This window comes from Leopardus geoffroyi, chromosome E1 (genome assembly GCF_018350155.1).
Source record: "Leopardus geoffroyi isolate Oge1 chromosome E1, O.geoffroyi_Oge1_pat1.0, whole genome shotgun sequence".
Lineage (NCBI taxonomy): Eukaryota > Metazoa > Chordata > Mammalia > Carnivora > Felidae > Leopardus > Leopardus geoffroyi.
In genome coordinates, this window is record NC_059330.1 from 23,014,868 (window position 1) to 23,155,981 (window position 141,114).

Here is a 141,114-nt window from a genome sequence, read left to right on the forward strand (position 1 = left end):
ACTCAACCGATTGAGCCACCCTACAAGCATCCTTATTTTAAAGATGAGAAAACTAGGGGTGCCTGACTGGCTCAGTCAGTTAAGTGTCCGACTCTTGATTTCAGCTTAGGTCATGATCTCACAATTGTGAGATCAAGCCCTGTGTCAGGCTCAGTGTGGAATCTGCTTAAGATTCTCTCTCTCTCTCTCTCTCTCTCTCTCTCTCTTTCTCTCTCTCTCTCTCTTTCTCTCTACCTCTAACCCTTCCCTGTTAGTGCTCTCTCTCTCTCTCCAAAAAAAAAAAAAAAAAAAAGTTTATATAATTTGTCCAAGGTCATGTATCTGGTAATGGAGCCAAGGTTCAAACTCAGATAGCTCTTAAACACTATGCTGTCTCATTTCAAGTCAAAGGATCAGTGGATCACCTGCATGGAGAAACTTGTTAAAAATTCAGATTCCTTGGGTGCTTGGGAGGCTCAGTCAGTTAAGCGCCGACTTCAGCTCAGGTCATGATCTCGTGGTTTGTGAGTTCAAGCCCCACTTTGGGCTCTGTGCTGACAGTTCAGAGCCTGGAGCCTGCTTCAGATTCTGAGTCACCCTCTCTCTCTGCTCCTCCCCCGCTCACGCTCTGTCTCTCTCAAAAATAAATAAACTTCAAAAAAATTATAAAAAAATTCAGATTCCTGAGCTCTACTCCAGGCCTACTGAATCACTAAATACTAGATACTGATGTTCAAGGGGAAGATAGGACTAGGTTTTCCAAAGGCCTGTCTCTCTCCTTCCCTGCCTCTCCATTGTGGTTGAGCAAGTTCCTGACCCAGCTAGGCTGGCAGTCCTCTCCTTTCCTCCTCTTCAAAGAGAGCTGCTTCCTCTCCCTCTCTCTCTGCACTGGGGCTCACTTCAGGTCCAAAGTGCTTCCTGACTCTCCCAGAGTGGACAGACTTCTCTGAAACTCATGCCAGAGCTCGGGTCTGTTGCATGCTCCGGGGAGCGGCTGGCAGCTGCCTGGGCCATTCCTCCTTCTCTGACAGAAGGCAACAGCTGGCCAATGAGTCGTCTTCCTGACCAGGACCCCTTGAATCAGGCAGGATATATGGATGTAGACAAGGCCCCTTCTGGGCCTCAGTTTCTCTCTTCATAATATGAGGAACAATTACCTTTGTCTGTGCTCCTTCCTCCTTCCCAGGAAGTGTGCGGAGCACAAAGTAGATTTTATCAAAAGGAATTCTGGGCTCTGGAGAAAGACACTAACAGAACGACCAGCCTCCCCAAATCACAATGATAGGAACAAGAAGAAGAACGAGGACATGGGATCAGCTTGGGAGACCTGAAGAGGAGGCATGCCCCAGAGTTGTGAGGATGTTAGCTGTGATAATTTGGATTCATTATTGACCATAACCTCTGTGCATTCTTAGCTGTGATTCAATTTTAGAAGCCCTGAAGTTCTAGCAACCACTTCTCCCTCTGGAAGAGAAATTGCCTCTCTGACATGTGGATGTGGTCTCATGAGTCTGGGTCACACTCACAAGTGTACCTGTCTATCTACCTCCCAGTACACACACACACACACACACACACACACACACACACACACACACACACATGCTCCAGAGAACTGGAAAAAGCAAGAGATATGGAGTGAGACAAAACTGGGTTTGAATCTTGACTTTTTCATACTCTGTTATCCCTTGCAAGTCAAATAACCTCTCTGAGTTTCTGCTATTTTAAAATGGGACAACAATGGGGCACCTGGGTGGCTCAGTCGGTTAAGCATCTGACTCTAGGTTTTGGCTCAGGTTACGATCTCACGGTTTGTGAATTCAAGTCCCGCACTGGGGCTCTGTGCTGACAGTGCAGAGCCTTCTTGGGATTCTCTCTCTCTCTCTCTCTCTCTCTCTCTCTTTCTCTCTCTCTGACCCTCTCCACTCTGTCTCTCTCAAAGTAAATAAATTGTACGAAATGTTTAAAAAATTAAAAAAATAAAATGGGACAACAATAAGTCCTAACTTTTCTGTTATCCTGATTTGCTATAGGGAGCAAACTAGACAATAACTTATAATCCCATCAAGTGCTGGATTCTGGGTGCACAGACACCAGCATACATGCATGTATATACTCCACACAGGTTCACACTGGGGTACACTCACATCCAGATGACATACACAAGCCTGCCCCGGAATAATCACACAAGCACCTCCTTGCCAGCCACAGCTCTCTGGCTCAGAGCAGGCCTGTCTTTCCTAACCCTCATCATGATTTGCAGGGCGGCAGCCTCTTCTGGTTTGTTTTTTACTCACACCAGGACCCAGGGGACTTACAAGGAGCACAATAAAAGCCTAGCCAATCTGGCATTGTGCCCCACTTCCCTTCCACATAAAGGCTGTCTAACCACCAGGCATCTGGCCTGAAAGGCTGGCCAGGACCTGCTCAGCATCTGTTGCTTTGCTTAAAAGACCTGCTAACAGGAAAGTGTCTGGTTCCTTTCCACCCCAAACAGGAAGTGCCTGCCACTGTCCAGAGGATGGGGTAGCTGGTCATTTATAAGAAATCAACCCTTGCCTTGCAGAGCCTTGGGGTAATCTTCGTGGGATGCTTGCTCTCTAGGAAGGCTGGAAGAGCAGGGTTCCAGGGACACCTCCTGGGATAGCGGTGGGAAGGTGGTGATGATGGCTAGGACTACTTACTGCCTGTGACACCTGGCACAGAACAGGCTGTCGGTCTCTGAACAACACTCATGAACACTTACTCTGTGCCCAAGTTCTAGAGAAGGTCTTTGAGCTTGAAGAACTTACAGACAAGTCAGAAAGACAAATCATGCCATCCCCCCACCCCATTTATTTATTCGTTCATTAAACACAAGGTTGTCTTCCTTCCCTTAAAAAAATTGTGTTTTTTTTTTTTTTTTTTTTTTTTTTTTTAGTGCCTACTGTTTCAGGCACTGTGTGGGGCACTGTGGAGTTCAGAGGGGAACCAGGCAACCCAGCTAGAGAACAAATCAGCCTGTTATCAGGTAGGCAAGCCTGGGATAATGTGGTGCAACTGAGAGTTCCATAGGGTTTCAAAAGAGACAAAAGATCATTGTTTTTTTTCTCTGGTGGGAGCAGTAGTCTTACTGCTTTCTCTCTTGCCCCCTACGGTCCACTCTCATGACAGCAGCCGGAGCAACCACAGTAAAACAGGTCAGACTGTCCTATGGTGGCTCTGCTAAGTGGCTCCCTCTCCTGGCTTCCCTTCTCACTCTAGGAAAGTTCACAGTCTACAGGGGCCTATAAGACCTTACACAGGTGGTGGAAGGTTGGAAAGCCAAAGAGGGGTGGAGGCAACTCCAAAATTAATCAACATCACTAAGATTCTACCAGCTATAGGACGGAGGGATGAAGGGAGGATTGGGGCTACAGGATCCCAGGAGCCAAGGCCATGAATAGAAATGATCTCTGGGGGGCACCTGGGTAGCTCAGTTGGTTGAATGTCCGACTCTTGATTTTGGCCCAGGCTCGTGGGTTGGAGCCCCGTGTCGGTTTCCTCGCTGGGTGTGGAGGCTGCTTAAGATTTTCTCTCTTCCTTTCTTTCTGCCCCTCTCCTCGACTCTCTCTCTCTCTAATAATAATATTATTATTATAAAGAAATGATCTCTCGAGAAGACAGTTGCTACCCGAGACACCCCTGTAGCAGAGAAGGAGGGGTAGACATAACCCTGGCTCTTCCCTTTTTTCTACTATCTGATTTCCCACCAGGATGCCCAGGGGCTGATTCTAGCTGGAAGCTACTGCCTGAGGGACTCTCTGAAACTGGAATGTAGCTTAGAGGGGTTAGCTCTCCAAGTGAGGATTTGAGGAATGCATCAGGGGCAAACAGGCCCAGTACTAAGACCTTCCCTGGTACATTCTGCTAAAGCTGGTGTGTGCAATGTATCTGCTGTCTTCTATGACTATGCAGAGTGAGTCCAGGATAGTGGATACAGAGGGAGCAAGATCCTGTAGCTTGAAGAATGACTGCGTGAAGGTCGAAGGTGGTTACAGACAATCATCCCCAGGCAAAAGCCTGGAAGACGGGGGGCACAGAACTCAATCTGTGAGTCAGTTTGTGGTAGAGAAGCGCCCTTGGAAAGAAGCTCCAGAGAAATACAGACTTGGAAGGAGTTCTCGGTTTCACGTTTGAGAGACCAGGGACACTGTAAAAAGAACCTTGCACTTAGTCCAAAGGCCTGGATATGAGCTCTGCTTCTGTCCCTAATTTTCTGTGTGAACTTGGTAGAGTTTCACCTCCCTGAGCTCCAGTGTTCTCATCGACAAAATGTGGATAACAGCAAGACCTATTTCACGGGGATGTCCAGAATGTTAAAAGAAATAATGAATATAAAAAACTAAATGTCACTCCTTTGATTAGATCCCTCAGAAGTGTCCTATGGTTTGTTTGTTTAAAGGATTTTATTTTATTTTAAAGGGTTCTACTTTTTTATAGAAGTTTATTATTTTGAGAGAGACAGAGACAATGCAAGTGGGGGAGGGGTAGAGAGAGAAGGAGAAAGAGAGAATCCCCATGGCTCAGCACCATCAGTACAGAGCCCAAGGTTGGACTTGAGCCCATGAAACTGCGAGATCGTGACCTGAACTGAAACCAAGAGTCAGACACTTAACTGACTGAGCCACCCAGGCACCCCTTGAAGGACTCTCTCTCTATTTTTTTAATTTTATTTTTTATTTAGGGGCGCCTGGGTGGCTCAGTCAGTTAAGCATACAACTTCCACTCAGGTCATGATCTCGTGGTTCGTGAGTTCGAGCCTCAGGTCAGGCTCTGTGCTGACAGCTCAGAACCTGGAGCCTGCTTCAGATTCTGTGTCTCCTTCTGTTTCTGCCCCTCCCCCACTCATGCTCGTGAGCTCTCTTAAAAATAAATAAACATTAAAAAAATTTTATTTTTTATTTTTTAAAATTGACATCCAAATTGGGGCGCCTGGGTGGCGCAGTCGGTTAAGCGTCCGACTTCAGCCAGGTCACGATCTCGCGGTCCGTGAGTTCGAGCCCCGCGTCGGGCTCTGGGCTGATGGCTCAGAGCCTGGAGCCTGCTTCCGATTCTGTGTCTCCCTCTCTCTCTGCCCCTCCCCCGTTCATGCTCTGTCTCTCTCTGTCCCAAAAATAAATAAACGTTGAAAAAAAAAATTGACATCCAAATTAGTTAGCATATAGTGCGACAATGATTTTAGGAGTAGATTCCTTAGTGCCCCTTACCCATTTAGCCCATCCTCCCTTTCACAACCCCTCCAGTAACCCTCAGTTTGTGCTCCATATTTATGAGTCTCTTCTGTTTTGTGAAGGACTCTATATTTTAAAGTAATCTCTCTGCCCAATGTGGGACTCAAACACCACCCCGGGATCAAGAATTTCATGCTCCACCGACTGAGCCAGCCAGGCTCTCCTTCCCTATTGTTTTTTTTTTTTTTTTTTTTAAAGTTTATTTATTTAGTTGGAGACAGAGAGAGAGGGAGAGAGAATCCCAAGCAGGCTCTGCATTATCAGTGCAGAGCCCCACACGGGGCTTGAACTCATGAACCTTGAGATCATAACCTGAGCCTACACCAAGAGTCAGATGCTTAACTGACTGAGCCACCCAGGTGCCCCCCCCCCCATCATTGTTTTTAATTTAATATCCAAGCTCCTCTGCAAAGCACACAAGACTCTTCAAGATGTGGCTTCTGTCTACTTCTTTCACCCATTTATCATTTATCACCACTCTCTACCCGTGCAACTCCACAGACCAGACAGACAGAACCATTTGCAATTCCCAGAATTTTGCTTTCTCATAGTCTTTGCAAATACAGTCCTTTCCGCCCACAGCATGCTATTCCTGATACACATCCCTTGTCTAATTCCTGTTCTTTCTTCAAGGCTCAGTTTAGGAGGCATCTCCTCCAGGAAGCCTTCCTTAATATCCCATCCGCCCTTCATGTGGGCTGGGCCATTACTCTCTTTTCAGAGGACACTCTGCATTGTCCAATTCTAGCACGTGCAGTAGTTATTGGAATTAAAGATTTGTACCGTTCCTCTTTATGAGACTGCAGTTCCTGGGGGGCAGTGGCCATTGTGCTTCCTATTTCCCAACCTGCAGGGCTTGACATCTAGTAGACCTCAGGAGTGGCAGCTGAGTGAAGAAGAATGAATGCATGCATGAATGAATGGATGGAGATACAAACTTAAAGTGTCAGTGGTGAGCAACACTTTTTGAATTTTCTTAAATTCATCTAAAAAATTTTTTCTTAAATTCATCTTAAAAAAAAAAGAACACCCAACTGCAAGTAAAATTTTAAAAAGTGGAAGAACAATCTAGAAGTTTCCCCCATTTCTCACCCAATTCTCTCCTGCTATTGCACATGCCCATCATCTCCTCCTCTGGGTTGCCTTCCTCATCGTATATGCTGAATGACTGAATCATTTTTAGTCATGAAGGACTTTTTATTCCTTTAACCCTGCTTGTTTGGCGCAATCCAGAGAGCTCTGTGACCCTCTATATCAAAAGTGGAGTGTACAATTACTGCTAGTATAATTAAGAGAGATGACCTCATGTCTTTTTCTTTTCTGGCCTGAGATGTTATTCTGAACTTACCCCTCTATTTCCACCCCCAACTGGCTCCTCTTCCTGTTCCCTATCACAGTGAGTGATACCACCATCTGACCACTTGTCCAAGTGGAAAACTCAGAATTCATGCCCAGATTTTTACTCTCCCTTAGCTGCTCCCTCCTAAGTTGGTCACTAGATCTTGTCCTATCATGTAAGTAAGTATCTTAACTTACCTTCATCTCCACAACTACAACCTAAGTCTAGGCCACTGCGATTTCTCACCAGAATTATTGCATTGGTCACCAAATTGGTCTCCCTGCTTTTAGGCACCTCTCACCTCCATACATTTTTAAAAAATTAATTAATTTATTGTTTAATTTACATCCAGGTTAGTTAGCATATAGTACAACTGATTTCAGGAGTGGATTCCCTAATGCCCCTTACCCATTTAGCACCCCCCCCCCGCCACAACCCTCCAGCAACCCTTTGTTCTCTATATTTAAGAGTCTCTTATGTTTTGTCCCCCTCCCTGTTTTTATATTATTTTTGCTTCCCTTCCCTTATGTTCATCTGTTTAGTATCTTAAATTCCTCATATAAGTGAGGTCATATGGTATTGTTCTTTCTCTGACTGGCTAATTTCACTTAGCATAATACCTACCAGTTCCATCCACGTAGTTGCAAATGGCAAGATTTCATTCTTTTTGATTGCTGAGTAACATTCCATTGTGTGTGTGTGTGTGTGTGTACACCCCCCCCCCCACATCTTCTTTATCCATTCATAGGTCAATGGACATTTGGGCTCTTTCCATACTTTGGCTATTGTCAATAGCGCTGCTATAAACATTCACCTCTATACGTTCTTCATACTGCAGCCTGAAAATGCAACTGGGACCTTCCTTTAAAATCCTCTGGCTCCCCACTGCCTTCAAGATAAAGCACAAACCCTAACATACCGTATTTTACAAGGTATCAGCTATTTAGCCCTCTACTTTTCTGTCCTCACCTATCATCCTCATTCATCCCTGGAAGGTAAACTCCAAACGTATGGAATTACGTGTTTTACAACTAGTGTAAGGCACTTTACCCCACTTCTCATCATCTATGGCTTGACTCAGATGTTGCGTAGCCTGCAGGGAAAATGTTCTTTCACCTCATTTAATACTCTAAAACTCAAATCCCTACTAGGCAGTACAGCGTAACGGTTAAACCCACAGGCATTGGTGTCTGGTTACTAGGATTCGAATTCCACGTTGGCCATTTACTAGTTGTGCGACCTAGGGCAAGTGAATAATCACGTCTGTAACGTCAGGATTTCATCAGTGTGTTGTGAGAATTAAATGAGATGATGTAAGGTGCCTGATAGAGTTAGCCAATTATAACAGCCCCGAATAGTAAGGCTCTACCTCCCACCCCGCCACATTCTCAGGACCAGGTGTGTGTGTGCTTTCGTTTTAATGCACACGTTTATTCCAGTATCAGCCTTGTAGTCCGTGTTTTACTTGACAAGGTAGTTAGACCTGGAGGCGCTCACGACTTTCCGTCCCCGAGCTCGGCGACACAGAACGCCCCGAGGTGGCTCCAGCTGCCTGCAACCAAAGAGGAGCGAACTAGGGCATACCATTCGAAATCTTAGGGGAAGAAAGGCTTTCTCTAACCAAATAGTCTGTGTTTATAAAGTCTCCCCTCTTTCGCTTCCTAACCTCGAATTCTGTCGGGTGCAATCAAAGTGAGAAACGGCACTAAAGGTGGGAGGGAGAGACAAGATCTAACTTCCTCCCCCATGCTATTCGCGGCATTGGTACTTTCTCTTCTCAATTCCCTCTCAATAATGGTACCGTTCGCGGAGGGGAGGACGGAGAGGCATTGTGAAGTCCTCAGGGCTAGGAGGCTGGTACTCGTACAGAACCACCCCTCGCGCCCTGGCGCTGTGGTACCGCCCACTGCCCTCTGATTGGCTGCCGAGGCCCCGCAGTCGGGCTCATCCCGCCGCGCCGCCCTCAGTACAGCTCCGGCCGCCGCGCCGCCTGGCTCTCGTATTCCTTGTTCTCGGCGGGCTCTGGGGGCTCCGCGCTGCGGCCGTTAGTCATGTCGGGTAGGTGACTCCTTCAGCGAGCAGCGGCAGCGGCGAGAAGGGACCTGGCGGGGTTGGGACGTCTTCCCGCCCACCGGAGGGCCCCGAGGGAGAGCCTCCGGCCCTGAGGGAGGCTTGGGTGGGGGGGCGGCCGCGGCCGCCGCCATGTTGGACTGAAGGGACGCACGCTCCCAACGCTCTCCGTCTGCAAATCACGGCGGGAGCGCTTCGGGCCCCTCTTTTTTGACCCTGTCCTTGGAAGCTGAGGAGACGTGCCCCTCCCGGGGAGGGTGTGTGAGTTGGGGGGGCGGAGGCCGTCTACGCCATCACAGGGGCGGGGGGAGCCCGTGATTAGAGCATCCGCCTGAGAGAATCGGTGCTTCTGGTTCTCCGCTCCGCCTCAGATCTTTCAGCGAGGCCTCGGGCCAGTCGTCTCGCCGCCTCGTACCTCAGTTTCCCCATCTGTGAAGTGGAGCTGGGCCTTCCTGACTCACCCATTCATCAGGTGGGGGTCTTGACGCTCTGGGAGCCCTTTGAAAGGACGTTGCCTTGCACGAAATCCTCCTTCTCGTCATTCCCTCTACCGTAACCACCCGGATTCGAACGGGGGTGTTTGCATATAATTCAGCTTCCTCCTCACCCTGCTGTCGTTCTTCTCCCTTCTCCAGTTGTTTATCTCCTGCAAGAGCCTGAAAGTGAGCCTTTTCTATTCTGGATAGACTCCTGTAGGTACATGTGGCATTTACCTTAACACATGCAGACCAGAGGAAAGGCAGTCTTACACGAAGCATTTAAATTGATAGAGCACCCCGCCTCCCCCCCACCCCCTCCCACCTCCCCCACCCCCATCGTTGTGTGGAAGAGAAAGAAAAAGGCACTGATCTCTTCGGGATAGTCCGTTGAGATCCTGCTGTAAAGTCTGGAACACGAATGTTCTCTAGATGTAGCAGTCTTGGCTCACCACACAAGGTCCTCTGTTAGGGTACCTTACAGGCTGCAAAGACCCAGCCATCCACTTGCTAGAAACCATCAGGAGAGCTCACGTTTCACATGGAAAAGCAGAACATTTCTTTGAAGCCATCTGATTGGGATGAAAGTGACTGCTGGCGCAGTCTTTTACATGGTCTAAGGGAGAGCCTTAAAACATACACGAAATCCCCCAGTAACACAGTTTTGCAAAAGGATGGAAACGTGTGACAAAAAGCGAGTAGGTGGAGATGAGACCAAATTTGCAAGAATGGTTGGACAGGATAAGAAACATTCCTTAGATTGACATTGACATTAAGCCTGAATATTGAGCTTTTGTGGAAAGGGGCGCCTATCTGATGGAAGAGGCTGTTAACTGCACAGGATTCTTGCCTCTTTCAATTTCTATTTAATCCTTGCTCAAACAAGAATTTCTTACTCCAAAGTAAGTACGTCTTTTACCAGGTGCAGAATTTGGGATGAAATCTGGTAAAGCTCCACAGAAGTATGTAGAAGTATACCCTTAGGAGATGTGTAACCCATGTATGATTAAAAAATAAATAAAAAGATTCTCCTACCCTCATGGGGAAATTTACCATTTCAATGAACATTAAAAACTAATGGTGTGTCTTGATTTTTAACATTTTTATTGGTATAAAACAATGACATTTTTATAGGACTGGGTAGCTTTTGTGGAAAATTAAATTTTAGAGGTTACTTACCATCTGTAAAATCCAGGATTTAAGTGTGTCATATTAGTGTGAAAGCTAGTTTATCCATTAGTACTGATCTTCAAAGTACCAAGACACTAGACATTTGTCACTGTGTAATTTAAGTTTTTTTAAATACAAGATTGGCTTTCACATGTGAAAACTTTATAATAATTGTTTTTAAGTTAAGTCCATTAAAGCTAGAATCTTTAAGTTCTACTTAGTGTTCTATGCTGTTTATACATTTTGTAAAACATGTACAAAAATACTTTTGACTTTGTATAAAAATGAGAATAATGCTTTTGACTTGTTTTTTGGTGAACGTTTCAGTTAATAAATTTAACAGTAAATTCCCCCTAACCAGCTAATTGTTTTAAGTTTAGTTAAATCCTTTAAACATTTCAAACTCAACCACTCCAGATGCCTGACAGGACAGACCTATAAATTAAATAAAAGTGCTTACATAGTTAATAAGTCAAAATTGTAAATACTGTAAGTCTGACTCTCAGACATTTGGATATTGTTTACAAGTGTGAATTATCTGACATCTTCAAGTTAGAATCGAATCTAATATCACTTATACAAAAATTACAAAGTTAGCGTACTTATTTTGGTATATGGCAGACCAAAATAAATTGAAAATCCTCTATCTACAAACACTTAAAGATGCAAGAATTTACAAAAAAAGAAAGGGCAAGACCTAGCTGCCAGAAATGAAGTAGAAGCCGGATATGGCTAACTTGATGGTTGCCCTGAAGAGGAGGAGGGTGTAGGTCTCATCATTTAGAGACTTGGGTTTTATTACCCAAGTGACTAAAGGGTAGGAGATGGAGCCTTGAGACCATTAGAGCCAAGTAATGGGAACTGAGACCTTACATGTAACGTATATGTTTGAAAGACTTCAGTGAAAGGATTAACTAGAAAAAAACTTTGTATCAGCATAACGGATAGCAAAGTTTGGGCCCTGAATGAAAAAAAGTCTGTCCTGATAGCTTGTAACCTGGGAACTGCTTCATACAATTTGGGTGTACGTTTAAGCTAGGTATGGGACTCCAGGAAAACTTAAGCCAAGAAATTAACCAAAATTGGTTCTGGGCTGGTAATAACTTTGGGGGTCCTCGTAGAAACAAACGAAAAGCTTTTTTTTGGTGGAAACTTCACAGCATAGGTCACAGGAATCTTCTATAAAAAATAAGCCTTGCAAAAGATGAATTCACAGTAAAAAATTGTAGAACTTGAAACAGTTCACCAAAATGATGGTTTGTGACAAATGGAATTAGAACCCCTGCAGGTAATCTGAAAGCAAATATGCTTAAAATTATTAAAAACCTAAAGGAGTCAACTTTAAGACCAAGACGTTCTGAAGAAAGGCCATGCTGATATGAAAAGAACCAAGTATATCTTCTAGAAATAGAAATAATGCATAAGTTGAATTGCAGATCTAGCAGAAGAAATAATTAGTGAAGTGGAAGACCTCTAATTACCCACAATTCAGTTCAGAAGGAAGAGATGAAAAACAATATTAAGAAACAGATTGAGAAGTCCTGTCATTTAATATGCGTATAATGTGTCTGCTAAGAACATGGCGAGGAATCACTATTATAGTTGGGAATTTTCCAAGATTGGTGAATATTTTGGGACAAAAAGCAGTAGTCCCAAGCATGGAACATAAAAACCAATTAATAACGATATATGTTGATGTGAAATTGCAGATTATGAAATATCAGTAAATAGGAAAATGGTAGTACACTTAAAAGTTTTAAGAAGCCAGAAAATGAACTGATCCAAGGACTAGTGAATCCAGAAAAGGGAAACAGGATGCAAAAAACAGTATACAAGAAGCAAACACAGTAAATAAAAAGCAAATATTGATGGTATGGAACATCAAAGATTAAAATGATTACATTTGGACGTTAAATGGAAGCAAAAGTGAAGTCTGTGATTGCCATTATAGTATTAAGATTCTAGTAGAGGTTGGAGATTGTGAAGTTTGTCCAGAATGCATGTTAAAAATTGAACATTAAATTATGAACGGTAACTTATTGAGAACAAATTGAATGTTTAACTTTTTTTTTTATTTTTTTTTTTAATTTTTTTTTTTTTCAGCGTTTATTTATTTTTGGGACAGAGAGAGACAGAGCATGAACGGGGGAGGGGCAGAGAGAGAGAGGGAGACACAGAATCGGAAACAGGCTCCAGGCTCTGAGCCATCAGCCCAGAGCCCGACGCGGGGCTCGAACTCACAGACCGCGAGATCGTGACCTGGCTGAAGTCGGACGCTCAACCGACTGCGCCACCCAGGCGCCCCAGTTGAATGTTTAACTTTTAAAGCAGTAGAGGAAAAAGGAGTAAAGAAAATCCAGTAGGAGGCAGGAAAAGAGTTAAAGGAGAAAGAAAACCCTAGTAGGTAGAAAAATCCAATATAGGTGTGTAGGAATAAATAGTAAAAGTATGAAAACACCAGTCGAAAGAGTTCACATTGGGGGAAAAAAAGATCTGTTATGTTCAGAAATGATACACCTAAAACACGAATGTTGGAGGTATAGAGACAGAAAAAGATTAACCAGGCAAACACCCACCAAAAGCAAGATGCTGTTTAGGTATGTTACCAGTCAAAATAAAGTTTGGACATTTTTAATTATGCTCTTCATGTAGTGTTAAAATGGAATTTATCAGGAATATATAAATCTGTACTTTTATGTGGCTAACAATATAACCTCAAAATATAGAAAGCAAAAAAAACCCTAACAAATCTATGGTCAGATGGAAGTTTTCTAGCATACCTTTCTGTGTAATAGATTAGGCAGACCAAATGTTAAGAAGGGTATGAATGATACAATCAACAAATATCTAGACTTAGAGAATTTATTCAACATTTAGCTAATACACAGTTCTTTTCAAGCACATGAGGGCCATTTATGCAAGTAAAGTATTTACCAAGGGGAAAAACAAACAGCAAATCCTAATAAGTACCAAGAATAATACAGAAAATACTTTTTTAGCCGCAATGGAATATAATTAGACAAAAACAGAGAATCAAAACCCTATACATTTGGAAATGAAAGCATTTCTAAATAATTCATGGATTTAGACACAGGGCTCAAGTGTCAAGTACTCAGTGAGTAGTGGTTTGAAATGCTATAAAGAAACTCATTTTCTCTGATGAGTGTAAAACATCTGTACTTTCTCACTCAAGTATTTATACTAAAGGCTGTGTTTATTGGTCAATATGTTATATCTTCCAGAGTTTTAAAGTCAGCCAGCTAAAGAAGTCAGATTTGTAGTTTCGGAGGAATGAAATGATTGGGTTAAAATTATAGACTCATTAGATTTGAACCAGGGTCACATGACCTATATGCTGTGTACTTCTATAATTTTGCTTGAGCCAAAGGCTAATAAACAGGTCTGTCATTGAGAGAACCCACATCCATGCCTTAGGATGTAATTGAAGCTAAAGCTTCATTTATGCCTGGAGTAACTTCAGTTTTACTCATATATTCCACCACCTTCATAATCCTTTCCAGTTTCTGACTTGGTTGAAGCTAATTTCTCATTTGGTAGATGCATCTAATCTCTTTATGGTCCATTTAGATTCTGTGTCCTTTTTGCATTTTATTTGGTCATTAGCTAGAAGTCTGATAATTTTATTATGGGTGTGGTAGTGATGCAGTTTTTTTCTTTTTCATCTCAGCCTTCTGTCTTTTACATTCATAGAAGTAGTTAAGATTTCATTCAATATTCTTGAAATGAAAATATTAACTATTAATATTTAAAAGCAATAAATATTTTAAAAGTAATTTGTTCAGCCTGATTGCAGATCTCTACTACAGAAAAGTGGCAGATCTGATGTTTTCATATTGTAGCTTAATGTGAATTGAATGAAAAAGTTACTGATTTGATTTCTGGTGGTTTTCAGAACTGTTTGACAGCAAATGATTTTGTTTCATATCAGATGAGGTTGTGCCTAATGGTCAGCAGTTTCAGACAGTCATTTTTTGCAGCTGAAAGAGTATTTCATATAATATTACTCATTCATCGCTAATAAACTTCGGTCATTAATTTGACACTGAGTAGAAACCTAAAGGAGAGAGCCTCTTCAAAAGTTTATGATATAATTGACATTTTGAAGTATGAAGAAAAAGCTCATAGTTCAAAAAAATTTTTTTTTTGCCGTACTTAATTCATGCCTTCCTTGGTATCTTTTGTTGCCAAAAAGGAAGCTGGAAGTAGGTATTGCTGAGTTGGTATACTGATTGGCCAAGTCCCTGAAAGCTTGGTAAAGTTGAGGATAAACAACTAACTTAGCTGCTTTTGTCGGAGATCTGTTTGTTGCTGCTGACAGCCAGAGCAGTCTAATACAGGGGAAAGGTATATATGTTGGGCTGGTGAGGATATGCAAGTCAGTGTAATCCTGGGGATTTATCTCGTCAGAGTGTGTGTCTTCCCCTGCCCCCATTTGGTCTTGGTTAGTTTCAGTAGATGTCTTTTTGTACACAAAGATAGCTTGAGCTTTGAGTTTTTGTTAAAAGGATGGATTTTTCACTGATTTACATTTGTTTGCTTGGTTCTTGTGACCGTCAGGACACATTTGTAGAGTAGTTGTTTTCAAAGATGTAAACAAATCTTTCCACAGTATTTTTAAATAGTTTTCCTTCTGTAGTTAATATTTATGACATTTTCTTATCACATTTCTTCTATAAGAGCTAAACTCAGCCTTTGAGGGAAGAATAATTTTAAATAAGATTTAAAATTCTTTTTATGTGTTTTAGATTCTGGAAGTTACGGGCAGTCTGGGGGTGAGCAGCAAAGGTAAAGTATACGTATATTTTAATAATACCATGTAAGAGTAGAACTCAGAAAAAAAAGATGAATTTAGTTAGGGTTTCCTTTTGAGATTTGGTATCTGGATTTCTAAAAGAGTTAAATATTAGCTTGTCAAGGAAAAGAGTCGGACTGTGTACATACATACTAAAACAATTTTTCCTTTTTTTAAAAAAAAAGCCTGTTTGAATCAGTAAATTCAGATACCCCCTAGAAATTAAGACAAATCTCATAGGTATTTTAAAGATTGTTTTCTTTAGGAAATTTTTAAAAAGTAGTTTCTTAAGTCCTTAAAAGGATTTAAACAATTCAACCAATATTACAAGTTTTTAGAGAAAGCATTTCAGTTTTTGGTTGTATAAAATGCTAATATTTTTTTCAGAGCAGATTTTCTTGAAGCACTATAATAGAAATGCTTAGCATTTTAAAAAGACTTCTTACCGTGCTCACAGTAAAAAGAAAAGTCTGTTTTTATGTGACCATATACATGCAGTAGGGTTCTTTTACTTGCCAGGAACACAGTCTTCATCTTGCACTATAAATGTTTTGCAGCTCAATGTGAGATACTCAGAATAGCATCTCAGGTATCTTCTGTCGTCAGGTTTTAAGCTCCATGAAAACAAAACTAGTTTGACTTTTTTATTCTCCTAAGATAGTGCTAACCTTATAGTAGGCAACTAGCAAATGTTTATTCACTGAAATGTATTTTATAAAGTAAAATTGTGTTAGTATTTGATAGTTCTAGAATAATAAGGTGTTTTTTTTTTTTTGGCAAATATTTTATCTTATTTTGGCAGGCATATATTCAGAAAGTTTGTTTCTGACTTGTTAGGGTTTACATGCTATAAAATTGAAGAAAATTCAGTTCTGAGGAAGGTACATTTATTCAGTCTATGAACTATATGCTAGGCTGTGCAATGACACAATATAATTTCATTCAGTGATAAGACTCAGAAGATACACATGTCTCTACCGAGGCACAAAAATTGGACTTTTAGTGCCTATGGTGCCTTTTCTAGGAAGATAAAGGCAGATTTAAGGCAGATGGTAGGAAGAAATTAACCTGTAAAAACATAGCTAGTTTGATGAAAGCACTAAAAAAGTCCTCATTTTTCTGCTTCAGATATTATGGGTTTTGCTTCCATGTAGTCACTCCCACACGCAGGTATAATTCTCTTGAGATTTTCTAGCTCTAGTGAAGTTTTATTTGTGGGATATTGTTAGAGTGAAACTTTTGGTGCTTGTTTGGCATTCAGGAGGCCTGGGAGTGACTTCATTTATGTCTTTACACTGTTTGGTCACCACCTTTAAATTTAGACTCTAGGAGGCAGATTGACAATTTCTCAGAAGAAAAGCTTGTATGGAGTTGAAAGTTGAAAATGAAGATAGGGCTTTTTTTGGTTTTTGTTTTTAAGCTTTTAAAATTCTAGCACATCTCTTTCAAATAGTACATTTTTCTTTTACAGTTATTCTTCCTATGGAAATCAAGGCAACCAAGGTTATGGACAAGCACCACAAGTAGGTTAAAATATAAATTATGTGTTTCATAAATAATTATTCTTATTTTAAGTAGGTGATGAAACTTGTATTTACCTAAATTTCAGAGCTATTCTGGCTATGGACAAACTACTGATACCTCATATGGACAGAACTATGGCGGCTACTCCAGCTATGGACAAAGCCAATCAGGTTAGACTTGTTTGTTAAATTTGCTATTTTAGAAATTTAAAAATCAGATCATTTACTAAATGGTATATCCATCCAACCTTAGGTTATTCACAGTCCTACAGTGGTTATGAGAATCAAAAGCAGAGCTCATATGGCCAGCAGTCTTATAATAACCAGGGACAGCAAAACACGGAATCATCAGGAGGGTAAGGAAACAGTAAAGGCACTGAGATTATGTCGGGCAGTGGAAATAACACTTCGGGTATTAAATAGACTTTGCCATCAAATTCCTAGCTTTAAACATTTTTTCAGAAAAGTTTTGATGAAGTATGAATTTCATAGTTTTGTGTTATAAATGTGGAAATTGTCACCAATGTCATTTGATTCTTATGATGTGGTTATTTGTAAAATTACTGTTGAGGTGTATGTAAATGCACATGATTTAAATGTTAAAAAGGAAAATTTTGACCTCTGCTTTATACCTGAGATTAAATAAAAACCTAGCTATAAAAGGACACTTCTCAGTGCTTACTTTTATTTCCATTTTATTTTTTAGCCATTTTAATGTATTACCTTTATTACCTTTTTAGGGACAAAAATATTTAAAAAGTGCCAAAACCTATCCACATATTTCAGATACTCTAAATATATTTTATTAATATAGGTAGGTAAATACATACCAGCAAGTTTACAGGTTTAAGTATTTTTTTGGGGGGGGGGGTTTGGTTTTATAGTTTTTAAGTTTCAGATGAGAGGAGGCTGTTCTTATTACTAATTTTAGTGATAGCAACTTAATTTTTTTTTATTGTGCTTTACATTTTCTAAAATGCTTTTGCATTCCTTAATTTATCCTTAACCACTATGACATAGTGTCAGTAATTATCCCCATTTTGCAGAGGTAAAGAGAAGTTATTAAGATTATGTAACCTGTTAAGTTACATAGCTGAAAAATGAGGCAAAAACTGAGCTTACTAGTATTCTCTCTGCAGTGAAAAAAATTATTCTAAGTGAAATTCAGTTAAATAAAAACATTGGGGAAAGATTTATGAGGTTGCATTGTCAGTGTTATAGATATGAAAGTGTTTTGAAAAGTAGAAAAATAGAGTAGAAGGAAGATCTCTTCAACCCCTGTTGGTTAGTTTTAAATTTAGAAGAATCCTTTAAAAGGATGCATTTTTGGAAGCGTAACATGTAAATGCAAACCAAAGAAATGTGTTAGATTTGGTCTGACCACCGTTTTAATGGGAAGTGCTAGGTGCACCGGGGTGGCTCAGTCAGATAAGTGTCTTGAATTTGGCTCAGTTCATGATCTCATGGTTTGGGGGGTCAAGCCCCACGTCGGGTTCTTTGCTGACAGCATGGAGGCTGCTTGGGATTCTCTCTCTCTCCTCTCTGCCTTTCCCGTTCACTCTCTCTCTCAAAATCAATAAATTAAAAAAAAAAAGATGAAGCACTAGGGTTCTGACTGTTGATGTGATGTGCTTTGGGTACAGAGTTGGGGGAACATACTGATCTTTATTAGATTCTTCTCATCTGATGCAGAATAAGATGTGACTATTAAGTTATGAGATTTTTTGTTCCCTTTTTGTAAAAGTAAACATTAGAACTCAAATCCAATTTAAACGTTCCTTTTAACATCCCCATCCTGAGAACAGGTAATTAATAGTCCTGTTGCTCAGAACATACCTAGAAATTTCTTTTTGAATTGCCAGAGATAATAAGAAAGTAGTCTCATTATTTGGTAGAGTATTTTCAGGTGTAAAAAAAAAAAAAAAAAAAAATGGCATCACAAAGCAAGTTCCTTCCTCTAAAAATCTGAAAGCTATCATTGAAGATATTTAGGAGAATGTAATATAGGTTGTAAAGATAATTATAAGAGAATAGTCCCCCCCCCCCCCGCCCCCCATCGCTTGTTGGCCTTTTGGCTATCAAGTGAAGAGAATAGTCCCCCAAATATTATGAGATAACGTTGTTAAATGGCAGAGCTTTTTAGTGTAACTGTTAAAAGGACTCAGCACTTGTGATATATTTGTTAGAGACATATTACTGTACTTTGTGGCACCTTTAATTTTTTTAAATTCAAGGAGATGGTAAGAGGCATAGTGATTTTTTGCTTTACCAGTGTTTTCAGAGGTGCATGTGGTTTTCCTCATAATGTGGGATTTCTTCAGTGATAGTGCAATTGGTTTGAAGGCCATTCCACTGGTGATAAGGAGATTTTGTAGATAAAAGAACTAAATCCTTTGCATCAGAAAGTAGTATTAAATATGGTTGAGGTCTAGCTGGTCAGGCCCCTTCTGTCAGTCTCAGTCAACTTGCTACAGTGAACATAATCCTTCTATAAATTTCCAATTCTTGATTTCTGTTTAGCCAAGGTGGAAGAGCACCTCCGTATGACCAGTCAGACTATGGTCAACAAGATTCGTATGACCAGCAGTCAGGCTATGATCAACATCAAGGTTCATATGATGAGCAGTCAAATTATGGTCAGCAGCATGATTCCTATAATCAAAACCAGCAGTCCTATCATTCACAAAGAGAGAATTACAGCCACCACACACAAGGTATGATATATTATTTTTCTTTTTTCGTCTCAGAATTACATTGAGTTCTGGATTAAAAGACCTACAGGATTTTAGTTGTTTGTATAAATTCAGAGTGACCTTGAATATATGTTCTTCTTTCTTATGGCCATTAAAACTAGTCTATTGGATTTCCATTTCTGAATTTCTCAGAAACTCCCAAATGGTCATATGACTTTTTGATGATTGATTACCTGAATTTCCTTTGTTGTGTCAGTTAACTTTGATCATTTGACAGTGTTGCTGCTACCATTGTTTTGGTAGTGGTGGTATACCTGATATAGAGAAACTACCTATCAGGTATACCTGATATAGAGAAACTAATCACCAGTAATTAACCTTCTCTCACCTCATTTAAGAAGGACCAGCCCTTCTTTCGCTTGTTTTCCTGTAGCACTTAGACTATACCACTGATATTTAGGAATTTGTCCATGTTTCAAGGGCACAAGTCCTGTCTTACTCATTTGTACCTTCATTACCTACTATAGAGCCTGGTTCATAGTAAGTGCTTAATATATATTTGTTGAATAATTGAATAAATAAGCAAATGAGTAAAAGTGGAAGCTTATTCACTGAATATCTTCAGTGAACATATTCACTGAATATGTCTCAGTTTTAAAATCTTTATTTCTTGTCCCTGCTTGATTTACATTTAAGTATTTTTGAGGTGAAGAAATAACTTTTTAAGATTAGGGTTATGCTTTTCATCTAATTTATTAAGATTCTGTACCTAATGTTGCACTTTAGCTATTCCTCATCACCATCACATCAAATGGTGATATCCATGTCACCATTTTGTTATCTGACTACGTAGCAGGACGGAATTTGACACAGATACAATTCCCAAACACATTTAATTCCAGACGTTTTTTTGATGGCTTGCATTTGAATTCTGTATATATGTGCCATATTCCAAAGAATATAATGTATAACCTAAAGAGCCATTCAAGATTATGTTATGGGAAGCCTTTGTCAGAAATGACCCATGGTTATTTATTCATGTGTATATTATTATTATTATTTTTTTGTAGATGACCGTCGTGATGTGAGTAGGTATGGAGAAGATAATAGAGGATATGGCGGGTCACAGGGAGGAGGTAGAGGGCGTGGGGGATATGACAAGGATGGAAGAGGTCCTATGACAGGATCAAGGTAAGTATTTAGGTATAGGTGCCTACATTTCTTCTCTCTTTAATTTTTTAAAATTTTTGTGGCTTTACTTAGCTGGTTTGATTCCAGCATCTGATTTAAGAGGCTTAAGTAGATTATGTTTTAGAGAAGAAGGCAGAAATTCAAAATTGATTTTCAGTCTTCAGATGTCACATAAATTACCTGAGGATAGGCTGTGTTAGTAGTTCGTTTATGTGGTGTATATTAAACACCAGTGGAGAACATTCCCATTTTGGTTGTGATTAAACCACTTAATATGTTTTTCCTGCCAGAGCTATAGAGTCTAAACTCCTTTAAATGATGACTCTGGGAAATCCAAGTATAATATATGTAAAAAATAAAAGGTAAGTTAATTTTAGATTGGAGTGCAGAGAAGCTATTCCTTAATCTTGAATCCCCTTGGGAAGAGAAAATATTAGGTGATAGAATATAAATGTGGGGTTGGCAAATGAGAAAGATTTTTGTAATTAAACTATTTGGTCTCTCTTCTTTAGTAAATAATTATTGGAATAATTAGTGCAGCATTCCCTGTCATTATGTATTTTGTTCAGACTAAGCTGTGGAAAAGAAGACTTTTAAATTCAGCTTTTCTTTTCCAGCTTCCCTTTTCCCTATTGCTAGTATTATCAGGTTTTGGTATTTAATTTTAGTATATGTTATGAGTTGGTTTTAAAATTACTTTTAAATATATCTGTAAATTTGGCACTTTGGCCCTAAAAACAAGAATGAAAAAATAACTGACATTTGTTGAGGACACTCAGGTGAGGTTTTCAGGTTGCAAATTCATGTGTAAAGTACACAGGCCTTAAAAGATAACTGTGTTCCTTGGGAATTGAAATTGTTAGTAGCCTGTTAACTGACACTTAATAATATATCAGTACCAGTTCACTCTTTTGCATCTTAGGGACTGTCTGTCCCCTCAGCTGACCTGAGAGACATACAGCACTGTTATTTCTTCAAGTGAGCCAGGAGTTTGGTCACTGACTTGTATTTCTCTGTGTTTAGTATTCAGTATATTGATATTATGGAAAAACTAAAGCCTAAACTTACTTGGTAAACGTTTATAAGACTGAACATTAAGTCTTTTGATTGATAACCAAAGTCAGTTTACAATATACAAATATGTTGTTGTGTGCTCTTCATTATCAAAGTGAGCAGCCTGCCATCATGTGGATGTAAGTGAACAGTGTTAAGTGACATGGTGCTTACTTTCTACCTAATAGCCTCCCTTTCACCTCAAACAGAATCCCAAACAAGATAACCAACAGGTATATTTAATTTTCCAGCTAATATGTTTTAGATAATTGGCTTCTTTGGAATGCTACATGTTTTGCAGGATATCATAGGTTTAATTTTCTTCATAAGGAAGCTGTATGCTATAAATTAAACTATGACAGTGTCTGAAAATGGTAGAATCCCACTTTTCAGGAGGAGGCAGGTAGGGAAATCTTTAAAAATACATTTTCATCTTTGAGAGATGACTCATCTTAGAATCAGAGATTTGAAAGGGCCTTGAATGAACCTCTTAATAGAAGAGGGAAGCTCCATACCATAACCAACTTGAGAGTCCTATTTTTAATCACCTTTATAATTTCCTTGGCAACATATTTCAGTATAATTTTTGGCCCAGACTTCATCATGAACTAAGTTTTTGATTTTCAAATTGTATTTAGGCTTAGAATCTCTTCACACAGTATCTTATGTAGAAGCCCACTATATCTTAGGTAAAATGATACTGATCTAGTTCATGGTAGGATTGGGGGAGGGGGTCTTGTCCAGTTGTTACCTATACCCTCCCTCCCCCCCCCAAGCCAGTAGATGGCATGTTCATGAAGGGCCTTTTTTAGAAATCCACGTGGATGATGATTATTCTTTGTATTGGGTTGGTAAATTTTTTATATGAAAGGCCACGTAGTAAATATTTTAGGCTTTTTGGGTTTCTGTTGTAACTGCTTACCTCTGCCCTTGTAGCACCAAAGCTGCCATAGACAATATATAAATAAACATGGTTGTGTTCCAGTAAAACTTCATGTACGGATATGGAAATTTGAAGTTCATGTGATTTTCATGTGTTACAATATCTTGCTCAAGATGTGCTTTTTAGCTTATTTATAGGGATAAAGTATTTTGAATTAGAGTAAAAATGCCCAGTTTCAGGATTTTTTTTTCACACTTGGTTTTACATTTAAGTACCAAAAATATCCAAACATTTTTTGTTAGTCGTCATCAACACTCCCATTTGTGTTTCTAATCATCTTAAAAAATTACATCAAGGTTGCAAATACAATCCTTTCAGGGCTGTTTGAAGAATATCTGGCATTAGTTAGGTTTATATTTAAAGAAGAAGGGGCATGGTTTGTGGGTGAGGGTGGGATATGTTGTAAAGGATGGGGTATTCTTAGACTCAGGTTGTATGATTGCTTGGCTAGAGGAAGAATACAAACCAAAAAAGCTGTCAGCTTTCCAAATATGAAAGAAAATGTGTGAAAATTATAGGGACTATAGGAAACAGTGTTTTTCTTGAAAAAGCAGTTGCAGTAAAAAAAAAGAATGAATATCTAATTGTCATTTAAAATTGATCACTTAGTGGACTAGAAGCTTAAGGCTGTAAGATCTCTGTGTTTTTAACTTCAGCATTGTGTGAATGCATTGCAAAATTGCCAGAACTTTATAGATTGCCGTTTTTCATGATTAAGTCATCAAATTAAGTAACTCTTTTCAGGCTTTAATATCTTAAGCTTAAAAAAAGTCATCTTGAATTTTGAGTGTCTTACAGGAATTTTTGATTAGTTCCCTTTAAAATGTTCAGGTGATAGTCTAGAATAGCACTGCCCAATAGAAATGTAATATGGGTCACAAATGTGAGCCACATATGTAATTTTTTTAAGTTTATTTATTTTGAGAGAGAATCTCAAGCCAGCTCTGCACTATCAGCACAGAGCCTGGCATGGGGCTTGATCTCACGGATCATGATATCATGACCTGACCTGAAATCAGGAGTTGGACGCTTAACTGACTGAGCCATCCAGGTGCCCTGTGTAATTTAAAATTTTTTAGTAGGCATGTTAAAAGAATGTAAGCAGGTGTAATTAATTTTAATAATATATTTTACTTAATCTAATATACCCAAAATACTTTATCATGTAATCAGTACAAAAATTATGGAGGTTATACATTGCTTTTTTCATACTAAGACTTTGAAATCCATTTTGTATTTTTGTATTTAGAGTGCATCTAAATGTTTATTTTTTTTATATTTACATTTCAGTTTAGACTGTCCACATTTCAAATGATTATTAGCCACAGGTGGCTATTGAATACTGTATTGGACAGTGTAGCTCTAGAATCATAGATATATTGGCTTTCTGAAATGTGGGTAAATGTTGAATCCAGAGAGCCTTTTTTTTACCACATAATACAAGATATGGGAGGAAATAAAACATAAATATATCTAGTGTTGAGAATGGTATTTAAATCCATCCAGTCATTTACATTTGGAATTAGTGTTAGTCTTCTTCACACCTAAAAAATTGTATTTTGGATTTACTACTATGAAAGTATAAGCACAGTGGTTGTTTTTTTGTTTGTTTGTTTTTAACTGATCTTTTAAAAATTTTAGCTAAGTCCCTTTTTCTCTCTAGATAATGGATTTTCTGGGAACAGAATTTTCTGTATTGTCCTTTTTCTTTTTGGCTGTTTAAGTCTTTGAATAGATATATTTAGATTTTTTTTTTAATGTTTATTTTTGAGAGACACACAGAGTGTGAGTGGGGGAGGGGCAGACAGAAAGGGAAACACAGAATCTGAAGCAGGCTTCAGGCTCTGAGCTGTCAGCACAGAGCCCGAGGTGGGGCTTGAACTCATGGACTGCGAGATCATGATCTGAGTCAAAGTCGGACGTTTAACTGACTGAGCCACCCGGGCGCCCCTAGATTTTTTTTAAATTAAAGATTTGGAGTAGAGATTCTGTTAAAGAACTTTTTCTTGACTAGCATCTGAAATTAAATGACCATTTTCTCTAAATATGTAATACCGTAACAATGGAAGAACCCTCAGAGTCTGCCTTAGGGTAGGCTGCTCATTGTGGTTTTGAACTTGGGACAATTTCTGTAGTTGAGTCAAGAATATACAGTTGGTTTTCTTATGCAGGGGGCTCAGCCATAAATTTGAGTGTCTAAACTCTACATTAAATACCTCTACTACTTCACCTTAATATATCTTTACTTTAGGAATTCTTTATGTGTACAAGTTTGCTGCTTTTTCTGGGAAGAAAAATTGTTGTGGTAACATCTTGGCTTAGATTTTCACATAACTTCATTGGCCTAATTGGTTAGTGAAGCCTTAACTTAGTATATGGAAAAGGGACTTGAAACTTGACTACAGGTTTGAAAGATTCTTAACCACAGGCCCATCTTCTAGTGCTATTTGAGGTTTATTTAGTATATTTAATATAATACATTTCTTTATAAGGGATTGTAATAGAATATGTTAATATGGAATTTCTTAATAAGTGAAGAGAAAAATGATTGAAACATTTGAACTTGAAAGAAAGCTTCACCTAGAGTTCTAGATCAGCTAGACTGGTGCTTCTCAAACTTTACATGTGAATTCCTTGGGGATCTTATTAAAATGCAGATTATAATTCAGTAGGTATGAGGTGAGGCCTGAGATGCTGCTCTTCTAAGATGTTCCCAGGCTCTGCCTATACTGTTCTTCCCTGGAACACCCTTTGAGTAGCAGCAAGGATGTAAGAACTCTTATTTTGTGAAGGAGGATACTGAAGCCTAGGAGAATTACGGATTTGTCTGATTTTTCAAGATTGATCAGTGATAGTAAAGACTGTATCCTGAGTCTCTTAGTTTGAAGACTAGTACTTTCTCAACGTTTATTTATTTTTGGGACAGAGAGAGACAGAGCGTGAACAGGGGAGGGGCAGAGAGAGAGGGAGACACAGAATCAGAAACAGGCTCCAGGCTCTGAGCCATCAGCTCAGAGCCTGACACGGGGCTCGAACTCACGGACCGCGAGATCGTGACCTGGCTGAAGTCGGACGCTTAACCGACTGCGCCACCCAGGCGCCCCAAGACTAGTACTTTCTCAAACGGACTATGATGTTTTCATATTTATGGCCATTGTGTTGAAATCTTAAGCAGCTGCTGTATTTTCAAAGGAAATGCTCAGTATATGTGACTTAAGTTAAAATGTCATTCTCTGGAGAAACAGGAAATAATAAACCTATTCAAATATCACTTTTTTAATGTTTTTATTTAGTTTTGAGAGAGAGAGGAGGTCAGAGGATCTGAAGCAGGCTCTGTTGACAGCAGAGAGCCTGATGCGGGGCTCAAACTCACAAACCATGAGATCATGACCTGAGTTGAAGTCAGTTGCTTGACTGACCGGGCCACCCAGGTGCCCAAATGTCATTTGTTTTATAGCACTTCTATTTTGCAGTGATACTGCTTTTTTTATTGTTCAAAGTTATGTTGCTGGCCAGAATAGAAATGACAGGAATTAGCTGATGTATACAGTTGCAAAATTTCTTTCCACTGTGGCCAGATGAACAGTTTGGTATTTGGTTAACGTGACCGCAAAATAATTAAAAGGGGTCTCTTCTAGCACTTACTTGAAAATTTCCTATTTAAAGAATCTGCTTTATCTTGGGGACTTTAACCTCCTGACAGGAATATGGGCTTGATATTTTCACTAGTTCATTCCTCACTTTTAAAAATTTTTTTTTGAGTTTTCATGATCATCTTTGAAGAAACCAGAGATATTTTGGTTTCTAATAATAAGATTTTTGGCAGTTTATTCTCTGTTGGCTCTCCTTTCTTAAAAGAGTTAAGTGGTGATACACAGGTCGTTTAGAAGTGTAGGGAGAGCTTGGGTACTGTTCTGAAAGAGGGGTCTTTAGAGACTCAATGGGAAACTATATGTATATAAAAGACTTGAGCTTTATATTGTCTCTATAGCCTTGAAATAGCCTTATTTTTTTTTTTTTATAGTTTTCCTGGAAAACAAGTAAAATTAATAGCAGATCAAGATGCATGTGTCTATACTAAGCTGGTTGCAAGGGGATATTTTTTACATCAAGGTAGCAGAAGAGATTTATAAAAGAAGAATGCTTTCTCATTTAGTTGGGGTGATTTTTTTCAGGATGGCTCAGAAAAGCCATCTACCTAGAGACTAGAAGGGGCCGTGTTGGTATTACAGGAGAGGCTTTAAGCAGTGAAGAGACGTTAGTGTATTGGGTTAATTTTTTGGATTATAGTAGAAGATTAATTGTAGTAGAATATTAGATATCACCATCTGAAAACTGGGTGTTTTTATTTACATGACAGCACATGAATTCTAGAGGGTTACTTCAGTCAAGAGAAAAGCTTTTAATGTATGAGTATTTAGACAGTGTCTTGATTTTTTTTATATAAATTTATATACATAAGGACTATTGACTTATCTGGTAGTGGAAATATGCCAGATAGAGTCATTTTCTTGTAGGTAGCTGGGATATTGGAGTATGTTGCATTCTGTCTCTGATCTGGTCTACTGAGTGGTGTCACAGAGCATTTGGCAGCATGAATCTCAGTAGCTCTGATATGAGGAGATCTAGTATATTATATTGGGTATAGGAGGGCCATTTTAAGTTATGCTTTCTTTTAGTGCTCATTTTATCAGATTTCTGAATGATTTGAGATTTTTTAAGACTACTTTCAGGCTCACTTTTGTGTACATTTATACCTTTTTTTAATCTCATAAAACCCATAATTTGGTTTCACAGTAGAACATACTAAAGTTTTTACCTCACCTATTCTGCTATCAAAATCTTAACCTAGCTTTATATTGTTCTTCCAGTCTTTTTCCTTTATTCTCATATTTTTAAAAATATCCCCTTGGAAAGAATGTTTGCTCTAGTTTATCATTCTTCATTCTGTGCCTCCAGCATTTAAATTATGATATGAATAGAATCCCTTTGGCGTGGGGTTGGGAAGATTTTAAAAGTAGATTAGATACATTCTGTAGTAAACTTGAAAAGGAACCCTTGTGGAAATAGATTCTTGGGAAAACACTTAGGTGAAAACATTTTGGAGTCTATGAAATAGAATTTACTGGAAAGTTAGAGGTGCTACTGTTTCCCTAGGCGCTCTACTTATGACAGTTAAGTGTAGATTGAGCCCAGGGCTCAGCACATTAGAGACTTAAGGAAGAAATCATTTCTTCAATTTTTCCTCTGCAGTGGTGGTGACCGCGGTGGCTTCAAAAATTTTGGTGGTAAGTGCTGAGTATCCCAAAATGTTTCAGTGGAAATGCTATATAAATCTAAAAGCCACCAATATCCCGCAGACGCAGTCTAAGCCCTTTCTTACTCTGTTGAGGCTGGTGTGTGTTGTGTGCTTTAAAAAAATTAAATATATATACATATATATATGTCAAAGAAAACATTAAAAAGTCAAAGTTGATCTCAAACAGTCCAGTGGGTTTCTACGCAGTGAATTTGCATGAAAGAGTCTGTGGTGACCAATGAATGAGACGTTCAGTGGATTTTGACAATACATTTTTTAATAAAGGTAGCTGACATGGTGTTTTTAAATTATTAGGGTTTTCCAATCAGCCTTCACAACCAGAGCTTAATAAAAGTGATAACTAGCATAAAGCCAAAGTGGCGGGTACTGTCTGGGACAAGTTTAAGGAAATAGTGACTTTCATCTTGATTTCTTAAACTTAATAAAACTTAATTTATATATTTACTTTGTAAATCTGTGATGGTTGACTTTCAAGGATTTTGGAAGTTTTGACTTTTCATGCCTTGGTTTTTATTACTATTTTTTCATGATTTCTAGTGAGTTGCTTTAAATAGCTTTTTTTTTCTTTTTCTTTTCTTTTCCCTTAGGTCACAGGGATTATGGACCCAGACCAGATGCTGGTAAGGTTTATGGTAGTTTGTGACTTTGCCATTAAGAGACTGTTAGTTTTCCAATTTTTCAAGGGAAAAAAGTTGGAGGAGTTAAGACAGGAGGAAGATTTAATTTGACAGTGCTTCCGGAATTGGGGAGCTTCACTTCTAAAAATATACCAGAAAGAAAACTTCAGGGAAATTGATTGGAAAGTTTGCTGGGGAAAATTGCTGTGTTTGTGGTTTCCCATGTTCTGCTTTTTCTTTTGTGAAGAAAAAACTTGATTTTTTATTGCTAATTAACATTATTTATTTAAATACTACACGTCAGACGAGAGAGTTGGTATCATTGGGGAATTAGAAGTAGAAAAACTATGTTTAAGAAAATACTGCATTGGATTGGTAGTCTGCCTAGTGGGCTTAAGAAACCGAAGTTCCTACCTGAGAGAATTGTCTTACTCTAGGCAGAAGTCACTCATATCATGTAGCTTGTATTTTTGAATGAAATTCAAGGCCACCTGCAGCCTTTTGGGAGTTATGATTTAGTTATTAAAAATCTATTTGAGGCAAAAACTTTTAATATATATTGAAATCAGAACTTTTGTTTTTATTAAGATGCCAAAGTATTTTATATGGAAGGCAATTTCTGAATTATCCCTTGATGGACGAATTTTTGTACTCCTTTCTTACTTTGTTGTATTAATCCAAAAGTGTGCGTGTAAGGTAAGGTGTGTGTCAAGGTGCCCTTATGCTCTGGTATCTACAAAGTTTATTGCAATGGACAAGAAACCAGCAGTTGTGGTTGCCTTGCTTGGAACTCCAAAGTGTCAGATTTGGAGAATTTTCTACTAGAGAGCCTTACAAGTATTGATTAGCTATAAAGAGTTAAAGCTCTCCAAAGAAAGGAATGCTGATTTATACTAACTTTCTTCATCTCTTCATGAACTTTAGCCCTGTATCTGAATCTAAAGAGCAAGATTTCTAAGATCTCGCTTAATTGGTCTGTATTTCACATAGTGTGGACTTGATCCACTTTAACTGCAGTTTAGTTGTAAGAATTGACCTGCTACCAAAAAACTGGTGACCACTTTGCCTGTTGATACAAGATTTTTTTGTATATTGGTTCTTTTTCCTTTTGGTCATAGAAACAGTTGAATATTGGACAATTAGTTATTGCTCTTGATTACTAAACAGGATGCAGTAAAACCAAGGATATGTAAAATTAACCATAATTTTTTTCCCCTTAGATTCAGAATCTGATAATTCAGATAACAACACAATCTTTGTGCAAGGACTTGGGGAGGGTGTGTCTACAGATCAAGTAGGGGAGTTCTTTAAGCAAATAGGAATTATTAAGGTGAGTAGAAAGTATAGCTTATGTTGAAAATCTCATAATTATTAACAAATTCTAGTTAAGATACATAGATTACGTTGTAAGCCCATATCCAGTAAGGTTTGTTTCTTAAAATTCCCTTATACACATGCTCACCCATGTCTGTAGGCCTTTTGCTAAATTTGCTAAATACATGAAAATTTTATTCCTTGTGTTTGTCTTTCCACAGCCTGCCACAGCTTTAGCTTTCAATCTTGGGCTCTAAAAATAGTCTCTGCCTAGGTCCTAAAATTGTGAGAACGAAATGAGATTGTGAGAACATTTTATGGATTCTGAAATGCCAATATATGCGAACTGAGCTGTACATTAGCCCAATGTATAATGCTTTATTCCATAACTATGTTATTCATTGTTTACTTGTGTCTTGTGTACTGTTTGTTTCATGCATGTAATTTTCATGTTTTCAACTAGAAAGCAGCAGTTAGAATAGTGTTAGTAGATTGTAGCAATTGCCTGAAATCAGTTTGCAATTGTTCTTGTTTGGTTTCTGTGTAATACTCCTGTTTTTTCTTTCTTTGGGAGTTAAAATTTCTTAAGAAATTTTTTACTCATGACATGTAAAACATTCACACAGTTCTGAAGAGTAAACATTCTTTGTCTTCCACTCCCATCCCAGCCAGCTTCAGTGTGTATACATTAGTGGCAGTCTGTTAAATTTGCCTGGTGTACATTTTTTCTGACCTTTTTTTTAATGTTTTATAAGGTATATATTTACCTGAAGTATTATCTACATTTTTTTGTGTGGGTTTAAAGAAATTATACATAGATAAAACAGTATATTATGTATTGTTTTCATAGCTTGGGTTTTACTGAATGTATCTTAAGAGAATTTTCCTTTTCAGAACCTATAGATAACCTCATTTTTATATTAGGTACATAGTATTTGTAGTATGTATATGTGAATTCCTTTTTAAAAAATCTTTATCTGGTTTATGATCACTTTTCTTAAAACACTAATACCGACTTGTTTGTTTCTCAGACAAATAAGAAGACTGGAAAACCAATGATAAATCTGTATACAGACAAGGACACAGGGAAGCCCAAAGGAGAGGCAACAGTGTCATTCGATGACCCTCCTTCAGCTAAGGCAGCCATTGACTGGTTTGATGGTATATACCTCATTCATACAGTTTCAGTATGCAGTTTGGATAAATGTTGTCCAGTCTTGAAGTCAAACTATATTCTGGTAGACTGGTTATTTTCATGTTTACTTTTGTGGGTATTCTATTAAAAAAACAGGCCAGAGTTTTTATATACCTTTAGAAATGAGATAGATGAGCTCTCTCCTTGTTTGTCTCAAATATTTCCTTATTATCATGCCTCGTGCTTGAAGCCACTCTGATGCAGATTTAGAGGGTTGGCCTGCTTAAATCTGTTCTTTGTAAATTTAGATTAATTTCCCTTCAAATATAAAGTTAATACATATTTGGAAGAAATAGTAAGACATTTTTCCCCTGAAAATAAACTATGGGAAAATAGAAGAAAGCAGTAAAGCATCCAGTCCTTTCTACTCAGAGATAACCGTTGATAATATTTAAAAAAAATTTTTTTTTTAATGTTTGTTTATTTTTTAGAGAAGGGGGGACAGAGAGCAAACAGGAGAGGGACAGAGAGAGAGAGGGAGACACAGAATCCAAAGCAAGCTCCAGGCTCTGAGCTGTCAGCACAGAACCTGACACAGGGCTGGAACTCATGAAATGTGAGAACATGACCTGAGCCAAAGTCAGATGCTCAGGTGTCCTGATAATATATATTTTTAAAAATTTTTAAAAACATTTATTTATTTTTGAGAGACAGAGAGAGACAGAGCATGAGCAGGGGAGGGGCAGAGAGAGAGAGGGAGACACAGAATCCAAAGCAGGCTCCTGACTCTGAGATGTCAGATGTCAGATGTCAGCACCCCCCTGACACGGGACTCAAACTCACAAACCGCGAGATTGTGACCTCAGCCGAAATCGGATGGTTAACCAACTGAGCCACCCAGGCACCCCCGGCTAATATTTTTTACTTACATTTCCTTCCACTCTTAAAATGTATTTTGAAAATAGTTTATCATTATATTCCAAATGTAGTTTTGTTTCATGCTTCTTTCACTTAACATTTTAATAGTCATTTCCCCATGTTATTAGAAATTCATTGTTTTGTACCCTAATAAGAAGTAACACTGCATGTTAACTGTGGTTTATAGTCTAGGCATAATTCTAAAAGCTTTACATGATCCTCAGTTTGATCCTCACAGTAACCCTATGAGACAAACCCTCTATTATTATTTTATAGATGTGGAAACTAAAGCACAAAGAAGCTCTATAATTTCCAGGATCATAGCATAATTGACAGAGTCAGGATTCAAACTGAGGCAGTCTGGCTCCACTGTCTCTAAAGGACTTAACTGTGCTAATTAGATTGACAGACACCTGAGGTCCCTTCCACTTCTGAGATTATTGTACCTGTATCTTTCAAAAACATAATTGCATTTCCTCTTCAAAAATGAGATTGGATTGTCTATCTGTCCTCACCTTAATATTGTTTACCTTTTTGCATTAATCTGTCAGGACTAGCACCTTGCTATTGAAGGCTAGGTCCATTTTTCCTCACTTTTCTGTGTTTGCCATAGTTTTGGTGAATTAAAAAGCAATCTCTTTTGCTCATACATATTCAAAAATTATTGTGCCTGTTGCCCACAGGGCATATGAGCCTCTTAAACCTAACTCCATAGTTCAGGTCATTTATTCTACAGCTTTGAAAATACTGATCTGTGAGTGGCTTCTTATGTTATACTGTCTGGTACTGTGAAAAGTTGCCAGCCGCAATGATGAGTGCTTTGGTCAGGGAGCTAAGGCTCCTGCAATTCTGACCATTTTATAAAATCCTTGGGTACCTTTTCCTTGTATGTCAGTTCTCTTGTTTAATACAAAATAAAAAGATTAATTCCTGTCTCTAAGGCTGTGAGGCTGCAGAATATATGTATGTGTGCATGTATGTAATTACATATGTATGCAGTTTTTTGCATGTATTATTTTTAAAGCTAATTCTTGCATATGATAAAAAAAGTTTCAAACTGTACCAGAAGTGTATAGTGAAAAATGAGCTTTCTTTCCACCTTTGATCCCCAGTGATCTTTCCCCTGCTGAGAGTGAAGCATAATAGGCAGTGAATATATAGCGTATGTGTACTTGTAAAGGTATGTGTACACATGTATATGTGCACATCCACACACTAATCACACACTAATTCCCTTTAAAAAGTAGAAGTGGTAGTTGGGACGCCTGTGTGTGGCTCAGTCGGTTGAGCGTCTGACTTCGGCTCAGGTCATGATCCCATGATTTGTGAGTTCGAGCCCTGCATCGGGCTCTGTGCTGATAGCTCAGAGCCTGGAGCCTGCTTCAGATTCTGTGTCTCCCTCTCTCTCTGCCCCTCCCCCGCTTGTGCTCTGTCTCTGCCTCTGTCTCTCAAAAATGAATAAATGTAAAAAAAAAAAAAAATTAAAAAAAAAAGAAGTGGTAGCATACTACACACATGGTTTTGCATTTGGCTCTTTCCATAAAAAAAATATTAGATGTGGGTTTTTTACTCAGTAAAAAGTAACTGGGTCCCAGTGACAGATCTGCTCTATTCAGTAGATGATAATCACATTTTAACACTGTTACCTTGATTCTTTGGAATACTAGTGTGTTTGAATTTCTGTGAGGATATGTCTGTTATTACTCTGAAACTAAAAGTTTCCAAGACAGTTTTATATTTTTGTTGAGAGGTAAGATGTGGAGTAGCACTTCTTTAAAATTATGTTCTTTTTTCTTAGGAAAAGAATTCCATGGCAACATCATTAAAGTGTCCTTTGCTACCAGAAGACCTGAATTCATGAGAGGAGGTGGAAGTGGAGGTGGGCGGCGAGGTAAGATACTTGTTGCTCACAGGCCTGGATATTGTACAGAGGGTTTGAATTTGAGTCCATGGTCTGTCTCTATTGTGTGAATTACTACTTCTTTCTCTCCCTAAGTTTTTTTACTTAAATCTTTTTTTTTTTTTTTAATTTTTAAAAATTTTATTTTAGTTTTTTTTTTTTTTTTTTTTTTTTTTAATTTTTTTTTTTCAACGTTTATTTATTTTTGGGACAGAGAGAGACAGAGCATGAACGGGGGAGGGGCAGAGAGAGAGGGAGACACAGAATCGGAAACAGGCTCCAGGCTCTGAGCCATCAGCCCAGAGCCTGACGCGGGGCTCGAACTCACGGACCGCAAGATCGTGACCTGGCTGAAGTCGGACGCTTAACCGACTGCGCCACCCAGGCGCCCCTTTATTTTAGTTTTTAATTATTATTTTTTTAAATATTTATTTTTGAGAGAGAGAGAGAGAGAGAAAGCGAGCGAGCACAAGCGGGGGAGGGGCAGAGAGAGAGGGAGACACAGCTTCAGCCTCCAAGCTCCCAGCACAGGGCCCGTCGTGAGGTTTGAACCCATGAGCTGTGAGATCATGATCTGAGCCCAAGTCGGACATTTAGCCAACTGAGCCACCCAGGCACCCCTTAGTTTTTAATTCTTTTAAAAGAAATTTTTATTTATTAGGGCGCAGGCACACGGGAGAAGGGGAGAGAGAGAGAGAATCCCAAACAGGCTCACTTCATGCTTAGCACAGGGCTCAATCCCACGACCCTGGGATCATGACCTGAGCTGAAATGAGGACTTGGACACTCCAACCAACTGAGCCACCCAGGCACTCCATCTTTTTCCTTATATCTTAAAGTGAGAGTGGGTACTGAAAGGAGATTGGGTAAATAAGGTGTCATAATAGCTAAGAAAGTAGTTGAAAGAAGGTCCTAGAAATCCCTTTGGAAAGCTGTGTAGCAGTTTTTTATTCACCTGGAGATCAGGAGACAGTTGCTTAAATGATACTTAATTAGGTAATCTGACCAGTTTATAAATTCCCTGATACAGTTGCCGTCACCTTAATTCATTTCTATTGTGTTTAATTTCTTAAATTTGGAATATGTTTCCTCTGCCTTTATCACTGAGATTCTCAGACTAAGGAGGGTATTATAGAAAGTGGACTTTGAAGTTTTTTAGTGCATTAAATAATGCACTGTATTATGTGCTTGCGGTCTTTTCCCACATTTCTTGGATTTACTAAGTAAAGCCTCAAATGAAAAGAATCAGGGTCCTACCATAAGGGGATCATTTTGGGGGTGGCCGCCCAGTTATTGATGGGTACTTGCTCTGGCTTTTCCTCTGTTTCATTAATGTCTACTGCTAGTTTTTCTCCCCTACTCCTCTTTCCCCCAGGCCGTGGAGGATACAGAGGTCGTGGAGGCTTTCAGGGGAGAGGTGGAGACCCCAAGAGTGGGGACTGGGTTTGCCCTAATCCGTAAGTATCTCATTTATTTTGTCAGTAATAGGGTTGGGATTGGGGTCAGAGGATGCAAGAGGGGGTTCTGAATCAATTGGAAACTATTGAACATTTTTATTTTCCTCCTTTCTCAGATCATGTGGAAATATGAACTTTGCTCGAAGGAATTCCTGCAACCAGTGTAATGAGCCCAGACCAGAGGATTCTCGTCCCTCAGGAGGAGGTGGGTCAGCTTTTTAACAGCAATTCCATGGCATTTATCTTCTGACTAGCATTAAGCGTGCTTTACATTATTCTGCTGGCCTTGCTGATTTGCATTTTTACCTTGCAGATTTCCGAGGAAGAGGCTATGGTGGAGAGAGGGGCTATAGAGGTCGTGGGGGAAGAGGTGGAGACCGAGGCGGCTATGGTGCAGACAGAAGTGGAGGTGGCTATGGAGGAGACAGAAGTGGTGGCGGCGGCTACGGAGGAGATAGAAGTGGGGGTGGCTATGGTGGAGACAGAAGTGGGGGCGGCTATGGTGGGGACCGAGGCGGCGGTTATGGTGGGGACCGAGGCGGCGGCTATGGAGGAGACCGAGGCGGAGGCTATGGGGGAGACCGAGGCGGAGGCTATGGAGGAGACCGAGGAGGTGGCTACGGCGGAGACCGAGGTGGCTATGGTGGAGACCGAGGTGGCTATGGTGGAGACCGAGGCGGCTATGGAGGAGATCGAAGTGGGGGGGGCTATGGAGGAGACCGTGGCGGCGGTGGCTATGGTGGAGACCGAAGTGGAGGCTATGGAGGAGACAGGAGTGGTGGTGGCTATGGAGGAGACCGAGGTGGCTATGGAGGCAAAATGGGAGGAAGGTGAGTATTACAATGTACTTGTTAATCTTTTTATTTTACTGCTCCTAGGGTTTAGGATCTGAGCCCTTTTTGTCACATTTTCTTAATGTCCAGTTGTTTGGAACTTGAATTTTTCATTGGAAACTCTCAATTAGGATGGAGAAGATTCATTTAGTTTTCCTGCTTAGAAATTTCTAAAACTCATTTTGTTTTGGAAATTGTTTCATAAATCTATATTTGTATGAGGGTGTGTATATGGCTGTGGTATTCTTTCTCATGGCTAAAGTTAATTGAGATTGAGAGGTAATTTGAAACTGTATGTAAATCAGAGGTTCTTAATGTTAAGTGAGGGGAGCACACCTTTCATAGGGGCATTTTCTGAGATCACATGTGACATGTGCCACCCTGTAGTTGTTTCTCTGGAGAGTCTGGTAATCCCTTTTCCAGATGAAAATTCCTGATGGTACTGATGGGAGTGTGTTGTGCACATGAATGGTGTAGAGGCAGAAAAGTTGATGAAAAACAACTTCGATTATTATACTAAGCATCTGTATGCCAGATGCAGTATAGGGTAGTGAGAATTAGTATAGCATATGGTTAAGAGCATGAAGTTCAGAGATAAGTCTCTGGTTTCGAATTCTGGCTTCACCACTTACTAGCTGTGTGATGTTAGGCAAGTTACTTAACCCTTTGGAGCATTAGCATTCCCATCTATAAAATGGGGCCAGTAATACCTCCTTCATGGAGTTGTATTAGATCATGTAATGACAGTTCCTGGCCCACAGTAAGTGCTATATAATTGTTAGATACTAGTAATTATCTATTGAACATGTCTCACTGTATAGCAAATCCTGTGGAAGTGTCTTTCTATTCTTTAGTTTAGTCCTCAGCTCCATGAGGTAGATGTATTTCCCATTTTGTGAAGTAGGAAACGTTGTGTAACTTTTCCAAGGTCACATAGTAAGTGGCAGACCCAGAATTCTTACATGAAAATGTGTGCTTTCCTTTTTCTATTATGCCACTTGTCTGTTAAGAGTGCTTGATAGCGGTTTAGAGTCCTTACTGTAGATGGAAAGTTTTTAAGACTCAGTGATAGCAAAATCTTCCAGGAACTTTGTGGGTCTTAAAGCTGATAAATTAGATATTTATTAAGCACTTCTAGGAGTAGAGAAAAAATTAGGTATGGTGTCATTCTTACAGAAATTGTCAAGCTGATGCCAGTCACCAGCACCCTGAGGAAGTGTCTGATGCTCCCCCTTGGTAGAAAATTAGAATTTAGTCTGGCTCTTTATTTTTCATTCCTAGAAACGACTACAGAAATGATCAGCGCAACCGACCATACTGATGACTGTTTTGAATGTTCCTTTGTCTCTGACATGATCCATAGTGAAATTGCCAGAGTTTTGCCTGCTGCTTTCCTCGTGGCCTCTTCTTGGGTAGTGAAATTAAGTGACATTTGGATTTTTATTTGGGTGGGAGGGCTGGGACAGTTTTTCTTTTAGAAATGTCCATTGAAATTTCCCCATTTAGTTTTCCACCTCTCCTTTCCAACCCTTGAAGCTAAGTGCGTTGTAAAATATTGCCAAAATGGAAAGTGTTTTGTATTACTGCAATAAAGGCTGCTTGTTTTGTGGACTTTTGTACATTAGTGCATTGTTCTATCACACTCAGGATTCAGTTACAGCAGACTGTAACCCTAAAGAATTAGGAAATTCATTCTGTTTCATTAACTTAAAACGTTACTTTCAACAATACTGAGCTCCTGCTCTGTTTAGAGTAGTAATTTGCAAGAATGACTGCATGTCAGAATTACCCGAGGAGGTTATCAAGATTAGATTTCTAGGCCTCACCCCAGGTCTACTTGGTCAAAACTTGTTAAGTGTGGGGAGCTAGACCTAGGAATCTATATCAGGCTCACCCGATGGTTTTGATACAGTCACTTTAATGGCAGTTTACAGCTGTGAGCCATTTATTTAGGGCAGTGTTCTAGATGCTGGGAATGTGGAAGTCTAAGGGTTATGTAGGAAGAGTAAGGATTTGATGACAAGCCAGGGTAAAGATACCAGTGTGCTGGGTATGTTACTTGGCATTCATTAAAGAACTATTTCTCCTACACTTATCAGGGGTAAGGCATTGCACCAGATGCTAGATATGTTGCCCCTCAAGCAAACAGACAATATACAGTCTGACAAGTACTCTAATAAGAATTAAGTACAAGGTACTTTGAAGGCTGGTTGGAAGGACATGATCCAGTCATGTACAGTCGAGAAGGCTTGGTAAGTCTTGAGGGAAGAGTAGGAGTTGGCTAAGTAAGAAGGCTGGGTGAGGAAAGGTATTCCCAGCAAAAACTAATGACATGAACAAATCAGGAGTTAAGAGAGTGAAGAACAGGCTCTGCATTTGAGAATTGTATATAGTACATTGTGGTTAGAGGGAGGAGTTCAAGGATGACCCTGCAAAAGGTAAGACTGGAGAGGTAAACATGCTTGGTGAGAAGGTCCTTCTTGCATTTCATTTTTCCCCTGCCTCCAAATAGGGAGTCATTAAAAGATTTTAACCAGGGCAGTAGCCTGACCTGAGTGGCATCAACTGAAAGATGATGATGGCTGCCTTGTGGAGAGGCTGGACTGGAGACAGAATGGTAAGCCAGGTGAGAGATGATACTGGTTTGAGCTCAGATAGTGACTGGACAAGGAGGAGATAACTAAATTGATTTGAGAAATGAGGGAGGGACACTGAACAGGATTTGGCTGGATGTCAGAAATTATGGGGAGAGAAGTCAGGTTTCTAGCCTGGTGATTGGGTAGATGTGCTATTCATTTAAATAGAAAACACTGGGAAAGGAACAGGTTTGGGAGCAAGATTAGGGGAAATGAGTAGGTAGCTGGGTTGTGCAAATCTGCACTTAGAAAGTTGGCATTCAACATTATGCATGCTGATTTTTTTTTTTCTGTACTGACTTCTACTTCCTTTGCTGCTTCTCTGCCTGACCTTCAGATGTAGGAGGTTTCTCAGAGCTTGTTCTGAATCACCTTTTCCTTTTCAGCTTACACTCATTTTCATCCTGGAAGAACTCATTCAGGCTGTGGCTTTAAATACCATCTAATACACTGATGATTACCAAATTTAAGCCTCTAGTCTTGACCTCTTGCCTTCCTTAACTCTGGATTATATTCAGCTTCCTACTTGACCTTTTTATTAAGATGTACTGAACAGAACTTTTTTCTTTTCCTTTCTTTTCTGTTTTCATAACTCTGACGGGACTAAACAGAACTTTTGATTCCCTTTCCAAATCACTTTCTCTCCTCCTATACATTCTCTTTCCTGTAAAGTCTATTTTTCCCATAGTAGCCAAATGATACCGTAAAGATGTGAATCAGACTATGTCATGCCTTTTTAAAGGCTTTCAATGACTTTTATTTTTATTTTAGGGAAGCTGCATACCCAACGTGGGGCTTAAACTTATGACCCTGAGATTGAGAGTCACGTGCTCTAATGACTGAGCCAGCCAGGTGCCCCATTGACTTTTGTTACATGTAGGCTATAAATTCCTTACCCTGACTTGTGGAATGCTTATGAACTGGTCTCTGTCTCCCTCTCCAAACTTATTGTGTAGCATTTATCCATACTAACCTTGCTTTAACCACATTGGTGTTAATTCTTCATGGTACCAATATGCTTTTGCTCTAGTATCTTTATATGCTTTGTTTCGGATTCACCTTCCTCAAATATTCAGATGGCTGATTCCTTTTCATTGCAATGTTGGGTCAGATTCCACCCTCCTCCCTGGCCTTCTATCTAAAATACTGCCTCTCCTCAGTGACTCCTATTACTTCTTATAATGTCATCACAGTATCTATCATTATTTGAAATGATCTTTTTGTGGTTGTCAGTTTCTCTCTTCATTAGAATATAAGCTCCAGGAGAGTAGGGAACCTTGTCTGTTGTTGACTGTTCTACCCCAGTGCTTAGAACAGTGTCCGGCACAGAGTAGGTAACTCAGTGAATATTGGCTAAATGAATGAATCTATTATAGGTACAGATTTGAGATTAATTAGCCACTAATATATAAATGGTAATTAAAGTGCTGAGTGGACATAATAAGACTGTCTAGAGTAGTTCTTCACCATCCAAGCTCTATATTAGAATTAGCAAGGATGGGGCGCCTGGGTGGCGCAGTCGGTTAAGCGTCCGACTTCAGCCAGGTCACGATCTCGCGGTCCTTGAGTTCGAGCCCCGCGTCGGGCTCTGGGCTGATGGCTCAGAGCCTGGAGCCTGTTTCCGGTTCTGTGTCTCCCTCTCTCTCTGCCCCTCCCCCGTTCATGCTCTGTCTCTCTCTGTCCCAAAAATAAATAAACGTTGGAAAAAAAAAAAAGAATTAGCAAGGATGTTTTTTGTTTTTTTTTTTAATTTTTTTTTTTCAACATTTATTTTTTTGGGGACAGAGAGAGACAGAGCATGAACGGGGGAGGGGCAGAGAGAGAGGGAGACACAGAACCGGAAACAGGCTCCAGGCTCTGAGCCATCAGCCCAGAGCCCGACGCGGGGCTCGAACTCAAGGACCGCGAGATCGTGACCTGGCTGAAGTCGGACGCTTAACCGACTGCGCCACCCAGGCGCCCCAGCAAGGATGTTTTTTTTAAACATAAGGAATGCTGGGTTCTATTCCAAAACAATGAAATCTCTTTGGCCTGGCCATTTAATAAGAGCCTCAGTTGATTTTAATGGTTTGGGGAGACAGTATATATAGAGAGAAGAGCCTAGGATAGGACCCTGAGAAATACTAATACTTAAGAGATCATAGAAGAGGATCCTGAAATAGAGACTAGAAATGGCCAGTGAGGTGTTGGTGGAACCCAAAGGAAGCATGGATTTTAAAGAGGGAGAAGCTAGTGGTGTCAAGTGCTCAAGCCAGGCCAAGTCATACAGAGTGCATATAGAAAGCACTCGTATTTAGCAATATGAAGGCTCTAAATTACCTTAGCACAGGGTGTCTCAACCTTGGGACTACTGACATTTGGGTTGGAGAAGTCTTTGGTATGGGGGGTTGCCCTTTTTGTTGCAGGATGTTTAGCAGCATCCCTGGCTTCTACCACGAGACTCCAGGAGCAGCCCCCAGTTGTGACAATCAGAATGTCTGACACTGCCAAATGTCCTTTGGGGACACAGTTTGGGGTGCATGATTGCCCCCTTTGAGGACCACTGCCTTAGCAAAAGCCATTTTGGTAGAGCATTGAATTCTGAACCCAAACTGAAGTGGGATGATGACTAATAGATATTGGAGAAATGGAGACAGGTAATGTGGACAACTAAAAATCTTGATTATGAAGGGTGATTAGAGATGGGGTTGAGGTAAGAAGAAGTATCTGGACAGGGATATGGGTTTGTGGGAGGTTATTTTTTAAGATGGGTGAGAAATAAGCATGTTTATACACTACGTGCAAGGAAATGGGGATAATTGATGTTCAAATCCCTTGAAGGAATGGTGACCAGAACACTGGTGAAGGATTTACAGTAGAACAGGAGAATACCTCTTGTGTTGTTTCTGGAGGTAAGGATAGTTGCAGATGCTGATAATGATGGTAACAGATGATTAACATTTATTGGGGGCTTCCTATGTACCAGGCACTGTTAACAAGCACTCTGTGTTAACTAATTCTCACAACAATGCTGTGAACCAAGGAGGTATAGGAAACACTTCAGAGAAGAGATAAATGGTGTGATTTTGATTGCTGCTTGAAAGGGGCTTCAGAGGGTACAGTGAGGAACAGAGACACTGAGAGGCTAAGCAACTTGCCCAGTATCACATCTCTAGTAAGTGGCAGAGTCTGGATTCTAATCCAGGGATTTAGCCTTAGAGCCTGTGCTCTTTACTGTGCACAAGGATGCTTGTAACAGAGGTGGCAGGAAGTTGTAGTAATTCCATGTGATGTCTTTTTATCCCCTGAGTATAGTAAAATATAATAGTCTGCTGAGAGTTGGGGAATATGATAGTTTGAAGAGACTGTAGTAAATGTGAGGATAGCAGAGATAGCAGAGAAGACTTAAGATAACCATTGTAGGAAATAGGAAAGTATTGTGACTAGGAACCCGTAAAGTTGCCAGACAATGATGAGAGCCCAGTTAACATAGGAGGCAAATGTTTTATGGATACAGTCTATGGATGTGTGATTTTTCTCTATCTTAAAATTTTTTAAATATATTTTTATTTACTTATTTTAGGTAAATATTTTACTTATTTACTTATTTTATTTACTTATTTTACTTATTTTATTTACTTATTTACTTATTTTACTTATTTACTTATTTTTATTATAAATAAAATTTATATTTTATTTACTTATTTTACTTATTTTTATTTTATTTACTTATTTACTTATTTATTTACTTACTTATTTTACTTATTTTACTTATTTTATTTATTTTATTTACTTATTTTTTAAATATATTTTTATTTACTTATTTTAAAATATATTTAGCATATTTTATTTACTTATTTTATTTATTTTTGAGAGAGCGTGTCTATAGCCATACCACCCTGAATGCACCTGATCTTGTCTGATCTTGGAAGCTAAGCAGAGTCGGGCCTCGTTAGTACTTGGATGGGAGAGAGAGGACGTAACAGGGGAGGGGTGGAGAGAGAGGGAGGCAGAGGATCTGAGGCCAACAGCAGGCTCGAACTCACCAAACTGAGCCAAAGTCGAGTGCTTAACTGACTGAGCCACCCAGGTGCCCCAGATTTTTCCCCATATTTAATTAGCAACCTGGTTATAGGAACAGAGGCAGTTTGATTCAGGGTTAGAGATTTTACTAGTCAGATACTAGTAATCTGAATAAAAATTTCAGATTTGTTTCATACCTGTTGGAGGTATGAGAAGAGTAGAGATAGTGGTTTTGATGGATGGAGTCTAGGCTGAGTAGGAAGGAAAAAACAAGTTAATGGAGAATGTAGGGATGTCAAGAGTGGTGTTACTGATGAGATTCAGAGAACTGATATTGAGGATAAGCTGGATAGATAGAAGGTTTGGGTCAGAAAGTAGATATTCAGGATTTGGGAGATGGAGCAATTCCTGGGGATGATAAGGGCTGGGTGTGTCCATGGAAGTGGATGGCTAAAGTGAGTGGAAGGGAAAGGTCTTTGTATTTGAGATCAAGAACTGAGGAGCTGGGTGTTGGGTGGTTGTTACATCATGGTGATAGCAAGACCGAGGTTCAGGCAACGAATAAGAAAACAGAAGTGAACCAGAGGATGTTATAACTAGAGAGCCAAGACACTTGAGTTTTATATAAAGGCATAGGACAACGATGACATTGGAAGGAATGGAGAAGGATGAGCAACACCTAGGATTTTGGGAAGAGGTCATGGCATTCAGGAGAGAGAGCTAGATTTCAGTTATGGCACAGAGATGGATGAGAATGTTGGAAGAAGAGGTGGAGCATGTTTATTGCTTTTTTTTTTTTTTTCTGCCTTCAGAATTAGAGGGTATATTCACAGGTTTCATTAGAAAGAGGGAAAAGAGGAGGGAACATACATTTTGGATGGTGTCCAAAGAGCAATAGCAACAGATCCTGGCGACTGAGAGAAGTGGGCATTTCAGGCCTCAGAGAGAAACTGGCCACAGCTAGGATTAAGCGTGTTTGTCAGAGTATTGCATCTAGGTAGCTTTGGTACTTATTGGGAAGGCTTTGCTACATTGGTGGTGAACTGGATGGTGGGTCCTTCCTGCAGGGCTTTATGCTCAAGGCTGTCTTAAGTCTTCTGATGAGGATTGGTGAAATTAGGATTGAGGTACTGCTGAGCAGAGACTATTACCTGGTTGAGTAACAAGATATCCTCTAGAAAGCCAGAAATATGGAGGAGTAGGAGGAGGGGTTAGAGATCTGTGGGCAGGATTTTATAGTAGTTGAGAGCCTAAATTAGGTAATAAGTGCTTGTTTGTACCCACAGGCTGTTAAGGTGCACGGAAATTTGTGTTAGGTTACTGATTGGCCCAAAGGTGCAGAGTGGGTAAGAGAAAGGAAGATCCATTTTTGCCATCTTTGGTCTGTGTGTTTTTACTTACAACTCTGTAAGGCAAAATGTGCATCTGAAAGTACTGGGGTAGGTAGGGAGATAACATCTGAATGAAACATACCATGTTGGATTCAGAATAACCAGACCACTCTAGAACCTGGAGTGTGGGGAATGGAAAGGAGCATCTGTTTTACTTCGATCTTTCTCTGCTTGATGGGAAGAACTTGACCTCACATTAGGTCACTTCAATAAGATTGGGGAGGATATAGGGGTGGCAGGACATTTTTAACCTCCAGTGGTCACAGGCACACATGATAACACTGAAGAGAGGAGAAGAGAGAAACACTCAATTTGAGTGCTTACTGTGTGATGCTAGGCACTCTATTGGGCTTTATATTACTGTTTTGCTCCTCATAGGAGTTCTCTCAAGTAGTATGGATTATTCTCATTTTATTATAGGCGAAGAAATAGATTAACTTGTCCAAAGTCAAAGATCAAGTAAGTGATGGACCCTGGACCTTAGGATTCAATTTCAGATTTGTCTGACTCCAAAGTCTGAACTTTTCCTTTTTTTGTTTTTGTTTTTTTAACATTAATTTATTTATTTTGAGGGAGAGGGAGAAAGAATCCCAAGCAGGTTCTGCGCTGACAGATCCCGGGATCATGATGTGAACTGAAATCAAGTCGGATGCTTAACCAACTGAGCCACCCACTCACTCCTAGGCTTTTCCTTTTGTAGGTTGTTGGGATTGGTGTGGCAGGTCCTATAGGTAAAGGGAAACTGAAGCCTTTAGTACAAATAAGGGAGAAACTGAAGCAGTTTTCAAGAGTAGAGAGAGTCTGTCACAGGGAATGGCTCTGAGGAAGGCAGAAAGCAAGTGTAGGAGAAGAGAGAGAAGATGGCTGGTCTTGATTACAGCCTCATTATCTCCTAACCCTGGGAAATGGTTAGGGGGCAATTTAGTAAGAGGAAATGGCCCAAGAGTCCAGCTTTGCAGGATTTTCTAGTTTTCCTGTTTGCAGCCCATTCTGGGCAGAAGCTCATCAAATTCTGGGTATAGACAAGGGCTTGATTTAGGGAGGCAGACTGGCCATTGGAACAGCTCTGTCTCTGTCTTCTCTTTCCCTTTTTGAGAAGGACATGTGACTGAGTGAATTAATACTCAGGGCACCTGGGTGGCCCAGTCGGTTGAGCGTCTGAGATCATTTGGCTCAGATCATGATCTCACGGTTCATGGGTTCAAGCTCCAGGTCGGGCTCTGTGCTGACAGCTCAGAGCCTGGAGCCTGCTTTGGATTCTGTCTCTCCTCTCTCTGCCCCTCCCCGGCTGATGCTCTGTCTCAAAAATAAATAAACGGTTGAAACAAATGAAAAATAAATAACACTTAACCAAGAGTGTGGAGACAGGAGTTTCAGTGCAGCCTCTGACAAAAGGAACAGCAGTGGTAGGTAGAGTGACACTCATTTATTCATGGAAGATAAGTATAGGTTGTTTTCCCAGGGGAACCTGAGAAGTAACATCAGGAAGAGAATGGGGGCTAGGCCCAAAGAACTGACCTATTTAGAGGTTTTAGCAAGGATCTGGAGCTGCTTCCTGATCCCTGACACCCAGGGCCCTGTGGCCTGTGCCTTGTGTTTTGGTTTAGAGAAACATGTTGGGAAGGTAGAAGTGAGATAGAAGGCAGACTCTCTCTGGGCACTCAGCTTTTTCTGTTGGTCTGATGTGGCTCTGGACTTTGCAATAAACAAGGGGTTCAGCTGTGCTAGTTGAAAGTCTTGGATATTTAACTCTTCTGGGTTCTCAGGGTCTTTCCGGAACCTTGTAGGCTCTGCCTCCTCATTGGTCTTAGGTGCTTCATATACAAAGATAACCTTGTTCTTTAGCTTGTTTTGGATCCAAGGATCAGTCGAGGCCAGGAGAGTTAATGTTTCTTGTAGCTGCATTGAAACAAAGGTCCTATGGCTGGTTTACTTCAGGCTAAGGCTGGGAGGGGAGGGGGTGTCCCAGTGAGGGGGTGCTCTGGCCACAGGCCACTGGGGTCCCACGGAATGAAGTCAAGGTATAGTGTGTGAGGGCTTATTCCCTTTCCTCCCTCCTGACAAAGAGCAAGTGGTAAGGATGGATGGGAGAGGCTTGGAGGAAGGGTAGAGAAGAAGAAGAGGTGGGCAGGAATGCCTTACACTGTTCTTCACAGCCTGGCTCTTTTCCGCATCTAGCATGTCCAACAGCAAGTGGAACACTTGTGGGCTGTGGATCCCCAGGACGCCCTGGCAGAGGCAGAATGTGCCTAAGTAGTCAGCCTAGGAAGATACCCCACCTGCGCTCTTTTCCATTCTAGTCTCCATGGTGACCCTGTGGCCTGGAGAGAGGGGGAGCTGTGGCTTCCCGGCTGAGGTGTATCCCTTTCCTTCCCTTTTGGGGCCACCGTATTGGGTTCCAGTACATACTGTTCACCAGAAAGAGTCAAGACAATTTCTGCAATACCTAAGCAATGCCTCTCATACCCATCTCCTGTCCCTTATCCCACCTACTTCCCATCCTGAAGAAAAGGTCATTGCTGAATTCGTGGTAGGGCTGGAACTCTAATATAAACCACCAAACCTCCCCAAACTTTACAGTCCTTTCTTCCCTGAAGTAACTGCCCTCAATTGCCTACTCCCCTTGCCATCAATATATCTGGTCAGAGAAGCAGGGCTGGCCTTACCAAAGAGATGACTGCTTCCTGGCGTGCAGTGGCATTTGAGTTCATTAGTTGCCTGTGTGAAAGGAAGTGAATGTGTTATCCAGTTAGAGGGTAGGAGGAGGAGGGCTGGTTGTTTCTTCTGACAGCCCAGAGTGAATCGAGCACAAGGCCAGAGAGTGATGCTGATTACATCAATTTCTCCCTCTTGTTTCTTGGGTTAGGAAAGGGGCTGGGAAGGGAAAGGCAGATACTACAATTTGCCAAGAGGTACCAAATGACAATTAGGACTTGCATCTGTCCAGAATTCTACCTTTTTATTTTTTTATTTTTTTTAATGTTTGTTTATTTTTGAGACAGAGACAGAGCATGAGTGGGGGAGGGTCAGAGAGAGAGGGAGACACAGAATCTGAAGCAGGCTCCAGGCTCTGAGCTGTCAGCACAGAGCCCGACGCAGGGCTCAAACGTACAGACCATGAGATAGTGACCTGAGCCGAAGTCGGAAGCTCAACTGACTGAGCCACCCAGGTGCCCCCAGAACTCTACCTTTTACAGGTCCCTTTCATGTCCTCATCTTAATTCGAGCTTTTATGTTTTATATTTTATAGCAGCCCTGAGTGGTAGGTATTAGCAGTACCCTTTTGCCAATGAAAATCCCAGGGGTCAAAGTAACTTGGCCAGGGGCACAAGCAAGAGAACTGGGATCAGATTCTCAGGTCTCTCTGACCCTGTGCCCCTTTCTGCCAGCCTGAGCCACTCACGCCTCCACCAGGTTCATCATCGTAGGCTTCATCTTCAGCTCTTCCACAGTTTCAGCCACAGCCTGCCTCATAGCCTGAAGAAGGATTAAGGTGGGACAGTAGAGAAAAGGAATGCAGGAGTGTGCCTTTAAATGCTCACAAACCTTTACCTTGTGCTATGTATGGTCCTTGCCTTGAGGTCTGGTAGGGGAAGCGTGCGGGTGAGTAGACATGTACACTACTGTGGTAAGTGTTACAAATGAGCTAAGTATAGGGTGAAAATAGGGCCTCCTCAGTCTGGGTACCAGCAAGATGTTCTGGAGGAAGCAATGCCTCAGCTGCAGCCTGAAAGGTGGATGGGAGTTAACCAGTAAAAGGGTGGGGGTGGGAGATTTTGGGGCAGAGAGGAGGGCATGTACAAAAGCCTAGAGGCAAGAGAGCACAGAGAGGTTAGGAAACAAAAAGGAGTTCAGCGTAGCTAGGTGACCACACCGAGACTCTTCAGAGTGGGGCACTCTGAGGAGTTACACTGAGATAGCAGGTATAAACCAGGACAGGGTGATCTTAAGCATAGCTGGTGTGTGGCCGTGAGTGGGAGTGGGGAAAGCTGAAGCTAGAGAGGTGAGCAGGCCTTGGGTGGTGAAGGGCAATGTAAGGCATTCTGAGGGCACTGGGGAGCTACTGAAAAATTTTATGCAGAAGTGAGACACAATCTGATTTACATTTCAGAAAAATGGCTTTGGAAGTTCTGTGGCTGGTTCTGTAACAAGGTACAATAGAGATAAAAGCAAAGGAACACAGAGGAATGCAGGGTTGATTCTGGTGGAGGTGATTTGGGAAAGCTTTCCATAGGAGGTGTTTGGACTGGCTTTGCAGCAGCAATGGTATTATAACAGGCAGAAGGAGGGAGGGAGTGAATAATAGCATGAGATAGTTTTCACCTTGCAGAGGGAGGGAGGGTTGACTTGTCATTGTGCTGAGAGAACTGCCTCCCTTGCAAAGGCAAGGTGGCTTGAAAACATGGGCTGCATTAGGGGAACAGGGAATGCGTTAGAGTGAATGTGATACGTTTTGGGGCAGTGTGATGGGAGCCAAGTCAGGGAGGTCTTCAGAGAAGGGAGAGGAGACAGGTTTGGGTTGCCTGGGCTTGGGAGCTTTGGTCTCACAAGGAAAGGTTCATTGTAAGTCTTCCTCCAGAGCAGGTCAAATGTGAATCCCTCCAGCCCTTGTGCCTGGATCTTTTCCAGTCCAATGGTCTTGAGCATCTGGGTGGCTTCAAAGCGGTGCTAAGGGCAGAGGTGGGGAGGTATGAAGGATAGACTCTTCATCATCCCTCTTCATCATTCCCATCCTATTGCTGGAGAAGGAAGGGTGCTAGGTAGCCTTAGACCTTACCTCCAGGACACTAGAAGAGCACAGCTGGTCTAGGATGGCCCTGATGACTGTGGCTGAGTGTACATGCATCATCTTGACCAGCATCCTAAGTGCCTGTGGGGGGCAGGCAGGTGGGATGGGGTGTACAGGGCCAAGAGGCATCTGGATGGCCAGGTAGGCTTGAGGGCTGAGCCTAAAACTCACAGGGAACAGTTGGGGTCCATTCTCCTGCCTCTTGGCCTCTTGAGTGAGAGCATGAGTTCATGTGTGCACATATGTGCACATTTTTTTTTAATGTTTTTATTTTTGAGACAGAGACGGAGCATGAGCAGGGAAGGGGCAGAGAGAGGGAGACAGAGAATGTGAAGCAGGCTCCAGGCTCCAAGCTGTCAGCACAGAGCCCGACACGGGGCTCAAACTCATGAACCGTGAGATCATGACCTGAGCCGAAGTCGGACGCTTAACCGACTGAGCCACCCAGGAGCCCCACATATGTGCACATTTAAAATGAACACTATTTCAAATCAAACATACACAGACATATGCATGTACGCTTATGTCTACGTGACCCCATACTTATGTATATACATATTCACAGACACACAGAGGACCCCACAGTGTTCCCTGCTGAAGCTTCTTTGGTTGAGTATGACGGGGTCCAAACTGTACCAAAGTCAGCACTGGCCTTTGGTCCCCAGCACTCCCCAGGGAGTCCAGCCTTCTGCCCCTCACACCTTCATCCGCTGGGTTTTGGACCCTTGGCTTAGGCATTGCAGCAAGAACTCTTGGGCTATTTTGCTGCAGGGCCTCAGGAAACCCAAGCACAAGGCTGCCTCCACAGCTGCTTCATTCGATGACTTCATCAGCATCTGCAGAACAGGCACCAACTTCTCTTCATCCCCGACTTGAGTTCTCTGAGGGAGACAAGAAGTGAAATAGGCAGGGGAACTATATCTTCATCCAGACATTGTTAAGAGGGCAGTTCACTCTTACTTCCAGAGCATTCTTCTTCCTCCCTAAAATGAATCTCATGTCATCAGATTAATTTACCCATGTCCCTTTATTTTTGCTGTCATCCACATGCTCCTAGGTCATATCCCTTCATTTCTCTATGACATCCATCCTGGATGGATGGATGTCATTCTCTTTAACATTTCTGCTGTCTTAGTTCCTGACATTTAAAAAATATACATGCCATTGATCCTACTCCTGCTATCCAATAACCTTGTCCTTCATTCTGTGTCAGCCCCTAATTCTCAGGGTTTTATCATTACCCATTACTACGGCTTCTCCATGATCTCCATTTTATGGATCCCACTCTCTGACCATCACTGCTTATCTTTCCAGCTAACTTCCTGATGCCAGTAATTGTTGGACTCCACAAGGATTAACAATTCACTGAGCACCTTTTTATTGCTCATTTTCTTCACTCTCTACCCAGCTTAAACTTCATGGTCCTACTATAGTCACTTCTCTGCCTCACTCAACTTCTTTACCTCTTCTTGCTTCATTGTAGTCAACTTCCCACTTTGTGCCTGTACTTTCTGGAGAAAAGCCCACAGTCATGATGGCTGATCTTGAAACCTCACGTAGACCCTTAGTCCTACCTAGTAACCATACTGTTTTTCCTTGGGCAAGTCTTTTTCCCTCTCCTGATTCACACCCTGTCCTTTTGGAACCTCTAACACTTCTTCCTCTGTTCTTATTCTCAGCTGATGACCTTGCTTCTTTACTGAGCAAATAAAAGCAACTAGAAAAGAAGTTCCAAAGACACCTAACCACCATTTCTATCCAACCTTCAACACCTGCACCTATATGTTCTTCCCTTTCTCTTACTGCTGGGTACTCTGACCATCTATCTAAAGTCAATCTCTCTACTTGTGTGTTAGATTTCATCTCTTCTCACCAAATCAAGAACATTTGTGCACAACTCTTTCTTCTCCCTTCAAAATTATCATTTTTCTGACTACTGGATCATTATCCCTTAGAATAGAAACATGCTGTTATTTTTCTTTTTTCTAAAATCCACCCCCAGTACCAACTACAGCCCTTTCCAACAACACTTGGAAAATTGTCCATTCTTGCCATCTCTAATTTCTTTCCTCCCGTTCACTCTTAAACTCATTATGTCAGACCTATAACCACCCCCACCAAAATTGTTCTTGTTAAGATATTCAAGGATTCCTGCATAGTTAATCTGTGTATTGATTCTCAGTCCTTATATTATTTGATACAGTTGATTTGTTTCCTTGATATATGTTTTTCACTTGATTTTCAGAATCTCAAGACTCTTGAGTTGTCTTCCTACCTATTGGCCACCTATCATTATTTCCTGGTTCTTCCTTTTCTCCCTGAGCTCTTAATGTTGGGATGCCCCTAGACTTGATTCTTGGCTCTACTGACCTCATCTAATTGAATGACATTAAATTCTGTCTGTATGCCAACAACTTATAAATTCCTTTCTCTAGTTCAGACTTCTAAACTCCAAATTGTACATACAACTGTTTACCTGCTGTCTCCCTTGGAGGTCCAATAGACATCTCAAACATAACTTGTCCAAAACAGGACTTCCGATACTACCTTCAAACCTGTTCCACCTGCAGCTTTCTCCATCTTAGTCGATAACAACTCCATCCTTCAGCTGCTAGGCCCAAAACCTTGGCTTCATCCTTGTTTCCTCACTGTCTTTTATAGTTCACATTCTACCTGTCAGAATTTTACTAGCCCCACTGCAACCACCGTGGTCCACGCCACCATTATATCTCACCAGGATCGCTTTAGTAGCCCCTAATTGGTCTTTCTACTTACACCTGACACCCCACCCCCACCTCCCCATATTTCTCAGAACAGCAGTCATAGTGAACCTTTTGAAATGTAAGCTAGATCATGTCACTGCTTTGCTCAAAATGTGTAATGGCTTCTTACTTCACTCAGAGTGAAAAGCCCAAATACTAAAGTCGTCCAGAAAGCAATGACCTAGTATGATCTAGTCTAGTGGATCTAGTAGATCTAGATCTAGTATAATTGAGTCTCCTGTTTACTACTTTGACATATCTTCATTTCCTACTGCTTTCTCTATTCCCACTCCGCTTCAGCCACACTGGCCTCCTTGCTGTCCCTTGACCATCCAAGCACGCTCCTGCCTCAGGGTCTCTGTATTGATTGGTCCTTCTGCCGGGAATGCCTTCTTTCAGATAACCTGCAAGGCTAATGCCTTGACACTCTTTATGTCTTTGCTCAGATGACCCCTTCTAAATGAGGCCTTCCCTCCCTTCTGGGTTTAAAACTACGACCTGTTCCTGTCCCCATTTGGCATTCCTGATCATCCTCACCCTGCTATGTAATTTTTCCACTGCACTGGTTACCTGTAACATACTATATAATTAAGTTTATTGGTTATTAAATATCTCCTCGACTAGAAGGTAAGCTCCACAAGAGCAGGGGATCTTAGCCTGTTTAGTTCACTGATGTATCTCAAGGGCCTAGGACAGTGCCTGGCATGTGATAGCTGTTTAATATATATTTGTTGAGTAAATGGATGGATGATGAATTCTACTTCACGTGGAACAGTGATGGGATCAAAGTAAGAGGATCCTAAAAGGGGAAAAATTTTGATTAGTGTCAACAGACTCTTGATCCCTTTCCCCTCTTGAGAGAGGTTTTATCTTTAGTAGGTTTTTAAGGATGATAATGATTACCACTTAAAAAGCACAGGCGTTGAACTAGATGCTTCACCTACATTATTGCATTTAGTCTTCCCAACATTGCTATAATTACTATCTTCATTTTATTTATTGGTTTAATCCATTATTGGTTTTTAGTTTTAGAAAGAGGGTGAGAGTGCAAGCTAGGGAGAGGGGCAGAGGGAGAGAGGGAGAATCCCAAGCAGGCTCCACACTCAGCACAGAGCAGGACACAGGGCTCCATCCCACGACCCTGGTTTCATGATCTGAGCCAAAATCAAGAGTCAGATACTCAACTGACTGAGCCACCCAGGTGCCCCTAATCCATTAATTTTTATGTTGGTTTCAGGTGTACAATATAGTGATTCAGCAATTCTGTACATTACTCAGTGCTCACCACGATGAGTGTAGTTACTGTCAAGAGTTTAGAAATGAACAAACTGCGGCTCTGAAAGCTGGCTTGTCAGAGCTCGTGGGACCACGAAGTGGCTATGCCAGTGCTTCTGTGCAGGGAAGCTATTCCACAGGGAACTCCACAAAGACAGTGTCTTCTCCCATCAAGGCTAGGAGCCGGGTTACCTTCTCCCTGACCTAACCCCAGCCAACACCATCAATTACCTTGCCCCAGTTACTGACTCTCCTCCCAGTCACCTTGTCTTTGGGGACAGCAGCCTGGGAGTTGAGAGCCACTCGTAGCCGTGTCAGAGAATCCATCCTTTCCTCCTCATTTTGCCCCTTCAACTGTGTGATGAGAACCTGGATCACGTGCTTATTCAGGCAACCTTGGACAGGGAGGGTCCTCAGGTCAGGGCAGAGCCTCAGGGACTGTTCTTCTCTGCCAGGATTCATTTGACTCGACTGTGCCCTCAAGACAGAAGTTCTAAGTACTAGGTCCTGAGGTGTTACCCATCTTCTCAGGACACTCATGCATGGCTGCAGTTCCAGGGGCCCTCTCTCTCCCTCCAGTCTCTTCTCTCTTTTCACCCCACTTTCCTCTCTCTGCCCACAGTGCTAGGCTGAAGTGACTTTCCTTACTCAAAGGGGAAAGGAGCTTCTCTGCTTCCTTTGTCACCTTTCCCTACTTCTCCCCACCCCCCCCCCCCCACCCGCCCCAGGGAGAGGACATACTCACCCAGGAGGGCCAGGCTTCGACAGGCCTCAGACTTCACTTTCTCTGAACCAGTTTGGGCCTGATTTAAGAGGCAGGTGGTGGAAACATGCCATAAGTTGATGGAATGTCAGAGCTTTCCGAATCATCTTAACTTTTCATTTACAAACGAGGAGACCAAGTCTAGAGAGTGACCTGTCTATGCTCAAACATAGAGTACAGGCAGGGAGGTGCAATGGAAGGAACACAACTTGGGAGTAAGACTTTCGTTCAAATCCCTATCCGGTATCTAGTAGCCATGTGGCCTTGGGCAAGTCACCTGGCCTCTCAGAGCTTCCATTTATCTTTAGAAAAGTGCAGATACTAACACCTATTCCTAGTTGGTAAGATTTAAATGAGAATATGGACAAGAAAGCATGTTCCCCATTATAAATTGGCATATAAACACGGGGGATTAAATCAGTTAAGGTAGAGAATGAACTCAGTCCAAGTTCTTTCCTGGCTTTTCAGTTGAGGGTCTTTCTGTTAGACAAAGGGGACCTTCACATTCCTCCATCCCCATTAAGCTGTCCTTCAGAGAAGCCAAGGGCATGAGATAGTGCATGCTGCACACTGGCAGCTCTCCTCACTGCATCTGACCCAGCATCGTTGCACCCTGGCAAGCCTTGTCTGTGCCCATGTGCCCGTGCTCTACACACTTCAGACCCTGTTCCTCCTCTCATGAGCTTCATGTGGACTCAGACTCACCACCTGCCATAGTGCCTCCATGACAAACTGCTCACTGACGCCCAGGCACCCCAGAGCCTGCAGGAATAGGGGTGGAGGAAAGGGAAGAGCCCTCAGGCAGCACCCCTATGAGTTACTGTCCTTTGGATACAGCTGGAGTTTTGCCTTGGAATACCTTCTCCCTCCCTCACTTCTTCCCCCAAGCATCTTTCTCCTCCCCAGCTCAGCTAGCTCCTGTGACTATGCCCCACCACCCTTGCCACCTCTCACCTGTGCTGCATAGAATTGCTCAGGCTCTCTGGGAGATTCCAGGCTTTTTGTGAGTTCCTGCCCATCCAAGGGAGCCAGTGGAAAGGAAGAAAGGGATAAATATAGTTGTAGAACTTCAAACAGGTGCTCATCCAATCCAGTCCCTTTTCCTTTCCTCCCTCCATTTTGCAGGCAGGGACTGAGGGCTGAAGGATAATGTGAGCCCAAGGTAAGGACACCCACAAAGGGAGTCTCCCCATTCTCCCTCCCACCGTGGTCCCTGACCTTTAATCTTTGCCACTTCAGGGGGTCCCCAGCAGGGTCTGAGGGCTTGGATCCCATCTGAGATTGTATAGTCAGCTTGCTCATAGGGAGATGGAATTTTTGGATGGGGGTGCCCTCTTTGAGTTGCCTGTGTGAGAAATTGCACAGGCTGGCCTTGGACCCCTTGTTCCCTCCCTCCTACTTCACAAACTCTCCTCTGCCCTTGATCCTCAACCCAGCTCAGAGATGGGACCAGAGGAAGACGGATGAGCCTCCTCCTACCCCAGGGTCCTCTCTGGGATCTATAAGCTGGGCTTGCCCCACCCCCTCTCCCACTCCTACCTTCTCCTTCTTCTCTTTCCCAGGAAGTGTGGAGGGTGTGGAGAATAGGAAAGGTCAAAACACACCTAGGGTGATCTCTCATTTTCCGCAGCATCTTCTCGGTCTCCTGTTCTTGTCGCTTATCGTATAGGATGTGCCAGTGTGTGTAGACCTCAGGTTTCTTGAAGTAGCAGTAAGGCACTGAATGTGGCTTGCTTGGGTGCTGCCTCCAGCACTCTGGGCTAGGGGGAAACTCCTCCTTTGGCATCTGGGGGGTGTGAGTGGCACAGCAGTGGCAGGGGGGTGTTCCTCAGCCAGGAAAAGGACCAGGATAAGAAGGGACTAGGTGGGATGCCTGGGTGGCTCAGTCAGTTAAGCATCCCGACTCTTGATTTCGGCTCAGGTCATGATCTCATGGTTCGTGGGATCAAGCCGCATGTAGGCCTCTGTGCTGACAGTCTGGGGTCTGCTTGGGATTCTCTTCCTCTCTCACTGCCCCTCCCCTTCTCGTTCTCTTAAAATATATAAACATTAAAAAAAAAGGGACTAGGTAAGAGAGACACCCTTCAGTCTCTCATCTGAGCTAGAGTCTGGGACTTCTACCCCTACCCTGTGTGACTTGGGCAAGTTACTTCACCCACCAAGATCTCAGTCTTCTCATCTGCAGAGTGGAGCTAATAATCCTTGTTCTCTCTGTACCGTTGTTGCAAAGGACAAATGGGATAAAGATTGTGAAGCCATTGTTGATCTGTAAACCAGTCTTAGTACACAGTTTGGTTATTTGAGGATCTCAGAGCACTTTGAGAAGGCCATCAGGGCAAGGAGATGGGAAAGGCAAGGGGAGAGGCAGATGTGGAGTAAAGAGGGGAAAAGACAGGCTACTGCTCCTTCATTCAGGCATGCAGCAGGTACTTACTGAGCACCTGCTAAGTGCCAAGCATTGTCCTAGGTGCTGGGGAGGCAGGTGTTACCCTGCTCTCATGGAATTTAACAGTGTCATTGGAAAAGCAGAATTTCTTTAAATACTCTATCTCTTAGGGGTGCCTGGGTGGCTCAGTTAGTTAAGTGCTCGTTAGTTTTGGCTCAGGTCATGATCTTAGGGTTCATGAGATCGAGCCCCGTGTTGGACTCCACGCGACAGCATGGAGCCTGCTTGGGATTCTCTCTCTTTCTCCCTCTCTATGCCCTTCCCCCACTCATGCACATGTTCTCTCACAAAACAAATAAACTTAAAAAAATCTATCTCTTAAATGGTTGTGAAACTGTAGCTCTGATTGTAGTGAAGGGTTGTGTGTAGGTCAGGGGCTTTCTCTGCAGATTTGGCTTGGATTCATTCCTGTTTCTTCTCCAATCTTCCTCAGAGTCAGTTCTTTGAGCAACAAAGAAGAGGGGCTTCAGCCAGTGGTTTTCAGTTTGGTGATTGAGAAGATCATAGTGAAGATTGTCAAATCTTTGCCATTTTTTCAGAAAGTGTAGTATTGATTCACAATGAGCAGGGTTGTCAGATTTAGTGAAAACCAAGCAAATGCAAAACAGGACGTCCAGTTAAATTTAGATTTTAGGTATTGGATACCCTATTTGGGACATATTTATACTAAAAAAGTATTCATTGTTTATCTGAAATGCAAATTTAGTTGGGCATCCTGTATTTTATTTGGCAACTATAACTATGAGGATCCCTGTGTTAATGAATAATGATGACTCATTATTAAGCACTGCCTGCATAGCCCAGACCTTACAGATAATATGTTGTAGCAACTCTACAAATGGAGCAGGACAGGGAGCCTGTGACAGAGGAAGCTCCTGCGACTCAGGGAGGGAAAGTGACTTGTCCAAGGTCACACAGAGTTAGTGGAAGCCCCAGGGGTGAGTGTGTAAGGGTTCTGTGAACCGACCTTAATGAAAAGGGACCATCTGCTGACCCTCCTACTTCAACAAAGTTCTCAGGGTGGCAAAAGTTAGGGGTCTTACCTGGTAGCGGGACAAGGGCAGGCGAACGGGAGCCATGGCTTTTCTGAGTTCTGTGGTACAAATGGTGGGCTAGGAATCACCCTTTTAGGCATTCACTTATTCAGCATTTAGTGAACACTGTGTATTAGAATTATTGGGGGGAACTTTTAACCTGCTTCGGCCCTATGCTAGACTAATTGAATTTGATTCTCTGGGGATAGGGCTTAGGTATTTTAGAGAGTTCCCCAGAGGATTGTTTTTTCCTTTAATATTTATTTATTTATTTTGAGAGGGAGAGAGCACAAGTTGCAGAGGGGCAGAGAGAGAGGGAGGGAGGGAGGGAGGGAGAGAGAGAGAGAGAATCCCAACAGCGCAGAGCCTGATGCAGGGCACAAACTCATGAACTGTGAGATCATGAACTGAGCCGAAACCAAGAGTTGGAGCTTAACTGACTGAGCCACCCAGGTACCCCTCCCCAGAGGATTCTAATGTACAGCTGATGGTGAAAAACAGAGGTCTTGTTCAGTGGTTCTCAACCTTGAGTGTGCCATAGAATCATCTGGGGAGCTTGTTAAAATAGATTTCTGGCACTCAGTCTGAGTATAGATTCAGTAGATCTGGAGTGGGGGCTGGGAATTTGCATTTCTAACAAGATACTGATGCTGTTTGTCCTGGGAACACACTTTGAGAACCACTGGTCTAGCTGGTGAGACAACTGTTTACTAGTAACTAACAAAGGGAGAAAAATGTGAAGATACAGGCACAGGTGGTACAGATGAAGGCCCCCCTACTCTGGCTGTGGGGATCAGGGAAGGTTTTCCAGAGGCGATCATACACAGGCTTAGTCTTTAATCCACATAGGGGGTAGCCAGATAGATAAGGGGGAAGAGTGTTAGGTTCAGGGAACAAATTCTTTCAAAGACTGGGAGGTGGGGAATTGGGCAGAGAGCAGGGTGCAGAGAGGTGAGCAGAAGCTGGGGGAACACACAGATGTCCCATCTTCGAGGGCCCTGGTGACTCACTTTGAAGGCTGTGGGGAGCCATCAAAGTGTCCAATGGCCTGCCCTGACCCTTCCTGTGGATTTGTTGAACTCACCAGACCTGTGTCTGGGAGAGGGAGCCAGAGAGCTTTTCTTTTCAGGCCCCACCTTGACTCTGTTCCTGTCTGTATTCCAGCCTCACCTTTGGTCCTCTCTGGGTACTCCAGCCATGGGTACTTGAACATCGATGTGGCGATGTCAAGGATGTCAGCTGATATTTCATAGGCCATCGTCTTCTTCTCCTGGCGGGGCCAGAGGGAGCCCAGACAGGGCAGTACAGGGCTGTTGAGAATGTGGGGGAACAGCTGGGGGAGACCTGTCCTCTGTGGCACAAGAGGGATTGGTGAGGAGTCAGGGCTTCTGTGGGTAGAAGCTTCTGAATGTTTTGAGCAACCAGGTCTCCTAGGTAAATGGAAGACTCCGGTTCCATTCTCCAGCTCCGCCCCCAACCCTTGGCATCTAACGGCTGTGGCCTTGAGCCAGTCGCTTTACCTCTAGGAGCTTCAGTTTCCTCATCTGAAAAGCTGGAAAGTCATGTCCATCTGGGAGTCAGAGGGGCTGAGGTGAGGCATAAATGCGAAGGAGAGTCAAAGCATTTGGTGAACTGTCAAGCTCATATCAGCCCATGTGAGGGGCAGGGGTGGTTCTTAGGATTAGTCACCAGGAAAATGGCAGGAACGGGAAAGCCCCTTTTATATACGCACCTCCCTCCTTGGCAGCAAGAGACTGGGCTTTTGTCTGTGTCATGACGAGCTGCCTTCCAGACCTCCTACTTTTGCATATGTTGTTCGCTCTACCTGCAAGTCCTTTCCTTTCCTACCTGCTAAACTGTTTCTCCAATCTTTCCAATTTCATTTAAAGGTTATCTCATCTCAAGTCTCTTTTGTCTGCCTGGGCCCCCCTCCTCACCTCCTTCAGTGGTATCCTTCCCCTCCACCACCGCCACCCCAGTGTGACCACAGCCTTTTGAACAATTGCTTCCTTTTAGGTGTGTATCATACATTTAATCTGCCTAAAGGTAAAGATTGTGGCTTGTGGCTCATTCACCTCTCCACTCTCCACCCCTCCGCAACCCCCCCATGCCTGGCATAGTGCCTGGCACACAGCAGGGAGCTGGCTGTGGCAAGAAAACATGAGCCACCAGGCCATCAGACTCAACATCACCACCAGTAAGCCCATGAGACTCCACATGACCACCAGTAAGCTGACATGTACCCTGATGTGCTGCACTAAGACAGCAGCACCCATGTGGTGTCCCTGCTCAAAATGTTTAACCTGGATCTAATTATGAGGAAACGATCAGGCAGATCCAAACTATGAAATATTCTACAAAGATTTGATCTGAACTCCTAAGAAAGAAATACTTGAAGACAAAAAAAGTGTGTTAAAAGTCACTAAAAGACACGGCCACTAAATTCAGTGTCAAATATTGAAAATCAAACCAGGAGCCTGCTTGGTAACTGCGACGAGAATTTTAATGGAAAGCTGATTTCTCACATTTGCCAGTCAGCCCTTTGCAGCGAAGGGGCTGCGAGGGGAGCTTTGGCCACAGGAAGCCCAGTCTTTCTCCCTAATTCGCCTCCAGAGACATGCTGACTTCCTTTCTGATGGCAGAGCTGCAGCCTGAAGCTCAGAGCCAAGAGACTTTCTGCGCACAAGGCAGAGCCTCAGGGATTCTTGGAAGCTTTAGATGGAGGAGGCTTTTATAACTGCTGCTTAGTGGTGGAATATGCACCCTCCCAGGAGGGAGTGGGAGTAGGGGTGGGTGGGGACTTTCCCAAGCTAGTTAGGACATAAACAAGAAGCAGCAGGAAACTTTGCACAAGTTCAGGTTCTAGGCGCCTTCCATCCTAGTTCATCTCCAAAGAGTTGATGTAGTCCCGCACCCATTTCTTCTGTGGGTTGGCACACACCTGGCGCTTCCTCCGGGTGACAAAGCTGTGGGAGAAGAGAACAGGATGAAACCTGGTCAGCACCCGGACAGCCAGGTTTGGGGATAATGGTACTGGGGTGGAGCATTCTTGAAGCTCATGAGATTGGATTTGTAGCTTTTAAGGAAAGGATGTTTCCTCTTCTCTTGGGTCATATGGCTCCAAGCCAGAAGCAGATCTGTGTGCATTTTAACTCCCACACAAACATATGCAGCCTGGAGAGCAAAGGGGATATGGAGTCTGAGGGGTCCAGGGTTGAGCTGGTCAACCACTAGCCTTTTCTCTGAACTTCTTTGTCTCAGACCCTGTGCTGGGTGCTCTAGATGTAGAGCAAAGAGGTGTCTTCTAGGAACTGAGTGATAGTTGAGTAGGTGAGACATAAGAAGTGGTAAACGTGATTTTTCTTTAAATAACACAGTGTCTGGCACAGGGTAGATACTCAACAAATGAGTACATCTCCGCATGTGGGGGTGAATGAAAGGACATGAACCTGAGTCTGGATTTTACCACTTAACCTGGCAAATAACTTAAGGCCTCTGAATCTATTTGTTTACCTCTAAAATACATAGAGAGGGGCACCTGGGTGGCACAGTCAGTTAAGCGTTAGACTCTTGATATTGGCTCAGGTCATGATCTCACAGTTTATGAGATTGAACTCTAAGTTGGGTTCTGTGCTGATAGCACAGAGCCTGCTTGGGATTCTCTCTCTCCCTCCCCGCCGCCAAATAAATAAATAAACTTAAAAATATAGAAGTAGAAATAATTTCTACTTTGCACTGTTGTCGTGAAACTTAGTATGTGGGAGTTTTGGAATACCACACATGTATTATTATTGGAATGTTATGGGACCTCTTCTTTAGGATGGATCAGACCAACATGACACCAAAGGTCCTTGTACTGGGCATCGTGCTCACAGAGGTTGAAGGTCCCCAGATATTGCCAGCGTCAAAGCACTTCTACCAGTTAACTGGCCAGAATGCAGAGGCCTCTGAGAGCGAGAGGCCTTATCTCTACAGGTGTTGATAACATGCGAGAGGCCTTATCTCTACAGGTATTGACAGCATGCGTTGGAGGTATCAAAGCCTGTGGGGCTGGGGCTTGGTCCAGCTGCCTGTCTCATCTGTTTGCTGGGATACTGGTTCTATGGGAAGCAGGGGAGGGGTGCAGGGGTGGAAACCATGGCCTGGATAGCGGTGCTGTGCCAATTAACATGTTCCTTTTGGGCCAGCCCTGTCTACTTGGACCTTTCTCCAAACATTATGAGGCCAAATGTTTTCAAAGTGAAGGCTTAGGTTGTCTGGTGAGAACGAGGATTTCTTGGTTTCTTTTTAGGTTCTGTCCTGAATAGTGCTTGCTCTCAAGGAAGCTGCCTCTCCTTTTCTGAGACTCAGAGCCCCTTGACCATCTCTCTTTCTTCCGCTCTAGTGTGCAGAGGGAGGGGGTGGGGAGACAGAATATTGTGGGCTCTCGTGCCTCCTAGTGTTTGTTTTCTGATTTGGGTGCTGAGGGAGCCAGACCAAGACCCTGCCGTTGTTCAGCCAGAAGTCAGACAGGAAATCCTGTAGACTTGCTATCCTCTGGCCTCAGCCCCCTTAGCCTGTGGCCAGGAAATCAAAAGGGCAGGAAACAAATATTTGGGGTGAGGGTTTGTTTCTCAGGCCTCCGTTTCCTCCTAAAGAATGTGAGACTGAAGAACAACTCCTCCTGGCCAAGCTTCTCTCCCTGCCCCCATTTTGGGGACCCCCTACTTGCCTGATTTCCCTCCTGCCTTTCTGTTTGTTCTCTTGGGAGCAACCACCTTCACCTGCCCCTTGAGAACAGGTGTTCTCAAAATTGCTGCCCTTTTCTGTGTGTGTGTTTAATGTTTTTATTTATTTTTGAGAGAGAGTGGGGGAGGGACAGAGAGAGGGAGACAGAGGATCTGAGGTGGGCTCTGTGCTGACAGTGGAGAGCCCAATGCAGGGCTCGAACTCACGAACTGTGAGCACATGACCTGAGCTGGCATCCGACACTTAACCGACTGAGCCACCCAGGTGCCCTGTTTTTTTTTTTTTTTTTTTTAATGTTTATTTATTTTGAGAGAGAGAGAGAGCAAACATGAGTAGGGGAGGGGCAGAGAGGGAGGGAGAGAGAGGGAATCCCAAAGCAGGCTCTGCACCATCATCACAGAGTCCAATATGGGGCCTGAACGCCACAAACCTTGAGATCATGATTTGAGTTGAAGTCCAGAGTCAGACGCTTAACCAACTGAGCCACCCTGGCGCCCCTCTATGTTTTTTCTGCCCCAAGTCACTGGGCCTAGGGCTTAATGGATGTTTATTGAATGAGTTAGTGAATGAATTGCATTCACTCATCAAGTTTTACTTGTCACTTCTATGTATATAATCATATATTTGGAGGAGGAAGAGCAGTTAACACATATCAGGTACAACTGTGTGCCAGGGAATATTCTAATATCGTTTTTCATTTCATTATTCTCACTTTGACCCAGTGAGGGAAGAACTCCTATTTCACTCCACTTTGCAGACGAAGAAATGGAGGCTCAGAGAGGTTAACTGATGGATGCAAGCTCCTGCAACTGCCTAGGGGCAGAGCTGGGACTCTAACAAAGACTGACTAGCTCTGGAGCCAGTGCTCACCAATATTCTGCTATAGATTGCCACTCTAGTATCAAGAGACCCTTTCCTCCTATATAAAAAAATTCTGGGGTGACTGGGTGGCTCAGTCGGTTGAGTGTCCGACTTCAGCTCAGGTCATGATTTCAAGGTTCATGGGTTCAGGCCCCATGTGTCTCCATCTTTCTCTGCCCCTCCCCCACTTGCACTCTGTCTCTCTCTCTCTCAAAAATAAACATTTTTTAAAAATTAAAAAAAAAAAAAGCCCTATCTCTAGTGCCAGCACTGTTTCCTAGCTCCCAAACCCCCTTCTCACACTCCGTGCTGGACATTGCCACAGGGTTTTTGTGCTGCCACCTTGGCTCTTTCCTTTTTAAACAGCTCTCCCTTGAGACTTTAGGGGGCTCCACACTTCTCCAGCCATCTGGGTCAAAACCTTCATGTCACCCTTAACCCCCCTGTCATCCTTGCTCCTGACCTTACATCACCTGGCGGGGCTTGCCGACTTGGCCCTTGTCTCCTTCCCTTCCCTTCATGTCCCGTTCAGCCTCAGTACCGCTCGTGTGGATGAGCATAACAGCTTCTTATCTGGACCTGACTTTCCAGCTCACTTCACACTCAATCTGATGCTTTGGCGTAATTGTGCTGACACTCAAGGTCCCAGTGCTTTCCTACACAGGGATGCTGCATCAACCAAAGGAGAGTCTTGGCGACATTCGCTCTGCCTAGTGTACCCAGTCCCTCAGGCTTTTCTCAAACAGCACCTTCTGCAGCAAACTTGTCCCTTCTTCCAACCCCAAGGTTGGATGTGCTCCTGCTCTCCTTTTGTAATGTTTTTATTCAGGGTTGCTCTAGTCATTTTGCATCTGTCTTTGCCTCGGATTAGAATGAGTCCCATGAGGGCAGCGATGGTGCTTTATTAATCTCTAGCTGCCCATAACAGGTGCTCAAAGAAGGATTGTTTTCTTTTGAAAAATATTTGCCTGCAGAAATAAAATTAGTAGTGCTAAATATTACCACTGACTTCAAAGGATGCACCAGAACTAAAGGCAATGCTGAATACCTATAGCTTTGCAAGTGTCCCAGGAGTTTTTGGATTAAAAAACGTCACCGTTATATAGGAAAGTTCTTGATTGCCCCATTTGCATTCTTTAAGTCTCTTATCTTAAATCTCTTTTTTTTTTTTACTTTATGTATTTATGTTGAGAGAGAGAGAGAGAGAGAGAGAGAGAGAGAAGGTACAAGTGGGGGAGGGGCAGAGAGAGAGGGAGAGAGAGAATCCCAAGCAGGCTTTGCACGGTCAGCACAGAGCCTGATGTGGGGCTCGAACTTACGAACTGTGATATCATGACTGGAGCCGAGATCAAGAGTCAGACACTTAACTGACTGAGCCACCCAGGCGCCCCTCATCTTAAATTTCAAAAGCAACTATTGACCTTTCTATAGTAGAAAGAGGAGGCTCCAAAGACAGTCTCTATCCCTCACTTACTTTGCAACCTTGGGCAAGTCCCCAAACCTCCCTGGGTCTCAGTTTCATTGTCTGAAACATGGAGAAAATTATGCATACCTAACAGAGTTGTTACCATGAAATTGAGAGAGAACACACAAAGACATTTGATACACAGCAGGCACTTCTAGGTAGTAGGGATTAATTTTTTTTAAATGTATTAGTTTTCATTTAAAGGAAAATCTCGGGGCGCCTGGGTGGCTCAGTCGGTTGAGCGTCTGACTTCAGCCCAGGTCATGATCTCGCCATCCGTGAGTTGGAGCCCCACGCTGGGCTCTGTGCTGACAGCTCGGAGCCCGGAGCCTGTTTCAGATTCTGTGTCTCCCTCTCTCTCTGACCCTGCCCTGTTCATGCTCTCTCTCTGTCTCAAAAATAAACATTAAAAAAATTTTTTTTTAAAAAAATTTAAAAAAAGGAAAATCTCATGTCATTATTTCTTCACCAACTGATAATTTTTTTTTAAATACACTCTAACTAGGATCATGACCTCTGACCTCTCCTCCCTAGATCCTCTGAGGTTGTAGGTGGACTTGATTGGGTGTGAGATATGGGGGAATGTGGGGTTCTTAATTGGAGAGGGATGGCCACATTGATCTTTTCTCCACGCAGGAACATTGTAGATCACGTTAAAGTAAAAGTCACGTCTCTAAGGATCAGAGACCTGATCCAGGGCATCAGAGTGGGGAGGACCCCTGGGGACCCCTTGTCTAATTCTGTGTGATAGCGGTGGGGGGGCCTGAAGCCTCAGAGGGAGGAGCTGTGGCTATTTGGGCAGCTGGAGGATGGGTGGGAGTGGATAGGGCATCCTCTTAGAGGGCTCCTGTGGGGGACTGGCTGTGGGACAAAAGGTGTTCCTTCCTCACCCCCCACTCCCCCCACTCTCAGTCTCAGGGCTGAGACTCACACGACTGCTGGCATGGAACACTTGCTGCTGGTGTAGAAATACTCCTGGAGGTGGGTGAGCGGCAGTGGGTGGGAGAGGTAGGCAAAGCAGCAGGGGGTGGTGTCCGAGGCATCTGGGAGGAGAAAGAAAGGAGACCCTTGTGTTCATTGCTATTGCACATGGGGTATTGTGCTGGGTACGTTATCTTGGATAGACTTTTACCCTCCTTTGGCTGAAACTGAGGCTCGGAGAGCTACGGTCACTTGGCCATGGGCACGTAGTAGCAGAGTGGGGATTCCAACAGAAAACTGAAAAGATCTCTGCAATCCCTTATCTAATCCTTGAGTCTTGCTTGGACCCCTCCCTCTGCACCATAACCCCCTGCCTTCAGTTCTGCAGACATGCTGGGCTTCCTCCTGGCTTGTCTTGGGAACTTTGCCTTATTCTTGCCCTCCTGGGATCCTCAATGGATTCACAAGTTGCTTTCTTTGAGAGCTACGGTGGGGTAGAGGGAGGTTTCCAAAATTCACACTTCATGGCTCAGCCTCAACCCCTAAGAGGGGCCTGAACATATGTATTGCATCCTGGGAGCTTCTGGCTGAGGCATGGTAAAAAGGGCTCAGAACAGAGAAGGAGGAGTTTTTCTTGGTCCGTTAATTCAGGATGACCCTGGAAAGGGTCAGTTGCCATTTCCCAGTAGAGTAGGAATGTTTAAGGGCCAGGTAGAACTGGATTTGAACACCAGTTTCCCCACTTCCAAGCTGTGTGACCTCAGGCAAGTTACTTAACTCCTCTGGGCCTCTGTTTCCCCATCTGTAAGTCAAGCTCAGCCACTCAAATAGTAGCCTCAAATATTAAAGGATGTGGTATATAGAACAATCAGCCTAATAATTGATCCGTACCAGATTTTTTAAAAATCCTCTCCCAAGTCCCACTTTTTCCATCTATGAAATGGGGACAATATGACTGTCCCAGGAAGGTTTTACTAATGCTTAGAAGTTTCTTAGAAACCCTGCTGGTGATAGGCATGAGTTAGCTGTGTTTTGAGGTCAGTTTAGGCTACCTCTGACTGCTTATACCTCTGGCATCAGTCCACACTCAGCACCCGAAGGTCTTGGATGTGGACCTTGAGGACAGAAAAGTTGAGCAGAGGGTCCCTGCCATGAAGTGGCTTAGAGATCTATCAGGGACAATAGATCCTTTACTGTGTAAAGCAATATATAGGAATGTAAATCATAGGGTTCAGACAGCATAAATACTGCAGTTGAAAAGAGGGCAAAGTCTGGGCCAATCTGAAGGTCTGGCCCCCGGGGCTGCAGTGGTCAGGACTTGACTTACATGGGGATGCAGAGGCAGGAGCGCAGAAAGCAGCAGTGAGGAGGACTGCAAAGGCAGCTGTGGAGACCTTCATGGTTCCTTCTGGGTGGAGGCTGCGGGAGATCCACCTGCTGTCTCAGAATCCTCTGCAGGGATTCTCTGCAGCTCAGACTGGCCCTTTATAGTCAGGCCAGTAGAGGGGGCACCACCCCACGGGGAGTTTCCAAAACAGTAGCCACACACTGGTTGATATCATAAGTGAAATTGCACAAAACGGAAAAAGAAAACTGAAATAGGCTCCGGAAATTTGAGGCTCGCTCTCTCTTCTCCTCACTGTCTCTGATCCAGAGTGAGCTCATCGGTTCCTCCAGAACCGCCCTCCAGGGCAAACCTCCATTTGCCGTCCAGAAGAGCTAGTATAGGCATTTGTGGTGGAAAACCTCTTTCTTTGATGGCATCCTCAGCTTCCTCTTCTAGGGTAGGGATCCTCATCAGAGGTCAGGACACTGCTTCCTTGGGGTCAGAAGAGGGCAGTTAGGACGGATTTGAAACAACTGGGTGTTTATTTGGTTGCTTTCAAAGTTAAAACGGATTTGAAACAACTGGGTGTTTATTTGGTTGCTTTCAAAGTTAATTGCTCTTGCATTACAGATCTGTATTTCCCCTCTCATCCATGGAAGGGTGTTATTTATAAAGTGCTTGATTGGGAAGGGGAGGGTTCTCTGACATATAGCCCCAAAGGAAGCTAGCCACTATTCTAAAGGCTTTACAGGTGTCAACTCATTTACTCTCATTGTGCCCATTTCCCCCATTTACAGATGAAGACATTCATCTGTAAATTCTGGGATCCCATCTCGTTCCTAAGGTCGTCTTCGGTACAAAATTTACAGAATTTGAAAGCTGCAGAGGACCCTAGGGATTATTTCTTCCATGTTCTTCAATTGCAGAGGGGAGGAGAAGTAACTTGCTAAGAACACACAGCCAATGAACAATGGGATCAGAACCTGGGTGCCCTGGTTCCTGTTTTAGTGCTCTGCCTACTCAGTACTGCTTACGTGAAAATCTTAGTGGTTGGGGGGGGGGGCATTCTTGAACTGAATCCATGAAGTGGTCTTGATTAGAGACAGGGTCCTTACTCCATTCCAAAGACTTGGGTAGAGTAAATCTTCATCAATTCCTAATTTGGATAATTCAGAATAGTGACAAGTTGACATCTGAATTATCAAAGAGAAAATTGTCTATAAACAACGACAAAAGCAAACACATTTTTAAAAAGTGTAACTTAAGAAATGCAACCTTCTAGAATGTTTTCTTGCTAGCTCTTGTGACATATGTAACTTGGTATCTGAGGGTGACTGAATCACCCAAAAGGGAACGACCTTACCTCGTTTCTTCCTCACAGTGACTTTGAGGAAGGGTGGTTATTCTCATTTTATAGAAGAGGTCATTAAGGTCCTCAAAGTCACATGGCTGATTAGTGGGATTGAACCTGGGTGCTTCTGATGACCAGACTCCAGTCTTTTTCACTGACTTATATCAGGCCACTAACAGTTACCGCATCCCAAGTTGGTGCCAGGTGCTACTCTAAGCTTGTCATAGGAAGCCTCTCCTTCCTTCCTCATGACTCATGAACTAGGTTATAATAGAAACACAGTTTTGAAAAATGTGGCCATCTCATTTAAAGAAACCCATTGCAAGTACTTTGGAGACATTCATCTATCTACATACAAATGGTCTGCCTGTTTGGTTTTTTTTTTTTAATTTTTTTAACGTTTATTTATTTTTGAGACAGAGAGAGACAGAGCATGAACAGGGGAGGAGCAGAGAGAGAGGGAGACACAGAATCTGAAGCAGGCTCCAGGCTCTGAGCTGTCAGCACAGAGCCTGACGCGGGGCTCGAACTCGCGGACCGTGAGATCATGACCTGAGCCAAAGTCGGACGCTTAACCGACCAAGCCACCCAGGCGCCCCTGGTCTGCCTGTTTTAATTGTTCCCCTCACATAGTTCCCTTAGTTACCAAACATGTGTGGGGGGGAGCTGTGTAGCCTGGTGGCCAAGAGCAGGGGCTTTGGTATTTTTCCCATTTTTTAGACAGTCTTTGGCAAATTACGTTATCTCTCTGGTTTTAGTTTCCTCATCTATAAACCAGGGATGATAATTAGGGTCCCTTCCACAGCTGTTGAGACAGTTAAGTTCCCATAAATGTATTCATGCTTGTAAAGCTCTTAGTACAATGCCTGACACATTAAGTACTTAATAACATTAGCTATTATTATCAGGTTATTATTAAGAGTAAGAAAATGGCGGTCCCTTTGGGATATTCTATACTTTAGGCTTTTTAGCAGCGTAGATCAGGCTCCCAAGTGATATGATTAGTGAGCTTTATCACAGAAACTGTGTATTTTGAAGCAGATGGGTCAATGGAGGCTTAGAGAGGTTAAGTGACGTGCTTAACGTCACATAGTCTGAAGTGGTAGAACTCGACATTGAACCCAAGTCTTAGACTTTCTATGACACTGCACTATTTCTAGAGAAATCCTAAAACTTCTGCTAAGGTTCAGTTTTTCCATGTGAGTTCCATTTCTGTTTCCTTTTTCTGATCTCAGTTTCCCTCTTTGAGGAAGAAAGCAAAGTATTTTCCTGGATACCAAATATGCTGAGTTGGGACACTAGCTGAGGTAAGAAGTGAGGGGAAACCAGAGATGGACTAATATGATCCTCATCTTTATATCCTGATGACCCTTTCTGGTTGTGTGTGTGTGTGTGTGTGTGTGTGTGTGTGTGTGTGTAAAAGGTAGTGGGAATGGGTGGGTGGGTGGGTAGGGTGTTGTGTTGCTGAGCAGGAATAGGCAATGTGTATGTCAGGAGTATGTTTCTTTCCTTTTGGTGGTTCCAGTGGATTGTGGGGACCAGAGAGGGGGAAGACCTTAATTACAATTCTATTTCTACCCCTCACTACCTCCTGTGCAAAATCACATCTGGACTCATGGAATCAGTATATTCTTTGGTTCTGAGGTACTGATTCCATGAGGAAATCAAAGTGCCTACGGAAAGTAAATGGTGTGGTACCTGGTGCAGGGTGCGTATTCAATGAATGGCAACTATCCTTATGATTCACCCAGCATTTTATGTTCCTGAAAACTAGGGACGCCTGTCTGTGTAACCCACACATGGGTGGTTGAGAGGATCAAGGAGAGTAATGACTGTGGACGTGCTTAGGAGACTGTAAGGTGAGATACAAACATCACGAAGCCCTCTCTGCCCTTCCCCCACCTTCCGCCGGTATGTCTGGTCTACACCTGCTCAGTCAGTCCTTCTTCACCTGTAAACTGTTCCTGTGAACTGCTGTGAGCCAGGCACTGTTGTAGATGCTGCAGACAGCATGGTGAGCAAGTCAAACACCTGCCCTCTGGAGTGTCTGTGTGTGTGTGTGTGTGTGTGTGTGTGTGTGAAAATAACAAGTAAAAATATCCTCCTTTATTGTAAGTCACCTTGGCACTGGTCTTTTCTTAACTCCCTGGACACAGTAACATCTTACGATTTTTGATTTCTAGTCATTTTTTGTATTCTCCCCCTGCTTTCCACCAAACTCTAGGACGTGATAGGCGCTGAATTCATGCTGGTTTAGTCTTAATAACTTCTTGTAGCATCTTAAGTGAGTACCTGTGCTCTTTAGAGTCGGATTGCTAGATTCACACACAGTGCTATTGCTAATCAGGGCCGACCTCGAGCAGATTGCTTACCTTCTCTGGGCCTCAGTTTCTTCATGTGTGAAGTGAAAGATTGGTTCCAACCTGTGTTGGGCGATGGAGCCTTTAAGAATCTGGTGAGTGGGGCGCTGGGGTGGCTCAGTCGGTTAAATGTCCGACTTCAGCTCAGGTCATGATCTCATGGTTCATGGGTTGGAGCCCTGCCTCAGGCTCTGTGCTGACGGCTCAGAGCCCGGAGCCTGCTTCGTATTCTGTCTCCCTCCCTCTCTCTGCCCCTCCCCAGCTCGCGCTCTGTCTCTCTCTTAAAAATAAACAAACATTAAAAAAAAATGAATCAACATTTTAAAAAATGTTCAAAGAATCTGGTGAGAGCTGTGAATGCTTTCCATAAACATGTGGAGGCCTACGCAGACACACACACCTGATTTTGCATGAATGAGGTTCACAGACCCAGCAGGCCCATTGACAGGCCTCTCGAGTCCACGGAGCTGGTTGTCATCAGCCCCCACTTCTCCTGCATGTGAGCACATTCCTCGCTACAGCTAGACACACGCTGTCTTCCACCTAGCACAGCCCTCCCTCCCCTTCCTGGCCCAGTCTCCCTTTTCCTCTTTCATTCCCTCTTTCCCTGAGCTCAGCTGGCTGCTTGCCCAGCTTCACACGGTGACGGTGACGGTGATGTTAGGAAACCAAAGGCAGGCAAAGAAAGTGAAACCTCATTCCCTCTGGATTCCAAAGTTTTTCTCAGACCTGGAATTCCCCTCACAACACAACCATGTGTGTGTGTGGTGGTGGTGGTGGTGGTGGTGGGGGGGGTGGGTAGACGCAGCTCTGGTTTTTCTGGCTGCTTTAAAAAAAAAAAAATGTCCAAAGCAGGGAATCCCAGGGAAGCCTGAGGCCAAGTCATTTCCTTTGATTATTTCCATCTGCAAATTGGAGAGTTGCTCCCTGGCTGCATCCCTCCTGTGTCCTTGTTTACAAATACAAATCCCAGTTTCCTCACAGGAGCCAGGTAGCTGCTCCCTCAGCCCTGTCTCCACAGGGCGCTGCCTGGGGGAGCTGCTCCGGCAGTGCTGTTGGAGGGTCTGTAGGGCAACACGGAGGACTTGCCCAGCTGGAGGCTGGATTCCAGCCCCTATCCAGGACTCTTTCTGCTGCACCTTGCCCTTGCTTTGGGTCTGGCTCTGGTTGGTTCTGTGTGATTCTATTCTACGCCTCCTCCTCCTCTCCCCGTCACCTCCTGTGCATTTCACCAGGTCAGGGGTACTAACCGTGACAACTGTTTTATAGTTTCAACCACATTCAGACTGGAGGGCTGCAGCTTGGCCTCCCCCCGTGCTTCTCACCTCCACCACACAGAACAGTGTCTGTGTGCACCCGCTTGTTTTCCGCGAGCCGGAGACCGCGTGTGGTGTGATCGTTGATGTGCTCCACCGCAAGATGCCTCGGGGATGGGGCAGCCCGGGGAGTGGGGCCCAGGGAGAAACATTGGTTCTTACAGAGTTGCTGAGTGACAGGTGATCTCAGGTCCTACTCCTCCTGATGCTTTCAAGTCGGCTTTTTGTTTTTGTCTTCCTCTGCTCGTTTGTCAGAAGCGGCCCCTTTCTTTGCGCCTACTCCCAGAGTATAACTGCCCCCTCCTTTCCACTGTCCCCACCTCCAGGGGAAAGCCTGGTGGAGAAGGACAAACCTGGGGTAGAAGTCAGACAGATCACCTCCTCTCTGTATGGCTTTGGACAAGCTATTAACTGTTCTACAACCTTGGTTTCCTCTCTGGAAGTGGGGCAAAGAATGCCCAGCTCCAGGGACACCTCAGAGGATTAAACGTGCCAATCAGTAAACTGTCCAGCACCGTTCCTGGCACAAGAAAAACGGGGGTAACCGTTCCTTCTGTTTCTTCCTCCAAATGTCCAGGCTCCAGTGCTTCTCCCCTCCACGTCTCCCCCTCCCAGTAGGGGTGTTCAGCTCAGTTCAGCGTTAAGGGACATGGGGGTGGGTGAGGGGGAGTTGACGGTGTTTTCCGTTAGTCATTAGGCACCGTGCTGGACACTGTAGGCATTATTTCACTTATTAGGAAGAAAACGTGTAGAAAACGGTGATGACTCAGGCCTGCCCTAAGCTTTCCCACCTTCTGTGCATTGGACTTCAGAGACTTCGCCTCCACAGTCTGTCCCTCACTGGAACTCTTTCTTGCTCCGGGCTTGGCTGTGGAGTGAGATACGCCCCACTCCTCTCCTTTTCCCTTGCTAGCTGTGTCCGCAGCCATCATGCAGACCCTTTTTTCAAAGAGTGTCACAGACAGGCTTACAAAGGAAGTGACACAAGTTTCAGAATCTTACAGGACTCTTGTGGTTGTGGTCTGAATTCTGCCCCTTTTTTGAGCTGGCCTTGGGAAGCCCCTTCTTGCCTGCTGCATCCATTCTCAGGGATGGGGGTCCCCAGTCTCTTGCTTCTCCTGTGTGCCACTTCCCCCAGTCCCTCCACCGGGCCCCCTCAGAACAGATGCCTGCACAACATTCAGGTTACTATAGGGACCTGAGAACTTCCTGAGGCATTGGCATTTTTGAGGACCTCCAGCCTGGGTGAGGAAGTTCCCTTGGGGAATTTCCTTGAAATGGAATTTGGAAATTCTGCACCTTAGTCATTCCTTGTAGAGGCAGTTTTCAGCAGTGAAAACAGAAGGGACTGGGAATTAGGACCTTGAGTGTTAGTCCTAGCTCACTTGAAACCGAGATTTTTGGGAATCATTTGCCCTTTGTGGGCCTTGGTTTCCTCATGTAGGAAATGGAAGGCTTTCTCAGTTAAAAGATACAAGGCTAAAGGAATTCTAGTGTACCGGAGGAGATTTGGGGGTGGGTGTCCTATTGCCCCTAATTCAGTTCACATCACTCCTCTCGTGGTGAAGCTGAAGGGTTATCGTGCCTTCTCTCCCTCCCATCCTTCCAAGGCCCGGGACTCAATACTTAGTTCATAAAGTCCTTCCTGAGGCAGAGCTGCATTTATCCACTTCTGTTCCACCCTACCGTTCCTCCACCATCCGTCTGTTGTTCATCCACTCATTCATCTTGGTGTCTGTGCCATTTAAGATTCATTGTTTATAAATACAGAAAACAACTTTGACTAACGTAAGCAGGAAGGTAATGTACTGGGGGGGGGGGAAGTTGAGTAGTTTGTGGAGTGGATAAGACATTGGAGAACCTGACTTGGAACAAGAGTGGTAAGAAACCAGAGAAGCTCTGGGTGTTGGGGCAGCAGGTAATACCTGCCAGTCTCATCAGGGTACCACTGTTGAAATCATCGTACTCCAGCCATTCTTCCTACCCACTTCTCAACCTACTAAGGATTCATAGTCCTGGGGAGGCAGATGACCAGCCAGGCTTGTGTCATTTGCTTGCTTTTTGGCTGGAGGAGGATAGGGCACCTGGTCTTCAGTACCATTGAGACTGTATACCATGGGGGAGAAGCAGTTCCGCTAAAGGTGATATTTGGAAGGTGTAATGGATGCTGTGTAGAAAAATTAAAACATAAAACAAATAATCAAAGAAACAAACTAAACCGATACTCCATCTACCCATTCACCCATCTATTCATCCATCCATCTACTCATCCATCCACCTACCTATCCATCACCCTTCTCCCATCTCCCCATCCATCCACCCATCCATCATTTCAGCCACCTTTATTGAGCATTCCCGAGGTCATGCCAGGCACTTAGATATACTACAAAGCCACCCATCTGAAACACCCCAAGAGTCTCCTTAAAAAGACTTCTCTGTGGAGCTGAAACAAAGCTAAGGATCTAGGGAAAGGAATTTATGTATATCCATGTATCACAGGGTCCCGAACAACATTGCTAGGGACAGGGTGACTCAGTCTAGATGTGGGCAGATAAGGGATGGTTTTTGTGGGTGCCTCATCCTGCCAGGAGATTGCTTATCATGGGGGCAGAACAGACTGTGGCCAGATTAGACACCAGAGAACCTGGATCAACCTCTAGTCTCTGCTCCTCTGGAGCAGTGGGCAAGTCATACCTCCTTTTCCTTATCTATGAAGTGGGAGGAATTAATGTAAGAGTCCCTACCTTGCCTAACTCAGAGCACTGCTGTGGAGGTAAAATGAATTAATGGATGTGAAAGGACTTTCTAAGTACAAAGACAGAGAACGGTTTTCACCATGCTTGCTTCTATTTCCAGAGTGGCTGATGATAACACCCACGGCTCATGTGTTATCCTCACACCCTCACTGTCCACCACCGAGCGGTAACCATGGAGAGGGTCTGTTGAGTTTTTCAGTTCCTTAGGCTGGTGGATGAATGTCCACCCCAGAGAAGTGGAAGATCAAGGCTCCATGGGCCCCAAGTAGGCTGGAAAGAGCAGCTGGTGAGTGTGTATGTGTGGGAACAGGTCCTGGTTTCCTGTGGGTGGGAATGAAATGACAAGTGGAAGCCCAAACCATGTGGGTGGCCCAATTATTTTCGGCTCACAATAGGAAGGAGCTGGGTTCTCCAAGTGTGGCGGAGTCAGTGCAGGAGGCTACAGCTGAAACCAGAGGGTGAAGCATGCATGGTCTGAGGGAATTGGCTCCAGACTGACAGGGTTCCAGGCCGTGACCCTGGGTGAGGCATGTCAGCTCTCTGAGCCTGTTTTCTCATCTGTGAAATGGGTGGCTTGCCCGCAGGGAGCCGCCTGTTGGGCGGGCCTGCCTGTCTGCTCCTCAGCCAATCTCTTCCAGCTAAAGACCTTTCCTCATTTAAAAAGCACTCCCTGTGCTGCCTTTCATTGGTGGTGGATGACACGTTGCTGCAACCTCAATGGAGGGAGGGCAGTTTGGCAAAATCTATTAAAAACCTAAAAACACATATTGTATTTAATAAGCCCTAGCAATCCTACATCTAGGAATTTATCTTACACATATACTCACATGTTTAAGGGACTGATTAAGTAATCTTGGCACTTCCATATAATGGAGTATCAGGCAGCTACTAAAAAGAGTGAAGCTGATCCCTACATGCAGCTATGGAATGATCTGTAAGATACACTAAGAAGCAAGGGACAGAATGGCTTGTGTAGTGTGTTACACATATGAAAAAAAAAATAGAGTCAACTATGCTTATAAATGCATAGATTCTCTTTTGGAGGCTCCTAAGAAATTGGTAACAGTTACTTTCCTTCCTGGCTAGGAAGGGTAGTGGGAGGAGGGACAGGAGTAGGAGGGAGACCTTATTTTCATTGTATATTTTTTTGTATCTTTAGAATTTTATATCACGTTCATTTCTGATGTATTTATAGAGAGTCATCTGGCAGGCTGTGCCCAGATGTCTGGGGGAGAATTACCATGGAGTGTCCTTTCCAGTCTTAGTCTCTTTTATCCCTCAGTCCAGTGAGAGAACCAGTCCGTGGGGTTCTCTGAGATGGGTTGACTCACCCAGGGGCTCATCTTGGCACCTCCCTTACCCCACCCCTAATGACACCCTTCACCCCATCAGGGAAGTGGGTTTTAGAATCACATTTTGACACTTAGGTGCCTTCCCCAAAGAAGAGTGACATTTGATCATTATCTCCTCTGACAGAGGGTGTTTCATAGTGGAAACTCACGAGCCTTGGAGTTGCTCAAGCTTCGGTCCAAATTCCAGCTTCTGCTGCTTACACTGTGAAAGTTCAAGAGATTGCCATGATCTTGCTAGATGGTTCCCTCCTCTGCTACTGAACTCAAGGTGGGGCAGGGGGCACCACGAGATGAAGTCATTGTATACAATGTCTGGCATGTTATGAGTGCTCAGGAAATGGTAGCAGTTGTGTCTCACTGTCACTGAGGTCATTTCAGCCAGCTGGGCCCCTTACCATGAAGGAGGGAAGAAATAGTAGTGATTGGAACCGCACCCAGCCGGGCAAACACTGATGGCCCCTCTGGGCTTGGCCCCTTGCCCAGTAATGGTGGAAAAGGCACTGTGCCAGGGGTGCCTGTCAATCAGATGGTCTGGGAGGGCCTCAAGTTTGCAGTGAGAGAGAGAGAGAGAGAGAGAGAGAGAGAGAGAGAGAGACCGCCTCTCTGCAAGTCTGGGGTCTGGAGACAGTGAGGGTAGCCCCAAGGTGACTGTTTTGCAGGATGGATTTGGCACTGGGGTTCTCTGTGGAGGCTCTCTTGTCAGAGAAGAGGCTGACTTGGGAAGGAGCAAAGGTCCTGGAGGATGGGATCTGGGACCAGTAGGGACCCTGGAAGCAGGGGTTCTTATCTTCTGTCTCCAGAGATGACCTCACAGTGTGGGGATCGTTCTCTCCTGCCACATAGGAGTTGTCCGAGAAATGGATTCGCCTCCTTAGCTATGGAAACACAGTTCCTTCTCCCAGGATGAGCAGTGGTGGGGAGCTGAATTCTCGCCTGGTTGTTGATTCACTCAGTGACTGTTATTGAACTTTGCTAGGCCTTGGTTTCCTTGTTTGTGAAATGGGGATAATAGTATTACCCACTTCACTGTGAGGATTCAAAGAAACATGTGAGGTGTCACAACAATGCTGTTTTAGTAGAGCTGGCTGGTCTAAAATGAGGGCAAAAATCTTAGTGAGGGAATGACTCTTTGGCTTTGGGGGAAGAATGTTCAGATACATGTTTCATTATAAAAGGAAAGATGCGGGAGACCCCCTACTTCACCCCACCCTCCCCTGCATTGCTTAGAGAGGGCTAAATTGTTCTGCACAAGAAGGAAATAGGATTGGGAGTTGCTCCTGGTCAGTGTGAGAGCTGTTGTGGGGTTTTGAGGGAGAAGAGGGGAGATGTGCAGGGCCCCAGCCTTGGGAAGAAAAATCAGGCCAGGGGGAGATGAAGTCCTTCTGGCAGGGAATGGCCAAGGAATTTTAAGGCAGGGATCTTTATGGCTAATATCCTAGTTCAAGTTCTCACCTAAATTATTCTGTGCTACATTCATGCTACACCATATTCTGAACCCATCCTATTTCCAAATGTCCAGTAAACATCTTTTGATATCCAATAGCCTTACATCAGTGCTGTTCTGGGAGAATGAAGGAATGAGGGCGCCGGCCCATGTGGGGAGAAACAGCAGGTGAGGAAATGGAGGGTCAGTGGAGGTGGAAGTTGGAGAAAGGGGTGCCAGGTTAGAACATGAGACTTCGGTTCCCCTTGGAGTGTGGATGGGGTCTGACTCATGACTGCTTGCAGCATCTGAGGTGGGGGATGGAACAAAGGTTTCTGATATTCCGGTGAGGCTCCGGATGGTCCCATAGTAGAGGCTGCCAAATGGATGCTTAAAGAAGGTGGAGGACATGCTGGGATGCAGGCACATGTGGGCTAGATGGGGCCGAGGCAGCAAGGGAGGAGCCACGGGCCCTGCCACACCCAGACAACAGACCACAGGTTCCCCCAGCTGTGGCACTGTGGCAGTCAGGAGGGCTCAGGGGCAAGGCAACACGAGCCATACCTCAGCACAACATCAACTGAAGCCGGCAGGACAGGAACCACGTTCCTCACCCTCAGCCAGGGCCACGAGGCAGCTTAAGTGCACCCTGAAGCCATCTTGGGAGGTAAGCAACAGCCCCGGTGAGAAGTCTGCTACTCCACACTGGCTGTGAATATTTCCCTGAAGTGCCACTGCTTTATTCCAGGGAAGATGGTTTCCCTTAATTGTCATTGTTGGTTTTGTCTACCATTCCAGTGTGATCATTTACTGAAAATAAAGAGAACAGCTTTTTCAGTGTATGTAAGTTGTAACCCGCACATTTTGACATGGCCACGTGATTGATGCCGAAGAAGAACCCCCCGCCGCCACATAGACCCACAGCGCCCAGCGAGAAACCACCCTTTCATCTTACAGGCAGGCTCTGGCTGCTCTCTAGCCTCAGCACTGCAGACACTCAGACCACTAGGGTCTCTCTTCAAAGCCCCAGTTAACACTTCTGAAAACAAGGGGGACTCTCCTTTTTGTGTCCTGCAGCTGTCCTTAGGTTGCCTCAAACCCCTTGAGGAGACTTGATTTCCCCCCAGGGACCAGGCAGGAAATACTCAGAAAGTAGGGTGTGGAACTGTTTTCTCAAGAAGAGAAAGAAGAGAAATGGCAAACACGGAGGCTGAGGCTGAGGCTGAGTCGCAGTGAGGAAGGGCTGGAGCCCAGCGTTTGCTCTTTATTGTTCTGTAGTACTGGTCCTTCTATACCTCTGGTAAGTGGGCATAATATTAGACGATTCTTCCCACAAGGCTCTTTGGGAGGTTTAAGTGAGTTGACAAAGAATTTAACAGTGCCCCGCACACTGGAAGCACTCCATACAACTATTGTGATTATTTTGATTATTCCCTCCCACCTTTTTCTTTCGGTCCATTCTTTTCCCCTCTGCCCTCCACTTTCTCTAAGAGTGCCGTTTTCTATGAGTGCTGCTTGTGAGGAAATGGGAACTCTCCAGTTGGAAGTGAGGGACTGGCATGTGGAGGTAGAGAGCCTCGTGAGTAACACATTATGGGCAGCCAAGTCAAAGCATCGTGGACTTTCTACCTCCCTCACCTCTTCTGCTCCTTGAAAACCAGCTCGACCTGTCTGATCCCGGGAAGATGGCTTAACTTTTCTGAGCCTGTTTCCTTGTGGGTATTATGGGGATGGTTCTGTACTACAAACTGTGGCTGGGATAATTAATTGGCAAGCTCTGTGTAACGGGCCCTGCAGAATGCCTGGACATGGCAAGCGCTCAATACGTGTAGCTGCTTCAGCTAAAATCAGTATTGAAGCTTGACTGGTCAGGCCAGCAGCCTGGGAGTCACTCTTGACTTTTCTTTCTCTTGCACCTTTCTTAGGTTAGGATTCCCCAGAAGTGACCATGAAATAAGGGTTTTAGTGCGCGTACTTTATTGGGAGGTGATCCCAGGAAGTTCCAGTAGGAAAAGTGATAGCCAGGGAGGACTCTCAGGCAGAGCGGCACGTGCTTGCAATAGAGGGGTTGGCCAGGTGTTGCATGGCCTAGATTAAAAAAGATGAGCTGCGCCAGTAAGATTCCTCTGTTGGGGCCTTGGCAGTCAGGAATCAGAGAGACTGGGCAGTAGGGGGCATGGTACCCCTAGAAGCTGAGCCCGGAGTGTAGATTTTAGAAAGATAGCCCACATGGCCCACAGGGAGGGCTGGGTCAGGCACGGACAGGTCCCATCTGGGGGCCTGGACTCAGACACAGCTTTGGATTCTGGCTTGTTCACTTGCTAGTTGTGTGAGCCAGAGCAAGTTGCTTATACTTCCTGAACTCCGCATGGTTTTCTCATATGGCTGTAAGATGCACCTGGCCTGCAAGGTGGAAAGTAGGATCAAGGTGGCACGTGTAGAGTGCCACTGATACATAAAATATAGCCAGTAGGTGTTTTTTCCCTTTTCATTTCTATCTGCCCCCACCTCTTGCTGCTTGGAGCTGGACAGTGACAGGGTTGCAGGGTCAGAAATGAGTTTGGGAACAGATGTTCCTCAGGAAGTGACAGGGAGAACTCCAGCTAGAAAAGGGGAAGCGGAAGCCCTTTCATGACTCAGAACTTCCACTTTCAGGGTCCAAGGCGGGGTTGAGAGGAGAGTTCCCTGCCGTTGTGAGCTGTAGGCAGACAAGCCCAGAGTTTGTCACTCAGTGGGGGATTTCTGGAGAGGAAAAGTCCCCCCAAGAGGCTGGCAGGGAGTCTGATCTGCAAGTAGGTGAGAAAGGAGGTGGGTGGGCACTCTACCAGTCCTACAGCCACAGACTGCCTGCTGAGCCCAGGAAGGAGGCGGCTAGAGGTCCCACTCTGGTTCAGCCTCAGGATTGTGTGTGGGATGTCTGTGGTCAGACCAGAGTCACAGGGAAGCCACGGTGGGAACACCCTCAAGCTGACTCCTGCCTCTTTCATAGGTTTCCATGCCAGGGACACGGGGTAAGAAAAACGTAATGATGATTATGCAAGTAAAACACTAACATAGAAAAGATACAAATCATTATAACAGATTCGATTAATGCAGAAGTACCCAGAGTTGTAGCTGGAATCTTCTAAGTCTACAAAGTCAGGTTTATAGGAAAGAAAACTTTGCTCCTATAACTTAATTTGATGTGTTTGCATCCTGCCCTTCGGCTGGTCTGATGGGAAACTTTAACCTCAGCCTTTCTGGGGTGTGCCTGGGTGTTTGGAGGGCCCCTATGATGATCTGTCCCCACAGGTTACTGCTGAGCCTTCCTACCTGGGGTTACTATGGCCTATGGGTCTGATGACATTCTGAGAGTTTGGGGTCACACTTGAGAACATGGAGACCTTCCCCAGGGCTGCTTTGCCCCACCTGCCTGGACATTGTCCACAGCTCTTTCTTTGGGGTCCCCCTGCTCCCTGGCCATCCTGCTGGGATACCCGCCTCTCTCCAAACCAAACCAGGACTCTCTGGCTTGGAAGAAATCCACACTCCTTACTAAGTCTGATGAAGACATTAAAAAAGATTACTTTGAATCCTCTTTGTCCTTTCTGTAGAGGACTTAGGCTTTTAGAACACACAAGGCAAAGAGACTCTTAGTCACTGCCCTATGTCATGTCTCCCCTGAGACAGGTGGAGGAACTGCGTGGTGTGGATCATCTGTCTGAATGACGAAAGGGAAGAGGTGATAAAAATAGGAAAATACCTGAAAAATGTCCAACCAGAAAATGAAACTTGGAAGGCTGTCTTCCAGCAGCCCTCCCTTATCCAGAGGAAATGTCTGTGAGTAGTTTGAACTGCATTTCTGTGCATGCGTATTTGGTACTCAGAATTAGTCTCTCAGAGTGCAATGCCCTCTATGTAGACCTAGTGGTATTTCTCTACCTCCTCCCCAGTGCCTGCCCACGATGCCCTTTAAAAAATGCCATGTTAGGGGGGGCCCGTGGGTGGCTCATTTGGTTAAGCGTCTGACTTTGGCTCAGGTCACAATCTCATGGTTTGTGGGTTTGAGCCCCGCATTGGGCTCTGTGCTGACAGCTCAGAACCTGAAGCCTGCTTCAGATTCTGTGTCTCCCTCTCTCTCTACCCCTCCCCCGCTTGCGCTCTGTCTCTGTCTCTCTCAAAAATAAAACATTAAAAAATTTTTTTTTAAATACCATGCTAGGGAGCAGTAGAGTATAGCCCAATAGTCAGGTCTGGTTGCATCAGCTCCCTCTGCACAATCATGGCTTTTTCCTGATAGATACATTGTTCTCAAAGGAGCGGCATAAAATTGCTGTCTCTGCTTTGCCAATGCTCTCAGTCTTCCAAACCTAAAGTCCTTATTTAAACAACAACAACAACAACAACAACAACAACAACAACAACAACACTATTTTTTTTTCAACGTTTATTTATTTTTTGGGGGACAGAGAGAGACAGAGCATGAACGGGGGAGGGGCAGAGAGAGAGGGAGACACAGAATCGGAAACAGGCTCCAGGCTCTGAGCCATCAGCCCAGAGCCTGACGTGGGGCTCGAACTCACGGATCGTGAGATCGTGACCTGGCTGAAGTCGGACGCTTAACCGACTGTGCCACCCAGGCGCCCCCAACAACAACACTATTGAGGGATAACTTCTATAAAGTGTACACAACTTATAGCTTGATGGGTTTTTAACAAACATGTATATCCTCACGTAGCTATCACCCAGATGCAGATAAAGAACATGTTTGGCTCCCCAGAAGTTTTCTTCATGTTCTCTTGTGAATATCCTCCAAAGGTAACCACTGTCTGACCTCTAGGACTGTCCTGACTATCCCCGAACTTCATATAAATGGACATATATAGTATGTGCTCTTACAGGTATGACTCTTTTGCTCCAAATCATGTCTGTGCAATTCACTCACACTGTGTTTACTGGTGGTTTGCTCTTTTTCATTGCTGTGTAATATTCCACCGCATGGGCTACACCACAGTTACTAAAGCTGAACGCGAGCTTCTCTGATTTCAAGTTTCCCTTCCAGTCTGTGCTGAAGACAGAACTTCACAACACAGTTTGTTTGACTTGAGCCCTGCTCTCTGCTCCTCTGCTCACTCTTCTGGGAGTGAAAGGGGCAGGGTTTCCAGTTTCTCTACCTGGCTACATTAGACATTCTCCTTCTGAGGAGGTGTTCATTGGCTCTGCATTCTTTCCTGGGGCTATCTAACAAGGGGCAGGTTTACTGGGGAGGAGCTGTAGCAAGGTAAGCACTGCTGCGGAGTTTCTTTGGGACTCCTGATTGGTCAAGGAGGTTGGAGAGAGAGGATCTGGAGGAAATCTTGGGAGGGGCTCTGGACTTTCACAATGCTGTGGTATTGGGGTTATACCAAGTTTAATCAGATCTTCTAAGGGCTGGGGTCTTGGTTATATATAAGGATACCCGAAGACAGGAGTCCCCTTGGTTCTTAGCTCAGTTCAAAGCAGGGCAAGCTGGATTCACTTGGAAAGGACATGGAAAGGGCCGGCTGGACTAGTAGGGGAAGCAGGCCTGGGCTGCTGGACTGGAGAATAGGATTTCACTTGGGAAGTCCCTGTCCCTAGGAGGCCCTAGCCAGAGGGTACCTGACAGGCTGGGTGGCCTTCTGGGGACATTAGGGAGCTTCTGACGGTCCTAGAGCGGCAGACAACTATTTCTGGACCCCACTTACCAGTGGGACATACCCTACTGATACCTTCTAGAAGATACTGGGGAGGGAGGAGTTTGTCTGCAGAGGCTGGGATAACTGGACTGTGGTGGGTGTGGATACCTCTCCTCTCCAAAACTTTCTGCTTCTAGGCTTCTTCATTCAAGTGTCCAATTCAAGCCTGACCTCTCCAGGCAGTCCCCCACAATCCATACGTACTCTTACCTATTTTTCAAAACTTTCCTTTTCTCAGGATGGTATGAATGAACAATACAGCAAATGTATTAGCTTCCTAAACTTGCTTGCATTTCAAAACTGAATGCTTGGCCCCAAAATTGAAGTACCAATAGATGGATGACTGGCACATGACAAGTTGATATGACCCTGGTGAGGGATGGGTGGGAGGGCTCCTTATCATGACCACAGTTTCTTGATAACTGCCCCCCCCCATTCTCCCACGCAATCCCCCTGTAGCCCAGATTACATGATGACACTTTAACCTAGGTCACTATTTGCCTGAGTAGATGACTTAGCCTTGTCAATCCCAACTCAGCCTTTTCTCTGATTAATCTTCCTGTATATATTTGGGAAAGGTGGTTTGTTCAATATCTGCTCTTGTGTCAGCTCCAAAAGAGGCTGCATCTCTGTCCTTTCAGCAATATGAAGGGTCATCAATCATTTTGCTGCTAGTCAAGGCTGTGATTCTTGTCCTCCTCCTCTCTCTTGAGGATCCTGTTACCTCCACTTTGGCATCAGTGGAAGGGCTTATTGATTTTTGGTTGAAAGAGGCAGAGATCCAATTCATATGAGCTTAATCAAAAAGAAGACTTAATGATTCATGTAACTGGAAAGTGCATGAAAGCTTCAGGTCTAGCTTGATCCAGAAGCTTAAACAATGTCATCAAGGGTTTCTCGCATTCCACTTTTCATCTCTCCTTCTGTGTGTTGCCCAATTTTCTACTCCTGAAGATGGGCTTCCTTTATGCAGAGGTGGGACAAAGCCTAGGCTGTTCAAGCTTTTCATCATCCTAGCTCAGCCAACCCCAGTAAAGAATGTGCTTCTTTCTTCAAGTGTTTGTTACCAATCTTAGGTAGGGACTTGGTCTGGCCCTGTGTGGGTTGTGTACCCACCTCTTGGTCAAATCTTTATGGTTGGGTGTGGGAGATGTAGTGGAGACAGACAATCCCATTAATACCATGCAGTGGGTAGACAAAACTGTCCACATTTACTGTGAGGTGTGAATATGGGGTAGGGCACACTTCTATCTACTACCCTGACCCTCTATTTCCCCTAATACTACTGTAACCAAACTAATGTGAGATCACTCCTTGGTGAGTCACAGATGAAAACTACACCAGGTAGACTTGTTGCACAAAGTAAACTTTATTTGTAGCAAATCAGAAAGTCGAAGAGTAACTTCCAAAGCTGTGACTCTCCAAGCAAGGGCGAATGGGTTCCTTTGATTTAGGAATGAACATTGAAATAGAGGAGGCTTGTCATTGCATGTGGACGTAGGGCATGAGGTGGCGCACGTGCCTTAAGGAAACGTGTCTATACATTCATTACGTGTTATGTAAATGAGGCCTATGCTCCTCCTTGGGCAGAGATTTTAGTATTCTAATTAGGTGAAGGTAACTGTGGGCCACTTCTGACTTCTGAGTATAAGTCTGCCTGACAAATTATATGATCTTTGATATTTGAGCTTGGCCTGAAGGGGTCAATGGCTTAGTCTTTGTTTTCCCTGAAAAGGTTTTCAGAATGAGCAGTTGCACTTGACCTCAAACCCACACCACAAAAATTAGGAACTCAATCCATGCCTGTTGCCAACTCCAACTTTTTAAAAAATTATTTTAAAACTTTTTGAACGTTTATTATTATTTTTTTTTAATTTTTTTTTCAACGTTTATTCATTTTTGGGACAGAGAGAGACAGAGCATGAACGGGGGAGGGGCAGAGAGAGAGGGAGACACAGAATCGGAAACAGGCTCCAGGCTCTGAGCCATCAGCCCAGAGCCCTACGCGGGGCTCGAACCCACGGACCGCGAGATCGTGACCTGGCTGAAGTCGGACGCTTAACCGACTGCGCCACCCAGGCGCCCCGAACGTTTATTATTTTTGAGAGAAAGAGACAGAGAGCAAGCAGGGGAGGGGTTGAGAGAGAGGGAGACACAGAATCAGAAGCAGGCTTCAGGTTTTGAGCTGTCAGCACAGAGCCTGACAAGGGGCTTGAACTCACAGACTGCAAGATCCTGACCTGAGCTGAAGTCAGCTGCTTAACTGACTGAGCCACCCAGGCAGCCCTACCAACTCCCAACTTTTAATGCCCCTCCAAAACCTGCCTGCTTGTGTACGGTCTCTTGTGCTCTCTGCTGCATTTAAAAAATATTTTCTGGAGTTTCTAGCTTTTATTTGTAGGACGATCAGCTTATTGGATGTGTTTGGTGCACATTTGGTGTGTTTGGTGTGTCTGTTCTGCCTTGGTGTGGACTGAAAGCCTCAGTTCCCTGGAAAAGGGGAGAAATCAGGGAGGTGGAAAGGCGTGGGCACCAGGAGGAGCCATCTCAGAAGCTGGGTTTATGCATTATGCACCAGCTAATCTTGCTTCATAGACACAACCACGTGTCTCAGTGTGCCCTTGAAGGAAATCAGAGGCTAGTCATTGTTGTTCTCAACCACTGGGTGGCTCTGTCCACTAATTTTCCTAACACCAAGTCAGGCTAGAATTGCTTTGCAGTGGCTGCAAACCCTTACCCTCCAGGACACAGCTTAAAATGCCATCTCCATGGTGGCTCTTCCTGTCCTGACTCACTGCCAGAAGGACTCATCACATTGACTTCTGAACACATCTTCTGCCCAGCCAGCCCAAGGCCTTTGTGTGAATTTTCATGAATAGACATTTAGTGAAGGCTACTAGGTGCAAAGGGCAAATCCAAAGTGGTGGCTCATGCCTCCAAGGCAGCCTTTTTCAACTTTGCACAGATATGTGTTGGATGTAATGGGTTAACTTCTCTCCTTTGCATCTAGGGTGGCGCTAGTTATGCATCATCCTTGGGAGAATTGAGAAAATAGTCTCACAAATCATCTGTGTTCTGTGGTTCAGATGAGAAACCCCATGTTATAGAGTCTGTGGGGGGAAGGCTCCTTTTCTGGGAAGAACATGAGGGAGAGAGAAAGGGAAGCACCCTATGTGCTTTAGGGTGAAAGCAACTGTCCTCACAAACCACTTCTTGGTCCTGCCATTCACAACATGGTTCCTTTCCCACCAACTCTTCCTCTGCCACAAGGGGCAGTGTGGGAACTGAGAGCCGTCATCTTTCCTTTACCAGTGAGAACCTTCTGGATGCAAGCATTCTTTCTCTGGCAGAGGAACCCTAAAGTACTGACTCTGCTATGAGCCAGATGTGGGACTGGACCCTTTGTGTATGTTAACTGGTGTGATTTGCATAATAACCTGAAATTGTGGGTGTTTTGGTCTCAGTTTTACAGCACAAAACCGATGCTCAGAGCGGTTGAATACTTTGCACATCAACACACAGACATGCTCTAAATTCTCACATTAAAAAAAATTCTCCCTTGAGCCCATACCTGTTTCTGGCTCCAACCCTGAATTTTGTTTCCTTTCACAAAAAAGTTCTTAGTAGAGTTCCCTATGGAGCATCCTAGACCCTACTTCTACAGCCCCATTCTCTCACCCCCTTTGGTAGGGCTCCTGTCACTGCTCATCCAGGTCACTGGATATTCCTGAGTTGAACACAGTGGCCATCTCTCTATCCTTCTTTTATCTCTTGGTAGCACTCATCACGTTTGACCACTCACTCTTTCTTGAATTATTTTCTTCTCTTGGCTGCCAGATGACCACACTCTCCTGGATTTCCTGCTATCTTACTGGCTTCTCCTCCCTCCCATTTATGTGAGACTCCTGCTCTGTTCTACCTCTAAATGTCTGAGGGCCCTGGAGCCCACTGCTCATCACCTTCCTACATGACCCCATCTGGTCCCATGGCTTTATATCTCCAGCTTGGCCTTTCCCTGATGTTCCAGACTTACACAGCCAGTCCCCTGCTCAGCGTGGCCACATGGATGGATAACTAACAAGTGTCTAAAAATTGTCATGTCCCTATCCTGATTCTACTCTTAACTTGCTTTTCCCCCAGACTTCCTCATTTCTAGAAATTGTGCTAACATCCACCTAGTTGCTCAAGCCCTAATCTTTCTCAGTATTTCTTTTTAATTCTGTCCCCCAAGCAGTTCTCTAATTTGCTCATTTTCCTCTAGCTCCACCACTTCCTGCCTGGCCCCAGCCACCGTCATCTGTAGCCTGGGCTGCTGTGGGGCTGTGCTAACTGGTTTCCCTTGCCTCCAGTAATCCTTGTCTGCATAGCAGCCAGTTTTCTTTAAATAGGTGGGTCAGATGATGCTACTTGGCTGCTCAGAAGCATCCCCAATGGCTTCCCACCTCCCAGTGTAAGTTGCACACTCCTTAATCTGGCTGACAAAGTACTCCTGACATGCTCTGCTTTCCTGGTTCCTCATCCCACTCTCCCGGCTGTATGCTCCAGACATACTGCTCTCGCGGACCAAGCTAGCTCCTGCCCAGCGTTTTGCACTGGTTCTGTCCCCTGCCCAGGAAGTTTTCTTCCTCACGCGGCTGATTCGCTTTAGTCATTTAGCTGTTGGGTTACACACATCACCTCCTTGGAGAGGCCTTTCCTCACCACCGAGTCTGAAGTAGCCAACCTGGCGTGTCCCTGGATCTTGAGAACTGCTTGGATCTTTCCACCCCCCACCCCAAGTTCTACTGTCTAGGGGAATCCAAAGTTTTTGCAAGACTTCTGTGACTCTCCAAGGACTTACTTCACACTTCTCAGTCTTTAATTCCTTGTTCTGGGGCCCTGGCCCTTTCTCACATCTATGTTAATCTTGACGGGGAGTTATCCCCCTTTGTAATTTCCTCCCAAACCACTCACATCAAGTATTCTGAGAGCTGCATAATTGATGGGACTCTTGAGAGTGCCAAGGAGGAGAGGGGGCCCACTGTTCATTGCTCTGGATCCAGCCCCTCCCCCCAGGGCCCTCTCCCCACCACTCTCTGGCTCTCAAAGGTAAAACAGTCCCTCCCCTTGGTTTACTCCTTCCCCTGAAGTCTTGGCCCCAGTCTGTAGTCCTGTCCTGGGGGAGTTTCCTGCCTTACCTGGGCTTACTGACACATTCTCTTAACAGAGGTTGTTTCCTCCATGAAAAGGATTTTTGTTCTTGCTGCTAAGAGAATAACAACATTTCCATTTTATTATAGTGCTTGTTCCAGACCCTGTAGTTGGGGATTGTCACAACAGCCCTATAAGTTATCAGTTCCACTTTGCAGATGAGGAATCTCAGCTCAACGAGTTAGAGGCTGATTAACACCAGGCTCCGGAGAGATTCAGTATCCCTCCCTGCATCTGCCTGTTGCTTCCTCAAAATCTTGGCAGGAGTCAAGGGGTAGGTGGATGGAGGCCAGGCTCTCAGGAGCCCAGATCATGGAAAAGGAGGCCCTCAGGCCTTGAGCTGTGGCTCTTTTTGTGGGATGGATCCATTTTTCCCTACACTTACACAATCCTCAACCTCACCTAGATCAGAAGTTTCTTCTGTTTAAAATATGGCTCTCAGTTCTAACGCCAGATCTGCCAATGATTTGTAGTGCAGCCTTGGGCAAGTCACTGTTCCTCCTCTGAACTTTAGTTCACTTATCTCACAGTGAGAGAAAGCTCCTTTCTGTCCTACGTCCTATGGTCTTAAAGAAAAGTCAGATGCTGGAATAATAAGACTCATCTACTGAACACTTGCTGTGTGCTATGTATTCTTTTAATCCTCTCAGCATCTGGAGGGAGGTCCTGTAATTGACCTATTTTTACAAACATCAAAACTGAGGCTTAGAAGGATTTAGTTGTCCCAAGGTCTGCCCCAAGTGGCAGAATTGGGTTTTGAACCTAGACTTACCTTTCTGAACTTGGAGCCAAAGCTTTTAAACCATTGCATCAATTAAGTCCTGCTAATACTAGTTCAGGCTGCTGATGACTCTCAATGGTCGCTCACACACATGCATACACATATGTACTCCCTTGTGGGGAAACATGTGTACATCTGGCCTATCTTTGGAGGCCTCTCTGAAGGCCAAATACCATTTTTTTTTTGTTTTTTTAATTTTTAAATTATTTAAATTAAAAACATTTTTAATTATTTTATTTTTTATTTAAATCCAAGTTAGTTAACATATAGTGTAATAATGATTTCAGGAATAGAATATAAAGATTTCAGGAATATGTAGTGATTCATTACTTACATATAACACCCAGTGCTCATCTCCACAAGTGCCATCCTTAATGTTCATCACCCATTTAGCCCATCCCCCCACCCAGCATCCCGCCAGCAACCCTCAGTTTGTTCTCTGTATCTAAGAGTCTATTATAGTTTGCCTCCCTCTCTGTTTTTATTTTATTTTTGCTTCCCTTCCCCTATGTTCATCTGTTTTGTTTCTTAAATTCCACATGAATGAAATCATATGATATTTGTCTTTCTCTGAGTTATTTCACTTAGCATAATACCCTCCAGTTACATTCACGTTGTTGCAAATGTCAAGATTTCATTCTTTTTGATCGTTGAGTAATATTCCATTGTGTGTATATATATACCACATCTTCTTTATCCATTCACCAGTCAATGGACATTTGGGCTCTTTCCATACTTTGCCTATTGTCAATAGTGCTGCTGTAATCATTGGGGTGCATGTGCCCCTTCAAATCAGCACTCCTGTATCCTTTGGATAAATACATAGTAGTGTAATTGCTGAGTCATAGGTAGTTCTATTTTTAATTTTTGAGGAACCTCCATACTGTTTTCCAGAGTAGCTGCCCCAGTTTGCATTCCCACCAGCAGTGCAAAAGGGTTCTTTTTTCTCTGCATCCTTGTCAACATCTGTTGTTTCCTGATTGTTTCCTTCCTTGCCAACATCTGTCATTTCTAGTTGTTAATGTTAGCCATTCTGACAGGTGTGAGGTGGTATCTCACTGTGGTTCTTATTTGTATTTCCCTGATGATGAGTGATTTGAGCATCTTTTCATGTGTCATCTGGATGTCTTCTTTTGGAATCCTTTTATGCCTTTTGCCCATTTCTTTACGGGATCATTTGTCTTTTGGGTGTGGAGTTTGATAAGTTCTTTATAGATTTTGGATACTAACCCTTTATCTAACATGTCGTTTGCAAATATCTTCTCCCATTCTGTTGGTTGCCTTTTAGTTTTGCTGATTGTTTCCTTTGCTGTGCAGAAGCTTTTTATTTTGATGAGGTCCCAGTAGTTCATTTTTGCTTTTGTTTCCCTTGCCTCTGGAGACATGTCAAGTAAGAAGTTGCTATGGCCGAGGTAAAAGAGGTTGTTGCCTGTTTTTTCCTCTAGGATTTTGATAGCTTCCTGCCTTATGTTTAGGTCTTTCATCCATTTTGAGTTTATTTTTGTGTATGGTGTAAAAGTGTTCCAGGTTCATTCTTCTGCGTGTCACTGTCCAGTTTTCCCAACACCATTTGCTGAAGAGACTATCTTTTTTCCACTGGATATTTTTTCCTGCTTTGTCAAAGATTAGTTGGACATAGGTTTGTGGGCCCATTTCTGGGTTCTCTATTCTGTTCTATTGATGTATGTGTCTTTTGTGTGTGTGTGTGTGTGTGTGTGTGTGTGTGTGTGTGCCAGTACCATACTGTCTTGATGATTACAACTTTGTAATGCAGCTTGAAGTCTGGAATTATGATGCCTCCAGACTTGGTTTTCTTTTTCAACATTGCTTTGGCTATTCGGGGTCTTTTCTGGTTCCATACAAATTTTAGAATTGTTTGTTCTGTGAAGAATGCTGGTGTTATTTTGATAGGGATTGCACTGAATATGTAGATTGTTTTGGGTAGTATCAACATTTTAACAATATTTGTTCTTCCAATCCATGAGAATGGAATGTTTTTCCAGTTTTTGGTGTCTTCTTTAATTTCTTTCATCAGCTTTCTATAGTTTTCAGTGTATGGATTTTTCACCTCCTTGGTTAGATTTATTCCTAGGTATTTTATGATTTTTGGTGCAATTGTAAATGGGATTGATTCATTGATTTGTCTTTCTGCTGCTTCATTATTGGTGTATAGCAATGCAACCAACTTCTGTGCATCGATTTTATATCCTGTGACTTTGCTGAATTCATGTTTCAGTTCTAGCTGTTTTTGCTGAAGTCTTTTGGGTTTTCCACATAGAATATCATGTCATCTGTGAAGAATGAAAGTTTGACTTCCTCCTTGCCAATTTGGATGCCTTTTATTTCTTTTTGTTGTCTGATTGCCGAGGCTAGGACTTCCAATGCTATGTTGAACAACAGTAGTGAGAGTGGACATCCCTGTCGTATTCCTGACTTCAGGATTCCCTGTTTTTCCCCATTGAGGATGATATTAGCTGTGGGTCTTTCGTATATGGCCTTTATGATCTTGAAGTATGTTCCTTTTATCCGTACTTTCTTGAGGGTTTTTGTCAAGAAAGGATACTGTATTTTGTCAAATGCGTTTTCTGCATCTGCCGAGAGGATCATGTAGTTCTTATTCTTTCTTTTATAAATGTGATGTATCACATTGATTGATTTACAGATATTGAACCAGCTCTGCATCCCAGGAATAAATCCCACTCAGTCGTGGTGAATAATTGTTTAAATGTGTTGTTGGATCTTGTTTGCTAGTATCTTGTTAAGAATTTTTGCATCCATGTTCATCAGGGAAATTGGTCTGTATTTCTCCTTTTTAGTGGGGTCTTTGTCTGGTTTTGGAATCAAGGTAATGCTGGCCTCATAGAAAGAGTTTGGAAGTTTTCCTTCCATTTCTATTTTTTTGGAACAGCTTCAAGAGAATAGGAGTTAACTCTTCCTTAAGTGTTTGGTAGAATTCCCCTGGAAAGCCATCTGGCCCTGGACTCTTGTTTTTTGGGAGATTTTTGATTACTGATTCAATTTCTTTACTGGTTATAGGTCTGGTCAGATTTTCTATTTCTTCTTGTTTCAGTTTTGGTAGTGTATATGTTTCTAGGAATTTGTCCATTTCTTCCAGATTACCCATTTTATTGGCATATAATTGCTCATAATATTCTCTTATTATAGTTTTTATTTCTGCAGTGTTTGTTGTGATCTCTCCTCTTTCATTCTTGACTCTATTTATTTGGGTCCTTTCCTTTTTCTTTTTGATCAAACTGGCTAGTGGTTTATCAATTTTGTTAATTCTTTCAAAGAACCAGCTTCTGGTTTCTTTGATCTGTTCTACTGTTTTGTTTTTGTTTTTTGTTTTTTGTTTTTTTTTTTTTTTTTTGGTTTCGATAGCATTAATTTCTGCTCTAATCTTTATTATTTCCTGTCTTCTGCTGCTTTTGGCTTTTTATTTGCTGTTCTTTTTCCAGCTCTTTAAGGTATAAGGTTAGGTTGTGTATCTGAGCTCTTTCTTCCTTCTTTAGGAAGGCCTGGAAGGCTATATACTTTCCTCTTATGATTGCCTTTGCTGCATCCCAGAGGTTTTGGGTTGTAATGTTATCATTTTCATTGGCTTCCATATATTTTTAATTTCTTCTTTAACTTCGTGGTTGGCCCATTCATTCTTTAGTAGGATGTTCTTTAGTCTCCAAGTATTTGTTGTCTTTCCAAATTTTTTCTTGTGGTTGATTTCGAGTTTCATAGCATTGTGGTCTGGAAATATGCACAGTATGATCTCGATCTTTTTGTACTTGCTAAGGGTTGATTTGTGTCCCAGTGTGTGGTCTATTCTGGAGAACATTCCATGTACACTGAAGAAGAATGCATATCCCACTGCTTTAGGAGGAAATGTTCTGAATATATCTGTTAAGTCCATCTGGTCCATTGTGTCATTCAAAGCTATTGTTTCATTGTTGATTTTTTGATTAGATGATCTGCCCATTGCTGTGAGTGGGGTGTTGAAGTGCCCTACTATTTTGGTATTACTATCAATGAATTTCTTTATGTTTGTGATTAATTGATTTATATATTTGGGTGCTTCCACATTTGGCACATAAATGTTTACAATTGTTAGGTGTTCTTGGTGGATAGACTCCTTAATTATGATATGACCCCTTCTTCATCTCTTGATACAGTCTTTATTTTAAAGTCTAGATTGTCTGATATAAGTATGGCTACTCTGGCTTTCTTTTGTTGACCATTAGCATGATAGATGGTTCTCCATCCCCTTACTTTCAATCCGAAGGTGTCTTTACGTCTATAGTGGGTCTCTTGTAAACAGCATATAGATGGATCTTGTTTTCTTATCCATTTTGTTACCCTATTTTTTTTGATTGGAGCATTGAGTCCATTGACATTTAGAGTGAGTACTGAAAGATATGAATTTATTGCCATTATGTTGCTTGTAGAGTTGGAGTTTCTGGTGGTTTTCTCTGGTCCTTTCTAATCTTTGTTGCTTTTGGTCTTTCTTTCTTTCTTTCTTTCTTTCTTTCTTTCTTTCTTTCTTCTTTCCTTCCTTCTTTCTTCATCTTTTCTCCCCTCAGAGAGTCCCCCTTAAAATTTCTTGCAGGGATGGTTTAGTGGTCACAACCTCCTTTAATTTTTGTTTGTCTGGGAAAATTTTGTCTCTCTTTCTATTTTGAATGACAGCCTTGCTGGATAAAGAATTCTTGGCTGCATATTTTTCTGATTCAGCACATTTAATATATCCTGACACTCCTTTCTGGCCTGCCAAGTTTCTGTGGATAGGTCTGCTGCAAACGTGATCTGTCTTCCCTTGTAGGTTAAGGACTTTTTTTCCCTTGATGCTTTCATGATTCTCTCCTCACCTGAGTATTTTGTGAATTTGAATATGACATGCTTTGTTGATGATTGGTTTTTGTTGAATCTAATGGGAGTCTTTCCCTAGGTTAGGAAAGTTTTCTGCTATGATTTGCTCACATAACCCTTCTACCTCTATTTCTCTCTCTTCTTTTTCTGGGACCCCTATGATTCTGATGTTCCTTTTTAAGGAGTCACTGATTTATCTAATTCTTAAATTATGCTCTTTTGCCTTAATCTCCCTCTTTTTTGTGCTTCATTATTCTCCATAAGTTTGTCCTCTATATCACTGATTCTCTGTTCTGCCTCATCCATCCTTGCTGCTGCCGCATCCATTCAAAATTGCAGCTCAGTTACAACATTTTTTATTTCATCCTGACCAGATTTTACTTCTTTTATCTCCATAGAAAGGGATTGTAATCTATTTTTTACTCCAACTAGTATTCTTATTATCGTGATTCTAAATTCTGGTTCAGACATCTTGCTCTTATCTGTGTTAGTTACGTCCTTGGCTGTCGTTTCTTCCTGCTCTTTCTTTTGGGGTTAACTCCTTCATTTCATCATTTTGAAGAGAGAAAAGGAATTAATGTGGTAGAAAAAATTAAAATTAAAAAAATATTGAAGTTAAAAAATTAAAAACAAACACCCACAAAAAAAATCAAATAAATGATGCTAGATCCTAGGTGTGTTTTGGTCTGGGTGTTGAAAGTGGCTTGATAGATTAGAGAAAAAAGGGATAAAAAGAAAAAAAAAGGAAATCATTTGAAAATTTGAAAAATGAATACACTGAAGTAGACTAAAATGAAATGATGGAAGTAAATTAGAATTTGAAAAAATGTACACAAAAGTAAAAAAATATAGTAGAAAAAATAAGAAAAATATTTTTAATAAAGTTTGACAATAAAAATGAATTTTTTCTCTTTATGTATTCAAGAAAAAGAAAAGAAATGAAAAAGAGAAAAAAAAGAAAGAAAGAAAGAAAATTGAATAGTTGGACCAGCTAACAGACTGAAATACGACTGAAATTGTTTCGTTTTCCCCTGAAGTCAAACTATGAAGCACTTTATAGTCCATAAACTAAGCAGGCGGTGAGACTTGTGTTCTTGAAGAGTGAGGTTGGCCGCTCTTGAAGAGCGAGTTGGGCAGGGCTTAGTGTAATGACTCGGTTCTCCACTAGATGGCGCTGCTAGCCTACTGGGATGAATTGTTGTGGCGCTTGTAGGTGCATATGTGCATGTGTGGGAGCGGTGAAAATGGCGCTAGTCTCTAGTATTGGAACTCCGTTCTCCCCTATCAGCAATCGTGCACTGTCCTTTGTCTTTGGCATCCGTCCACTCCCCGCTTCCACACTGTCCATGACCAAGCCCCAGGCAGCACCTCCCTTCCAAGTTTTGTCTCAGATGTGGCTGCCTTCCCCAGCCCCCCTTCTGAGGGACTGTGGCTTTGACCTGTTCTGCTCCTCTGCAGAGGGTCTCACTGAGCAATGGCTGGGTGCTGACCGCACCCAGGAATGCTTGCAGGACCGTGCTGCTGCTGATGCCCATCAGCAGACTATAGCCAGGTGCCAGCCCACCCCAGAAAACATTTGCAAGACAGTGTAGCAGCAGTGCCTCAGGGATTATGGAAAATCACAACACACATCTGGCACCAGGCTTCATCCCCAATGACCTTGTTCCAACATCAGCAAATGTGGCCATTCTCTGGGGTCTACTGGGCCCAGGTGGCCTCACAGCCTCTACCAAATGTCCTTTCAGCGGTGGAACTGCTTCTCCCTGTGTGGCCCAAGAACCTCCTGGACCCCACTCTGCTCCTGGGGATTCTCCCTTCCCACCAGAGCACCACCAGGTATCAAGATGTGGAGTTTCAGACTCTGTGCTCCCCCTGTTTACAGTCTTAATGGAATTTAAACCCCCTCCTTTCTCCTTTCTCCCTTTTTAGTTCAGTCCCTGTGGCTGTTTCCAATTTTCCACTTTCTCTCCAGCTGCTTTTGGGGAGTGGTGCTTTACCCATAATCTCCCCCGCCCCCATCTCCCTCCTCTCTCCATGTGCAAAAGCAGCTCCCTGCCCTCTGCAGCTTCTCTCTCCCCAAGTTCATCTCTCCACGCTGTGTACCTGCTGAATTCTGTGGTTCAGTTTGTGCAGATTGTTGTGTTAATCCTCGGATCAGTTTTCTTGGTGTGCAGGATGGTTTAGTGTTGGTCTGGCTGTATTTCATGGATGTGAGACACACAAAAAACTTCCATGTTGTTCCACCATCTTGAAAGATCTTTATTTTAAATTTATTTTTAAATTTACATACAAGTTAGTTAGCATATAGTGCAACAATGATTTAAGGAGTAGATTCCTTAATGCCCCTTACCCATTTAGTTCATCCCCCCTTTCACAAACCCTCCAGTAACCCTCTGTTTGTTCTGTATATTTAAGAGTCTCTTATGTTTTGTCCCCCTCCCTGTTTTTATATTATTTTTGCTTCACTTCTCTTACGTTCATCTGTTTTGTATCTTAAATTCCTCATGTGAGTGAAGTCATGATATTTGTCTTTCTCTGACTAATTTCATTTAGCATAATACCCTCTAGTTCCATCTGCATAGTTGCAAATGGAAAGATTTCATTCTTTTTGATTGCTGAGTAATACTCTATTGTATTATCAAGAAAGGATACCACATCTTCTTTATCCATTCATCTGTTGATGGACATTTGAGCTCTTTCCATACTTTGGCTATTGTTGATAGTGCTGCTATAAACATTGGGGCTCATGTGCCCCTTTGAAACAGAACACCTGTATCCCTTGGGTCAATACCTAGTAGTGCAATTGCTGGTTCATAAGGAAGTTCTATTTTTAATTTTTTGAGGAACCTCCATACTGTTTTCCAGAGTGGCTGCACCAGTTTGCATTCCCACCAGCAGTGCAAAAGAGATCCTCTTTCTCCACATCCTCACCAACATCTATTGTTGCCTGAGTTGTTAATGTTAGCTATTCTGACAGGTTTGAGGTGATATCTCATTGTGATTTTGAATAGTATTTCCCCAATGATGAGTGATGTTGAGCATTTTTTCATTAACCAGCTAGTATTCTTATTATCATGGTTCTAAGTTCTAGTTCAGACATCTTACTTACATCTGTGTTGATTAAATCTCTGGCTGTCACTTCTTCCTGTTTTTTTTTGGGGGGGGTGATGTAGAATTCCATCCTTTTGTATTTTGGAGGAAGAAAAATTAATAAAATTAAAAGTAAAAATTAAAAAATTAAAAACAAAACAAAAATCAAATAAAAGAAGCTAGATCCTAGATGTGCTTTGGTCTGCTTGTTGAAAGAAGCTTGATAAAATAGAGAAAAAAGGGAAAGAAAAGAAAAAAAAAGGTAAGAAAAAATTTAAAAGTTAAAAAAATATATAGAATAAAATAAAATAAAGTTAAATAGAATAAAAATAAAATGATAAAATAAAGTAAAAAAGTAAACATAAAGTGTCCTTTCTGTATCCAAGAAAGAGCAAGAAAAGAAAGAAAAAAGAAAACAATGCAAGCAAAAACAGAAGAAAACAAATAAGTTAACCAGCAAACAGAATGAAGCCTGAATGAAGTTACATCCAGTTTCCCCTAGAACTGAAACTATGAAGACTTTTATAGTCTGTACACTAAGCAGGTGGAATGACTTGTGCTGGTCTTCTAGGGGATGTGCTTGGAGGGCACAGTTGGACTGGGCTAAGTGTAATGGCCCTGTTCTCCAGTAGGTGGCGCTGCTTAGCCAACTAGTGGGTGGATCTGTGTGCGAGTTTATATGCGCTGGTGCGGCAGAGATGGAAATGGCTTCATCCAGCTCTCCAGTCTCTGGCGCAGGAACTTTGCCCTCTCACCCACCTGTAATAAAGCACCCTCCTTTGTTTCAGGCCTCCGTCCACTCCTCGCCTCTACCCTGTCCATGTCCAAGCTGTCCACCTGCCAGGCGGCCCCTCCCTCCAGCTTTATCTCAGATGGGTTGTGTTTCTTATTTTATTAAAAAAAATTTTTTTACATTTATTTATTTATTTTTGAGAGACAGAGAGAGAGAGAACATAAGCAGGGGATGGGCAGAGAGAGAAGGAGACACAGAATCTGAAGCAGGCTCCAGGCTCCGAGCTGTCAGCACAGGGCTGGACGTGGGGCTCAAACTCACAAACCATGAGATCATGACCTGAGCCGAAGTCCGACGCTCAACCGACTGAGCCACCCAGGCGCCCCCAGATGGGGTTGTGTTTCAAAATCCCACATTTCAGAGACCCCCAGGGCTTGGACCCACCCTGATTCTCTGGGGGAGGATCTCGCTGAGCAATGTGGGGGGGGGGCTGTCATCTTGCCCCAGAAAACATTCATGCTATAGACAATGGCAGAAGTTCAGGGATTATGGCAAATTACAACACACCTGGAGCCAGGCCAAATACCATTTCTTACAGGTCAGCCAAATCCAGCCCCAGAACATCTGGTCATCTGGTTCAAATGCTCATGGTGCAGCAAATGGCTGTACAGAGAAGGGACATGTGGCCAGAACTCTCACCTCCACATAAAATTCTCGTTGTACTACCCAGAATTGTTTCCTCATGTTTTGCCTTCCTGTCCTACCCATTGGTTCCTCCATGTTGCTGTGTGTGGTCTTCTCCTGTTTTGAGCTGAAGGCCTTTCTCTGATATAGCAGTGAAAACCACCCACTGTTCTAGGCCTTATTTTCCATTCCCTCCCAATTGATCACCCACATCCCATAAGGCTGACAGTCAAGTAAGCTGGTTAGGTGTAGGTTTATGTGGATGAGGTCTTTGCTTTAGGATGACCAGGGCTAGAAGACCCTTGTGTGTCCTGATCAGGAGGGCCTTTGTGTGTGTGTGCATGTGTCTAAAGCCAGGCATCCATTTACCTTGAAAAGATGAGGAATAGCCCTCTTTGAAAACAACTGAATGTACCTAAGAAAAGTATGTCCAGTTCTGAACTGTTAGGAGTTTCTGGCAAGCTTTGTATTATGTGCTGGGGTGGGAATTTGACTTTGTATATAGATTTTCAATTAGGCTTTTAGACTGACATCTCAACTATGAACTGTGATGGATCAAAAAAAAAAAAAAAAACAAGAAAAAAAGAAAAAGAAAAAAGAAGAGAGAGAGACAGAGACAGAGACAGAGAGACACACACAGAGAAACAACAAACAACATTTCCTTTCTGGCTTGCCAGATCCTGGCCCTGGCCTGTGCTTCCTGTTTTCAGCTCCATCCTGTCCTTTAGGCTTGTGAACTCTGGTTCCCTGGTTTTTGACCCTGGTGCTGGCTAAGGACTTTGAAACTTCCTGCTGCCTTGGGTGTACATGCTGAATTTGTTCTGGTTCCTGTGTCAATCCAAGCCCTGACATCCCTCCATGTCTACTTTGGCCTCTGCAAGCAAAGATCTGGGCCTGACTATGTTGTATTTGTTAGTGATTCTGTTGTCCCTGGTTTGTGAGCTACTAGAGGGAGACATTTGATCATGTTCAGTTGTAATGCCTCAGCTCTGATAGCAAGGAGGGTGAAGAGAAATTTCTGGGTCAAGGAGCAGGAACCTCCAGGCCAGGAGGTTCTAAAACATGTACCACTTCCTCGCTGTGGAGGGACAAGGGCAGGAAGCCTGTGGGTCAGAGTCTTGGACCCTTCCCTGTCTCTGAGGCTCTGGCTGGTGACTTATGGGCCATTGTATAAGTTAAAGTGCTTTTGGCACCAGTAATGGAAACCAAGATCCGCTAAGTCTAGCTAATGTCAAGAAAAGGGGGTATGGATCCTCAGATGTCCACAATGGATGAATGGATACACAAAATGTGGTACATACACACAATGAAACATTATTCAGCCTTAAAAAGGAATGAAGCCCTGATGGGGCTGCAGCATGAGTAAACTGGAGATACTGAGATCTATACTTCTCTTTTGTGTTAGGAATCTAACAAAACCTCTGCAACAGGGACAAAAATTATTAGCATGTGAATATTCCCACTCTGGTTGCTAAAAAAGAAATGTTTTAAGAGAAAAGAAGAAGAAAAAGAAATCTAGTAAAGGGATAAGCATGGACAGGAAAAGTCAGGAGTTCTATCAGGCATTTCATGAGTAAGGGGCCAGAGATGTGGCAGGTCGGAAGCTGGCCATAATTATTTAGGATGGCTGGTGTGCAGGTGGGAGGGGAGGCCCCAAAGGCAGAGCCAAGAGAAAGATGTGAAATACATATTTCTGTGTATTGAGAATGTATTTATCCCCACCTCCCTTAACTTTGGCATTTCCTCTGGAGATTGAGAAAGTGTTTGAAATACTTTTAATTACTTTTTGCATCAGGGGCCAGCTTCTCTCAATACCACTGTCATCCAGACCACATGGCCACCTGCATTTTCACAGGGTTGCATTTTTCTTTCCGGAACCTGGACTCCCACCGAGGCTTCAGAGCTTCAGAGCTGGGGTTGGCCTTCCTATGTTCTAATACTTTTAACCTGGGCCAAGTTCCTGGGAGGCAGCAAAGGTAGATTGGGATCCTTGATGTACTCTTGGACCCATTTGTTGTTGGGGTTGGCGCAGACCTCTCGATTCTTTTTGGTGACAAAACTGTGGAGGCAGAGTTAGAATGTCAGCGAGCATGGAGTAGGGTGGGGGTCCAGTCCACACTCCCCCATTTTTAGCTCACTGGGGGCTCACCTCATACTCTTTACTGCATCCCTAGGCCTCCCCCATCTGAATTCCCTCAGTAGGCCTCCCTCTCTGGCTTCTAGACCTGGCTTCATTGTCCCTGTTTCAGCCTGTTCCCTGCTCAACCAAGATACTTAGGCATGGGTACCATTATGGCTGTCATTTATCAGTCCACAAAACTACAAGTGGCAACATCAAGAATTTAACTCAGGCCTGGGGCTCATGCGTGGTTCAGTAGGTTAAGCGTCCAACTTTGGCTCAGGTCATGACCTTGTGTGGTTCATGAGTTCAAGCCCCACATCAGGCTTGCTACTGTCAGCGCAGAGCCCACTTCAGATCCTCTGTCTCCCTCTCTTTCTGTCCTCTCCCACTCTATCCCTCTTTCTCTCTCTCCCCAAAATAAGTAAATATTAAAAAAATAAACAACCGAGGACTTCCCTGCGAGATTCAAAGCCCAAGCCCTTAAGCACGACTCTCCTGCTTCTAGCATGGAGACTTCTTGGTTCTGTGCATCTCATTCTGGCCCCAGTTCCCCTTCCCCCTCCACAGAAATGTCTGCAGGGGATGCTTACATGATTGCTGGCAGGTAACAGTTGAGGGCCTTTCTGTATCCCACCACCAATTTCTTTGGCAATACTTTCTCATGATACTTCAGGCAGCAGGTGGGAGAATGGTTCACCGACTCAGGAATTTCTGAGAGAATCACATTGAAAGCTGAACCAGGTAGGCATAGAGGGAGCCCGTGGTTGCCTACCTTCATCTCCCACCCATTGCATTCCATGCTTCTGATGGCAAAACCATCTGTTAGCAGGGACTGATGATAGCTTTATGGGTAACAGAGAACATGAAAAAAGGAAGGGGGGGGGGTGGACATACATCTAGAACCTTCAGCTTCTAAACTGAGTTTCAGCAAATGCAAGTGACTTGGTTATTCATGTTTGTTGGTGAGACAGGGCTTGATTTGGCCAACACATATTGAGCTCTAAGGGGGCAAAACCCTGAGGAAGACACCGTCATTACTCTGGAGCGTCTCACTGTCTAGTCAGAGTGAAAAGGGAAAGTGAAATGAATTGTGGAAAACGGAATGAGGGGTACCTACCCCAGCCTGGGTGGCTGAGGAAGAAGTCCCACAGCATGTAGTGCATGGCTTGCTTCTTGAAAGATGAGTGGGATTGAAGCAGATGAAAGGGTTGTGGAATCTGGAAAAGAGAAAGGCATGAAGGCGTGGGGGAAGCCGAGTGTCTGGGGAATGCTGAGCCGCTACAGATGGCAGCAATGCAATGTGAGAAGAAAGAAGAGGAGACAGAATTGGAGAGGGAAGGGGAGATTAGCACACCTTCTGAGCTGTGGACTCTATCCTAGCAGCATTAGAGGGGCTGAGGTCAGTGAGGAGGGTGAGATGAGCAGTGAGCCAGAGAAGTTAGGGTGGGAAGAAAAGTGTTCTGTTTAGGCTTCGGGTCAGACATCTGGAATCGGTATCTTGACCAAATGATTTGAAGTATGGGCAAATTAAAAAAATCTCTCTAGGTCTCATCCATTAAATTAGGGTAAAAATATGCTTATATGTCCTAGGATCATCGTGAGGGTTAGTTGAGAAAATGCTGGTAAAACCCTTAATTCAGAACATAGTAAGGCTCAGTCAGTGCTTGTTACAATTAAGAGTAGATGGTAGTAATTGACCATTTTTCTTGCCTGGAAATGCCACTTCCCCCCCCTCTCTTTGATGCTGTCAGAATGCTGGCCTTGGTTGGTTGTTAGTGCTGTGTTTCTCTTGAGCTCCCCTGACTACTCATCAGTTGGGACATCAAACAAGAGGGCAGGTAGAGACCTCTCCCAGCCCCCAAAACTGCTGAGTGCAGATCCCTTTGCCACCTGACCCTTTGCTTCCAGCTGGTGGCCAAGATTGGAATATCTCAAGAGTACCATTTGGCTGATCCATGCTTTGGGTGGGCCATTTTCTGAAACCTTTTTGAAGACTGAACCCATCGTAGCGGTCTGTTTGACCTTCCCTACGGGCAATGTTACCTCCTGCCACCCACCAGATGCAGCTCTGCACATAGTGACGTCCATGACCCTGGTTCTCAAAGCAAAGATGACAAAGTCCAGGGGGCATCTTGAGAGCATGTGGGCAGAATATGTGGTGTGCATGACCGTTGATTCCCTGAGAGTTTATATGCCAGAGTCCGACCAGACCACCTGCTAAAGGTAGCCTTAGGGAGAAAAAAAGGGGCTGGGGCACATGGAAGTTGGTATGTGGAAAGTCTGAGTGGCTTGGTCTCTTTCTTGTTGCCAGGTCCTCACACATGATGGTTGAGGCAGGGATAGAGAGTGGGAAAAACAAACCTTGTTCTCCATAGGTCCCAAGCATCCTGTGGTTCCCAGAACCTTTCAACCCCTTTCTCTTTTCTATAGCCTTTATTTAAACCCAGGCTGGGGAATGGGGACAGAGGCATGAAATCCTGCACTGCACACCTGGGCATCCCATTGGGCCTTCCTTTGGCTGCCATGATATTCCCAGAAAAATGTGCCAGACACTACAAGGAAGAGTATCTAGGTTCAGACTCCCCACCCCTGGGCTTGGCCCCAAACATCACTTCAGCCCCCTTCCCAGTACCTTTTGTTCTGCTCTCTCAGAGCACCTGTAGCTTTTCTTATCCAGCTATCTTCCTCTCCTCCTTTTGTTGCTCACGTTTATTCTCGTATCTCCTATTACTTCCTTGGCTCCTCCTAAATGATCCCTCACTATTCTCCATCTTTAGGATTCCTGACATGACCTTGACCCAGCTTCCTGGAACTGCCTGATGATCCCAGAAGGGATCTAGATACCAGCCCAGCTCTCCTTGCAAAGGAGAGAGTTTGAGGAGTGTGCCTGCAGGAGGGGAGAGGGCCCACGGCTGATGACAGAGACCTGACAGGACTCTTGATGTCACCTCACTGCCAGCTGCCCTTTCTCATTCCAGCCCTGCAGGGACAGGTGGACTCACTTGACTGGCCGTACAAAGCCGGAATGGTGATGAGGATGAGGAGAAAGAGGGCAGCCACAGAGAACTTCATCCTCTCCGGGGGACTCTTTAGCTTCAGGGGAGGCTGGTTGTCCACTCTGACTTCACAGCTGCTCTCTGTACTCTGACCACTTCAGAGTGGGTGGAGGAGAGAAGAGGTGCCTCCCTCTGTTTGCCAAAAGGAAGGGTGGGGCTTGGCGCAGAGTTGAATTAATAAGTTTTTTTTTAATGTTTATCTATTTTTGAGAGAGAGAGAGAGAGAGAGAGAGAGAGAGAGCAGGGGAGGAGTGGAGAGAGGAGGGGGCAGAGAATCCCAAACAGGCTCTGCACTGATAGCCATGAGCCCAATGCGGGGGGGGGGGGGCTCAAATTCATGAATCATGAGATCATGATCTGAACAAAAGTCAGACCTTCAACCAATCTGAGCCACCCAGGTGCCCTGAATTAATAAGATTTAAATTCACCAGGAGAGGAGTAGAGGAAGGGAACATGTGGTTCAACGTGTGCTGTGTGTCAGCCACCTTATATAGGCGCTGTTTGACTTAATTCTCACCATAGTGAAGCGGAGATTATTATTCCATTTTATAAATGAGGCCACTTGAGGCTTAGAGAGGTTAGTTAAATTCTCCCAGGTCACAGAGATGAGAGGCAGTTCTGCAAACCAGATCCGTGTGATTTCACCACATTACCTGCCACCATCTCTATTTTGGGGAAAGGGGGAGGAAAGGGGGTGGAACCACCCCAGTACCCTCAGGTGATCGGTCTTTGGGAGGGTGAAAATAAAGCAGGATTAGAGAGATCACAGACTGGAGCGAGGATAGGGTTTAGGCCTCTGAAAAGGATGCCTCCCATCCCCAGTCTAAGGACACATGGCTCAACTCACACCTTTTCCCGTCACAGATTGTGTTAGTGATACTGAGAAAAAACAATGTGCGATCCTTGAGTCCTCATTTATTGCTGAGGTCTTTGGCTTATTCGTTAATGTTCTTTTATCTCTTTGGACCTTGGACTCTGAACCACCTTTAGATCTAGTTGGCCAGCCCTCCTGCTTGCCTGCGATATGGGTTTATCCAACCGGCTACCGCGGCCAATCACGGCAAGCAGAGGGCGCTCCAACCCCACGCACGTGATAATCTCTTCGGTGTTTCTGAGCTTCTCGGCCAGGGGCCTGGACTAGGGCTGACCTGCCCCTCCGCGTCTTCTCTCTTCAGACTGCCTCAGGACCCCATTCCAGGGATTGAAGGTAGAATTCAGAGAAGACATGGAAGATATAGAGGATTTTGGCAGGCGCTTTAGAGGCATAGTGGGGTGCGTTTCAGTAAATGAAAGTAGACTGAGGCAGGGGCGTATGAAGATCCTTATGGGGCTTGCTGTTTTGCATGACTACTCATGAATAGGGAAAAACTATATAATGCATTTCGTCCTGGTGGGTTCAAGGTAGTGGTGGTGATACTATGGCTTTTTAGGACGGTAGTATGTATGTATTTGGGTACCCCCTTGACCATTGTTTTTGGAGGTGAGGAGGTCTGAGGAAGCCTGGTTGTACCGTTAGCATATAAGTATCTTCTTGGCCCTGGTGTGTGGAAGATGGTGGCCTGGGAAGGGTGGGCACTGTACCTACACTGGCCATGCTCTTACTCTGAGGAAGAGGATCTCCTCCTTGAACCCCGAAGATGGGTCTGAGAGCTTTTGGGGGCAGCTGGGTGTTATTCATGGAGCATAGCATCCTCTTGATTCCTGTATCTTTCTATCCAGCCATCAGTCCATCCATTTCCTGAGTACCTGGTATGGGCCAGGCTTTCTGTTAGGCCTTGGTGGAGGACACAAAAATGGGCATAACAATATAGTACAACCTGATGTATGCAAGTGGAGGGGGAAGGGTCGGATAAAATCATTCTTATCCCAGATAGCTGGGAACAAGGGCCTTGGGAGCAGCACAGAACAAAGGACTTTGAAATTTGGCTGCTACGAAGACTTTGTGAAGATTTACCTGCAAAATCAGGTGATAATTCGTAGCATTACACTTGTGTAGCTTATATAAATAAGATAATACACTCAGACTGTTTAGCAGACTGCTTGAAAGGTAGAAAGTGGTAAGGCAATGGTATCTGTTATCATCATGATGATTATTATGTAAAGGTGGCCTTAGCTTCCCGCCACCCCCATCACAGGCCTGACCTGTTTTTTTTTTTTTTTTTTTTTGCATCTAGGGCTGACCACATTTCTGTAGAGCAAAGCCTGATGCCAAGAGTGCCACCCAGCTGGGCTCCAAAGAGTAGATCTGGTAGAAATGAATGAGGACAGGGAGGGCATAAATTCTAGGTCTTTAATTCAAGGTAGGACAGCTCCTAGAAGGTGTCGGGCTGAGCATTGGGACTGAGAGGGGGGCCTTGGCCTCTTCTTCAGATGGCCAGCTCATTTCTCCTCCAGGTCCTTGATGTAGTCCTGGACCCAGACGTCATTGGGGTTGGCGCATATGGAATGGCCCTTTTTGGTGATGAAGCTATGGAGTGAAAGGGAGAAGGGTTACAGACTCAGGCATCAAGCAGTGAAGTGTGAGCCGATCAGCCTCCCAGATTCCTCACCCATCTAGGCTGTTTCTCCTTTCTTTGTCAGAGGCAGCTCAAGACCAGTCTCCTCTCTGAGACATGCTCTCCAGCCCCTCGGGGACCCTGGACCCATCTCCTTGCTTCTCCTGCCCCTGGAAGTGCCCTCCTGCCTTCCCTTCCCCTCCCCTGATGCCTCCCCATGCATGGGCTCAGCTTCCTCCTGGTTCCCCAGAGGCTCAGCCAGGCCAGAAAGCCCCCAGGTTTCCTCTCCGCTGCCTGTCACTGCACCTGAGAAGTGCTCTGGGGAGTCCCCACTCCAGTTCCTCCCTATCCCCCAGGGCTTGCAGGCTTCCTGTCCCCTGGTATATGGTGTATGGGTGCCACCTACACCACTCCGGGCCTGGAGCACTGGCTGCTGGTCTCATAATAACCCGTGATCCGATGACGCGCAATTGCCTGGGCAATGTAGTTGAAGCAGCACTCGGCCGGGTGGTAAGGTCCTCCTGAGGAGAGAGCAGGGAGGGAAGTGGACACTGGGTTCTCTGCTAAAGGCCAGAGCTGCTGGCTGCTTCTGCACTATAGAGGGTGGAAGAGGGAAAGGAGGAGGAGGTGGCCTCACAGAATTTGGAGGGAGGGTTGTGCAGAGACTTGGTCCTCCGGCTCCTCTTTCCCTCCTCCTGCATCCACAATCACCCTCCTTCCTGTTCTTCAACCTCTCCTAGAAAGACTGGCTGATGACCTTCAACTCCAGATTGAAGATTAGCAAAGCCCAAATCTTCTCAGTGAGCACACACCATCCCTGTGGGGCAGGCTCGCACAGGTGTTCCAAAGAGGAGGGATATTCGGAAGAAATGTCAATAGAGACAGGGACACACGCCAGCTGGGAGTGCAGACCCAGCCCTCCCAATCTGGGAGATTGGGAAAATGGGGTTTTGCCTGTGTCCCAATTAAACCCCTGTCCTGCAAAGAAGGAAGCCAACACCAAGGCCCAAGGACACCAAGGGAGTCAGGATACCCAGGTCCCAACCTCTCTTGCCTTTGCTGGCCATATGCCCATGGTAACTTTGTTCCCCTGTCTGTTTCCTCCTCTGTCAATGAGCCTGTTGGACTGGATTGGTGGTTTTTACACTGAGTTTCTGGGGGTCTTGGGGCTTTGGGGACTATTTCAGAGGTACTGATGCATTTGGGAGTAGAGTTTTAGAGATAGTATCCCATTCAGCCCTTTTTTGCTGTGTCTGAGTAAGCTTTTGCTGGAAGAAAGGTTCCCTGGTCTTAAAAAATGTTAGACATCACTGGATTAGGTGAACTTTTCAGTTACTTTCTGATTTCTAAAATTTCATGGCTCTTATAGCAGGTGCAAGAGAGTGACTGGAAATAATCCGTTCCTTCAAGCTTCAATTATGGAGGTAGCAGGAAGGTTACTTCAGAACGAGGGCCCTGGAGAAACAAGTAGGCACTGCAGTCATGGAGTGGAGTGTTGGGGGTGTGCATGTTATGTGCTCAGCCTGGACAGAACCCTGTGCGTGTTGGCAGTGGCCTCTGAGGTTGCAGAGGGGCAGCTGGATGCTTGGGTGGGAAGGGAACAGCTGGGTCTTTTATCCAGTTCCATTCCAGGTAGCATCCTATGTCTCCAAAGAATGGAATAAGGGGTCCACTGGTTCCTGAGACCAGTCTCAACCTATTCCTCTGAGAGGAATCTTCTCAGAGAGGCAAGTCGAACTGTCCAGATTACCACTAACTTTAGACTGGCTTTATTTCAACAACCCCCTCTGTTTCCTCCCAGTTTCTGAGAAGAAGCTGAGGTAAAGATGAAGGGTGAGGCATGGTTTTGGTTGTGTGTAAAGGCAGCTTATCCTAAGAAATAAGCTGGAAAAAGGTGACCGAGGTGAGACCCCCCACTGTTGTGGTCGCCCTCAGCCCATACCTAAGCAAGGCCACACCTTTGGGTAGGGCTGACCCTGGAAGCCGGCAGCCCCAATCTCAGAGGGCAAGCAGACAAATGGCTCCTCTGTATCCCTGGGGATAATGTCCCCCAAATAAGGTGGGCTACTCTTACTTAATGGCAAAGAGAGATGAACTGAGGGAGTGGAGAGGCAGGTTCACTCCATGGCCTTGGCAGGAGGGGGGACTAGTCCCGGGAGGGTGAGGACAAAACCAATTTCAGAAGATCCCAGACCTCCTCCTTGTCTCTCCAGCAACTTTACTCCTGCTTCCTTCCTCACAGGGGCAAGGATGGAAGGAAGACAAGGTATTGCACTCACGTGAAGAGGATTTAGCCGTGGACACCAGGGCACCGGTGATGAGGAGGAGGAAGAGGGAGATGGCAGCCATGGAGACTTTCATCCTCCTGGGTTGAGGGAGCTGCTGCAGGAGGAGAACTTGCCTGGTAGGGGCTTCTGAAGCTCCTGGGCTGAGGTGGTGGTGAGAAATGACCTTCAAGGCAAAGTATTTCTTACAATAAGGGAACCAAGATTACAAAGGGAAGTAGGAAGCAGTGATGCCTCAGCAATTTCATATCCTGAACATTTGTTGAGGGTGGAGTGAGGGAAGCATGGAGAGCCAAGATTTCAGGGAGGAAATTGCCTTCTATTCCCAGTGGCAATACATTTAACTCCTTTGATATAAGCCTTTCCTTTGGTATAGGCTACAGCACAGGGCCTGGGGGTACTGTTGCGCACTTAGTTCAAGATCTAAAGGCTGGGATGTGGCCTGTGACCATTTGGGGAGGTTCAGAATCTGTTTGTCTGGAGATCAGAGGTGATTTAGGGTACCAGGATGAGGTCAGGAGCTCCCCATGTCCAGTCTCACTCATCTGGACTAGGAACTCCTCACTTAAACATTTAACCAGAACCTCCAGCTCCCAGACTCATTGCTACCCTCTCACCGTACCCTGGGGTGAGGAAACACTGTGATGCTCAGTAGATAATTTATTTAACAAACATTACATAACAGCTACACACACCAGCCACTGTCCCAAATGTTTTATGAATAATAGCCCATTTTATCTTAAATAAGCAATGGAGGAAACTGAGGCACAGCATAAGTAACTTGCCCAAGCTTTGACAGTTGATAAGTGGAATCTGGGTTCAGACCCAGGTAGTCTGGTTCCCAAGTCTGTGTTCTTAACCACTATGCTGTGGGGAAACCTGGGGACCCCAACTGAGCTGTCTCTGAAAGTGACCTGGCTTTTCTACAAAGCCTCTAGTCTTAGCTCTTTCTGATCTCGGGTGTATCCCTTTAGGACCTTCTCCTGGCTTCTGACTTTTGTCACAGAGAAGCTTGATGAGTACCTAGAAAATGCTGTGTTCAGGGATGGCCAGTAGGCTTCACTGATTAGCAGTGGGCTGGAGTTCTGCGTTGCATAGTATTCCAAGGCCGTGTCCACACACCTCAGAAGAAGTGCTGTGACTAACACATGCAGCTCACGTGCTATGTATTTGCCATCCTTAGATTGGTCTAAACTGGCCATTTACTGAGGAGGAATTCAGGCTCAAGAAAGGGCCAGGGACTTGCTCATATTTATAGGATGAGCGGGGTGCAGAATAGATCCACCTCTGCAGACTCAGTCCAATGGTCTTTACCATGTTCAGCTTAGGGGCCATTTTGCTTACTGTTGCATTTAGAAGGCTGTTTACATCTCCTCTCCTTTCCTGGACTCATTGGGGCAGGGAACATCTGTTATTTATCTTTGCCCATTCATAAAGAGCCTAACACAATTTGTAAATACATGTTTTAGAAGAACCATGAATAAAGTACTTGAGCTGGTCTAAGTATGTGCATCTCACAGGAAATGGCTGAATTCTCATGCTGAGGTGCCAAGACAGCCATTTATTAGACATGTTCTGTATTTGTTATCATCAATAACAAAACTATTTAAACTCTTCAAATCAAACAATCTAAGGAAATAAGTTGTTTCTGGGGAGAATATGAGTTGGAAGGAAACAGTGTTTACTTTGTTTTCATGGCGACTTAGCCCACTTGCCAAGTTGTTGCTAGGAACCTTACAGGAAATCTCTTGATTTTTCAAGCAGTTATTAAGTTCCTACCTACATTAGTCTGTATATACTAATTGCTAATAAATAACCCCTAAATCTCAGGGGATTAATTAAATGAAGGTTTATTTCTTGCTCATGTCACAGTCCAATGTGTGTGAGCAGTGGAATGAGGGTGTGTGTGTTGGAGAAAGCTGTTTCTATTTATGCATGTATTCAGGGACTAAGGCTTCTTCTGTCTGTAATTTCCCCAAGTTTCAACAATAGGTCTCTAATTTTGCTACCATAGTGGAAAGCAGAAGAATTGGGAGGTTTTTATGTAACAGTTGTGGGAATGATATAAATTGCTTTCACTTATACTCCATGGCCAGAATGAAGTCACCTGGCTCCAATTTAATGACAAAAGTATGGAAAAAATATATCGTCTGTGTGTCCAGGAGGACAGTGGGATGGGTTTCATGACTGCATCACTTCTTTGCCACAATATCAAATTCTAGGTACTGGGCTATACTTGCAGTGTGGGAATGAAGATGACCCTGACCTCAGAGGAGTCATAGCTTAAAGAGGGACTCAAAAAAGTAAATGAAAACTGAAATGCAGTGGGATGAATGTAACTTGGTAGCAACATAGAGGTCCTAAATGTTCTGTTGCCCACTGGTAAGTATGCAGTACCTGTTTAAAAAATATTGAAAATAGTTCCCAAAGCAAGACATATACATTGATTTAAAAAATCAAATAATCCAGAAAGGTGTGTGGAACATAAATTCTCTGAGTTCTTGCTTGTCTGAAGAAGTCATTATTCATCCCTCATACTTGATTGATATTTTTTGCTGGGTATAGAATTCTACACTGAGAGTATGAGAATTTTTTCTGGAGTGGAACTTTATTTGTGGTGACCTGATTTTTCCTCTCTCTAGATTTTTTTTTAGGTTAATAGTCTTTTTACTGGAAAAAAAAAAGACTAGCGTTTATAATTTGGAATGGACGTAAATTGTAATTTCTTGAACAGCAGTGATGATGATTGTGCTGAAGTCTATAGCCACAGCCCACTTTGCTGGCTCCAAAGCATGGCTCAAAAGATTTCAAAAACAGAGTCCAAAGGTGCTTCCCTGGTAAAGGTTTCTTTTAAAAATTTGTGTGAATGGTGACAGCCTGACACCCATTTTGCTCTAGCACAATGTGGTCAATACTAAAGCAACACATGCAGCATGTCACCAGGATGTGTTTCATCATCACCATGGGTCAGGGCCCATGGAAGTACAAGAGGGCCATCCTACTAAGTGGGGCTATGTCTAGACAGTTTATCCTTCACCCATATTTCTGCACAGCATCCTGAAGTGAACCAATTTTAAATGTTTGTTTTCAGTGAACCAGCTATGACAATTTATACTAACATATTGAACTAGAACCTATTTGAATAGATTTATAAATTTTCCTTCCTTCCTTCCTTCCTTCCTTCCTTCCTTCCTTCCTTCCTCCCTTCCTTCCTTCCTTCCTTCTTCCCTCCCACTCTCCTTTCCCTTAACTTAGGCTTCCTGTTCAGCATGGAGCCCAATTCAGGGCTTGAACTCATGGCCCTAAGATCAGGACCTGAGCTGACATCCAGAGTTGGATGCTTAATCGACTGAACCACCCAGACACCCTCATTTTTCATTTTTAACACAAATGCCTGACTCTGCTGAGTTGTCAAGCAGCATGTATGAAAAACTGGCCAACCCAATGTATTAATCATTAACAAATGGAACTGCAAGGGCTCCTCCAAGTACTTTCATATTGTTAAGGTAGTACAAGTATTTATATTGTAAAACTGATGGGTAGATTGATCTTCAAAGGACAGGACCACCAACAAATACATGCAGATTTTGTGTGTGTGGACAGAAGGTACCTTTGATATTTAGTTTTGCTGTATGGAAACAGAACAAATAAATTAATTTTTTTTTTTTTGGCAAGAGGTAAGTAAAAGATTCATTTTCTTCTAGAGGGGGAAAAGAAGTTGAAAGTAGGTCTTCATTTGCAGTCCTCATCTGTATAAATTATTTATTTATTTATATATTTTTAATGTTTATTCTTGAGAGAGAGTGCAAGTAGGGGAGGGGCAGAGAGGGGAACAGAGGATCAGATACTGGGTTCTGTGCTGAAAGCAGAGTCCAATGCAGAGCTTGAACCCACAAACTGTGAGATTGTGACCTGAGGCGAAGTTGGATGCTTAACTGACTGAGCCACCCAGGCACCCTTTTTATTTTTTTATTTTATAGAGAGGGTGCAAGTGGGGGAGAGAGGCAGAGGGAGAGAATCTTAAGCAGGCTCCATACTTAGCATGGAGCCCAACTCGGGGCTCAATCCCAAGACTCTGGGATCATGACCTGAGCCAAAAACAAAGTCAGATGCTCAACCAACTGAGCTGCCCAGGTGCCCCGTACAAAATCTTCATAGTTGTTTGTCCATCTCCATCAGTATCTGGCTCTCTGATCATTTCACTAAATTCTTCATCTGTTAGTGTTTCTCTTAAGTTTGTCATGACATGACGTAGTTCTGCCACACTGCTATAACTATTGGCATCCTTGTCAAAGACTCGGAATACCTCATGAATTTCTTCTTTACTGTATGTATGTTTCATTTCTAACCATCAGAGAAAAAAATCCTGGGAAGTCAAGGGTGCTGTTACCATCAGCATCCATCTCATTGATCATATCCTGCAATTTGGGTTCTGTCGCGCTCTGACCCAATGACCTCATGGTGGTTCTAAGTTCCTTTGTTGTGATGATGCCATCACCGTCTTTGTCAAATAGGGAGAAAGCTTCCTTGAACTCAGCAATCTGTTCTTTGATCAGCTGATCAACCATGGTGAGAGCGGAGGGTGGAAGAGCAGAGGGAGCCAGGGTGGCTGCCCCAGTGCAGGGGCTCTGACAGCAGGGGACGCCCCACTGCTGCTGCTAAGGTGTGGTGTGCACTCAATACTGAGTAAACCGGCTGTGCCTGTGAGGCTGCCAGCACCACTGCCCCTCTCTCTAGGAGATTTTAGGATTTCTTATTTATCCTTTTTTTTTTTTAATTTTTTTTTCAATGTTTATTTATTTTTGGGACAGAGAGAGACAGAGCATGAACGGGGGAGGGGCAGAGAGAGAGGGAGACAGAATCTGAAACAGGCTCCAGGCTCTGAGCTATCAGCACAGAGACCGACGCGGGGCTCGAACTCACGGACCGCGAGATCGTGACCTGGCTGAAGTCGGACGCTTAACCGACTGCGCCACCCAGGCGCCCCCTTTTTTTTTTTTTTTAATTTTATTACTTTTTGGCACAAGAAGATGATCCAGGCTCATCTTATACTTTGCCCTAGCTCTGGGAACCTGCCATTTCTCCAATGAGCCCTGGATCCCATTAGTGAAGGATGGTTTTGAAAACCCAGGATCTGGGTGCTTACGGTGCTCATTGCTATGGGAAGGGCATTACTTTTAGGTCTGAGCTCTTAGTGGACAAACTAGGAAATATGTTGAAGTATATATGTGTAAATGTGTGTATAAACTTGTATCTATTTCTATTATATCAATTTCACACATTTGTAGCAATTTCTACGTCATTGGTCTAGGTAAATGAAAAGCCAAAAATTTATACCAATACATTCAATTCCAAGTCAACACACAGGGTTTATTTTAATCTTCCCTTCTTAAGTTTCTCTCCCTACTTTAGTAGTGAGAAATCTGGCTCCCAGTAACCTCACTATGTTTACTTTGAACTGTCCCCTGTATGTAACAAATCTTCTGGCCATACTGGCTGTGTCTTTTGTCCTGGTCATATTGGCCTCAAGCATGTGGGTCATGCCCTCTACCCCTGCCCTAGCTGAGTCCTCAGGTGAGCCCCCTAGTTCACACTAAGAGAATGAATACATGAAGAAAAAAAAAAGAGAGAGAGAAAAGGGAATGAGCTATATATTACTTCTAAAATTTACACTGTGGTTCTAAAAGTAAAATAGTAAAAATATAGATGTTTCCATTTGCTATTTTATGCCTTGATGATTTCTATGCAGCTTTATTAAGTTTTTTTTCAACTTTTAAGCACATTTTTTCTAGCTGCTATGCACAACTCCTAAGGTTTTTACTTTAAAAAATTCAACATTGGCTGTCAGACTTTTTTTTTTTAGCCATGTTTAAACTTTCCCCAGTTGTATATTTCTTAAAAAAAATTTTTTTTAGAGGCGCCTGGGTGGTTCAGGCGGTTAAGTGTCTGACTTCAGCTCAGGTTATGATCTTGCGGCTTGTGAGTTCCAGCCCTGCATCAGGCTCTGTGCTGACAGCTCAGAGCCTGGAGCCTGCTTCAGATTCTGTGTCTCCTCCTCTCTCTGCCCCTCCCATGATCATGCTCTGTCTCTCAGTAATAAATAAATGTTAAAAAAAATTAAAAAAAATTTAACGTTTATTTATATTTTAGAGAGACAGAGCACCAGTGGCAGGTGGGGGGGGGGGCAGAGCAAGAGGGAGACACAGAACATGAAGCAGGCTCCAAGCTCTTAGCACAGAGCCTGATGTGGGACTCGAACTCACAGACCGCAAGATCATGACCAGAGCCGAAGTTGGATGCTTAACTGACTGAGCCACCCAGGTGCCCCTACTTGTTTTATAATTAGACAGCTCTGATGAGTTTCATCATAAAAAAAAAAAAAATCAAATATCGACACAAGAACTGGCCCATTTTGTTGTTTGTTCTTTTTTTTTTTTAAGCTTATTTATTTATTTTGAGAGGGAGAGGCAGATAGGGAGAGAGAATTCCAAGCAGGCTCCAAGATGTCAGCACAAAGCCTGATGCGGGGCTCGATCTCATGAAACCATGAGATCATGACCTGAGTGGAAATCAGCAGTTGGACGCTTAACCGACTGAGCCACCCGGGTGTCCCTGTTGTTTGGTCTTGAGAAGACCATAAAGATTTATTTTTTCAACTCTTTGAGATTATTTTTTGGTTACTAACAAAACATGTACTTTTTATAAAAGTTGCAAACAGTGCTCAAGTGACAAAGTCAGAAGTGAGAATTCCTCTCCAAATTCCCATTCCTCCCTGTAGCATCAGGATTACCTGGGAACTTGTTAGAAACACTGATTTGGGGGTGGGGCATTCCATCCTCCTGAATTAGAATTTCTGGGAATAGGATGAGGAAACTGTGTTTTAACAAGCCCTCCAGATTATTATTTTGCATGCTAAAGTTTCAGAAGGCCTGACGTGTAGTATAGCTTTGTAACTGGTGTGCTTATACAGTTGACCCTTGAACAACGTGAATTTGAACTGTGCAGATCTACTTACATGTGGGTTTTTTTCGGTACTGTACATATTATACATTAAATACGGTTCGGTACTGTACATATTTATTATTTCTTATGATTTTTTTAACAACATTTTCTCTAGCTTACTTTATTATAAGAATACAGTATATGATACATATAACAAACAAAATATGTGCGAATCAACAATGTTCTCAGTCAGGCTTCGGGTCAGCAGTAGGCTATTGGTAGGAAAGTTTTGTAGAGTCAGAAGTTATACTTGGATGTTTGACTGCATGGAGGTCAGTGTCTCAAGACCTGCATTGTTCAAAGCGTCAGCCTTTGGGCTGCCTGTATGGGGCCTGAGGAGGTCTGAGCCCCAGGCTCGTTGCTCCCAATATCAACAGCCTCATCATTTTAATCCAGTGTTGCATAAAGCTCGGAGATTTAGTGATGATGAATTATATATATGATTCTTGCACACAGATGTCATTGTTTATTCTTATTTTCAATCTTCTCTATATACTGAAATATTTTTGAAGGGCAGGAATCTAGCTTGTTTTGTTCTCGTGGTTTTCCTGATGACTACCACAACGTCGAACATGAAGTAGCCACTTAGTCATTGTTTGAATGACAATAAACATCTGTTTCAGGAATCCAGAGAAAAGGAGATGGGTGCTCTGGCTGGGATAGTGAGGGAGGGTTTTATGGTGACATCTACACTGAACCTTGCAGGCTGCACTGAGTTTAGCTGGGAAGAGTTGAGAGGAGGGGAAGAGGTGCCACAAGAAAGCAAGGAAGCAAAAAAGGAACATGCTGTTTTTGAGGACTTGTGAAAATAGAGTATGCGAGTTTTATGTAATTGGCCTAGACATAGCATGCCATCGTCCCCTCCAAGACCCCAAAGACCAGAATGACCAGATGCTCGGTTAGAAAGGAACATCTCAGTGTCTATCCCTCATTTCTGTTCAGCTGCCATTGTCATGACCCAAAGCCTTGACTAGGAGACACTTGGTCCTCTGCCGTCTGTACTGCCCTGTGGGTCTATGCTTTCCATTTCATTCTACTGAGCTAACGACTTGGCCAGCTAGAGAACCCGATGACATCACACACACACTCCTCCTGGGTGTAGCACAGTTTCAACCCAACAACTTTTTGAGATTTTTCAATGAGGATTCACTGAAGCCAAAAAGTTGCTGTTGTGATCATTCAGTCATTGATTCTAGGGCTCAGTGGGCTGGTGTTAACTCAAAGGTGCTAAATCCAAACAGAATACAGTGAAGTGAAGAGAGCAACAGGAGAGATCATAAATGAGTCAAAATATAAGCCGGAACCCTGAGCATCTGTGTTTGCCTCTTCCACCTCCCCAAGTCCCATGGAAATGGCAGAAGAAATATGAAAATGAAAATAAGTTTGTAGTAGCAGAGGAAATCAGAAAAGGTAACATCAGCTGACTGTAAGATGAGACATTTCTATATAAAGGACATGTGTCAGCTTGATGGCAAAATAAGGAGGCTGAAAAACTTGTTTCATCATACAGGTGAAGGAGATCATTGACAGAACATCTTCTCAGTGGCGCCCTAGGTAACACAAAGGGCAGAGTCAGTGGATGTTGGGAAAAGAAACTACGACTTTGCCAGTCCCCGTTTCAGGACAGATGGGTGTGGGATTTGCCCCAGGATAAAGCTACAAGTACAGTTCTCTAAGTAAAGAAGGATATCTGCTTTGGGAGTCTTCCAGAGAGGACGATGGGCCCAAGAGAGAACTGGGCAGTACCCAGGACAACCTCTGGTCAAAGACAAGAAAGAAGTCCCACTGCCCCACCCCCTAGAAACAAAGCTCTCTGACAACCTCAGTGAAGGCCTGACCAGTCCCACTTCCTCCTCACCCACCCAAGCCAAGGCCCCCCATCATTGGAATCTGCATTAACAACCAGGGAACTAGGGATTTCCACTTAGGTTGAGAAAAGAGAAAGGCATCCCTGAAGGTGTGAAATTTACCAAGGCACAGGTCCACCAACTAACCTGCCTACCTTTCTTCCTGCAGCTCCTAAAATGGTACCTTGAAGTGAGGTCCTTCCTAGGACCACCTGCATAAGAATCACCTGGAATGCTTGGTTAAATTGGGTACATCTGTGCCCTACCTCTTATTCTCCAGTCATCTTCTGTCCACCCCTACTCGCAAATAATGGAGTAAAAGAAACTTTTCTACACTGAAGTCAAACCTTTAAAATGAGCTATTTTAGCAGAGAGGATAAGGTAAGACATAGTGTGAATGTGTATTTGATTGCTTTAGAGTGATAATAACTCCCAGCTTTAATCATTACCTCAGGGGCACCTGGGTGGCTCAGTCAGTTAAGCATCTGACTCTTGGTTTCAGCTCAGGTCATGATCTCATAGTTTATCAGTACGAGTCCCGCATCGGGCTCTGCAGCAACAGTGTGGAGGCTGCTTGGAATTCTCTGTCTTCCTCTCTCTCTGCCCTTCACATGCTTGCTCTCTCTCTCTCAGAAAAATAAATAAACTTAAAAAAATCATTGTCTCAGGTTTCTTCTTCTAATAGTGTTTATTATTACAAAGGATATTTGGTTATCGATTAGTTTTTTTCCCTATAGCTTTTTATGGCAAATCACCCAAAAAGTAAGCATAGGTTTTAAACTTTTTTGGAATCAAAAACTGTTTTGTTGTTGTTTAGAATTCAGTGTTTTCTTCTGAATTTTGAGACAGTTGACCTAGATTTACTAATTACAAATATAAACATATATGCTTTAATGGATATGAATGTAAAATTGATATTCACTCCAACTTTGAATGTTTGTCTTAATGTCCTTTACCTTTAAAGAGGAAATCTTTTAGGAAGTTATATCTACTGAGAGAAAACATCCAAAATGTAGAAATAAGGCAGGAAAAGGATGACTGCAGACAGCTCCTCCAATGTCATTTGGAACATTGTCCAAAAGGCCCACCCCAGGGTTCCTAAATCTGCAGGGTGAATGTCCTCTTGAGTGATGTTCTACTTACTATTGACGGGGCCCCAGACTTTGTGAAATTACATTAACATGCAAATATTTATCTAGCACAGATGTAAATGATTTTTGTCTAGTAGATAAGATAATCCCCCAAATCACAGTTGTATTGTCTTACAGGATATTACCCTGTTTTTCCCTGACTTAACATTTTAGAATGCCATCCCAGTTAATGATATAAGTCTCTGTTCCACAGATGACCTTTGGCTCCATTTTATGGTTCCCTCATTAAATAGGTTAAGTACATTTTGGACACATATTCAATCTATGTTTGAATGAGTTTGAATGTCTTTAGCTTTTAAAAAATTCTCTTATGTTTCATTTCAAAAAAGAACGCAGAATCCAGTTTTCAGCAATTCCTATAGTTTGTTTTTCCTCTTAAAGTTCAAGGAAAGCTACATTGGATACTCTTTATTAATGCATTGCTTTTTATAACCAGAGCAGAAAGAACAGTAATGGTTGCTTTTTAAAAAAATAGGCCAAGAAAATCCCAGGAGGTAGTTGGGACAGGAGAAGTGGAAATAGGGGTGGCTGGCACCTAGTATCCCTTCTCCTCAAGCAAGCTTCCTTTTTCTCAGGTCTGTATCATTAGTTCGACTTCAGGGACCTCACGCAATTCTGAACTCCCAAATCAAAGGGGTTGGCACAGACACGCTGCCCCTTCTTGGTGAGGAAGCTGGGGAGCAAGGTGGAGAAAAATTACAAACTAAGGGGGGTTCAGCAAATAGGGATGGGAGCCCCATCCTCCCTGGCCCTGGGATCCCTCACTCAGCCCAGCCTGTCCTTTTCTTTCTCTGCTGCAGGGGCTCAGGGCACTTCCTCTCTGAGACCCTGCATCTGCTGAGGTGCCTTAGTGACTCATGGGAGTCTCCTTGGGCAGCCTTTCTTCTGTTCTCTCCTTCTGTCTCCAGCCTCCCTCTTCAGGAACATCTCATACCTGATGCCCTGCAGGATCCTAATTAGGACACGTGCCTATCATGACCTGGCAGGATCCATAGGGTGGGTGGGACTTTTCTAGATACCTGTCCATCAGGCCCTCCCCTCCCAAGACATGGCTGGTGAGCTTGGTGCTTACATGACACCTGGCTGGGAGCACCCGCTGCTTGTTTCATAGTAATCTTCCATGAATCCACATCGGATTTTCCGTGGAGTGTACTGGGTGCAGCAGTCAGAGGGACGGTGAAAGCCTGCAGCAAGGGGAAAGGGTCATTTAGGGACTGGGTCTCTTTTTGAGGAAGACTAGATCCTTTTCCCCTTTCCTCCAAAGTCCTGGGGAGGGTGAGAAGGCACAGGACTTCAAAGGGAACCTTCTCTTCCTCGGCACTTGCTTCCCTCTCCTTGGGGCTGAGCTATGTGTCTGGGGGCACCCAGGCAGGGCCACAGCAGGGCCATGATCATTTCTGAAAGAAGAGGAAACTTCTGATGCCTGCAGGAGGCATTAGAGAGCACCTGCTGACCCAGGGGATCCAACTCAGGAGACAGCTGGGCGGAATAGAGGTCACCCCTAAAATTCTATCCCGATCTTCCTTGGGATGTTCGCCACCTTCAGGATCTTTCCCCCCTTTCCCCCAACCCCCACCTCATAAATGAGGTGTTTTGAAGCCACCGGGCAGACCTGTGCAGCTGCTGCTTTTAAACATAAGCTATAATATAACATATACTTTTACCTTGCAGATGTATCGAGGTTTCATGCGGACGTATTGCCACCATGGGTTCTATTTGGGAGAAACAAGGGAAGAGAAGTCACAGAGGCAGCATTGCCTCAGTATCTCCACCAGTCTCATTCCTCAGCCCCATCCCTTGGTAGGGAGGTGATGATGCTGGACCACTGGACACTGTCTGGGTTCTAGGTCTGCCTCAGGGCCCATTGTCTCTCTTAGGGCCCTGAGATGTTTCAGGAAACTCTTGAAATTGTTTGGGATGTGAAATCATCCTGTTGACTTTGAAATACAAAAAGCAAACCGAGGGGCGCCTGGGTGGCTCAGTCGGTTAAGCGGCCGACTTCGGCTCAGGTCATGATCTCGCGGTCTGTGAGTTCGAGCCCCGCGTCGGGCTCTGGGCTGATGGCTCAGAGCCTGGAGCCTGTTTCAGATTCTGTGTCTCCCTCTCTCTGCCCCTCCCCTGTTCATGCTCTGTCTCTCTCTGTCTCAAAAATAAATAAACGTTAAAAAAATTTTCAAAAAGCAAACCGTAAATCCCAAATGAATAAATCAGTTGAATTAGCTACATAATGTGATACAGCCCACAATACTTTCTGTACATTTCCAGAATCCACAGGGCTCAGGAAACAGAAACATTTTTTATTAACTGATTTGGTGGCACAGTGCCACCCAGGGTGAAGAGAAGCTATTTATAATCTTTATTTATTCCATTAGCATAAATATTTGTATGTGTTTGCTGCAAAAGTACTACTATGTTTGAAGTACACTTCCCCAGCTCTGCCAGGGATGTTAAGTAATGTCCAGGTATATGTTGCCTTTTAAAAAATGATACTTATTTCATTGCAAATGTGAAATATACATGATAAACATTTATAATTTTAAGCATTTTTAAAAGTGCACAGTTCAGTGGCATTAAGCATATTCACATATTGTGCAACCATGACCGCAATCCATCCACAGAATGGTTTTCATCTTGCAAAACTGAAACTCCTTACTATGAAGCAATAACTCCCATTTTTCCTCCCCCTGAGCCCCAGGCCACTACCATTCTTTCTGTTCCTGAATTTGACTACTTTGAGTACCTCGTATGAGTGGAGTCATACAGTATTTGTCCTTTTGTGACTGGTATATCTCACTTAACATAATGTCTTCAATGTTCATCCATTTTTTAGCCTTTATAAGGCTGAATAATGTTTCGTTGTATGTATATACCCCATTAAAAAAATCTCTTCATTTGTTGACGGACACTTGGGCTGCTCTTACCTTTTGACTGTAATGGATAATGCTGTTATTAGCATGGGTTTACACATATCTCTTCATGTACCTGCTTCCAGTTCTTTTGGGTATAATTTCAGAGTGGGATTGCTACATCATATTCTATTACTACTTAATTTATTTTTATTTTAAAAGTTTATTTATTTTGAGTAGAGAGCATGTGAGCAGGGAGGTGCAGAGAGAGAGAGAGAGAGAAAGAGAGAGAGAGAGAGGGAGAGAAAGAGAGAGGGAGAGAAAGACTGAGAAAGAGAGAGAGAGACAGACAGACAATCCCAAGCAAGTTTCATGCTGTCAGTGCAGAGCCCGACTGGGGGCTCAATCTCATGAACCGTGAGATCATGACCTGAGCCAAAACCAACAATTGGATACTCAACCAACTGAGCCACCCAGGTGCCCCTATATTACCTTTTTAAAAATGGAATAATTCTGCATTCCAAAACACATCCAGCGCCAAAGTTTTTGATTAGGGATTGTGGACTTGCATTTTGCTAACTAGTCAAACCCAACCACACTTTTAGCTTATTTCTTATATAGTTACATATCAATTCTATTTAAGGAGGCATGCACTGAGGCATGCATGAATTCTATTTAAGGAGGTATACTTGATATGTTTGCTATGAGGTGTGTGGTGCTTGCAAAATAAAATCTTCAGTGGCCTTGTCTTTCCATAGCAGCCTCCTAACTAGCTCAGACCCTCATTCTACCACTTAATAGTTGTGTAATCTTAAGCAAGTTGTCTAAATTTCTTATGCCTCAGTTTTCTCAACTGTAAAATCAGAATGATGATAATAATATATGCAAATCTATACAAGTTGTCGATAGTCTACCCCACAGGGTTGTTAGGGGGATCTAATGTATTAAGTCCATAAGACACTTAGAACAGTGCCTGCTTGCATATAGGAAGCATTAGATAGTTATTTGTTAAATACATAGAATGGTTAGGTGACGTGGGTGAGTCACTTTCCTGGCTTGTCCCATTTCCTCTTCAAAATGATAGTTTTACGCTAGATGGTATGTAATCCTTCTAACATTGTAGAATTCTATGCTTCTTTCTACAAATTTACAATTTTACTACACTTCTTTTGATTTAGCACTTAACCACCCTAGTTCAGCTAAGAGAAGGTATCAAATAATTCTGGTCATGAAAAGGGAGAGGATTATTTCCCTTAGGGGACCAGTCATTTGTACAGTTTTTCCCGGAGACCAAAGGCTGCAGAGGGAGGTCCACACCCAACTGCTTTTAAACAAGTGGCAAATTCACATCTGCGCCTGGGACAGGGAGCAGTCACAGGAGGACAAAGGTGTCCTTTTGTGTCTCCTCTCCAGATTGCAAGTTACTATGGAGCCTATCACCAGTGAGAAGGCTCACTGAACTCACCATGAAGGGCCTGGACCTGGGCTCCAAAGGCAGTAGCAACAATGAGGAAGGGGAGGGCAGCTGCGAAGACCTTCATTTTCCCAGTGGAAGGTGAAGCTGCTCTGGGGACTCCTGGCACTGTGCTCTCTGATTCCCTGGGATCCCAGTTCTGCTCTTGTATTTATAAGAGAGGAGGATCAGGAAGTCACAGGGCAGAGGGTCAGAATTCTATTCTTTGGTTATACAATAGGCAACATGCTATTTCTGAAAAACGGAACAAGGCTGAGAATGCAATAGGAAGTAGAGGGCAAAGGTGCCTTCATGCTTTCCCAACTGCCCAGTGGATACAGGCACAGAGAGTGACTATTTCATGAAGGACTCTTCCTCCAGGAAATTCATTTCATCCTTGATGTTGCAGTGTTTTCCTCAAGAGTTAAGTACCTTCAAGTGCACAAATAGTTGGTAAACTGGTCATGAGATTCCTTACGCAGACTCCTCATCCTTGACCCTTCTCTTTGTTTCATGCCCCATATCCAAGCCATTCATAAACACAGTTGATTCTACTTTCAAAAACATATCCAGAATCTCATTATTCCTCAGCACCTCCTCTCTCTCCACCTGGTCCAGGCTACCCTTGTCTCTCACAGAGATTCTTGCAAAAGCTTCCAACTTGTCTCTTTAATGACTTTGTGCCCTTCAGGTCATTCTCAGCAATGCAGCTATAGTGACCCTGTTAAAATATCAATCAACTCTGGTATCCTGTTCAAAACCCTCCAATGGCTTTAAAAAAAAAAGTGTTTATTTACTTTTGAGAGAGAGAGAGAGAGGCAGAGAGAGGGGGAGACAGAATCCTATGCAGGCTTCTCACTGTCAGCACAGAGCCCAATGTGGGGCTCAAACCCAAGAACTGTGAGATCATGAACTGAGCCCAGACCAAGAGTTAGACACTTAACTGACTGAGTCATCCCGGTGCCTCCTGTTTTTAAAAAAAGTGTTTATACTTTATTTATTTAGTTTTTAATGTTATTTTTGAGAGAGAGAGCCTCCAATGGCTTTTTAATCCCACTCAGTGTAAACCCCAATCCTTTTAATAATCTGCAACCTCCTGTGTGATATGTAGTTTGTAGTCGTGACCCAGTGTGAGAAGTGAGATGATTCATTTTCAGAAATACCAAATAAGAGCTGTGCTGTCTTGTTAAAATAGGTTTATAACCTATTGGAAATATGTACGAACCCTACCCCCCACCCCCAACAATGGAGTCCCACACCCTTAGACACTTCACTTCCTGGTTCTTCTTCCCCTCTCCATTTCATAGGCTTATTTTCGTGGGCTTTGCAATGAGCATGTGCCAAAGAACTGAAGTCTCTGTGTCACCTCAAGGAATGTGCGTTTGTTCCAATCAGACTACTTTTTGCCTTACATGGGCATAGGCAACTTTGGGTAAGGATGTAGCCTCTGTATACTCAGCCAATGAGGAACCAGGGGAGGGGCTTGCCTCTGTATACTCAGCCAATGAGGAACCAGGAGAGGGACTTGCATGCTAGGAGATAAATTGCCTGCTGTAACCGCCCCTGGTGTGCCTATCCATCAGACACTGGCTCTTGCAAGAACATTGATTAAAGCCTTGTTTCACTGTGCTCTGAGTCTCTGTGTCCCTCCTTTGATTGGGTCAGTGGCCTTATTTCTCACACCCAGGCAGCCCCGGGTTGGCACACAAGCATTGGCTCTTTTGGATGATGAAACTGAGAGGTGAGAGGCAGAGGATTAGGAGTGAAACCTCCCTTCAGCTATCCTCCTCATGGAATCCTGTAAACTTCTAGATTAGGGCCAGTCTCCTTTCTGAGGGATTGTCATCTATTCCCCAGGACCCCAGACAGTGTCTTCCTCAGTGATTCGTGTGCCCCTCAGCTGACTCCCCTCTTCATCTTCTCCCTCCCAGACTCAGGTCCTCTCTACCCACTGGGATAGGCACCCACACCCATCTCCCTGTGGGTCCAGCCCAGGCCAGAAGGCCACAGCCTCTCCCTGTGTCTGTATACTTGGCAGGTGTTCAGAAGTCTACGCCTCCCCCCTGGAAAGTACCCACTCAAGCCTTGCTGGCTTCTTATCACCACGGAAGGTTAACTGCTTCAAGGCAGAAAGGACAGGTCTTAAAAGAACGTGTCACAGACCATGTGGGATTTTCTGAGAGACAGAAGAGAGACCATAGGTGCAACCTTTGCTTCTGCCCAGAGAAGGGTGGCGTGAGGCTGGGCCATGTCCACTAGGAGACCTGGACCTGCTTCTCTGTTTGTGACAGCATGGGGATGGAGGAAGGAGGAGACAGCAGCATACCATGGAGAGGGGATGGCCTGGCCCCCTTCTGGATGCCTATTCTTCCTTATATTTTTAAGTTTATCTTTTTCTTTTTTTTTGTTTGTTTATTTTTGAGAGACAGAGAGAGAGAGAACCAGAGGGGGAGGTGCAGAGCGGGTGGTGGAAAGATCTGAACTGGGCTCTGTGCTGACAGCAGAGAGCCCCATGTGGGGCTCAAGCTCATGAGAACTGTGAGATCATGATCCGAGCTGAAGTCGGATGCTCAACCGACTGAGCCACCCAGGAGCCCCTAAATGAGTCTTTTTCTAATACCTCTCTTCCTTCTGTACTAACCCCTCCTGTCCACTCCTTCCCTCAGACCCTCCCAAAGGCTGGACTATGCCTCTGTGGGCACCCAGGGCAGGCCACAACAGGGCAGACCTGTCCTGCATGCACAAGGAAGCAGTCACTACCATTTCCCAATCCCTCCAGGCCTCAGGAAGATGCTGGGTTGGGAAGGGGAGGTTTGTCTGTATCCACCCAGCACAGCAAAGCATTCACCATGAAGCAGGAAGACTAGGTTTGTCTTTGTTTCTGCTTCTGAAAGCTGTGTGGCCCTAGAGAGGACACTTACCCTTGGTGGGCCTCTGTCCTTGAAACTGTGAATCACACCAGACGGGGCATTGCATTGGGTATCAGGTGTTGGTCCATGTCTATTGACATAACTAATTGCTAAAATTCCCAACCTTTGCACAATACAGGCAGATGTTACCAGTATTACCCTGTTACAGACAAAGGGCCTGATGAGCCTTTGGAAGTGTAAATGGCTCATGGAAGGTCACAAGCTGGTCAGTGACAGAGCATCCAGAATGGAAGCTCCCTGAAGGCATGTTTGGAAAATGGGTGGTACAGAAGAGGCTCTGAACGAAATCATTGACCAGGTGTATAAACAAATGAATGATTGCTTGATCAATGAATAAGCCAGGAACCTAAATCTGTCTGACTCTAAAACCTACAATTGCCCTCTTATGTCTTATCTATACAGTAGTAGTTATTTTAACAATAGTTGCCATTTATTAATTCCTTACTATGGGCAGGGATATAACTAGGGTGTGGTGAGTGGAGCGCTGGTTTGGGGCACAAAAGAGGGCACCAAGAAAACTCGATACATCAAGATAAGTAATATTAAAAAATTTTAATGTTTGTTTATTTTTGAGAGAGAGACAGAGTGCGAGCGAGGAAGGGGCAGAGAGAGAGAGAGAGAGAGGGAGACACAGAATCTGAAGCAGGCTCTAGGCTCCTAGCTGTCAGCATGGAGCCCAACGTGGGCCTTGAACCCACGAACTGTGAGATCCTGATGTAAGCCAAACCCAAGAGTCGAATGTGTAACCGACTGAGCCACCCCAGTGCCCCGAGATAAATAATATTTTAATAAGATATTTTAAAAATGAATTTGCCAAAGAATCCACAGTGAATACAAAATCAAAGTTTTGAATAAAGACAGGATTATTAACAGTGCTGTGCTACAGCACACTGGAACCTGAGGCAAAAGAAAAATTAGTGGGAGCTTCCTGTTAGAATATTCACCCACCCATCCATCCATTAACAGACTGAGACACCCAGGCTCAGTATTAACTAAGTGCCCACTGTGTGTTCAGCCTTCTGCTTGGCACCAAGAATACCACGGAGGGCCAAAAGATCATGTCCCTGTTCTCCTGGAGACCTATGTTAAATAAATAATCACACAAATAGACATATACTTACACAATGTAATAAGCAACACTTTGAAAGGACTATATTGCTTCTCTAAGAAGAGAACTTATGAACTTAGAGCTAAAAAATGAGCAATGTTAACTAGGTTGAAAAGCAAGGAAAAGAGAAATACAAGTAAGGGAAATAGCTTATGCAAAAGTCCTGAGGTGCAAAGTCCTAGCATATGTCACGGACTGAGTATGGCTGGGGAAAGGAGTACCTGATGGGGCTGGAGAGGCAGACTGGTGTTAGATTGCCCAGGGCAAATAGGCCATGTTGTGGATATGAGGTTTATTCTGAGGCCAGTGGGAAGATTTTGGTGTGTTTTAGGCAGAGAAAGCACGATGGGTTTTACACTTCGGTGAGCTCACTCTGATAGTCTGTGAAGAATGGGTTCAGGGTGAACAAACCAGTGACAAGGCCATTGCTGTCACAGTCCTCCAGTGGGAAATGATCAGGGCTGGGCTCAGTTGCATCCATGGGAATAGACAGGACAGGGTCTCTTAATGATGGGGGATACTGGGTGGGACCCCTACCTCATTGCCAAAATCGGGTGGGGGTTGGGGACCAGATAGATACTTCTTATGCGATGAAGAGGTCTGGAGGAGGAGTGGTTCCACATTCCTGGAGAGGCAAGATCCATGTGTCTGTTCCCTCGGAGCTCATCACGCAGATACCCAATGGGAACAGCCACTCTCAGCTGTGGCTTTGTACTCCACAAATCTAAGTGCCTTTTCTCCCTCCTGTGACTCTGCTGTCCTCTGTCCCGAGTGGGCCAGGTGGCAATGGGCTGTCTGTAGGATTACAAGTCTCAGGTTTCTATTAGCATCCCTGACTGCCTTCCTGCCTTCCCAAGCCCTATTCCCTATTTGGCCCTGAAACATCAGGCCTTTACCTGTGCCCAAGAGCTTACTGCCCCATTCTCCCCTGCCCTCCCTTCCATCCTTGCGGGAAAGCTTGGGTGGCCCCAAATCCCAGAAGCCACTAGCTGTTCCACACCTCATGTCTGATTCCTGAGTTTTGGTTTTGGCCTTTCAAAACCTGTTAAAGCCTTGGTTAGTCATTCACACTTCAGTATGAAAAGAGACCCTGAGAGCTGATTTTAGGATGGCACCTGAGGAGAATACAATTGAGGACACTGAGCAACTAAGGACTGGGGGGCAGTGGGGATCCCCTAAAGAGGCATAATGAGGGAAGCTGAGGGACACAGAGACAGATTCTACTGGTTTCCTGATTTTCCCCTTTACCAGATTGGCAACTTCCCTCCTCTTTCCAAAAGACATGTGGAAAAATATGGTAAATATCACTCATATGGGCACAATACCACCTTGATACAGATCACAAAGAAGATTCATTGTAACTTTTTAACCTTTGAACTCACATTGAAAGTATCAAAGTTGGGAGGGGGTGGAAAGGGGTAGAAGAAGGTTTCAAGAGGCAGTAAATTCTACTTCTCACAGGGCAGGCTGGAAGTGTTTTTTTCTCTACACCTAATGTTAGAAAGAGGGGCTTCAACCAGGTGACTCAGCAGTTTGGGGGATGCAGTGAACAGCTGTCTGACTCGGGTCTAGAGAATCTGAAGGAGGAGAGATGGTCTGGCCAGCTGCTTTGAGGGTGGTACAGAGGGAGAGCTGTTGCATTGGATGGTTTGCTCAGGGCAAGGAGTGTGGGTTTGCCATGGGCCAGGCAGGCATAAGTCTTGAGCCAGAGGAGGGGCCAGTGCAGGTCATCTGAGGTCCTGTCCAAGGGGACCACCTGGAAGGAAGAACAGCCATCTGCAGAGAGAAGGAGTTAACACTGTCTTTCTCAGGACTGACAGGTACCAGCCGTAAGTGGGTGGGTGGTGGGCATTATAAGAGAAAGGGTCAGCTTCAAATTCCTGCCAAGTCCAGAGCATCACAGCTAGATGTCCGGGACAGACCAATCAAGTAGGAACTTTCTAGTTCCCCTCACTTCATTTCTATTGAGTTAAAATTTACCCTTTTAAATCCAGTGGTTTATATTCACAGGGTCGTGAAACCATCACCACTATCTAATTCCTGGACATTTTAATTGCCACTCTTGGGAATAAAAACTTGTTCTCTACCGACTTAGGTCTGGTGATCAGGAGTCTGTGACCTAATTGACAAAAGACAGATTATCAGGGGGAAAGTTTATTGCACCCGTGGGAGTGCTGTATCTAGAGAGAAGCTCCCCCACACAGCTAGGGGTAAATGTTTATATACCAGCTGAAGGGGGAGGGGAAGGTTAGCGCTTCTAGGGATGGAAGGTTCTGATGAGGCTCATTTACACAGGTTTTAAAAAATTTTTATTAAAAAATTTTTTTTAATTTACTTATTCTTGAGAGAGAGCAAGCAGGAGAGAGGCAGAGAGAGAGAGAGAGAGAGAGAGAGGGAGAGAGAGAGAATCCCAAGCAGGATCTGAGCTGTCAGTGCAGAGCCCATTGTGAGGCTTGAACTCATAAACTGTGAGATCATGACCTGAGCCAAAACCAAGAGTCAGATGCATAATGGACTGAGCCACCCAGTGCCCCTCCACAGTTTTTTTTTTTTTTTTAATGACCTTGGAGGTGGGGGTGGTGGCAGCTGACTCTGATAAAGGTCCGCTTTAGTCAGTAAGGGACATTCAGATAAGATTCTTCCCGCATCTGTTGTAGCTCAGATGTTTTCACTTTGAAATAGTCTTTATACCATTTCTGGTGGATCACTGGTCCCTTCGCCCCCCCAAATAAACCCTAGGCCCATTAGCACTCACCTGCATTTTCCCCTCCCCGCAGCTCCTGGCAACCACTAATCTAACTTTCTGTCTCCAGAGATTTGCCTGTTCTGGGCATCTGATATAAATGGGGCCATACAAGGCCTCACCTTTTCTATCTTCCAGCAGGGGAAGCACAAGGGCTGGGTGGGGAAAGCCCTCCGGCCCCGACTACAGGCTTTCTGCCTGCAAGGTGCTCACTGAAGTGAGATTGACGTGGAACTTTCTTTACATGGGATTGTAAATTTTATTCATTTATTTATATTGACACTGTGTTTTGTGACTTAAGAGACTGCAGAATGGTTGGTCTTATTTGAGAGCAACTAGGAAAATCATGGGGACTGCCGTGAGTTTTATCCAGGAGCTGAGGACAGACTAGCCCTTGGAATTCAAGACTGAGCAAGAGACTGCTGTGTAGTTGCTCCCCAAAGTTGTCCCCATTCAAGGTATCCGTGACACATGCACAGGGGCTCTGATCTATGTATATCATGGGACATCTGTCTCTTCCTGGGAGAGAGACTGATGCCAAATGCTTCCCAGTGGTTCGCAGGTACCGCCTCATGGGCTGCTCCTGGGAAGCCCCTTCAAGGTCCCTGAGACCCTTCTTTGGGCTCACGTGGGCCTCAGCACCACCTAAACACCCTTAAGCAGACCTGTCCGCTTCTCACCAACATTTCCTTACTGTCCCTCCCTTCCCCCTATATTTGCCACAGCACTTCCTGTCTTTGGATCCCTGGAGGCTCAAAGAGGAGCAAGAGTCCCAGACTCACCAGCCCCATCCCTGCCTGGGGAATTGGTGTTTCCTGACTTTTCGATAATTGTGTCCTTCCAGTTACATAAACCTCAAGATACGTGGTCAGATTATTGCTTTTGCTTTACTGCAAAGCTGTAGAGCAAAAGCCAAACCCCAGGATCTAGAGAGGAGCGATGAGTTTGAATCTTAGACTCTGGGCCTTTCCCCTTGACAACGAGGCGAGATTCACAGGGGGAGGAGGACTCTTATAGAATAGACTCCCCTGCCTCCCGAGTTAGAAAGAGTATGGTGACTCTCTGGACACACAGAGGGCAATACTGCACAGTCCCTGCACCTGGTTTAACTTTAGTTGGGGTTGGAATTTACAAAATGTCCTTGAATGCCATATTAGCAGTGAGGGACAGGTGACAAGGGAATAGCATCCCTCCAGAATGTCGATTCCAAAGCTCAAAACTAACATTACTAACTTGTTTTGCTACAAGTGTCATTGAACCTCTCTGAATGAGCTTCCACAACCTGTGAAAAGGAGCTTGATGATTTCTCTCCGATTTGGTAGTTTTGTCTTGTTGGAATAAACGTATAGTCCTAGGATGGGGTCGCTCCTGCCCGCTGTGCCACCTCTGCAAACCAACTAGCCTGTTCCTGGAAATGCTGCGCTAATGCAGAATGCCCACTAAGCCTGTCCCACGCCGAGCCAACTGTGGTAAGGTAACTACTTCCCCATGCACCAAGCCTTTCCCTGTACTCCCCCCAGAGCCTCTCTCCCTGAACGTTGTCGGGAGAACAGCCAGAAAAGGAGCTTTTCCATTGCCTTATTCACAGGAGGCTCCACTCTGCTCACGGTGCTTCTTAGCCCTGTCTCAGCCCTCTGGAGCCTCACATAAGGAGCCGAGAAGCTGCCGGATGTGAAAGAACAATTCTGTGGCTCCAACCACTGATTTTGGAGACCGTAACACAGTTTAAGTTATAGTAGTGATGAGAGAAATAATTTTTTCAGGACACAAAGAATCTTCTTTACTTCAACTTTTTATTTTATTTATTTATTTATTTTTAAAGTTTATTTTGAGAGAGACAGAGACAGCACGAGTAGGGGAAAGGAGAGAGAGAGAGAGGAGAGAGAGAGAGAGAGAGAGAGAATCCTTGATGGGGGCTCGAACCCACGAACTGTGAGATCATGACCTCAGCCAAAATGAAACCAAGAGCTGAATGCTCAACTGACTGAATCATCCAGGCACCCCTATTTTATTTTTTTTAAATGTTTATTTATTTATTTTGAGAGAGAGAGAGAGAGAGCAAGGGAGGGGCAGAGGGAGAGGGAGAGAGAATCTCAAGCAGGCTCCGAGCTGTCAGCACAGAGCCCAACGTGGGGCTCTATGTTACCAACCATGAGATCATGACCTGAGCCAAAATCAAGAGTTGGACACTTAACCAACTGAGCCACCCAGGCGTCCCTTAACTTTTTATTTTAAAATGAATTTAGACTTACATAGAAATGGCAAAAACAGTACAGAGAGTTCCTGTGCAACCTTCCCCAGCTCTACCCAGTGACATCTTACCAAACTTTAGTACAACCACCAGAACTAGGAGATTGACAGTAGAATGGTATTATTAACTAAAGAGATCTTATGAACATGTCAGCACTTCTTACATGCACTTGTGGTTTTTTCTTGATGTGTCCTTCTATGAATTTTGTCACATGCATAAATTCATACAAGCACCACCACAATTGGGGTATAGCCCCATCATGCCCTCGCCCATCCTTAACCCCTGTGATCTGTTCTCCATCACTGGGATTTGTCCCCTCGAGATAAATAAATGGAATCATATGGTACGTAACCTCTGATACTGGCTTTTCCCCTCCACTTAGCCTAAAATTGTTGAGCTCCATCCAAGTTATTGTGAATATCAATAGTTAGCTTCTTGTTTTGGCTGAGTAGTATCCCATGGTGTAGATGTGATGCAGTCCTAGCATTCATCCATTGAAGGACATTTGGTTTTTTTCCAGTTTGGGGATGTTACAAGTAAAAGCTGCTATGAATATTTGTGAATGGTTTCCTTTGTTTTTAAGACTAATTGTAGCTACACCAAAAGCCTTTTCTCTTCCTATATGAATAAATTAGCCTAAAGTTTCCCATTGAAAAGAGTGCCAAAAAATCAGAAAAATAAACCTTCCCTCCTCTGCTAATAGTATTTAATATATTAAGTATAATATATATATTATATATATTATATATATATATATATAATAATAGCTATATAAAGCCCAAAATCTTCAAGAAATTTTATAAGCTTTTGCTTTTCTGTTATGAATCAGACATTAAATTCTCATGAAGCAAAATTTAAGGTAAACTTGAAACTGAAAACCTATTTTTTTCTCTCAAGATTGTGATTCATAGTTTATGTTGACAACAAGGTGCTGGGGTAGCATTCGTCACTGATTGACTGGTGAATTGATTGGTTGATTGATTAAATTTACAAACAGTTATTATGTACCTATTAAAGACAGAATACAGAGGTGAGCAAAAAAGAAACATGTTCTCGTAGTAGTAGATAGTAACGGAACAACTACCCAAATAAATCTCTACAAATGTGGTAAGTGATCTGAAGGAAATCCCAGGATACTCTTTAAGAGAACAACTGGAAATCCTAAACTAATCTAGTTTAGGCATCAGTTTGGGCATCAGGGGAGGTGTCTACCTAGGAATTGCCATTTAAGCTAACATCTGCAGCGTGAGAATAAGCTAGGGACCAAGGTTCCTCCAAGAGGAATCTTGAGAAAACTTGTGAAAGATTTTGGAATGAACTACCCCCTCCCCCAAAAAGATTACTAGATATCCTCTCTGGGGTACTCTTTTGAGTTATCTGATTCTATATGGAATCATCCCTTTCATTGTCTTTGAATTATTTTTTGACCCTTTAAGTTAGAGAAAACTAACAGCGATGCAAAAAAATGATTACCTACAGAAATGTAAATGAATTTTTCGGGTGGAATTTAATTGATTATTGCCCTGTGGATATTAACCAAATTTGCATCTCTTTGTACATTTATTTCAGCTTTTCTGATAACTAATAAATGTGTGTGTTTGAATTCTCCATCACATTAATTTCTGTGTATGGTGTAAGGAAGAGCCCAACTTTATTCTTTCACATACGGGTGAAAGAATAAACCCAGTTATACCAGCACGTTTTGCTGAAAAGACTAATCTTTCTCCATTGAATTGTTTTGGCACCAGGGTCAAAAATCAGTTGACAATACATATAAGGGTTTATTTCTCAACTTTCAATTCCATTTTATTCATCTGTGTTTTTGTCCTCATCCCAGGACCACACTGTCTTGGTTACTGTAGCTTTGTTGTAAATTTTGAGATCAAGAATTGTGAGTGCTCCAGCTTTTTTTTTTTTTCAAGATTTATTTTCCTGGTATTCTTGGTCTCTTGTATTTCCTATAAATTTTATGATCAGCTTGTCAATCTCTTCAAAAAAGCTAGCTGGGATTTTGAGAGAAATTACATTGATCTGTAGATATTTGAGGAAGTATTATTATCTTAAACAATAGTAAGTGTCCTAGTCCATGAACATGAGACATTTTTCCATTTATGTGGCTCTTTAATTTCTTTCAATGATATTTTGTAGTTTTCAATGTACAGTGTTGCATTTCTTTTGTTGAATTTATTCTTAAGTATTTTATTCTTTTTGAAACTATTATAAATGTAATTATTTTCTTAATTTCCTTTTTGGTTGTTCATTGCTAGTGTACAGAAATACAATTGATTTTTGCATATTGATCTTGTAGCCTGCAACTTGGCTGAATTCATCTATTAGTTCTAGTAATTTTGTGTGTGCGTGTGGAATTCTTTGCATTTTGTGTGTGAAAGGTCCTTTTTGAATCCTCTGAACTGGAATAGTTGTAAGGTTTTACTCTTACCTTTATTAATTAATGAATGTCTAAGTTTATTTGGACTGCTAAAATGAAATACCACAGACTGGGTAGCTTATGCACAATTGAAATTTATTGTTTGCAGTTCGGGAGCCTGTAAGTCTGAGGTCAATGTGCCATCATGATTGGATGAGGTTCTTCTTCTGGGTTGCAGACTTCTTCTATCCTCACGTGGTGGAAAGAGCTGGGGATAATTAAACACTTCACATTTCTATTGTGTAAGGTAGGCAACCAAAGTGTTTCGAGCAGGGGAGTGATATGTTCTATTATGGTCTATAAAAAGATCACTCTGCAGAGAAAGGACTGGAAAGGATACAGTCAAGAGGTGATGCCATATGTCAGGTGAGAGGTGGTGCAGAAAGAACAAATGGGTGAATTTGATATGTACGTTTTGGAAAAGCAGGCAACTTGGGGATTGATTACATGTTGATGAGGGATAGAGAAGTTGACTCCCAGGTCCCATCACAAATGTCAGGGTGGATGGAGATGCCTTTGATAGAAATATGTAGGGAGCCATAGCACCTGAGCTACAAAAAGTATTATCATGGTATTGAGGTTTTCACCTTCTTCCTATTACTAAAGAAAGACACAAAACTTGCTCTCCACCTCATATCTCCTCTAAGAACCTTTTCTTTGCTCAGCTAAACACACTTCCCTGCACAGAGGAGAAGTGATAAACTTATTTTTGTGTTCTGGGGGGAGATACACATCTCATTCGATTCACAAAGCAAACCTGGAGATGTTATTATTGTAGGTATGGAATCTGAAGGTCAACGAGGACAAGTAGCTTGTTGGGGTCACGTGAAGTCCATGGCCAAGTTCACATATGAAATCAAGATGTCTGACTCCAATGCTCACACTGGGAATGTTCTTGCTAAAATCATTAACTTTGTAACCTTGGGCAAATCTATTTACCTTTCTTAGTCTTGTTTTTCACACCTGTAAAATGTGCCAAATAACCCCTATCTTATAAGATGTCTTGATGAGTAAAGCAGTATTTGTAAAGGATTAATATAAAATTCCTCTGTGTTTGGATTTCCAAAAAGCAAGAATAGACTATTGGCAAAGCTGCCTCTTTCTTTGCCTTTCGTCATTGACATTTCCATTGCTCATGCTTGTTTTCCTTTTCCTGTCTCGCTACAAGTGTGTGCCCACTCTCCTTGCCCCAGGGGCACTCGTTTTGATGTATTCAATGTGTACCTTTGTTGAGATGTGTATTCTTGAACACTAAATAATGCTTTGTGGGATTTTAATGTACATGGATGATGAAGTGTGATAATCTCAATCTGTCCTCTTTTAAACAACTCAGCAGTGGCTGGATAGAAATCCAGTGCGTTGAATTTTACTGCTTCCCACTTTCCATTGGATGCATACCCTTTCTGTTCTGCATTGTTTCCAATTTCTTTTTTTTTTTAATTTTTTTAATGTTTGTTATTTATTTTTGAGAGAGAGACAGATAGACACGGCATGATCAGGGGAGGAGCAGATAGAGGGAGACACAGAATCTGAAGCAGACTCCAGACTCACAGAGCCCGACGTGGGACTCGAACTCATGAACCATGAGATCATGACCTGAGCCGAAGTCAGACACTTAACCAACTGAGCCACCCAGGTGCCCTCCAATTTCTTTTCTTTTTTTTTTTAAAGTTTATTTGTTTATTTTGAGTAAGAGAGAGAGAGAGCAGGGGAGAGGCAGAGAGAGGGAGAGAGGGAGAAAGAGAGAGAGAGAATCCCAAGCAGGCTTCCTAACACAGGACTCGATCTCATGACCTAGCTGAAATCCAACGCTTAACCGCCTGAACCACCTAGGGTACCCCTGTTTAGTACAATTCCTAGGGATAAACTCTGGCCTGTGCCTGAGATGACCTTAATGCTATCCTCAGCTTTACCAAATCTTAGGTTTCTTTCTGCCTGTAATCCCCTGGCCTCTCCTTCTTAGAGCATTTACTTTAGAAAACTTGAAACTGTAAAATCATTCTCTGCCTCTTTGAAATATATAAAAATCTTCTCCCAGGATCTTGTCAGTTTTACTATCCTGGTAGGACCAAATCTCAAGGACTTAGAAACCATTGCTTTGAAAGGTAATCATCAAGGAAGACAGCACCCCTGTAATCCCAGTCTCTGTGGGACTGTGGGAGCCTAACTTCAATAGGTGTCAATTAGCAAACACTGACTAATCACAGAGAAGCACCTTTACAAACTCAGGAACAACTCCATGCGCTGGGTGCATCCCACAGATCCATTTCCTGCTAAGGTCCTTCACTACTTTTCTTAGCTCACCCCAGTGCTTCAGAATCCTCCTGCCCTTTGTTTCAGTTGGGCTTGAGTTCATTCTCTCTCCCCTATTGTAACAGTCTTGAATAAAGTCTTTTTTTAAAATTTTTTAATGTTTATTTTTTTTTGAGAGAGAGTGAGAGAGTGAGAGAGCATGAGTGGGGGAGGGGAAGAGAGAGAGAGACACACACAGAATCTGAAGCAGGCTCCAGGCTCTGAGCTGTCAGCACAGAGCCCGACACGGGGCTCAAACTCATGAAGTGAGCTGAAGTCAGACGCTTAACTTTTTTTTTTTAGTTTTTTAAAATGTTTACTTTTTTCAGAGAGAGAGAGAATAAAGTCTTGATTGCTTGTTTAACTTTGTCTAGGGCAAGTTTTTACTTTGATACTGCAAGTCCCAGTGGTGGGAAAGGGTAGGACAAAGGCATCTGCCCATAGCTGCTCACTGACCCATCTCCAGGACTACCACCCTCCTCTGGCTCCTGCTCTCCCCACCTGCCGCCCAGAGCCCGGTGCCTCCACCTCTGGTTCCTCCTGTGTATGTCCAGGGTTCTGGCCTCCTCTGCTATGTTTGATCTGTTCATGGCACTCTGTTCATTTTCCATCTTCAAGAAATTTGATGAAAACCCTAGACTATTCATCTTTCTTCCTGCCATACTCTTTGGTTTCTTCAAAATTATTATTTCAGTGGGGTTTGGATAGGAGAAATTCTAAATTGAGGAGTTCTTGTCTGCCACTTTGAGCTGAAACATGCTATTGATTTCCAAACTGGCTCCAAGTGTTCTTTCCCTTTGTAAAGAGATCTTTGAACCCAAATTCCTGCCAAGCTAACAAGAGCCTATCAAAAATATCAGAAAAAGCAAACAATTACCCATCACTACCGGTAATGAAATCAACTAACAGCAAAAGAAAATAATGGAAAATTTGGTTTGCACCGCTTTTCTTATAAAAAAAAATGTTGATGTATGAACTTCCATAAAGCAAAAAGGAGTCCAAAACCCTCAATGAAATCCCAATTCCTCATCCGATGGTGAGATACTAGAGCCACCTGCAGGTCATTTACCCATGTACTCATTTCTTCCTTCCTTACTGTTGAGTAAGGGGGTGGAAAGACACATTGTGCAGCAATACATCATGCATGCACAAAGCTAGGTTATGGAGGAAAAACTTACAGCACCACCCCCAACCCCTTTGTCCCACGGAGAAGCATTATTGGACCAGTCACACCACTGGATGCACCATGGAGAGTGTTCCTGGAAAGATATTCTGCTCCTGAGTTTCTTCACCAATTTATAAGGAAGTTAGGAGGGGGCAGGGAGAACCAGCTGTTTATACATAATCGGAGCTGTCTGGACTGGTCTTGCTGGGGAGAAAAACATCTGGAGCTTAGATGCTGGTTGTCTAAGGACACTTGCATACCAACATAGGTATCGTCTTATCCTAGAAAGTAAATATTTTAAGCTTTGTGGGCCATGCAAAGTCTCTGTCACATCTGTCCAGCTCTGTACTTATACAACAAAAGCAGCCACAGGCAACATGTAAATAGATGGGCATGGCTGTGTTCCAATAAAACTGTATTTGCAAAAATAGGCAGCAGGCTGATGGCCCCTGACTCATTACCTAGTATCTTGGTAAAATCCAGCTCATTTTTTGGAGTAAAAGTGGGGGTGGAGACATGCTGCCTAGGTCATCATCAAAGGGTTTGCCACTCCTAGTCCACCCATCCAGTACTCCTTTGCCTCATGGGACTGATGGTCTTGTGAAGGAGAAAAACATTAAAGAAATTATCACGTATAATAAATGTGTAATTAAAAATATGATAAGAGTTATGAAGGATTAGTTGTGGGATTTTATGAAACAGTGTGACTGGAGACCAAACTTACAGTAGGGGCTAATGAAGTCTACCCTAAGGAAGAATCATTTAACCAGTCCTAAATGATGGGTGAGGGCTGGCCAACTAAGGGTGGGTGGAATGGAAGAGGGAATAACATATACAAAAGCTGTGGGGCAACACTGAGGATAGTGCATTTGAGGTAACAAAAGAAAATCAAGTGCGGCTGGAGCGCCAAGACAAGGTATAAAGTGGTGCAGGATAAGTCTCAGGAGACAGGCAGGGGCCCCATTGTGGGGATATCTGGCAGGATATGTCATAAGGGTTTTGGATTTTATTCCAGTTATAATAGGAAGCTCTTAGAGGATTTTCAGGTGGTTGCAGTGGAGAATTGAGGGGATGGGGGAAGAATGGCAGTGGAGAGCTCAAGTGGAGTATATTGTGGTCATCAGGGCAAGAGATAAAGATGACTTCTGTTGGTGTGACTTTGTTCATGTCTGCAGGTGAAGTTTGTGTAGGAATCTATTTGCAGTTACTTTGATTTTTTAAATGAATATCATTTCAGTGGAACAAGAAATTAAAAAATTGGTTTCCCATAAGCCTTTTCCTTTACTCATCCTACTTATGAAGGTAGAATTTAAGAGGTCCTTGATTAATGCTTAATCAAATGGTATAGACTGCCCTCAAACAATCAGTCCCATTTACCAACTTTGTTGATTAATTTTTTTGTGAACAATTTAAGCTACTTTTATTAATTTAATATATTGAATTAAAAAATTTTTAATGTTTACTTATTTTTGAGAGTGAGAGAGGAGCAGAGAGAGAGAGGGAGACACAGAATTAGAAGCAGGGTCCAGGCTCTGAGTTGTCAGCACAGAGCCCGACGCGGGGCTTGAAGTCACGAACCGTGAGATTATGACCTGAGCCAAAGTCAGACGCTTAACCGACTGAGCCACCCAGGCACCCTAATTTAATATGTCGAATTTTTAAAAGTACTCAACATGCCTGATCTAACACTCAGAATCTTCCAAAGCACTTCACTCCTGTAAGTAACACATTAAAATTAGAAATGAAGAAAAATCCAGTTGCGTTAAACATTCCAGTATTCTCCACTAACTCAACCAAATTATTTCACCTCCCACCTCAAAATCACAAGTACAAAATAAATTATTTAATTACACATTTTATATTGGAATCACAAGGATAATCTGTAATGGACCCCAATATACCGCATTAAAGGTATATTATGTACACTTTAACTTCCAAATAATATGGATGATTCCAATGATTATAAATGTATTTCTAATCTTTACAATATTGAGTATTAATATTGTGCTTGACTTTCATATTTCTACCTATGTTTAATGATAACTATTCTGTGGCTTGTCCACTAGGGTAAGATTACTGGGCCAGTTATTTATGGTCTTCACCAGATCACTGACCCAGCAGTGGGGGTTGCTTATGGCCAAAAAGGACTTGAGACCTGGGCTTGCACACTTCATGGGTGACTTCACCCCATCACGACTGGGCACATGGAGCTCTATTTTCATAGTCAAGATGACAACAGGAGACTTGGAGTTCACTTCCTTTAAAATGGGTTAGTGGCTTCTAGGGTTTTTTTAAATTATTTATTTATTTATTTATTTTAACATTCATTTTCAAGAGACAGAGCATGAGCAGGGGAGGGGCAGAGAGAGAGGGAGACACAGAATCTGAAGCAGATTTCAGGCTCTGAGCTGTGAGCACAGAGCCCGATGCAGGACTTGAACTCATGAACTGTGAGATCATGACCTGAGCCGAAGTTAGATGCTCAACCAATTGAGCCACCCAGGCGCCCCATTCTAGGTTCTAATTATACCCTCAAATGATTCTTCTGTGTTATGATGTAGACAGAAACCAGTGCTTTTACTGACAATGTAGCAAATATTCCTCATAGCTAGGCTAGGTTTTGTCATTTCTTTAGTTCTTTAGGACATTTACTACTGTCCTCTTTGGCACTAAAGATGCCTTTAATTTTTTTTTGTTTATTTTTTTGAGAGAAAGAGAGTGAGAGCATGTGAGTGGGGCAGAGAGAGAAGGAGAGAGAGAATCCCAAGCAGGCTCCACGCTGTCAGCACAGAGCCAAAGCAGGGCTCAATCTCACAAACCATGCGAACATGACCTGAGCCAAAACCAAGAGTTGGATGCTCAACTGACTGAATGCCTGGCCATCAGTCCTTTAGATAGTCGATCTGTAATTCTTTTCTCTGATCTGTGTGGATGGAATTTTGTATCCCCTGCTAAGGCAGTGTCTGGCTTTCTTCAGCAATTTCTTTCTGTATAATTGAATTCTGAATTTTTGTGATCTTTCTGACTGGCCACCACTCTCAGATGCCTGATTGGATTCTGTATACCTGCCAAACCCACATCTGCTTCTGAGGTACATCATGAGGTCATGCCAATGAGAGCTTGGATTGGGGTGGTGATGAGGGAGCCAAAGTAGATGGATTTGAGAAGGATTTTGCAGAGCAAAGAGATTTGTTCACAGATTGGAATCGGGGGTGGTGGTGATGAGGGTGAGGGGTTTTAAGGCTAACTTTCTTTTTCCAGCTTTAGTAACTTGGAGAATGGAGATTCTATTTCCTGAAGAGGGAGACATGAAAAAGGAGCACATCGCGTGGCAGTTGTAGTTCCACATTTACGGGACACTCTCTATCCATCTCAGCTCCCTGCAGAGCCAAGCATCCCAGATAACTAAAGAGCCACACCTGAATGGCAGCAAGAGTGAACTGCCCTTGTGCTCTATTTTCTGGAACCTCTTCTGTGAAGGTCATTAGCTGTTATCCTCCAGCTGGGAAGAAGTGCTCTTCAAGAGGGAGTTGTTCCAAAAATTCTCATGGCAGCCCTCCCCTCTTTAGGCTTGTTTCTGAGCTTGAGTGACCCCATCCATCTATCCATCCATCCATCCATCCATCCATCCATTTGTTCAACAATGCCTACTGTGTACCAAGTCCTCTCTGGTCACTGAGGATAGAACAAAATCTCTGCCCTCCTGAAGCTCACATTCCAATTATAAGAAGACAGATAAACATAAATAAGTAAATATATAGTAAAATTCAAGTTGGTAAGTGCCATGGAGGTAAAGACAAAAAGTGGGGAAGGAAGATTGAGGAATATTGTGTGTGTGTGTGTGTGTGTGTGTGTGTGTGTATGTGAGAGAGAGAGACACAGAGAGAGAGAGAGAGAGAGAGAGAGAGAGAGAGAGAGAAAGAGAGAGAGATGCTATATAATATTGGATGTTCAA

The 141,114-nt window shown here is 43.5% G+C and overlaps 6 protein-coding genes, 1 long non-coding RNA gene and 1 pseudogene across 10 annotated transcripts; 2 read left to right on the forward strand and 6 right to left on the reverse strand.

Annotated features, from left to right (window-relative positions):
- The first annotated feature begins 8,499 nt into the window (after positions 1 to 8,499).
- TAF15 (TATA-box binding protein associated factor 15) lies at positions 8,500 to 37,607 on the forward strand. 3 transcript variants are annotated; one of them, XM_045490537.1, is made up of 17 exons: positions 8,500 to 8,628; positions 15,053 to 15,092; positions 16,571 to 16,622; positions 16,709 to 16,793; positions 16,876 to 16,978; positions 19,143 to 19,336; positions 20,386 to 20,506; positions 21,748 to 21,792; positions 27,756 to 27,790; positions 28,410 to 28,442; positions 29,660 to 29,769; positions 30,785 to 30,914; positions 33,605 to 33,697; positions 35,082 to 35,163; positions 35,280 to 35,368; positions 35,477 to 35,993; positions 37,278 to 37,607. In XM_045490537.1, the coding sequence occupies exons 1-17, from the start codon at positions 8,622 to 8,624 to the stop codon at positions 37,315 to 37,317; spliced, it is 1,776 nt and encodes a 591-aa protein (XP_045346493.1). In that variant the 5' UTR covers positions 8,500 to 8,621; the 3' UTR covers positions 37,318 to 37,607. The 3 variants fall into 3 exon arrangements, with proteins under 3 accessions (XP_045346493.1, XP_045346494.1, XP_045346495.1); XM_045490538.1 differs by lacking the exon at positions 21,748 to 21,792; XM_045490539.1 differs by lacking the exon at positions 21,748 to 21,792 and having other exon boundaries at positions 20,386 to 20,407.
- Positions 37,608 to 45,436: 7,829 nt separating this feature from the next.
- HEATR9 (HEAT repeat containing 9) lies at positions 45,437 to 58,364 on the reverse strand. The gene is made up of 15 exons (XM_045490541.1): positions 58,265 to 58,364; positions 57,104 to 57,153; positions 55,219 to 55,400; positions 54,833 to 54,959; positions 54,569 to 54,625; positions 54,320 to 54,376; positions 53,597 to 53,654; positions 53,116 to 53,246; positions 49,516 to 49,695; positions 48,803 to 48,895; positions 48,574 to 48,693; positions 47,429 to 47,502; positions 46,692 to 46,743; positions 46,168 to 46,254; positions 45,437 to 45,924 (listed from the first exon to the last, which is right to left on the reverse strand). Exons 1-15 carry the CDS (start codon positions 58,350 to 58,352, stop codon positions 45,544 to 45,546), a joined length of 1,737 nt encoding a protein of 578 aa, XP_045346497.1. The 5' UTR covers positions 58,353 to 58,364; the 3' UTR covers positions 45,437 to 45,543.
- Positions 58,365 to 59,795: 1,431 nt separating this feature from the next.
- On the reverse strand, positions 59,796 to 66,542 carry CCL5 (C-C motif chemokine ligand 5). Its single transcript, XM_045490540.1, has 3 exons — positions 66,397 to 66,542; positions 65,080 to 65,191; positions 59,796 to 60,060 (listed from the first exon to the last, which is right to left on the reverse strand). The coding sequence occupies exons 1-3, from the start codon at positions 66,467 to 66,469 to the stop codon at positions 59,973 to 59,975; spliced, it is 273 nt and encodes a 90-aa protein (XP_045346496.1). The 5' UTR covers positions 66,470 to 66,542; the 3' UTR covers positions 59,796 to 59,972.
- Positions 66,543 to 99,743: 33,201 nt separating this feature from the next.
- Positions 99,744 to 103,266, reverse strand: CCL16 (C-C motif chemokine ligand 16). 2 transcript variants are annotated; one of them, XM_045490544.1, is made up of 4 exons: positions 103,110 to 103,213; positions 101,225 to 101,324; positions 100,698 to 100,818; positions 99,744 to 100,044 (listed from the first exon to the last, which is right to left on the reverse strand). In XM_045490544.1, exons 2-4 carry the CDS (start codon positions 101,268 to 101,270, stop codon positions 99,912 to 99,914), a joined length of 300 nt encoding a protein of 99 aa, XP_045346500.1. In that variant the 5' UTR covers positions 101,271 to 101,324; positions 103,110 to 103,213; the 3' UTR covers positions 99,744 to 99,911. The 2 variants fall into 2 exon arrangements, with proteins under 2 accessions (XP_045346500.1, XP_045346498.1); XM_045490542.1 differs by lacking the exon at positions 101,225 to 101,324 and having other exon boundaries at positions 103,110 to 103,266.
- A 2,173-nt stretch (positions 103,267 to 105,439) lies between these two features.
- Positions 105,440 to 108,132, reverse strand: CCL14 (C-C motif chemokine ligand 14). The gene is made up of 3 exons (XM_045490545.1): positions 107,938 to 108,132; positions 106,065 to 106,179; positions 105,440 to 105,630 (listed from the first exon to the last, which is right to left on the reverse strand). Exons 1-3 carry the CDS (start codon positions 108,017 to 108,019, stop codon positions 105,543 to 105,545), a joined length of 285 nt encoding a protein of 94 aa, XP_045346501.1. The 5' UTR covers positions 108,020 to 108,132; the 3' UTR covers positions 105,440 to 105,542.
- LOC123604453 lies at positions 106,364 to 108,105 on the forward strand. The gene is made up of 2 exons (XR_006715332.1): positions 106,364 to 106,458; positions 107,901 to 108,105. It is a non-coding gene; the product is annotated as an uncharacterized LOC123604453 (long non-coding RNA).
- A 3,904-nt stretch (positions 108,133 to 112,036) lies between the features above and the next one.
- LOC123604454 lies at positions 112,037 to 112,706 on the reverse strand (annotated as a pseudogene).
- A 5,630-nt stretch (positions 112,707 to 118,336) lies between these two features.
- On the reverse strand, positions 118,337 to 122,412 carry LOC123604455 (C-C motif chemokine 23-like). The gene is made up of 4 exons (XM_045490547.1): positions 122,255 to 122,412; positions 119,608 to 119,655; positions 119,016 to 119,127; positions 118,337 to 118,616 (listed from the first exon to the last, which is right to left on the reverse strand). The coding sequence occupies exons 1-4, from the start codon at positions 122,328 to 122,330 to the stop codon at positions 118,529 to 118,531; spliced, it is 324 nt and encodes a 107-aa protein (XP_045346503.1). The 5' UTR covers positions 122,331 to 122,412; the 3' UTR covers positions 118,337 to 118,528.
- Positions 122,413 to 141,114: the final 18,702 nt, after the last annotated feature.

Coding starts and splice junctions, on each gene's coding strand:
- CCL14 (XM_045490545.1), bottom strand. CDS start 108,019: ATGAAAGTCTCCATGGCTGCCATCTCCCTCTTCCTCCTCCTCATCACC. Junction 106,180..107,937: donor CACGGCTAAATCCTCTTCAC/GTGAGTGCAATA, acceptor CTCTCTCCTCAG/GAGGACCTTACCACCCGGCC. Junction 105,631..106,064: donor TGCTCCAGGCCCGGAGTGGT/GTAGGTGGCACC, acceptor TTCACTCCATAG/CTTCATCACCAAAAAGGGCC.
- CCL16 (XM_045490542.1), bottom strand. CDS start 103,179: ATGAAGTTCTCTGTGGCTGCCCTCTTTCTCCTCATCCTCATCACCATT. Junction 100,819..103,109: donor GGCTTTGTACGGCCAGTCAA/GTGAGTCCACCT, acceptor TGATTCTCTCAG/AAATTCCTGAGTCGGTGAAC. Junction 100,045..100,697: donor TGTTACCTGCCAGCAATCAT/GTAAGCATCCCC, acceptor CTGCCTCCACAG/TTTTGTCACCAAAAAGAATC.
- LOC123604455 (XM_045490547.1), bottom strand. CDS start 122,330: ATGAAGGTCTTCGCAGCTGCCCTCCCCTTCCTCATTGTTGCTACTGCC. Junction 119,656..122,254: donor CCAGGTCCAGGCCCTTCATG/GTGAGTTCAGTG, acceptor TCTCCCAAATAG/AACCCATGGTGGCAATACGT. Junction 119,128..119,607: donor AACCTCGATACATCTGCAAG/GTAAAAGTATAT, acceptor CCCTTGCTGCAG/GCTTTCACCGTCCCTCTGAC.
- HEATR9 (XM_045490541.1), bottom strand. CDS start 58,352: ATGGCCTATGAAATATCAGCTGACATCCTTGACATCGCCACATCGATG. Junction 57,154..58,264: donor GTACCCAGAGAGGACCAAAG/GTGAGGCTGGAA, acceptor TTTGTACCACAG/AACTCAGAAAAGCCATGGCT. Junction 48,896..49,515: donor CCAAAACCCAGCGGATGAAG/GTGTGAGGGGCA, acceptor TGCCCCCCACAG/GCACTTAGGATGCTGGTCAA.
- CCL5 (XM_045490540.1), bottom strand. CDS start 66,469: ATGAAGGTCTCCACAGCTGCCTTTGCAGTCCTCCTCACTGCTGCTTTC. Junction 65,192..66,396: donor TCCTGCCTCTGCATCCCCAT/GTAAGTCAAGTC, acceptor TTCTCCTCCCAG/ATGCCTCGGACACCACCCCC. Junction 60,061..65,079: donor TGTTCCATGCCAGCAGTCGT/GTGAGTCTCAGC, acceptor CTTCTCCCACAG/CTTTGTCACCCGGAGGAAGC.
- TAF15 (XM_045490537.1), top strand. Junction 19,337..20,385: donor TTACAGCCACCACACACAAG/GTATGATATATT, acceptor ATTTTTTTGTAG/ATGACCGTCGTGATGTGAGT. Junction 27,791..28,409: donor TGGCTTCAAAAATTTTGGTG/GTAAGTGCTGAG, acceptor CTTTTCCCTTAG/GTCACAGGGATTATGGACCC.